Source organism: Sylvia atricapilla, chromosome 12 (genome assembly GCF_009819655.1).
Source record: "Sylvia atricapilla isolate bSylAtr1 chromosome 12, bSylAtr1.pri, whole genome shotgun sequence".
Classification (NCBI taxonomy): Eukaryota; Metazoa; Chordata; class Aves; order Passeriformes; family Sylviidae; genus Sylvia; species Sylvia atricapilla.
In genome coordinates this window covers 9,606,325-9,750,503 of record NC_089151.1, presented here as the reverse complement: position 1 = coordinate 9,750,503, position 144,179 = coordinate 9,606,325, and the positions used below count along the sequence as shown (strand labels likewise).

The window sequence follows — 144,179 nt, the reverse complement described above, 5'->3', positions numbered from 1 at the left end:
AGGTAGCTCATTAGTCAGCCTAAAGGACTGTTCAGCCTGAATCAGCCTTTCAAAAAGCACCAAGAGCTGCTGAACCTGAAGCCACAAACAGGCTTTTGATCTGGATGTTTGTTTTTCTATAAATGGATCTGAATCTGAGATGTAACCCACATTCTCCAGAGAGACAGAAAAGTGTGACAGTAAGGTTCTTGCTTGCTGTTATACTTCAACGCCCTCCTTCCACTCCAAAGTGAAGAGGCTGAGAGAGCTAATGCACAGGTATCAAAAAGCTGAACCATGACTTCAAAACAGTAGGAGTGGTTTACAACATGCTTGGTATTCAGTGCAAATAGGAGCTGAAGCACCCATTAGCCATCAGAAAATGGACTAATTAGTTTGTACCTACACAAGCTAAAAATGTTACCATTTGAAGACTACTATTTAATGTTTTGGGGTTTTTTCCCCACCCTCACTCTTAGGGTTGACATTCTCCCACTCTTCTTGTTACTCTGGGATTGCAAATTTGTTCATCGAGGTCCAGTACTATCCTCTCTCAACAAGACACATCTAATGCCTGTTTAGTCAGGGATGAAAATCCAATGCTGTTAGCCCAAACAATCTCAAACAAAAGCAGCAGCATCTGGCTTCCAGTTCATTCTTGGTCTTAATCATCAGTGATGACTGTCAGACTTCTACTTTTTTTCCTCTCACAGAGATCATTCAGTGTCCTTTCCCTATGTCCTCCCACCCATGTTTAAATATTCGTTGTCTTTATCTAAGAAGCAATAAAATTTCCAAAGAACAGCAGAATTTTTACAGCTGAGATATTTCATGCAGCTCAATCCACAGAGCATTAAGTGTTTCTGGTTTCCAGATGAAACACCGTGAATTTTAAAATACCACACATAATGTGAGTGTTCCCAGCAAATCAGACATTACAGGTTCACTATTGTGACCAGCTATTTGTGCTATTTATGCTCCTGGACTTATTCAAGTGACTTGACCTTCTCCTGCTAATTAGACTAATGAACAGGTCTTATGGCAAGTACTTTGTCTTGGCATGGTCAGTTCCCTTCTGACTGTATTTGGATTGGGAATTCTCAGGGACAGGAGATTTCTCACAGTCAAAACCACGACTGAAAGCAATTGAGAAGTGGCCCAATGAAAGAAACAGAAGAAGGAACTTTTACACTTGTAAAACTTTTGACTGCCATGGTAAACATACTTTCAGGATAAGTTTTCAGCAAGGCATGTAAATCAACACTGGAAGTTACTTCCCCATGAGTAAGGGCAGCCAGGAATATTTTCCACACCAGCCAAGCTCCATTTGAAATCAGATTTGCAGCATCTAAGTTCCCTAATGAAAACAGGCTGAGTTCCTGCTCATAGTTCTCTGGAATTCCGATTCAGCAGGTGGCTGCCACTTTCTTTCCAGAATATTCACCTTTCTTCCCCGTGGCCCAGCTATAACACTTCACAGAACTGGCATGTTCCTTCTGTAAAAATTTAGGCAATTGTTGAATTATTTTTTTTCCAATCTAAACAATCCTGTGATCTGTCCCTCCTCACTTCCAAAACTGTGCTATTCCCTGCCCTCAGTCTGCTTAGCGTGCCATGAGATCTTTTAGATCTGCAAAGCTGTTTTTGTTCTGCAGGTGACACATACAAGCAATTCTTAAATTCCTGCATGCATTGTGTCAAATCCCCTGCAGGAGAAACCACAGATGTTGCAGTTTTTATTACCTTGCCCAAACCCACTAAAAGGCTAAAATGCATGTTCTCATTTGCTGTGATTGTTACAAGCTCTTTTATAATTCTTTCTGGTATCACTGTCCACTAAAGCAAAGAGGAAAAACAAAACCACAAAAACCCCAAACATCAAAAATACAAAGATAGCCACTGAAATCACTTTCAATAGCTTTCTCTAGAATGTTACATGCAGTTATAGGAATAATATTACAAGAAGTAACCTTACAGTAGTCACATATTATCACAAAAGGAAAAAGGAAAGCATATTTAAGTTCCATGATTTAAGGGGGTGTGTGAGGGGTGTGTGTGCATTAGGACGAGAGAAAAGCCCAGCAGACAGAGGTAATTCTGAGCTGGCTGTTGGAGGGAAAGGCGGGCTGAAGGCAGCGGGATGTCAGTAGGTGGCACTGGGGCTGCAGCAAGCACGGTCCCCGCAGACATCTCTCCCAGCAAACACAGAACACGGGAACTGCGGGGCTCCGAGGTGCCGAGCCCTGTCCCCCTGGGCCCGGAGCTGCGGGAGGCGGCGGGTGCAGCCACGGCCATGTGCTCACGGCACGGGGAGATCATTCTTTCCATTGCACTTCAGACTCCTTCCCTCCCTGGCGCCCCCGTGTAACCGCCCCGAAGCTGGGAGGGAAATAAGGGCTTGAGCTCCAGATCCGTCTCAAACAAGGGTATAACCAGAGCAGGTACAGGGGGCAGCGCTGTCACCTCTCAACAAGAGCTTAGGAAAAAATCGCAAGGCGAGGCAAGTCTCCGTTCCTGAACTTTGTTTTTAAAATTAAGGAGCTCCCCGCAGTCAAACCCTCCCATTCACAAAAGCCAGTGGCGCCCCACTCTCCCCAAGTGCCTGGAGCTGTGACCACCGAAAACAGAGGTGAGCGCCCTTCTTTGCAGGCAGCTCTGCTGATCTATAAATCACTGTGCAGGTACTGCTACTGTTGGCCTAAACTTGGTTCCCTCCTCACTGCCTGCAGAATCCCGTAAGAAATGTGAGGAAACAAATCGTTAGAACTAACCTACTTAGTACCTTCTAAAAGATATGTACCGTTTCTATAAGTAAGCATTAAAACCACAGTACCTGAGCTATTAATCTTTAATAAAACTTCTGTTAAAAAAAAAAATCTCTGTTCCCTGGCAAGGAATATTACAGTTGCTCACAGCTACTAAGACTGAACATTTCCTTTTCCAGTGCAGAAGCTGTTGGCTGGTCTGAACCCCAAATATCTTCGAAGCTGGATCAACAAGGTCCATGAATATTCAGGCACAAGGAATTTGGGCAAATATCCCAGAAGTGGCAAGACCCAGTGCTGAATCTAAAGCTCTCCCAGTTTTTGAGTTGGAAACACAACTATTCAGATGGCTTTATGCTCTAATGAGAGCATTGAAGACTATGAAACAAATAAAGAACTAAAATCATCCTCTGTTGATTAAAATAAAGTATTTTAGCTTTTTTTCCTTCATAGGTGGCCAGTAAGAGTGCTGCCCCTCACAGAACTGCACACACTACTGTTCAGCAGCTACTGCTTATCCATCGCTTTGGGTGAGAACTGTTGCTTTGCCCTTCCTCCCTGTGAGCAGTAATGCATGGGGACAAAGGTGGCCAGGGGCTGTTTCTGCAGGGCTCAGGTCACAGACAGCATTTGTTCTCTCTGCCACGGCTCAGCATGGAGCTGGGAAAGCAGGTAAGACAGCCACAGATCCATGGAGTGTGGGAGGGAAGCAGAAGAGGAGGGGCATGTGGAAGCCGAGCTGCTGCTGCTCTGCCGCTGCTCCAAGCTCCCAGGGCAGCCTCATCCTCTGCTCCTCTGGCACGGACTTTTTCTCTGCCACACCAGCAACGACTGCCACACCTGGCTGTCACCTCTTGGATGACACAAATTCCTCAGCTCCTTTTTTTTTCCCCAGTCCCTGGAATAATCTGCACCAGAGACAAAGAGAACTCGGAAGAATCATCTGAAGAAAATTACTCCCCAAAGGAAAGACACAGCATTGGAAAAGGCAAAAGCTCACCTCTGGCCATCCCTAACAGCAGTCAGGGCTGCAGTGACTGTTCCTTGCCTGGCTCCATGGAGGAGCAGGAAAACAACTTTGTGCTTTCCCTTGGAGCCAACACCAGCAGGTGCAGCCTTGAGACCAGCCAAACAGAGACCCCAACATGCTGGGCAGGAGCAACCAGGGGCGGCCCCGAGGTGGTGATTGTACCAGTGCTTTTTGGGTTGATTTTTCTCCTGGGAATGGTGGGAAACACATTAGTGTTGGTTGTTCTGGGGCGTCTCCGGCCCGGGGGACGCCCATCGCGCAGTGCCACCAACATCTTCATCCTGAACTTGAGCATTGCAGACTTCTCCTTTCTGCTCTTCTGCGTTCCCTTCCAGGCCACCATCTACTCCCTGCCAGAGTGGATCTTCGGGGCTTTCTTTTGCAAGTGGGTTCACTACTTGGCCATGGCCACAATGCTGGTCAGCATCTTCACTCTGGTGGCCATGTCTGTGGACAGGTACATTGCTGTGGTCCACGCCAAACGCTCCCCCTGCATCCGCAGCAAGCGCAACGCTGCCCTGGGCGTGGCTGTCATCTGGCTGCTGTCTCTCCTCATTGCCATCCCCGTGGCCCAGCACCAGGCCCTCATGAGTGGCCACCAGCAGGCACCCAACAGCTCTTTCTGCTGGGAGCACTGGGCAAACGGTTCCACAGCCAAGCAGATGTACAAGATTACCATCCTGCTGGTGGGATACCTCCTGCCCCTGCTGCTCATCACCTGCTGCTATGCCAAGGTGGGTGCTGGGGATGGGAATAATGTTTAAATGGAGGGAAAGATCTCAGACTCTTGCTGGCTTGTGTGTGTACACAGCCAAATAACTGATCCAACCCTTTCCATATCCTCTCCTGTTACAGAATACTTTTTTGAGGCTGGGGGTGGGGGGGAAGGAAAACAGAGAATGAATGAAAATTACACCAGCTCACAAAAAAAGAATTCTGCTACCAAGATGACACCCAGCCTGATACCCAAACCCCCTAAAGACTCTTGCTGTTTTTCACAGTTTTCATTTTGTTCTTTCTAAATAACAAATGTTTGTTATTGGCAAGAGGAAAAACCTATGGAGGGATAAATATTTCCAGGTTATTGTTGTGCTGCAATCAGTTTCAAAAGCTAGATCTAGCTGTTGTTAATTGAGAATTACCTAGAGTTATCCAACACTCCTTATGACTCTCCCTCTGGAGGGTGACCCACTGCTACCACTGCATTTGTTTGTGCTGCCTTCAGGAGTGGCAGGACAGTCCCACCAGGGTACAGGACTGACAGCCTGCTCTCTGCCCATGTGTATCATCAGCCTAGGAAATTAATGGTGACAGTCTGAGGCTCAGTATAAAATTCAAAGTCTATCTGAAAACACCTGTGGACTTCAGCATAATGCCAGCTGAGCTCTTAATATATGCTGAACTACTGAAAGCTTAGCAGGTTTAATGCTCTTTCCAAACCTTATTTCTTGAAAGTGGATAGCTTAGAATTAAAAGTCTGAAAGCATCAAATTCATCTTTGAAATCATGTTAAAACAATGATTTTAAATTTTTGGTGCTTGTGTGAGGAATTCAAGTATTAATATACAAATTCCAATTTCCTATTCAATAAGTGGCTCCTTTTTTTCCCCCCAAGGTTTTATACCATCTCCATACGAAAGTAAAGAACATTTCCAAGAAGTCAGAGAGATCAAAGAAGAAGGTAAATATCTTTGGTTTAATCTTTACATTGACTACAATACAATTGATATACCAGGTTTATAAAGTTACCAGCCTGGTCTGTTCTGATTCCAGTTAATTTAGAGCCATTACAGTTTCTGCCAGTCCTTTTTGCCCATGAATCCTAACCAGATTTAACTGTAGACTATACATAGTTTCTACTGGTTCATTACATTGTCTAGCACACACTCAGTTTTGTTTGCAATAGACTTAAAAGAACCAAATCATAAACTGTCTTGCAACTACACTGTCTATAAGGATAGAATTCAAATGGTATTTGCAATTTTATCTCATACCACTATAACTGTAGAAGTTATAACACACCACAAACAGTATTTACTCTACAGGTGTTACTTTTCCTTCCCCCTCAGAGTGTTTTTGAGCATGTTTTCTGTGTTCATCTAACTTCAGGTACGTTCTGATAAACATTCTTTTAACCATCTTTTCTAAGCAACACATCATGCAGCAGTGAGCTGCTGTGTGCTGCCTGCTGCAGGAACACCACCAGCCCCAGATGGAACAGACTGTGTTGAAGAACACCGTGTCTTATTTTGCCTACTGACTTTTTGATGAATGCTGATGCTGCTGCAGATAAACTGTGAATTAAAATGTCAAAACCAAGAGTCTAATTTCTGGATCAATAGTGCAGACTGCAAACAGAAAGCAGGGTCAGAGTTGTGTGTGTTTAACAGCTACCATGAGAAAAGGCAACCAAGATGTGTTGACAATTTTGGTAATGTAAAATGCAGCAAATAACGTGCTACGAAGCACTGTCATTCTACACAGAATCATTTCACAATTTCACAAGTTTGAAAAGTTGCTTTAGGTCTCAAAATCACCAACAAATCCCTAAACTGGTTGATTTAAATTTGTCTCCAGAATATTATTACCTATGTATGAATGGCACACTATCTATTTTCTTGCTAATTATTAAGAGAATGCTACCAACAGTTGGAAGTTACTACTGTTACTTTTCTGGAAAGAAGTTAAGAATCTTATTTATGACACTTTTTCAAGTATATTCATTTGTGTTGTTTACAGATTTGCTCTGTGGAGTTGGATAAAAAAATAGCTTTAGAATTTCTTCAGTCTTGAGTTTTGTTATTAGATATTGCCAAGAGGATCAACTTTAAAAAACACCTTTGATTTTACCTGTTCACACAAGTTAGTGGAGCAGTGCTTCTTCCTCTCTCCCCTTAAATATTTCCCTGGCCATAATTATGAAACACCCAATAGCAATTCTTTTCCATATGGCACAGTTAGGCCTAGTTAAATAGGTGATCCTTTCAGATAAAAGAAAAAGCAAATGCATTCATCTATAGACACTCATCATCCTTCACAATACGTCTCCTTCCAGCACTGTCTGTGTAGAAATTGTCCATCTAGCCTTCCCCCATGCCAAACATCTTCTTTACTTACTTCAAGTGTTTTTTGTTGCAAACACTACTCAGGATTTCTTAGGGAGACTTCCTTGGGTTGGTTGCAGACACACTCAATTCCTGCATATGCTTTCAATGCATGCTTGAAACACAAGAGTCAGAGTCAGTATTTTAAAGTACATTTTCTTAAAAACACTTCACATTAGAGCCTAATGGGAAACTCATTGATGCCTGTCAGTTCTGTTAATCTAGCTTCCTTCATATGTACTTAGTTGGTCCATTTGTGAAAATAGTTGTGTTTTGGTTTAATTCATAAACTTCATCAGGGATTAAGTGAACAGCTTTTGCTTATTTAACTGCAAGATGTTTGATAAATGAATCTTGATCCACACTTGGAAGATTAATTTAGTATACACAGAACAGTGAGTTTGTTCTGAAATATGTGTGACTTCAGTAGCTAAACCCTGATTGCCTTGAGCTATGAGAGAAAATGTAGCACAACAGCCAAGTCTTCCCACATGAGGTGATAAAATTGTCTGAGTCACATCTGTTAATTCACAGTATGTGTCTTCACCAGAAAACAAGGTGTCATATTCATAAAAAAGAGGATGGTCTGAAATTATGACCTGCTTCATTCCTGTAATTTCAAGAAAACAGGGCATTTGAGCTACTATCCTCCATTTGATCCAAAGAAAACTGGGTTTGGGTTTGCTCTTTCGGGGTTTTTGCCTTTGGGCTTGGTTTGGGTTTTTTTCTGTTTGATTTGTCAGTTTAGTGTTGTGTTCTGTTTTTAAACAGTTCAATAGCAAATTTTGCAAGCAGCTTTTTTTTCAAGTTTCCCAATGCTTATCTGGGCTCCATACATGAGTAAAGGTCTCAAAAGAATCAAATTGCAGACTCAGAGTCCTTGTTGAACAAGATTTTCCAGTGCAATAGTTGCCAACATTACCACTGCAAACAGTTTGCTCTGTCACTCAGCATTTCAGAAGCTATAAGAACTCTCCTCAAGACTGAGCATTTCAAGATAAAACATAGTTAAGAAAGAAAGCAAATGCCATAGAACTCAGGGCAAGAACATGCTGACTGGAAACACATCACTATTATTCTCCATTATAGGCTGTTTCTGAAAAAATAGTAATCATAGGGAAGATTTTTTTTTTAAATGCCAGCACTTATTTCTGTATCTTTAGCTTTCGTTGACCTTGCTGGAGTCTTGGTGTGACACCAGTCCCTCCAGCCCCAGATCTTACAACAGTGGTAACAGGCAGAAGAGACATCATTCTTACATAGTTTGAGCCACAGAACACAGAAATGCAGTAAGAAGCATTACTGGGACAAATCCAAACTAAAGCCACCTGAAAGGTCATAGAGGAGCTGGTATTTTACATATACCCTGGAAATCTGGAAACAGCACGTGAACCTCAATAAGACAAACATTGACAGAACAAGTGGGGCACTGCTGGGTCCAGACCTAAAGTGCTTTCTAAAGGGATGATGATGGCACAGCCAAAGGAACAGTCCCAGTGTTGTGCAAGTACATGCATGACTTTCCTAGCTGCATTGCTGTAGCAAAGAAAGTAAAATAATCCTGAATTTAACTGACTCTAAGTATGTGAAACATATTACTGGAGCTTAGGTACTTGATACTGTAGCTCCACCTTCCCCTTGAAAAATTATGCTGTATCAGTAATTTGTATCTATGCTTTTAAAATGAAAAAAAAAAAAGAAAATACTTTTTTTTTTTAATAAATCAAACCCATGGAAACAAGAAACAAAGCATAATGAACCACAGTATTAGGGATTCGTTTTTCCTATTTTTCCAAGAAGTCTCTTGCTTGATTCTCTACCCCTTTCTGCCTATTTGTGGCCCAGCATGGCTCCCAGAGCCTGCTCCCTCCAGCTGTGCTCCCTCCCCACCCTGGTGAGTGTTGCCTGCTCCCACTGGCAGACAAACGTGTGATAACTCTATTGCCACAGCATGGAAACAAAATCCAGTGAGAAGTTAAATCAATGGTAGGGTTCTGGCTATCCACACAGTTAAGAGGAACTCTGACACATACGCCTACAGAGGGGCACTGCCACCCCATTTCCTTTCAAGGGGATCTTGTCAAAAAAATCCTACTGCTATATGAAGCATCTTCTCTAAATAAAAAGTCTCCAACACCAGGATTCACTTCAGCAGTACCTGAAGACCCAGCTGATGTCTCCCAGACCACAGTGCCTGGTATGGCTGGGGCTTCAGTGTGGATTTTATTCCCTGCATGATGTTTGCAAAGTCACTTTCCCCTCCTCTTCCATTACTGGTGATCTTTTTGCTGTCTGTCATGGTCCAATTTGCCACAACAATGTACTTAAAGTCTGTTAGTTGAAGATATGTAGGGGCTAAAAGGGCAGCTTAAGAGCGCCGTGTTTTTTAGGATAAACTACTCATGGGCAATGTTTAGATCCAGTATTTTAAAGTCAGTTACAACCAGATTTTGTTTGAATGGGTCCAGTTTATGAATAATCCAGAGAGCTCTGAAAGCTGTCACCCTCTCAAAGTCAATGAAAGTCAATGTTCAAACACCAGCTGTAAGGAACAAGTTTGTGCTTTAGCAGAATTCTGCAAATGACATACAGGCACATAAAAAAATAAGAAAGAAAAAGAACAACCCTGAAAGGTTTTGTGCTTGGATTGTGATCTGTAAGCTTTTAAGTTACAAGATAGTTATGTTCAAACGACAGCAACCTTTTCAACATATGCACACATGAAACTTTGCAAAAATTCCCCTTGCACAAAGTTTGCTGCATCCTGACTTCACATTCCATTATCAAAAGGATTTAACCCGTAATTCAGATCCCCACTTTGAAATTTTTATATAACTTTACCATCTACATGTCAAATGTTGACAATGTTCAATTTGAAATGCTTTTCCATTTATATATATCATCTGTGCATTAGAGCAAGGAAGATGTTTAGAACTTTTTGCATTCCTAGGCTGAAATTCTGCATGATGAACTAAGACTGTGCCTGCAGAAGAGACACATGGTTGGCTGTTTCCCCATTTAATGCCATACTAGCTCTACAAGTTTGCCAGCCTTGAAAATCAGATGGCTTGATGCTGCAGGATTCTCCTTTGAAGTTTTGGATAATTGTTTTTTGAGGCCAGCCAGCAAGACCACATGCTAAGAAATTCTGTGCACCTCTCTATGACAATTAAGTATATTTCAGCTCTGTTACCTCTTTTCTGAACTACGCAGAGTACAGCGAGTCGCTAATTTGGCTCCAAAGGAAGTTAACGATTCCCTGTCTGACAGTGTTGCAAAATGTTTCATAAGACCAGCCCCAGGAACTCGGATCATACATCTGCCTTAAATAAGAGGATTTAATGATGGAAATGAATGCAAACTAAGGTCCAGCATGGCGCTGTGGTGTTTTACTGGCCTCTGGAGCACACCAGGGCTCCTCAGTGTTTACTCAGTTCTGTCCTGTGCATCTTTAAAGAACAAATAACAAGCCTTGCAAACTGAACAATCTGAAATGCTTTTTCAAGTTTAAGAATTTGTCTGGGGATGTGAATTTCGCAGCTATTTGGCAAGCTCCCTTGAAAGGATAGGAGCAGTGGGACCTTGAGGCCAAATGCTTCAATTAACAGACTAAATGAGCCACTTAGAGATAACAAATTAGTGGTATACTTTTGCACTGGTTAGCTACAATAGAAAGGCGAGCCGTGCTTACCTGGTGGGTAAACAAATCAGCTGGTCATTGCTTCCAGGGCTAAGTAAACACAGAGACACATGGAGTTTATTTGGGAGCTCCCTAGAGTGCTGCACTTCTAAGGTCACACAGGAGCCTGAGGTAAAAGACACAGAATTCCTTCAAGGTGGATGGGCATTCATGAACAACTTGGCCAAGAGAGGCAGGTAAGAGTTGCACTGTAACTGCTTTCCTGTACCTAATTCTTCATGCAAATTGAAGGTTTTCATGCAGACGTTGAAGTGATGTTCAAGGCCTTGGCATTTGAAAAATAGTAAATACAGCAAAAGAACATGGATGATCCTGCAATCCACTGAGCAAGAGAATAGAATTCAGAAATGTGAAATCCTGCACATTGTTTGGTTAACAGGAGCGAAGGGCAGCACGAATTAAGAGCATCATTACCAATTAGGGGATAATAGAAATATCGCAATGCTCGTAACGCATTTATGAATAGAAAGTGAATAAGTTTCAAGGGCACCAACAGAGGAAATTAGTGGCATAATCCCAGAATGAGAGATGTGCAGATGGGCAGTTGGAACAGTGCAAGCGAGCCGCTGGGAAATGAAGAGTCCCTCTTAGCACATAAAGCAAGTAATCAAAATGGACTGACAACATCTGAAAATTTATTTACTTCAGTCCATCGTCTTCGTCATGACATCCAACTGTCACCTCTGGCTCCAAGAAAGAGGACGGAACAATGAAAAAGAATACTTTCAGTCTGGTTTTCAGATCACTAAGAGTAGAATTAGACTCAAGTGTAATTTAAAAAAAAAAAAAAAAAAAAAAGACCAAAGGGCAATAAGAAGTGCTTCTATAGTAATTAAAGGATGTGTATGATCTGAAGTTGATGAGACAACTGCTATCCAACATTTAAGTTACTTAAAAATAGGTATGCAATTATCTGAATATTTTGCATTTATCACTAAGTTATGGGCAGGTTTCTGGAGATCAGATTGTGCTTGGGATCTTTCTGTTAGAACTTTATGTGCAAAAAAGGAAAAGAATGTTTGTAAATCCATCAGGGGGAATCAGATTTGCCAACAAAGCAAGCAAGAACATAGCACCAGGAAGAAACTGGCAGTTTTCACTTTGCACCTTGGATCACAGATGGACTCTGAACAAAGGGATGTTCTTGATTGGGCATCCCTGAATCTAAAGCCACAAAAATTGTCTTCCTCAGAGGTTGGTAAGTTCCTCCAGCAGTACAGTTGTATATTGCATTAAGCCACATATCTTTCCTGGCACAGGGTACCTACAGTATTTACAAACAAATTTTTTTTTATTACATTTTTTCCAAGTCTTCACTACAGTAAATTACAATATATAGTGAAGTCTGTAACTCTGTAGTTTACCATAATGAATTCTGAGGCAGTAAAAATGTGCCCCAATTGTCTCTCAAATTGTAATGAAAAAAATACACAACTTAGAGATGAGCATAATAGGAGAAAAGATTTATCAGTAAATCACATAATCAGATATCAGTCTTCCTCCTAGAAAGCAGTAATAAAGGAAGAGTCAATAACTATTTGCTGATAAGACAGTGTGGAAGAACAGGCATAGGCTTCTTTATGCTTCTTCATTTAGAATTATGGAAGAAAAAAGGAGGAAAAATAATCTCACCATATTCAGGAAGCAGCAGTGGTCTCACTAATGAAGCCCAGTTTGTCTGCAAGCCAATACTGTTTAATAAAAACCTAATTAAATGTTCTTTCCCATTTCTGTGTGGCTGAGGTACACGGTAGAAATGGATGGTCTGATCAGCTTTGTAAATGATGTGCAGCTGGGCTGTGTCCAACTGGGACTAAATTAGGAAAGTGAAAAACCCTCTACCCCTCTAGACTGTTCTGCCCACTCTATATTTTAAACTTGGGAATGTTTATTAATCTAACATTCAGGTAGTTCTTCCTAAAACATGTAAATCCATGGAATATTTGAAGCATTTGAGTCATTACAGGGAAATCTTAATTTTGCCCTTGACAAGATCCCTGACAAGTTGAAGCAACTTCATTAGAAGCTTATCAAGGACAACAGCTCTAACACAATTAAATGCTAAAGACTTCATCATTCTCCTGAATGAGGTATCTCCCACAAAATGTTTTTTTAAACACATTTCCCAATGCTTTTTGAAGGATGGGGGAAGGCTAAAAGCAAGAAATAGCTTGTCCAGGACCAGGAGAAAAAATAATACAAGGGGCAAAACAGACAAAGAAAGGCTTGAAAGCATAAATAAGATGCACATGACCAACAAAGATAACAAAAGAATAAGCAAGTAAATTCAACACAACCTGCACATGACAGAAATAAGGCGGGGGCGGGGGGAATAACAGAAGTTTATCCAATTATCTGACAACAAAAATATCACCTTGTCTTTGTCACCATGCTATTGATTCACTTTACAGCTTAAGCACACTTGCTTTGCCTGTACAACAAATACACTGTAAATTATTCCCTGGAGCTACTTGAAAGACTTCTAGGAGTAGTAAGACTGAAGTGGCCAGTAGTGGCCTTTGTTCATGTGTAATATGTACACCCACCAAAATTTCAGAGTCAAACCAGAAGTTTGCATTAAGCGGGGACAACTTAATCAACTGCAATGCAGTAACTGCAAACTGTCACAGCTCATGGAAGAAGCTCAAACAGTACACAAACTATTTGGATTAGTCCTCCACTGCTGGTCACAGTCTACAGTTAACAGTAGTTTAAGCTACAGCAAAGTGATCACATTTAAAGGCAAACAGTGTTTTGTTTCAGTTTCCTCTGTCTTAACTATACATTTCCCCAACTTGAAGAAACAGACAAGTTCCATTTCCAAAACCTGTTTCTTGAGTCGTGAATTATGTACATTAGTGCTCTAGTATTGTCCCTGTTTTCCATCTGCAAAATCCCAAAAAGCTGGACCCCAGAAACAGCTCTGTGCTATTACATAGCAACTCATTGTTGCTATTACACTGCAAATCCATTGTGTAATACTCAGCCCTATGTTAAATGCACGCTTTGTTATTTTCACAATAAAAGGGGGGAAAAGCTAGGTATATGAGCCTTATTCAAAAGAATATTTCAGTGCTTGCAACCCCCTAATTTAACCAGATGGATGCTATGAAAGGTTGCCTGGGTAACTAGTCTAAACTACTTAACATTGCCAGAGGGTAAAGAAGTAGCACCATTATTGCTGGTGAAAGCTGATGATGGGACCTGTTTATTTATCATTTCTTTGGTACCCATCATACCACAGTGGGTGAGTTAGACCCCACAAGACCACTAGGTCCGTGTCTTTCAGTCTTATCAACTTGTGATCATTCCAGTCAATTTTTAAGGATATCACCTGGCTCCTAGCATGGTTGGTTTGAGGATGCTTGGCAGGGTAGTTTGTTCATTCTCAGGGGAATATCTTCGTTAGCTCAGCTGTCAGGCAGCATTCTGGTAGGTGAAACAAGGAAGCACGTGGAGCATGCCAGGTACACAACAAACCTACAGGTTATTGCCTTTCAAAGTTAATAGAACCTTATTTGAGAGACCTATTGGAGAGAAATCTCTTTTTTTCAACTTGTAGTCTTGATCTAATGCAGTAACGTCTTCCTTAGGGAGGTTAATGGGTTTGACTAAATGTAGCCATGATAATCACTGAATTTTTGTTCACTAGAAAATTATCCCTTTTCTAGGAAAGCAACTTCACACTTTTCACTTGAAATCATGCAAGGGAATTATTGACAGAAACATCGACTTAGACCAGTAAGGCTGTAAATCTTGAGCTGAACTGAAACCTACATTTTAATTTTTCTCCACTGCTTTTCTGCTACTTGTATAACAATTCTCCTTAGGGGAAGGATATAATCTGCATGTTTGCAAGTTGTTACATTTATTAAAATGACAAAATAAAAATGAGAAACACTAAATACCAAAGTTAAAAAGCAGATATTGTGCAGACAACCAAGTGGGGCAAGAGGAGGGATGTCACCAGCTGTGCATCTGCTACAGAACCCGCCTCCCCCCCCCCAAAACTCAGGGATTAAATACAGAAGAATTGCACATCTTGCATTACCATTTGTGTTTTTGAAAATTCATGAAGTCAGATGGGATTAGCCTTACAAAAAACATCTCAGAAAAGGATCTTAGGGCCCCCAAGTCAGTAATCTCTGAGCCTTGCCAGGCATTCACGGAGTGTTCTGCAAGTAGAAAGTGAGAGAAAAGCAACACTACCAACTTTCCAAAACTCGAAAAGTGCAGTCCTGCTCCCACAGGCCTCAAAGTCTTAGAGAAAGTTGAAGTGAGTTACAGCTTAATTTTATTTACTGTCACTGTTAACCTTCATTCTGTATGGAGATTTCACAGAACACTGTTTTCAGGAAAATTTTACCTCAGGTCAATCTTTGGGACTTACAAATGACAGACTGTGCCAGAGGCTGGCCAGCTAACAGGGGAGCAAGCAGAGCAGGGGCACAGCTCTAACCCAGGCAGCACAGGCTGGGATGCCACAGGCACAGGGAGCCTCCCTCAGGCCATCACCCAGCTAGGAATATGTCTAAACGATGAGCACTGTGTATTTAAAAACAGAATCCTCTATGCATTGGTTTTCTGGGTTTTTCCCGTAATAGGGAAGATACTGGAAAAACCTTTCTCCTCAGGCCAGCCTTTGTTACTCCTCTCAGTGGTGTGCTTACTTGCAAGTTGTTTTCCCTGCAGTTATTTTCAATAGCCTTAATTTTCCTCATCCTCCAAACATTAGGGGATATTATTTCCACTCTTCCTTGTAACACAGTTGGCATTGCTGCAGCCTTTGACCTCTTTGAAGTTTTACAGGCACTACCTAAATTGTCTAGAGTTATTTGCTTGAGCTAAAACCAGTCAATCCAAGTTTACCAGGGGTTTTAGCATCCTTTTTCATTTTTGTCATAAGCTGCCTTCACTACTGACAGAGGAAAGCAAACTCACTCGTTCCAAAGACTTGCTTGATCACTGTGACCACTTAATACACAGTCTTCTCTTTTCCAGACAGCTCAGACAGTGCTTCTCGTGGTTGCTGTGTTCCTGCTCTCCTGGCTGCCACACCACATCATCACCATGTGGGCAGAGTTTGGGCACTTCCCCCTGAACAACATCTCCTTCACCTTCCGCATCATCTCCCACTGCCTGGCCTACGGGAACTCCTGCATCAACCCCATCCTCTACGCTTTCCTCTCGGAGAATTTCCGCAAGGCCTGCCGCCAAGTCTTCACCTGCAAGCTCTTCCTGCGGCCGGTTTCCGCTGAGAAACTGGCCAGAGTGCGCATGGAGAACTTCTCCACCACACACTCCACCACCAACGTGTAAGCTGGCTCACAAATGCGTTTCAGGAGGAAGAGGAGGGAAGAGGGTTCTGACTTGGGAGAACATGCACACAAGTGCACTCCAGGGAGCAATGGAGTCTGCAAAAGCGTGGACTTTGCCAGGTTACTGGAGTGGTAGGAGACAGATTTCCATCTCACTGTGATGGTATGTGACAGAGCCGGTCCTAGCGTACCTTGCCAGACACTGGGCTATGTGCAACAGAATTATCTGAATGCCCATAAGATAGAGCCCAAATGAAGTCATAGTTATAACCATAGGATCTAAAATAGGATTTACACAGAAGGTAGAATATGTACAGGCAAGAAGATAGCAGTTAATGATGTCTGTAGACAGTCATTTAGATGTGAATGAGTGATTCAACATTCAGAAAACAGTTTGAGAGAAGTGAAAGTAAAGCTTTTGGATGCCTTTGTTTCTTCACCAAACAAATTTGACCATGTGTGAGCTGCATGCACATTTAGCTCACTACTGATGGCGAGGTCTCTAAATGTCCCTGAAGGTTCTGCTGTAGCATTTACCTATTGGGCAATTACACCTTTCCCATGATGTGTCAGTGGCACGGCTGGCTGCATTTGGTGGCTGTATCAGCTCATACATCCCAGGGTCTGAGTGTCTGTGTGCTCCCGCATGTAATTACTGCTGTTAATCACGGGATCCAGCAACTGTCTCTTGGTGAGCAACAGGAAAATTATATTTCTCAATATATGCTTAAACAACTGTAACTTTATTTGAAAGTACTGTCTATAAAAGGTTTTGTTGGTAAATACAGTGTTCTCTTAAGTCTATCCACCCAAGGTTTTTATTAGCCACTTCAGTATAATAAATGCCTGAAATTTGTGGGGTTTTTTGGGTTGTTTGTTTGGGGGTCTTTTTGATGAACTGTCGTGATCAACAGTGCTCTAGCAACAAACAGGTAAGGGCATTTGTAACAAGTTGAAGGTTACTTCTTGTAACTATTTAAAGTGCATATTACTTCAAAAATAGGAAGCAAATGGCTGGAAGAATTTCATTATTTCACTGTGTTGTCTAATTTAGTATTTCTGAGTGCTGCAATCCAGACTGACCTGTTCATAGACTGTAAAAATGTGAGTTACGGAAGTTAAACTACAAATTACTCGCTGTTCATGCAATTAATGTGTTTCCAGTCTCCAAACTGATCACACTTTCAATCTATTTCTAAAACTCGGCAGCTATTGTATTAAATGATTTTACTGCAGTTTGTAACACCCTTTAACAGTGTTAAGCTCCTTAAGTGTGCAGTATGAACAGAGCACATGTACATTAGGATAAAGTTATTGCCTCATCCTTGGTTGACTACCTGTGTAAGTTTTCTGATTTTTTTTAACTTTTACTCTTAGCATATTAAGAGTAGATCCAGTGAATTATTTCCTTAAGAACTAGATTTAGATCCAGTGCTGTGATCTTCTCATTCACCATAATATAGAAATCTACTATTTCTACAATTCTGAGGGATTGCACATCCTAAAGCAGATAGCATGAGAAAAACAGCCACTAAAAAGAAAGGGTTGTGGCAAATCACTGCAACAGAAATCAGAGCTGAAATGCTTCTTTGTGTGATTATTTACCATGGATACAAACTAGCAGCTAGATATGAAATAACCTCAGTCTCACTTCAACTCTCTTGGTTTGAAGGAAAATAGGACAGCGGCACAACATTCAAAAGAAATCCTACACTCACTCTATTACATGAGAGTCACTAGAACCTGTGAGTCAACATGCTTTTTCATATAATGGAAGACGTTTCAGTGTGTTTGGGTTAGAGTTTTTTGTTTTTTTCAGTCAGTTCAGAAACTAGATGTATCACTATAGTATGCAGAAAAAAATGTGCAGGAAACACTTAAGAGCTTTTTAATTTTTATTTAATACAACATGAAGGAGCAAGATCACATTTTTCAGTGAAAGGTAACCATAAAATAACAAATTAAGCCTTTGAAAGAGCCTCAAGCATTATTGAGGCTTCTCATTCCCACTGTACTTTACAGGCACCCAGTCTAGAATTCCCTGAATGAACTGCTACATCACAAGGAAATCAAGTATCCTTTGTCCTTTATTCTTTGTGTCTTAACTGGACAGGTTTTTTCTCCTGCCACAGTAGCAATTTTGAAGTTTTAATAACAAATGTTAGCTGATGGTGGTAGGCAGTAATGAAATGGAATACAGCTGTGTATCATCCATACTTTCATTTGGATTTGAATTGAAATTATGTCTCAAAATAAGTAAACCAAATCAACCGATGAAGTAATTCTTCCAATATTCTCCAAAAGCGTTCTGTTACCCGTGGGGAAGCCACGTTGTGATGGCTGTGCTAATGAATACTGCAGCTTCCAGAACCGTGCACAAAGTTACCCCGATCACCTGGTTCTGAAACTCAACTCTGTTCTTTCAATCTGCCTTACGCACAGCAGCTCATCCACCCTGCCTGAATGACCTCAAGGTAAGCCCCTACCAGGGAATGCCTGACAACCGGAATCAACCTCCCTCAGGGGAAGGTTTATTAATAGAGTCCATTCCTGGCAGACCTGTCCTCTTCCGAGCTGCAGTCTCTATTTTCCGTACCAGATCCACATCCCACCGATGGGTGACAAAACTGACCACAGCTCCAGGCGCCTTGCTCCCAACGCGGCCGACTCTCCCGGCACGGTGCAGGTAGTCCTGTAGAGTGTCTGGGAAGTCGTAGTTGACCACCAGCTGCACACTGCTGGTGTCCAGCCCCCGCGAGGCAAGGTCAGTGCAGACGAGGACAGACACGTCACCCTTCTGGAAAGAGGCAAAGATGCCAGCTCTAGCGGCTGCCGACATCTGCCCCTGCAGCCTCAGGTGCTTGATTTTGTGATCGTCCAGGATATAGCCCAGCCAGTTGACAGTGCTGGCAGTGTTGCAGAAGATGAGAACAGCCCCGCCAGATGACGGGCGCTCCTTGAGCAGCTGCAGCAGTTCGGGCAGCTTGTCCCGGCCTCTGAGGCGGACAAACTTCTGCTGGATGTGAGGGGGCAAGCGATGCAGGTTCTGCGTGCTGAGGTTCACAAACCGGTCCACGTCGGCGAACTTCGCCAGCGTCTCGGTGAGCCCCGCGGGGAAGGTGGCTCCGACCACCACCACCTGCGTCCTCTCCTCGTCGGGACCGGCCGGCCCGGGAGCGCCGGCGGCCAGCGGCGCGTGTGCCAGGATCTCCTCCAGCAGCTCCGCGAAGGACTCGTCCATCAGCGAGTCCGCCTCGTCCAGCACCATCCAGCGCAGCCTCTCCAGCGCCAGGAAGCGCCGGCGCAGCGCCTCCCGCAGCGCTCCGGGGGTGCCCAGCAGCACGGCGGGGCCCGGAGGCGGCGCCCGCAGCTGTCTCCGCAGCCCGCCCGCGCTCCCGCCGCCCGTCAGCCCGCGCACCGCCAGCCCCGCGGGCGCGCACAGCGCCGCCGCCACCGCGCCCGCCTGCGCCGCCAGCTCCCGCGACGGCAGCACCACCAGCCCGCGGGGCGCCGCCGGCCCCGCCGCCTCCGCCGGCGCCTCGGGACGGCCGAGCAGGCGCTCCAGCAGCGGCAGCAGGTACGCCAGCGTCTTCCCGCTGCCCGTCTCGGCGGCGCACAGCGCGCTGCGGCCGCGGCGGAGCGCGGGGATGGCGAGGCGCTGCACGGCGGTGGGCCGGCCGATGGAGAGCCGCTCCAGGCCGGCCAGCAGCGCCGGCTGCAGCCCCAGCTCGGCGAAGGTCGGGCCCCGTCCCGCCTCAGCCGCCGGCGCCCGCAGGGCGGGAGCCGCCTCCTGCGAGGGCTCCAGCTGGAAGTAATCCCCGTACGCCTTCCGGTGCTTCCAACCCGCCGACACCAGCGGCGGCTGCTCCCAGCGCCCCACCGTCTGCCAGCGGGGCTGGCTCAGCTCCGGCCGCCGGCTCCGCAGCAGCAGCTTCCCGGGACGCGGCGCCGCCGCCGCCCCCTGCTCGCGCCGCCGGCGCTGCGCGCTCCGCTGCAGGCGCTGCCGCAGGGCCCAGGGGACGCGCACCACGGCCCCGGAGGGCTGCGGGCTTCCCGCCGCCGCCCCGCTGCCCGCCGGCCGCCGCGGCAGCAGCAGCGGGAGGGCGAGCGCCGGCCCGGCCCGGCCCAGCGCCATGGCGGCCCCCGCGTGAGGCGCGGCGCTGGCCGATGACGCCTGAAAGAGGCGCTGGCCCGGCTCTCCCCGCCCCGCCGAGCCGCGGCTGAGCCACGCCAGGACGGTGAGTGCTGCGGGCGGTGCCGCCGCCTTCTCTCGCCTTTTTCCGCTGCCGGCTCGGAGCTGTCCCCGCGCCGCCGCCGCGGGAGCAGACGCGGCCCTGAGGGGCTCTGGCACGGGCGGCGCGGGGCCCTGGCTCGGAACAGAGCCCGTGTGGCGGCGAGCGTCCCCCGCCTCCCTCACGCCGGGCCCCCTCACGCCGGGCTCCCCCACGCCGGGCCCCCTCACGCCGCCCAGCCCCATCCCCGCTCCCGGCCAGCCCCGTCACACCTGGCGGGGCACCCACCGCCCCTTCCCCGCAAAGGACACGCCTGTGTTAGCGGGTAGGGAATGACACCCCATGGCAGTCCCCCTGGCCTCTCTCTTTCAGGTGGTACAGCAACAGGAATGACGGTGAACACACCCCTGTGCTTTAGAGGAAAGAAGATCCTGGCTCCAATGGTGCGAGTGGGAACACTGCCAATGCGTCTGCTTGCTCTGGACTATGGTGCCGACATCGTGTATTGTGAGGTATGGAGAAGGAGCAGATGAGACGGTTTTATCTAATAACGTTGTTATTAAGGATAGTACAAATAGGCTTTTTTCATTGAATGACTTTTTCTTTTTGCACATAGTTGTCCATTAAAAATGAGGAAAGAATAATCTCTATATTTTGAGATTATCTCTATAATCTCTATATTTTTCTGAGCCATTCTCAAGTTATGGCAAGGCCGTATTTTAACGCTGTTCAGTAACTTCAAGTAGTTTTGATGAAACACCATAACAATTTCCTCAAGTTGTACTTTTATTTGTGTTCGAGGGGTAGCATTTTTATATTTTTTTCAGTAGAGTCAGAACTTTGAAGGAACTTTGAAGACTAACTTCATGTCTCAACTGGTTAATTCTGCTGTGCATCCGTATGACTGCACGGCAGTCATAACAGTGCTCTCCTTGTTTCTTAAACACTTTTTTTAAAGCTGGCTGAAAGTGAGGTCTGAGGTCCTTAGCAGAAGAACTATGTGGACCTGTTAGAGTGGATCCAGAGGAGGCCACAGTGATGATCAGCCTGCTGGAGCACCTCTCCTACAAACACAGGCTGAGAGAGTTGGGATTGTTCTCTCTGGAGAAGAGGAGGCTCTGAGGAGTTCTTGTTGAGCCCTTCCAGTAGTTAAAGGGGGCTTTTAAGAAACAGGGAAAAGAACATTTTAGAAGGACAGATAGTGATAGGGCAGGGAGGAATAGTTTTAAACTAAAGAGAGGAGAGCTTTAGATTACATACTAGTACGAAGTTTTTTAACCAGAGGGTGCTGAGGTACTGGGACAGGTTGCTCAGAGAAGTTGGTATCTCTAGATAATTACTTAATAAAATGGGCAACTGTTTAGATCTGGCTGGCTGAGACAATTCAACTCACTGAGATTTTTTTTATCCCTTCTACTCAGGAGCTGATTGACATAAAGATGCTGCAGTGTAAGAGGGTTATAAATGGTAAGTATGACATTTCTTTTGATAATACCTGTAAGAAGTCTCTTTTCTCTTTTAAAAGGAGGGTAATTATTCCTCTGAAGCATTTTTCTAGCGATTATAGTGATATATCAGTACATATAACCTCACTGAATTGTGTCTAGGGGCTTACAGTAAGCTTTTGAAGTGCTACCTTAGACCTGTCTGCTACTCTATAGTTTCAAACTTCCAGTTTGTTTGGACTGCAGTAAAGACAGTTTCCAATCATGAGTCTTTTCAAATGTTAGCTGTTTGTGACATGGTAATATACACACCTTTTAGTCTACTGCAATAAGGAAGCAACGCGTACAAGATCTCACTGTTTATCATTCATTTGTTAACTTTAAGTCCATAACCTGGATTTGGAATAACATGATTGTCACTGCAGGTTCTTAAAAAGGTATCTTTGAGACCTGGCCCTGTTTGAGTGGCATAGTTGTTTGTAGTGTCCCTGCAGAAGTTCACTACAAATCTCTCTCCTCTTGCTCCTTCTCAAAAATAGTACTCTTCGTTCTGGCTGAGTCAGCATTGGGCTTTGATACTTTTCAAAGAACATCAAATTACTTTGATGGCATTTCATTTATATACAAATGACACGGTCATATGACTTTTTCAAATGTTTGCATTTGTGTAGAATTTTTGTCTGTTTTATCTGTTTCTCATTTCATACAGAAGTACTTGAAACAGTGGACTTTGTTGCACCTAATGAAAGAATTGTTTTCAGAACTTGTGAAAGGGAGAGAGAGCACGTTGTCTTCCAAATGGTAAGAAACCAGATACTCCTTAACAACTTAGTTAAATGAGGTGGTGCTGGTGACATGCTGATGTCTGTCTAAAACAGCTCTTCCAGATGCAGACTGTCGATTTCTTGGTGTTTCAGGGACAAATAAAGTTTCACACGAAATGTGTTGCAGGATTTCTGAGCTGTTAGTACAAATCAAGATTCTACATTGTAAGCTGTCCTTACAGCTGCTTTCTGAAGAGGTGATTAAGATAAACTCTGTGCTCTCCAGCAGCTTGTTTTATTAACAAGTATCTTGGACACGTTTCCAAACTTATGGATGTGGAACGTAAATTGTGCTGATGTCTGGTTGCACATTGAAGGTTTGCTCTGTCCTGTAAACAGTCTCACTGGAAAGACTGAAAGAAATGGCGTTCAGTATAGATAAGAGAAGATTAATTTGTGCATTAGCATTGCACAGATGGATTAAAGATTCTCTCTGCTGAAGAGAACACAGCAATTTGCTCTTAGAGACCATTCTCTGTACAAGAGATGGATATTGGGCATTAGATACTGAAAAGACCTTTTTCAGTGGTAATATAGCCCTGAAATAGGTTGCTTGTTGAGTCTGTAGAATTGTTATCAGTGGAGCTTCTTAAGAACATTAAAATAGGGGGGCTAAAAACATTTGATATTGCTGTAGGTGAACAAATATCGTTGTACACCTATGCAAGTAAGCACCTTGGTTTTTTATTAATTTGATGATATTTTATAATTATAAATCCTCTTCTTTTACTAACAGGGTTCAGCAGATGCTGAAAGAGCCCTGGCAGTGGCTAAGCTTGTGTAAGTCCTCTTCTCTCATCCCCTTCCCACCGTGGGTTTGTCTGGGATTTTTTGTACAGGGGAATTATTGTAGAAGACAGTTTTTTATGATTTAGGGTGTAAAGTTAGCTTTTGATAGAACCAAGAAAAGTGCAGCTGCTTAAGTTCTGTGCTGGGGTGGCTTTTTGCTAGTGCAAGTATATCTTTGATCTCTCCAGTATGAATTTCCCTGGGTATTGCCCAGCTGCAAGACCAATACACCTGAAAATGTCCCTTACTCTTTGTGGTTTAAACCTCCAGTAAGGTGCAGAAATGAAAGTGATCCTCAAAAAGTTTTTTTAAACCTCCATTTACATAGATGGAAGTTTCAACAGGATTTGCTGTAGTGATAGTGGTGAATTTAGTGGTGGATATACTTTATATAGGATTAAGTATATAAAAGGTATTTAAGATGAATATTTGCAGCTTTTGCACAGCACTGGTTATTGAAACCTGTGGGCAATCTGATCTTCAGACCATCATTAATGTTTGTACATTTAACTAAGTGAGAAGCTAAAAATTCAGAAGTTCAAATAAACTTTACCTTAAGTTCCCATTTAAGCCTTAATGATGATGGAACAAATTACATGGAAAGATATCTGATTCTTGTTCTAATATGCTGAAAATATTTTATTTTTTTCCTTCTCTTTCAGAGAGAGTGATGTGGCTGGTATTGATATCAACATGGGATGCCCAAAAGAATATTCTACTAAGGCAAGTGGATTTTGATTACTCCTGAATGAACCTTTTCTGTCTTGGAGGTATGGAGTGTGGAATACATGGTCTGGTTTTCAAATTCAAGCAGTAAAATTTTGATTCAGAAAGAATTGAATTTAAGTTTTTTTAGTAAACAGTACACTCTAGAAGGTGTCATGGCCCTAATACAGTAAAATAAAAAAATAAGATAGGCTGTTAAAAATTAAATTCTTAAAGGCTAGATTAAATGATTTGTTTAGAGTTTTTAAATATTTTTCTGAAGTCATTAATTTGTTGGGTGAGTGAAATAAGTTCTGCCTAGCCTTAATAAAAATTGCAATCACAATTTGCCATCTGAGCAAATAGATGGCAAAAAACAATCACAACTTAATAATACTGAATTCAGTTATTCGTCAGTTTTAAATGGGAGGACAATGGATCAGTTAAAACCTGGGGGTTTTTTTGTAATAAAGCACATGCAGTTCTAAATTAGTCCTGTATCTATGACTAGAACACAGCATTCAAACTGGTTGTTGGGACTGTTAAGCCACTTGGTGTAGAGATAAAGGATCAGTAAATTAGACCATGGCACTCCATTTTGATGTCAAATGCTCCACAGAGCTGTAATTAAGAACAAAACACCAAAATACCCATCTTGTACTAGGGTGAAAGATCAGAAGTTCAACTGCTGATGGATGGTTATTCTACAACAGTTCTGGGTACAAAAATTTATTTTCCTCTGCATCTATATATGCAGATGAAACAGGGTGGGAAGAACAGCCAAAATATTAAATTGTTTATAATTATGTTAATTGTTCATGATTTCTGTTCAATAAAGGTATTTAGTTTCTCTTGGTCTCTTTTTTAAAATGTAGTGTGTAGACAGAAAGTTCTGACTTAAAGACCTCTCAGCTGTAGTGTGTAATGTTAAAGCAATAAATCTGTTGAGCTGTCACTTAATGAGGGGAAAATAGATTATTATATTTGCTAAAAATAGCCTTTGAAATCCTGTCTACTCCCTTAAGTGATGAGAACAAGTTGATGCCCTGAATTACTGCTTAGTTATTCTGATACAGGTCTGAGAGATGTTGCACCAAGGTGTTCACTAATGCTCCATATTTTGAATTTTGCCATTTTTCCCTGAATATAACATTGTGCTTTTGTTGTGGCCTGCTGTTAGGTGAAACAATTGAGTTGAAAAATATGTTTGTCTGGTGGGTAACAGCTTCTGTCTATTTTCCCAGGGAGGCATGGGAGTAGCACTGCTGTCCGATCCTGACAAAATAGAGTCTGTAAGTATCACCTGGTGGGCTTGGAGCTGCCTTGGAAAGAATTGTGCACTGTGCTCTACTGGCAGCAGGAATGAGTTACATAGACAAAAAATTTGTGATCACTAGATGGAATACTCAATTTAGGACACTGGAGTTAAGGCTATAGACAAAGATTCCTGGTTTAATTCTCCTTGTCATTATCTGGATTATAAAATTGTTACCTTTGTTTTTTTCAGTTTGAGAACCTTCAGTGTGGTGCAGTATTTGTGAGTTTTACATGTCCGTGTGTGTAGTTTGAAATTATCAGAGTTCACTGCTCACATCATATTAAAAGTAGGGTTGAAACTCCAGCAGCAGCTAATTGCTTTCGAAAAATCCAGTTGAAATCAACAAAGAAGTGGAAGCAAAAGTGTCTTAGACTAAAAAGTAGGCTTGTCTATCTACTGGATAAAATTATATGTTTAGTTACAGACTGTGAATGTCTGTCTAGCATGTAGATTCTTTATAGAGGAATAGTAAACAGAGTTACATTATTCTAACTTATTTTCAAGAGAGAAAGGAGGCATTTTAGTAATGCCACTGTTGTGATCAGGTTTTTTTCTTTTCTGTTTTTTTCAGATACTGACCACCCTTGTTAAAGGAGTTTGTAAACCAGTAACCTGCAAAATCCGCATTTTGCCCTCAGTAAGAACATAAATCCTTGTGCTGAAGTTTTCAGCTGTTGTTTCTGATTTACTGTCAGTTAGAATATATGTTGTTCTAGTATGTTTCACTGTACGGCTGTTGCTGTGAAATAGCACTTGGAATTACAATTTCTACTTGGGACGCTGTCCCAGCCTAAATGGTTATCTGACCTGCAGGTGCACAGAGACTGAGTGTGGGCTTGTCAGGATCCATGATGTGCAAGGGCACAGAGGCTTTTATCATCTAAATTTCATAACTAAGTCATTTTTATGTCATAGAGGTACAAAAGGGCGTAGGAGCAGCCTCGAGAACCCCTCAAGCAGCCAGCAGATGCTGTTAATTCCTGTTTTTCACGTGGGGTAGCCAATAAATGATTGTTTTCTGTTCTCTCAGACTAATTTTTCTTCCATACTGTTTCCAGTTCTTGCAGTTAGAACAGTTACATGGTCTGTCTTTTTCAGGATCTTTCAGGATCTTTTTCCAGACTTTTTTTACAGCTAATGTTGCTTCCTTAGTGCTTTTTTTTTTGCCTTTTTTTTTTTTTTCAGTTGAATTCTCTACATATTTTTAAACCTCCAAGAGATGATGTGTCTTCTTTTTTTAAGACTGATTATTTTGCAATTGGATATTTAATTACCTGCCTAGATACTATGCCTAGATAGATATTTAGGTTGCATATGACCTAAATATCTAATTTCAGTAGATGGATGAACTGTACCTGAGCCAGCTTTGTTCAGAAGTAATTTATGTGTTGGGATAAACAAACGAAGCTTGTGTGGAAAGAATCAGTAACCCAGTCTAAGATCATTTTGGTTCTGAAGTATTAAATCAGTGAACTGGCACCTTTATCCTAGAGTCTCTTCCTTTTTCTTTCAAGCTGGTTTTGCATAATGTCATCCATCAGAGCAGCAAGGGAGCTTCTGGCTCTGCATCCCTGCCAGCTGGGATATGTTGCAGTTTCCAAAGACTGAATCTGATCTGTTTGGGATGAGCCACAGATATTCCTCCAGCTTTTGAAAGGAAAATTCACCTTACCTTTTTTTCATTCACCTTTTCCCTAAAGGTGCATACGACAGGCTAATGCAGCAGTGTGTCAATTTTATTTCTGCCTATTAAGAGCATTTTACTCTTTGAGGATATACTTGACCTTTTGATTTACTGGGCATGTATGCATATCCTTAGATTTTTTTTTAGATGCTGGTTAACATTTTTAAGAGACATCTGAGAGGAATATTTATAGTTGTGTGATTACATGTTAGGTTGATTTCGGAAGACATCCTCTTACTGAAAAACATTTTAATTACAATTTACAGAGTAGTCATTAGAGAGGACTTGCTAATGAAATGTTCCAATCATTTTCACTTGACAGTCTGAAAACCTATGGAGAATATTCTCCTTCTACAGAGTATTATGCTATCTGGTTTGAAAAGTTTGTAATCTATAGGTTCAAGGAAGCATTGAAAATGAGTTCTTATTTTTTCCATAGCATCTAGTTCTTTAATTTAAGTATATATTAAATGGTTGTTCATGCTGTGTTACTGATGAAAGACAGGAATCACATCCCTCTTGATAAAAGACTTGCAGCATTTGTTTGTACAATGGTCACGGGATAGCTATTCCTTTTGCTTTGAGTTAAAATCATGTCAGTCTGTCTTATCCCTCAGGTTGAGGATACTGTGAATCTGGTGAAGAGAATAGAGAAAACTGGCATTGCTGCCATTGCAGTCCACGGAAGGTAAATTGAATTTAAGCAAGACTTTAGATTTTTTTAGTTTGTTGATGACTGTAGCACAGTGTGATATGGCTGATGTGAGTATACTCTAAATGTAATACGTGGTTCTGATTTCAACTGTTAACTGAGTTGGTGTTCTAGGAAATCAAGTCAGTAGTTAGGGAATTGAACTTCTTGCTGCTCTTTTCCTAAATATTTTTTCTCAAAGACCAAATAAAACTAAAATTATCTTGCATACTTTGTATCTAAAAAATCAAATACATGAAATAAATATGCTGAAACAAGTATATCCCAGTAATCCTTGTGTCATGTCTGCTGTGGTTTAGAGATCTATAAATTCCACAGGAAACCTTTGGTCTTGTCTTTTTTTGTTTGTTGGAAAGGAAGAAGGAGGAGAGGCCTCAGCACCCTGTCCACTGTGATGTGATCAAGGCCATATCTGAAGCTGTCTCCATTCCAGTAATAGCAAAGTAAGTTGCACTAATTAGCTCATTATGATCAGATGCCTGTACTTAAGATTTCCAAGTGCTGGAAAAAGAGCCCTGATTAATTATATTATTGTTGTTAATTTTTAGTGGAGGATCTCATGACTTCATCAAAGAATATGCAGACATTGAGACCTTCCAGAAAGCAACAGCTGCCTCATCGGTCATGATTGCTCGTGCTGCCATGTGGAACCCCTCTATCTTCAGAAAAGAGGGGTTTTGCCCCTTGAAGGATGTCATGCAAGACTACATCAAATATGTATGGGTTTTTTAACAACTTACTTGTTGTTTAGGATTGTTAATCCAAATCTCACTGCAGTATCTTAACTGCTCTTCATTTCAAAGACTGGGGGTATTCTAATGTAGTGCATGTGATGTGAGTCCTGCAATCAACCCCTTCTTCCTCTGCTTGATTTTGTTCAGGAAAAAAAAAAAAAAGTGCAGAAATCTGTATTCACAAAGCAGGCTTTTTAGCCCTAGTTTCTTGGGAACATTTATGAGACTTACCAGGTTATCAAAAATGTCAAGAAACTTAAAAACATGTAGTCCAACTCTTGAGAAGCTGCAAATAAAGTAATGCTGTTTTGTAGGACTGTATCTCTATTAGCCAAGTCACCTAATATATAAAGTTTTATCCAGTATTCAGAAGATAAATTTTGAATGATGTAATAGAAAATTAATCAGAAATCTGTAACTTTCATCAATACAAATTCTTTTTTTTTTTAAATTTGACCTTGCTTAACCAGTTACTAAAATATCAGTGATTGCTAGTCACTGATGTAAACAGGTCAACTTTTTCTTCAGAAGTATGAGTCAGTTGAACTTTAGTTGGTGAAGTCATACCAAAATAATCAGATTAAAATCACATTCATGGGTAGTGTTGAATATGTTACCGAGGAGACTGCACTGTGTTTGCCTTTCAAAAATGGTTGTGAAAGTCATCAAGAGGCCATGTGCAGTATAGAAGATAAATTTGGTTGGTGTGTTTTTAAATTCTTTGTCTCTTTCCATCAGGCAGTGAGATATGACAATCACTACACCAACACTAAATACTGCTTGTGTCAGATGTTAAGAGAACAGCTGGAAACTACTCAGGGTAAGAAGCTGCACGCTGCACAGACCACACAGGAGATCTGGTAAGCAGGATTTCAGAAAAGGAGTTTACTCTGTCAGACTTGCACACCACTTCTCTGTCTAGCACTGCCTGGCATTTCTGTCAGGAGAAGTTGCAAAAACCCCAAAAATAACCCCAAAAAATCCAGATGAGAGATGTAAAATAACAGAGTAAGCTTTTTCAGGTTTCCTTTGTACTCGGATGTTAATTTTTTAACCCTAGAACTCTCTATATTCAGCACACTAATTTGAGTAGTGCTCCACAAAGTGACAAGCATTTATCCAGCATTTGCATTAAGTGATTAAGAAAAATTTCAGCTTGTCTGAAATATTTTGGAACTTGTCTTCTTCCAAGGATATTTATTTGATTTAGCTTTCCCTCTTGCATGTGGAGATTTTAATGTTTCTGGAATATTTATAACATATTTGTTTTAAGGCAGGTGAATAAAGAATTGGCAGAGAATTAGGGAAGTTCAGGTTTGGACACATTTCAAACTGAACAAAATAAAGCTCTGAGCTTGCATGTGTCATATCCATGTTGTGTCTTATAACTATCCTTCTGATGAAAGGGAGGAGAAGGACTGTCCCTTTTTTTTATGAAATGAACAATTTGAAACTGTTTGATATCTTATGTGTAGGAAAATGTGTGGAAGTGTTGAAAGCTTGAAATATTTTGAAAAAGAATTTATTGGTTTCTAGCAAACCCTAATCAGCATTCTCTTCATGTTCAAAATGGATAGAAATACCTGCAATCCTTTTGCCATTTTATTGCCTTTTACCAATTTTGGCTTTCTATAAATACTTCTGTCCATGATTTTTACATTAGAGTACAATGAAAGGAATTTGTATTGCTTATATAAAGGGAGCTAGACTTCATTATTCTTAAAGAAGCAGTGAAATCCATGAACAACATTTAAACTTTGCAAGTTACTTTTGACTTTGGCAATTTAAAGGATTTAACACATTTTAGTATGCTAACAGACTATCTATTTTGATTATAGATTTTGAGTTTAGGAAAAAAGATATAGTATAGATTGGAACTCAAATATTTTGCAATTACAGTTAAGTCTCAGCACAAAGGTTTCTGGTGGTTTCTGCTGCATGAATAGCATAGTATGTAAAATAAATACTGTAAAGTAAGAGATTTACACATTTAATTAGAGGTGTCACAGTTCATACACATAAACACTGGATAGAGATCTAGTGTAAAACTATGGGGTTTATGTGCTCTGCTTAATAATTCTTTTAGGGGCTTCCAAAATCAAACTCTCTCAGTTTTTGTACATGTGATGCAAAACCAACTTCAAAATGGGCTAAAGCAGTGTGTGTGCAGGAGAGGGGGACAGAGAGCGCCATTGGAAAATTTATGAAATTGCTTTTTGCCAGCAAACTTGGTCTTTTAACCCCTGTTCTCAACAACCTGTTTCATGTCCAGATAACTGAGGAACATTCAGTTTTTTAAAATGCACCAGTTTATCTTCAGACAATAATAATGCATAATTCTGCTGTCTCCTGGTGGTGAAGATGGGTTACAGCCATTTGAGCTTTAACCTCAGTCCTGAATGCAAGAGAACAGCCTGCTGCTCTTCCCACAGAACATCTACGTAGCATGTAAATGTAATAAATTGCCTTCCCTTAGAAGCATAAGTCAGTATTGTTCAGCTTCATTGCTATTTTTGCTTGGAGCATTGGAGATGGCTTTGTGGGCAGAATTCATTTTGTCATTGAACAGCCCCATATCAACCAGCATCCTCACAACAGAAAGTAGAAGTTTCTTTTATGCTGCAGGTTTTATTGCTGTTATCATCTGCAGAAAATCAATAGTTTCAGTTTTCAAAGTAGATCCAGCCTGCCATGAATTTGAAATTGAAAAAGGGTTTCAGGCTTTTGCCTTTGACTAAAATCCTGCTTGCTCCTTCTCTTTATTTGGGCTTGTGAATAATTCCCTGAAGTCAGAAAATCTGAGATTTTTGAGGGGTTTGGATGCTGTAGTGTTTTATTGCTTATAGTATTTTAATTCACTATAATTGGAAGAAGAAACTTACCTACTTTTTGCTCGTATTGTCATTGTGGAGCTGATGCACCAGTAGTCACTCTGAGATGTTTGTTTGCTGATTCATCCAACTGCAAATTCGTAAATGAGCTAATAACTTGAACATTGCAGGACCTGTATTTCTGACTGATTCTGCCTGCACTTCCAGGCTACAAATTGCATATGTAGTGCTGGAAACTAGAATATTATTTTTCTACTTGTAGCTCAACGATGTCTGGTAAGAACTGAAAGAGAAGCAGTGTAATGTCACTGTGCAGGATATAGCCACGCTTCCACTTCATTCTCTTAACATGTACTATAAACACGATTGAAAAGTGCATAAACTGATCTCTAATATAAAGGAATTCTCTTTGAATAGTGAAGTCTTTGAAATGGGTGACTTCTATGAAGAAGCCACAGCTATTTTTGAAGCAAAGAAAACATCTCTAGAAACCAAGATGCAAGATGAAGATGACCAAATGGAAGACCCAGATGTAATAAAAATGGCTGTTAGATTTGACAAGTAAGCATGCAAATCAAGTTTTTCACTCTCTTGCATCTCTGAATAAGAACTGTGAGGTTGACAGTGTCTTAACAGTTTTTTGAAAACGATGATTTGCAGAACAGCCCTTACTGAGTGAATTCCTATGAAGGAGTAAGTGAACATCATTGTGTAATCACCACTCTTCCTGTGCCACTTGGATGTTGTGGGATGTTCCTTTAGTTCCAGGCTTCCTGAGACTGCTTAATTCTCTCAATTAACTTGTCAAAAGTGCTGAGTGAAAAAGGAAGAAAAAAATCTCTATGTAGAAAAGTGTATTACAAAAATGTAGAGTTCAGTTATTTTTAGTGAAACTTGACTGAAACATAATTTTTCTGTAGGAAGTCCTGAACAAATTTCTTAATACTCTTCTAAGCAGATAACATGCTCATCTGAAGTCTTCTAAATGTGTTCCACTCATAAGCTATTCCTCAAAAAATTAATTCATGGGCTTAAATTCTATTTTATATAATTTTCAATTATAATCTGTGAAGCCTGTAGAATTGCTGTTACTTTCAATGTCAAACTTGTGTTTGCTGTTTTGCTAATAGGCCTATCAAACAGCTCAAGAAGAGTGTTATGTAAAATGTTCCACAAATCTGGTCGTAATGCTTTAATATTAGATGATATATTACCTGACTCCTTGAGAACTGAACACAGATTTTATAATGGGTTTTTGTTGTGCTGTGTCCCAGGAGCTGTAATTCTGTGTCAGTAACTGAACAAATTCCTACATTTCCTGCCCTTTTTTCATTTGATTACTGCTTCATAACAGAGGCAGCTTCTCCTTTCTTCTACCAATGTTTAATTGGTGCTTATAATAAGCAGTACCAAACTGAATCTCTCTCCTGTGTCACATATTTAGTTAGAATCTCCTTTCTTGTATCTCTTCTCTAGCTGTATTAGTATAGGATGTAAATGTTTGGGAAGAATTAATAGAAAACTTGAGATTTTATTTTAGATGCTTTTCCACTAATGAGGGAGAAGCATATTTTTCATAATTTGAGCTGTAAAATTAAACCTCATATAACTGGTAGAAGCCATACAATAAGCTGTACTGTGTTTTAAAACAGAACATTGTGCACAGTTGTTGACCACAAATTTTTCTGTCTAGGCGAGAATATCCACCACAGATCACTCCAAAAATGTATCTTCTGGAATGGTGTAGGAAAGAAAAGCATCCTCAGCCTGTTTATGAAACTGTGAGTCAATGAAAAACCCTTTCAAATCTCTTCCACTGCGTTGTTACTTGTTATTCTTCTCTTTATACCTGTGAAGGAGTGTTGATGATGATATTTCTTCTGTAAATTACACGACTGGTTTTTGACAGCCCCTTTCTCTTTAATTCTTTTCTTGTACAGGTTCAAAGACCACTGGATAAATTATTCTGTTCAGTAGTGACAGTAGCTGAGCGAAAATACAGATCAACTCTGTGGTAAGCCATCCTTAATGGGTTTTTCAGCTGGATTTTTGTTTCTGAAATGTTGTTTAAAAACTTGCATTAAAGGGGTATTCCAGTTGATTCCAGTTGACTTTGATAAGGATCAACTAAAAGCTACCTCCTAAAGCTACCTCTAGGAGGGAGAAAGGATTAAAAACTTCTGAGAATTGCATGTGACAAGAGGAAATAAGCACTGGCATAATCAAGCAAACAGTTACAAATTTTAATTCACTTTGTGTTAGTCCACAAGTTGTATTGGAGGGGGAGCAAATAGGTGACCCAGTTCCTAATAGGTGACCCATGTGATGAGTTCAGAAAGAAGCCAAGGCAGCAGCAGAGTGGAATGTTGGAGTAGGTTATATCTTCAGCCACTATAGCAGATCCATTCCCAATAAGAAGTCAGGACTAAGTGTCTATATCCAGTGCAGCAGAGATCAGTGCACTGAGTTCTTGGAGATGACAGTTAATTAGCAGCTACATCCAGGACTGCTCTAAAGTTTCATGATGGTATTTTATACAATCATCTATTAATGCCAGAGTTGACTTGAGGCATTTGCACCTAAGGTGATCTTGATTTAGCTGCAAAGCTAGAGCTCAGCATTGAACATTTTAAACTGGACAAGTGCACACAACTGCTTTGCAGCCTTCCAGTTCAAAGACTTTAGGAGGTTATGCTCAGCTGATATGAAATTTTGAGAAGAAAATGTTTCCAAATACTGACTTCCATGGATGTGTGATGTGCAGTCTTTCTCAGAAATGACACAATTTTTATTATTGTGGAACAGTTCCTGCTTTTGTCAGCATCAATGAACTTGCACATCTGCCAGTGAGTATACTTACGCCTGAACCTCTTTCAAGAAAAGTGATCCTTCATAACTCAGTTTTGTTTAGTGATCAGATTTGTTTAGTGATTAGATTTGTAAAAGTCACCTGTCTGGGAATTGTGTGGGCCAAACACACACTGACTGTGTGGCTACCTTTGAAATGGAGTTTGAGAGACAAGACCTGATAGCTACAAGCTTTCTAGGAATATTGCATCAGGAGTGATGCATCAACACTTGACACCTAGCAAGATTGAAATAGTTTCTGGAGCTGCCCTGGTTTGTTCTTCTGCTGTGAGATGACTACAAATGCTGTTTGTTTCATGATGTTGCATCAGGGACAGGAAATTGTCTCTTGGCAGTGTAGAGACCTCAGTTTCTACTTTTACGTGTTGCTCTGTGTGCTTGCTCTTCAGGGACAAGTCCAAGAAACTGGCAGAACAGGCTGCAGCTATTGTCTGTCTGAGAACACTGGGTGTCCCAGAGGGGAAGCTCTGTGAGGGAGAAAATCACCTGATTAACAAGCGCAAGAGGGGAGACCAGGAGTGCTTGATTAGCAGAGACCATGGGGAGGATCTTGCTGAACCTTCCCATAAAAAAGCAAATTTTATTGAAGAAACTTCTGACCTGAATGTGCCGAAGATGCCACGGTAGCGTGGAAATCAGAGGTTCCATGCCTGTGCAACTACAAATGAGCTCCTGTTTGTATATCTTGCTGTTCACATTTTATTTGGATTCTCTCAGAGACAGATAAATTTCCCATTTGTGAAAAATGCCGCTGAGATGTTTACTGTTCACCACTCACTGTCCCTATGGTGCCTTTCAGATGATAATTAGGAACTTGATTTTAAAGAACATGGAGAAGTTAATCCCAATAATAAACTTTTTTAAAATATCAGGTATTTTCAAAGCAATTTTGTCATTGGTTTCATTACTTGTTTTTTATTTTTAATAAGTCTGTAGTGTGCGGGTAAGACATGTATTAATACATCATCCACAAGCAGAGGAATGGAACTGTGTATTGGAACTGTGTAGATAATCAGAAAAATGAATGTAAGAAAATAATTAATAGCAAAGTAGACATGGTTGTGTCAACTGAGTTTTATGCGTTTTGCAAGCTTTGTTTACATCCCTCATGTATCAAGAAAACGGTTTCTTGCAGAGAGAAGACTTAGTGATTGTAAGATAAGCATTAAAATAATGTTCTGTGATAACCTTTACTATGTTTTACCCTTCAGAAATATGACAGTAGAATTAACCCTCCTTTCCTGGTCTTAGGTGATAAGAATTGTCTTTCCAGCAAGGAGCTGGAGCCAAACCTGGTAGCAATGACTGTTGAATGAAGGCCCTTTGAGTTTTTGTCTTCTAACTTGAAAGTCCTCACAAATGTTCCAACTAGAATCGCCATCCAAATATGGCCTTCTGTGTTCTTGAAATGTGACCTTGTTTGTCTCAGTAATCAGCTGCTGGTGATACAGGGGTCTTGGATCAAAGGCCCATGTTCTCTTCTTTGTTTTCCATCATCACAACTTCCTCTTAAAGTAAACTGTAAGTTCATGCTATATGCCAAGAGAGGATACAGCCCCTGTCTGATTCATGGCAACTCAGCTGAGCTTGTCTGATTTAAATTAGAGTTCTGAATCCTCAAAAGAATGCTGAAAGAATTCAGAGATTCCTGTTATTAACATTGAACATTATTATTGAAGTGGTGGCTTAGTTTCCCTCAACAGTGCGAGAGATCTTGAGATTATCAGCTCTGTTCTGAAAACAAAATGATGGGATGTATCATGCCATGATCTCTAAAGTACTTTGTATAAAGCTACAATTCATTTGGTTAAAATTCATAAAGAATCTTTCTATTTAAAAACTTGATTATTTTCCTCAAGTGATAGTGCCAAATTAAACCATTCTTTTAAAAAGGAAGAACAGTATCTCATTAGGTAATACTCATGGTTGTGAAGTTAGAATGTCTGATGTTTTGCTTAGAAATCTATAGTAAATCTATAGATTACTAAATCTATATAGTCTAGGAAAAAGGAAGTTTTTCTTGTTCAATTTCTACATTGCAGTAAACACACTTAAATATGTTTACATTTGATATCATTTTAGTGGTAGAATTTTACTCTGAAGCTCTAAAAAAAATTGCAGTATTAATCAAAAATTTCCAAAGTAGCCCTTTTCCTATTATAGGTTCTATCTGGATACCTTATTTTTGTCAGAAATATTGGAGTCATAATAATAAAGAAAGGTCATTTTTAGGTCCTGCTACTAATGTGGTTTGCAAGGTCTAATGTAATAGAATCATGGAATGTTTGAGTGTGGAAAGGACCTCTGGAGATTGTGTGGTCCAAACCCCATGTTCAAAGCAGAGTGAACTGGGGCAGGTTTCCCAGGACTGTATCTAGCTGGGTTTTGCACATCTTCAAGGATTGAGACTCCACAACCTTTGTTGGCAACCTGTTCCAGTGTTTGATCATCCTTAAGGTAAGAAAAAGTGTGGGTTTTTTCCTTCTACGTGGAATATCCTGTATTTCAGTTTGTGCCCATTGTCTCTTGTCCTGCCACACAGAAGGAGCTGGGTTAGCCTCATAATCCTTGTCTGTGTAAAAGGAAAATTGCATCTTTGGGTAATACAGATGGTGATGCCCAAGTACAGCGTGGACTTGTATGGCAACAATTACTGTGGATCAGTGGAAGTTACAGTGGATTGAGATGAGTTTATTAGATAGGTCAGTCATAAGAAGCATTGTGTTTTCTTTGGACTCAGAAAAAAATCCAAAAAATCATTCAGGAGAACATGTGCCACTGCTGACTTGAGCTTCTTACAAAAGTGAGGTAGGATTATTCCATTTAGGAGCCAAAGCCTTCCTAACAGTATTTGTACTTTGAGGGGTTTTATTTCTTGTATTTCGTCATGTGATGTGAATGTGCATCCTGCCTCCTTAGTGAGGTACAGCCTGTGCAGACTTTTCGTATTGCTTCCTTCCAGCCAGTGACTCCATGCCATTCAGAACACAGGTTTGTGGTGAGACGTGGGTGTTCCAGTGCCGATTGGAAAGGTGTACATCTTGTAAATCATTAGAACAGCTGAGCAGATTTCTGCAGGATGCTGTCAAAAATTCAGATTTAACTGTAGTTGAAGATAGTTACCTTAACACAGGTTGTATGAGTACCAACCTGGAGGTGCTTTACTACTCATTTTATATTACAGAACATGTGCCTTGGCTTGGTTGATGGAGACAGTTGGATAAAACTGGCTGCATAGTTTAGCAAGAGTGAAACAAATTCTATGTTAACACTAGTCTGCAAAGTGTGTGTATTAAATCAAATGGGTGCTAAACGTTGTGGGGGGGGGGGGGGGGATGTTTTTGTTTTCTAATAATTGCATGTGTTCAAATCCTTCCTGAAATTATTACATGGTTGCCAGTGTCACACTTACTCCTCTTAGCTCTCTGCACTGGTTGTACACATTAACGGGGTTGTCTGCTGTAGTTATGGATAGGCCAAACAGAGCCTGTGAAAATGAGAGTGAGGAGTCACTCTGTTGGAATGAGCTTTTAATGCTAAATATAGAAGGGCTGTAATTCTGACAAATAGCTACAAAGTGTAACATTTGACACCTTTGATCAGTTTCAGGAAGAACCAAAGAAAGTTGCACTTGTGTATATATATATGTGTGAGTGTGTATATGCTTGTCAGAATGCTGTGCTTTAATGTATTTCTGTAACTTACTTCTATTCCTTGTAACTCTGTTGCAACTAATGTGTGATGACTGTGATCATTCAATTCATCCTAACCAGTTCTACAGATAGGATAATTGTATTTATCATGTGTTTCCTTCTCAGCACTGGTGGTAAATTCATTACTTCAGTCACCAGTGCTTTCCTCCTAGAAATTGCATTGCTTTTAGAGCAACTGATGACTGAGTTTTTGCTGTGCTTCTCTCCCTGCTGTGCCTTCCAGAAACAGAAGGTGGCAGGTTTTTTTATTGTTTTCAGGAAAATACGCTGACTTCTGCAGTATTTACCAATCCTGCCATTGCACCTCAGCATTCTTGCATAAGGTGTCAATTGAGACCACAGCTGGATTTGAGGATATTTTACTTTATTTTCAGAAACCTTTTTTTTAATTAATTTTAATGCAGTGTAAACATGATACTTGGTCAATACTGATGAAAGCTGTGCTCTATTTTAAGTATTTGCTTAGTGAAAATGTTTCACTCTTAATCCTGTGGAACTCTGTGAAGCAACTGGAGGGCTTTTTGTCCCAGGGGTACCATTAGCCAACAAAAAATCAGTTGTAGTTATTTTTTGGTAGTGATGGTGCAGAGAGTATTGGTAATGATCCCTGCCAAAGTGTGGTCCATGGGTATGGGGGAGACCTGTAACCTGTACTCCCTGTATTTTCTTACTAGAAATGTGAATGGGAATGCAGATATTTTTACCAGCCTTTAGTGTGGATGCACTCACTGTGGGTCTACCTCCAGGGCCTTGCTGGCTGGAATGCTTTTTGGAATGTCCCGGGCTCTGAGCCCAACCCCGCCCTGGAATGTGAGGTTAAATGTTGGCGGTACAAATACAGAGTTTGAATATCAAAATCCTAGAGTTCCCCAGCACTGCAGTTTCAGAAACTGGCAAGTGAGCCACATGTCAGCTCAGCTGCTCTCCAATTCAAAGAATAAGCATGCCTCGGGTTGCTGGGGAAGGAGAGGGAGGTGGGATGTTTTTTGTTTTGGTTTGGTTTTCACTTACCCGTTAGGACACGCAGAAGAATGTGCTTTTCAAACACGTCAGCTGGCAAGATTGTGAGAGGTCCCAGACAGGTGTTAGCTGGAAAGAGGCTTCATTCACAAAAGCAGTTTACTGCCATTCTTTAATCAAACCCAGGGGCTCAACATGATGAGAGCTATTGCCTTTTTAAATAGGAACCTGCTTATATTTGGACTCCAAGTCGAGGAGTGATGAGATGGCCTGTAAGGCTGAAGTTCCATCTGTGCCTCAGTGCAGGAGGCCGATGCTTGGGGCTTTGAGTCAGAGGTGCTGATGACAAAGCTGATGAAAAACATTAAAAGCTAAACATGGAAAGAAAGCCTTTGGTGAGGAGGGAGCGCATCATGTATTGTTAGAAAACAGTTGCCTAGGTCAGCTAAGGAGAGGAACTGTGGAGCTCCAGGGGGAGTCTGGTTCAGTCACCCGTATTCCAGGGAGCTCTAACCTCAATGGGCTTTGTGAGAGAGGCTTAAAATATGCCTCACTTGTGGTGTTCACTTAGCTCCCAAATGAAACTGTGTTGCAGGAGCTAATGTGAATCAGCTGTTAAACATCTATCAGTTAAACAAATAAATACTTTTCCCTTGCCCTGGTATGGTGGGAGAGTCTCCATTTTCTGTTTTTAGAAAATTATTGTCTGTGAGATATCCTCTTGTGAGAGTTTACAGAGCACTGTAGTACAAATCTGATACTTCGCTCATTTTAACCTAATTTTCCTTGATGAACTCCGTACGTTTGTTAATGCTTCAGTATGTCATTGTGTTCCAGTTCAACTACCTTTAAAAATTACTGCTTGGTGATTGGAACCAACAGACATGATCTATGTGTAGTTGTGAACATGCTTTTTTTGAATAGTATTCTGTTGCATAGAGCTGGCAGAACTGGATTTGAATACAGATCTTCAACCTACTTTTTAGCTAGTTTAAAGCCGTATAAACACATTCCCTTTTCTAATACTTTTTTGTTGATTTGCAAACTTCTTAAAGCAGTGTTAGGCTGCCCATGCCTGTGCACTTGCCACTGCCTGTCCACAGGTGTTAGCATGGATTGTCAGCAGCTGGCCATAGGCCTTCATTTTAAACTTCTTAAACAGAAACTGATAAAGTGGTTTCTCTCATTGTGGTCAAAGAAAAGCAAGCATTATAAAGATGCTTAACTAAAGCTAGTACATTTTTACCTTTTCTAATCTCAGGAGTTGGAAAATATTATCTTTTTGAGTAAAAAATAATCAGGCTGTACTCAAACTTCATTGGGAAGCTTCTCAGTGGTTTGGTTCAGTGTATGCTTATTAAGAAATGGACTTCTGCAGTTTTCTTTAAGATTTTTAAGCAGCAAAAGTTTGCCTTTTTTTTTTTGTTTTTGTGGTGGTGGTAGTTTACTGTTTCATAAGCTCTCCGAATTGCTATAAAATTGAAAGCAAATTTTCTGGCCATCTGTGTATCCATTCTAGTTACACACTCATACTAAATCCTAGGCAACAAAAAGTTTAAAAGCTGAAACCATTCTTTTCCTTTGTGCTGAAATACAGCAAAATCCAGGACACCAGACAGAACACAAGTAAACATGTGTGGGTAGAAGCACCTATATGAGCCACAAAACCCATGAGATCTGAAAGGGTGTTAAAAACAATATGGGGCAGTTTCACTTGAGCAGAACTGTGTGTTTATTTCCCCTCTATGGCATACAAAAGGGATGTTTGTAAGGGTGGTTTTTTAGAAGTTAATTTAACATGGTTTATTCAGATCTGTAGGTGGAAGGGAATGAAAGGTGGAGTGTTCACAAGGGCATCAGAATGATATGATTTCAGAGAGGTGCAATATTGGGACTGCAGGATTCAGGCAGTAAATCACTGCACAGTTAGACCATGATGCCTACCTGTCACATCAGTGGCATGGTAATTATGTCATGCTGCCCCGTGACATTCTCTTATTACAGTTAATAGCAGCTTTTATATTTTGCTGTGCCTGAACATGGCAAACAGTTGTAGTTCTTAGAAAGTTTATAGCCTGTAGGCTATAGGAATATTGCATTATGAATGCCGAATTAATAGGGATTTAATAAATAACCTTCTCTGCCATTAACTTTTATCAGCTAGCCAAGTGTTGCAATGCAGACTGTAAAATCAGTGGTAGTTTGCTCCCTGGTGTGGGTAACATGCATGACTGTGCAGCATGACCTCAGAGTGCATATCCCATAATGGCAGCAATGCTGGGTGAAGGGATAGAGAGAGAGAAAAAAATAGATTAGTCACTGCTGTTTTCTGTGCAGTAGTACTGGTACAGCATTTACCCACAGATTCAACATTTACCCCTCTTTCTTGTGCTCATATTTAGTATTTAAACTCACATCTGTAGTAAGATTCTCCATTCTTTAGAGGAGAAATGTGTAATGTGTTAGAGGCAAAATGTGTAATGCAGCGTTTATTGAAAATTGCAACACACGAGCAAACACAGCTCAGAGTAGGATGGAGGAAAGAGTTTCCATTTAACTTTGTAGAGAAACACTGAAGACAAACAGATTTGATCCACCCACATTTTATTTTCTTCATACCTCTTCATTAAAAAAAAATCAATTTAGATGAAGTGGAGATTTTACAGAAAAGGTTGATATATTTTCATGAAAGGAAGAGCTAACCTCATCCTGTCAGAAAACATCTTGCATCTTCACCTATCACTGCCTGACAGCTATTGTGTACTGTTTTCCCCTCAGCCCAGCCTGTGAATTCACCGGATCACCTGGTCGCAGAGAACATCTCACCCACACAGCTCACTCCTCTCACTTCCCCTGTGCTTCAGAACCCCCCATGTCACTGTACTGACAGTGCAGGCTCCCAGTCAGCAGCTCATTGTATTCCTTCTTGCATTAGGAATTCTTATTGGCTGTTCTAGGACTGTGACTTAAGTTTATTTTCACTAAATACAACCCAGCCCTTAGAGAAGAAGCCGTCTGCAACTTTTTAACAGATTTTGGGATATTGACAAAAGCTAATCTTAGCATTTTGATGATACTCAGGTCTGTGTGGGTCAGGAGGAGGGTTTTCAAATGGCAATTCAAGATAGCTTCTGCTCACTTGTTTTCTTAGCCTCACTAAGCTAAAGTTAGCTTTTGTAAACACCTTTCTTTTCTTCCATTTCAGTATTTAGAGTAGGCATGTCAAGCTGACCAGTCTTTTTAGCTGAACAAAAATAGTCACCTTATTAATCCTGGAATTTCCATTGCAGGCCTTTCTTGCATCCCTGGGTGAACTAAAATGAATTGGGGGTGCAGCTGTTACACCTGAAAACTATTGTGTAGGTATTGACTTCCATTCAAGAAGGGTTTTAGCTGGGGTGACAGAAAAGCACGTTGGTTGTTTCCCAGTCTGGTCTGCAAAGATTGTTTCTGTAGTAGAGGTCATTACACAGCTTCTTCCTTGAGGTTTGTAGGGCACACTTGGCAGCATCCAACTGCTGCTGGTGCTGGTTTTCCTTACATCGCTTACTCACACTGCAGCTCAAGAGTACATGTGCACGAAACATCCTGTTGACAACCTCTGCACAAATATCAGTGGCAGAAAAAGAAAAGGGCAATTAAAATACTTCTTAGTCTTTTCAAGTACAACATCTCCAGATCCGGACTCCAGTCAGTGATAAGGGCATCTGTAGAGTTTGTACAGTTACTGTCTGTAATGTAGCTGATCTCCTAAAAGAATATAATAATTTTTCACTCTTTGGCACTTCTTTGCAAATTAGCTGAGAAATTAGTGCCATCAGAAGATACAGACCAACAGATGCCCTTTTCTGTTATGCTTCCTTGTGACTGAAGAGATGGAAGTGGGAAATGTCTGGAGAATTTCTATCCAGTATATGTCACATTTACTGACTGCTCGATATTGTGCAGACAAGTTCATAAGCTTCGCATAGGTATTAAATTTATTCTGCTCATTTCTATTAATTAATCAATTAATGAACAATGTACAGTATTGAGCTCTGTCAACAACTTGTGTCTATATAACAGAAATACACCCCCAGTTCATGCTGAACTGCTATAGCTTAACACAAAACTTGCATCATGAGGATCTTCCTTGATAAGTGAGGAAGTGGCATGATCTGTCATTAGCTTCCTTCTAACGAGAAACAGGTATCTGCAACCACATCTTTAGACTCCCACGCCACTGTGGATATCAAGATGTTAAACTTGGTTTATTTTAAAGGTCATCTTGGGAGATCTCATGCACAATTTCTAAGCCATAAACAAAACATCGGTCCATAAAAGGAAAACGCAGATTATCAAAAGTGAGTGAAACTTAACACAATCTAAAAATAGACTCCAACATTACTTTTTTGACTCTAAAACATTAGCAATTTTGCACAGGGTTGGGTTTTTTTTTTGGTTGATATGAGAAAAAGTTCAGGTCTGTGTGGAATATAGTTTTATCCTCTATATAATAGCAACATCCAAAATAGGCCAAAGTGTTAAAAGTATATGGCGTGTCTGCTGTGAAGTATTTACCAGCTAGGAGAACAATAGAGCAGACAGGATAGAACTACAAAGGGTGAAAGGTAGGGAGGAGCACAAAGCTGACTGATCTGTTTTTCACTAGAGTAGAACAGAAGCTGGAGTACATATTTTTGCACTTTTTGTGCTCTCTGTGACAAGGATGGATGTGGTGAAGGAGGAGGAAGCTGAGGGACTCAGAATGGACTCATGGTATCATCAAGACAAAGGAGAAACAAAACCTTTATACAAAGCAGCTTAAAGAACATGCTGTGGATAAACTGGTGAGCAGAAAGTTAAAATAGTCAGGTATCTGGAACTGGGGTCACATGAAGCAATATTTATGTCAAGGGAAAATTATTTGCCATTTCCATGAGCGCTTTTATTGGTAGTTAATGTATGACTCCAAGATCCTGGATGATGTCCTGAATTCAGATCTACCCACTATATACTTGAGAAGTATTGATGTACTTTCTTATATATGATTGTTGACAGGAGATTGTTTAAAATCGAAATCAGCATTTTTTTCAAGTTTCCACCAGTTGAGTAGAAAGCTTTAGACTGAATTACTTATAAAGGATGAAATGCTGGTTGAATTAGATGGATTACAGTAACATACTTTGGATCTAAGTTCTCACAAACTTAAAAGCTATTTAGCTGAGGAATTTTGCTCCAAGCTCTTTTCTGTTTGAAATTTTTTAATTGTGTGCTTAAGAAGAAGGAACTGATATGCAATAATTCATGGGGGCTGCATGAGATTTTTCATGAAATGTATTATATTTAACTGAGAGGGGAGGTGAACTGAAGAATGCCGAAAAGGGCTATTGAATGACCATCAGTTACGGAAGATGCTACCTGTCCTTGAGTCTGGTAAGTGTATTGGAAGGACACTGTGTTTGAACTATGTTGCCATTATATTCTTGGACTAATCATTCTTGAAACAACACACATTTCTCAGAGGCACCCAAAGCTACTAAATAAACTTTTGTAGCATTGAATTCAAACCCCTTAAACTCTTTCTTGAAAGGAAAAGTGAAGATATAACTAAGGTGAGGGACTATGAAGGCTGACTTGACATCTATTCTGAACCCTTTAATTGACCTTTTCACACTTTGCAGTAATTTCATCCCTTTACAGTTCCAGATCCTCTGTTAGAGTAGACACACTATATTATCAAGGCTCACATAATAGACCGTGGATCAAAGCAAGGTATTAAGTCCTTGCCTCCTGCTGCTTATTGCAGCCTCTTTTGCTTCTTACCTCCTCCCTTTCACCAACAGACACGCTTGTGGTTGCTTTTATTTTTCAGCTGAATCAGTTCCCTGGTCTGATTCACTCTGGGTCCTTGCAAGTCTTAGTGGTGGCACAACAGCAAGGATGGCACCTCAGTGAGGAAGGATATCTGGGAATGGAGAGTGCCTAAAGAGGGAAAATGAGGACTGTTGGCCAGTATTAGTCACCTAGGAAAGGCCAGTACAGCCAAAGGCTCATCAGCTTCAGGCCCAGAGAAATACCTCCCAGCAGTTTATGGGCAGCATTCATATTAGTCAAATGAGACTTGTAACTTTTTTACATTAAATTATCCCTACAGATTATGAGAGTCATAGCTAAAGAGCCCTCCTGAACAAGGATATGGTATATTGGGAGACAGTTTGCTTTGTAAGTTCTGTAATTTCTGGGAGCAGTTAAGACAAATGTCATTTCCATGTAATTGAAGTTGTATTGTTAAAATACCAGTTAAAATGACTGGCTACTGGCAGAAGAGCTAGACTGAAACAGATCTCTGAGCTGGCTAAACTTCTGAAGTATTTATTCAGTTTTATAGAACAGCATGCACCCCTGCAATGAAATCTGTGCTTCAAGAGTTCTGCTAACAACAGCTGCTCTAGAGCCAGGCTGGCTGTGCTTTCATGAGCTGTAGCTCTAAAAATGCCTACAATGTCCCTACACTCTCAGACACACTGGGGAGTTGCTGGGCCAGTATCTGCATTATTGAATGGTTATTATTGAATAGCCGTTGATTTTGATGCGTATGGCAGCAGTGCAAGTTTGTGATGGAAATCTGCATTTCTGAGCCTAGATGGTGATTTCAGGGAAGACTGTATCTTTTAAGCCCTAGACATTTTACTACTTCTTGCTAGCTCTCAATAAGGATTATGGCATCTGACAAACAATTCACTTAAGTGTAGAATCTAAAATGAAATATCTTGTTCTTCCTCCTTTATCCTCTCACTTTTGTTTCCTGAAAACAAACATTCACATTCTGAAATCATTATTGAATCCACAGCCTACTTGTAAATGTTTGTCTGGGGAATTAGTGCTATGGAAGAGGTTTGAGTTAGTGTCTGTGTAGGCTGAAGTCCTCTGTCTATGATTCGGATGCACTGTGGTCAAGTCAGTTTTACAAATATGACTTGTGAAGTCCATTCTAGAAAAGTACAATGGAAATCTCCTCCTGCCCCTGCATCACGTTCTCACTTCTGCAAGTGAAACTGTGTGTACAGCTGTCTGGTCAACTTGACTGGGGAACTGATGCAGGGCAAAAGCAAGCCTGCAAAAGAAAGTGGGTTTGCTAGGTGGAATTTTTTGATAACAAAGGGCCACTGCTGCCAGAAGAACCACTCAAGAACCTCCTTTATTCTCCTCTAAGATGCCTTTGAACCAGGTTATATAGTTCCTGGGCTACCCAGGGCCCCACAGTTCACATTACCAGATGCTTTGGACAATATCTCAGTCCTAAACGAAAGATGAAAACAGATACATTTTCAACACAGAAGTGGCAGCTGGAAGTATTTAAAGGGTAGATATTGGCAACTACAAATGAGCTGAAATGGAAGCTAAGTGGATTCTTGTATGTCTAACAGACAAATAGCATTCTTGTACAAAGTGAGTTGTCTTTCCTGGCAGTAAGGCACTCAGACTTGTTTCTTGACTGGGTAACAGATGCTGTGCCTCTTCCCTATGTACGTAAGATAGCAGCATTTCATATTTGGGGAGGAGTTGGTCTGCAGCAAAGGAAAGTTATGCCAATTCAAAGTGTGGACAAGAGAACAAATACATTTCATCTTGCAGCAGTTTTTGAGTTAACTGGTTTTAATTGTAAGAGATTATTTTTAAAATAGCACTGCCAGAGGCTAAACTTTGCAGATCATTAAATATAAATAATTTTTTCCAAATGGCCATCAGCTCTTCTCTTTTAAGAAACTGCTATACAGTTGCTTACTCCTATGATATTCTTAGGGTTTCCTAGTGAGATTTCACTCTTCTAAATCATGGAATTTTCTTCTAATCATGGAATTCTATCATGGTATTAATAGCCATGGTAACCAACTGTCAGGGAGAACCTTGTCCAGTCCCTGGAGTAACAGGAGCCAACAAAAAGGAGCGTTTTTCTTTCATTCCTTTCCTATGGTTCTCTGATATTTTGCAAAAAGCAGATTATTTTGACAGAAGCAGATTAGGGAGTGGCTCGGTGTGTAGTCAGACTGGCAGATCTGGGAGGACTGGCAGCTATTGGTGGTGTGAAGGAGTTCATCTCTTAATACAGACCATCTGCACAGCTCTGACCATGTCCTCCAATTCAGTAATGCTCCTTCTCAGATCAAGGCAAGGAACGCAGAAACTCCATTCTTGAGGTCCCTTGTGATACAGAGGCCAAATAAATGTTCAGCTTATGGTCTGTATGATTTCTGAATGATGAACTTGAAGTTCTGATTGCTCTAGACAGGCAGATGAGTCTGATCGTTTGCTTTACTTGGCTGTGAATGAAGCCAAGGTTTGCAGAGCAACCCTCTGTACTGAACTGGTCCCAAAGAGCTTAAGAGATGGAAAAAGGCAAAGGAAAGGGATGAGTCTAGGGGAAAGAATTGACAGAAAAGTTGTTCCAGGATCCACATTAACCTTTTTTCATTACTCTTTGATGCTACTTTTGAGAATTTATTATTTTCTGAATTAACAAGCTGATGACATCTTGAACAATATGTCTTCCTGAGGAGTCCAGGTATTTCTTAGAGCTGCTGGGATAGGTGACAGACAAACTACACAGTTATCTTTGAGCCATGTAACATATATCTAGGAAAGCATATAAACTTTTGGGACATTATTCACACTTGAAGGCAGATTGGCAAAAATAATGCAGTTGGCTCCAGTCTCCACGTTCCTACCACATCTATTTAAGCCTAGATAAGATAGAAGCTCTTTTAAAAGGATTTATGCATTTGAGTTTTCTTCTGACTTCTGGCTCCAGATTTTTGTCTATAGATTAAAAAACCACAAGCATGAAGGATTACCAAGGGTTGTTTCTGAAAGTAAAGGTTTGGGAGGGGAGGAGCAAAACAAAAATGTGCCTCTGTTCCCTAAAACAAAAGCATATTCTTTGGAATCTTTTTATAGAGGTTCTTAAGAGGGAGCATATAGCCTGGTCAGTATGTGAAAAGTACTTAGTCTAGTCCTACTGCCCTTCAGAAAATATACCAGCCCCTGGAAGTATCACTGGGGAGGCAGATATGACCTGTAAACAGACTAAGTGTTAGGGATTACCTCCTACCTCATGGAAAAACAAGTACTCTATTATATGGAGTAATAACTCAGCCCTCTATTCATAAAAGTGGGTAATGAGCAGCTGCTTAACAGCTCTTTTTTTGTGTGTTATAGAGCCTTTAAAATTCTGTCCATGACTTTTTACATACAAATACTTATATTGTGTGTCTGGTTTGGGGACAGCAAACATACTGAATCTTGGAAGTTTGTACATTCATGTGGGGTTATAAAATAGTCTACATATTTTAATTTTCCAATAAACTGCAAGAGTCAGTAACAACAAGCTTGTTCATACAACAGCAGTGTGAAATTGCAACCTTACCCAGAGTGGGAGATAGAAGGAGAGGCCATGGAGGGCTGTGTGTGACCCTTTGTAAGTAGGTATCTCCTTGGTCCTAATAGTGAAACTCTGATTGATAGGTGGATCAGGGAGTTTTGCAGGTTAAAATCTGTCTTCTCCACATCATTGCCACCCCCCTCCAAACAGTTCTTTGAGGGCAACAAAGCAGAAAGAAAAGGAAGGAACAAGGAGCCTGGAGACAAGGATGGTTTAAGACAGAACTGCTGGCAAAAGCAGCATTTATCAGACTGTGTCCTGTAGATATTAGCTACCTTTGTTGATGTGGATGTCTGTGACATTAGAAATATTAAAGGCTTCCCAGCAGAACTACTCCAAGGAAATATAAACCAAACCCATTTATTTCAGGATAAAAAAAAAATCCTGATCTATCTAAAGGGAGAATTGCCATTATGGAAGAGGTGTGATTTCTTCAGCTGCCTGTGGTGAGGCAGGGCACTCAAAATTTACATGTACACCATGGCCCTTCCCTGCACATATGTGCATTTGCACATGAAACTGTTGGTAGAAAAATTTCAACAAGTCGAAGTAATTTAAAATTCCAAATTTCATTTTTATGACTAATATTAGAGGCTACATCCAAATGACTTAAAATGAAAAAATAATAAATTTCTAAGGCATTTTGGAAATGAAATGTAGTTTTTGGAGGTTATTTATTGATGGTAGATTACTCCATTTGTTGCTAAGACCCAGTCTTACTGCTGTGTATGGTCAAGCTTCATCTCTAGGCACTGTCACAAGAACTTGGTGGGTGTCAGAGTTACAATTCAAGTCAACTGAGAGGCATGTTTGATTTTGTGTCATGTAACTAAAAATCAGAGCAGAAGTTTTCTTTCAAGTTGTTGTGGGGACTTTTGAATCTTGTAAAATGAAAACAATTCCCTCTTCTTTAACTGCATGCAGCTTTTCAGTTTTCAGCAAAATTTTACATGACTATCCCATTGTCTCTTTTAGTAACAAGAGGCGAAGTGAGTTTACGTAGGATAAAAGTCTCACCATAATCTATTTTTAGAACTGAACTTTTTCCCCACAACTCCTGAAGACAAAACACCATGTGCGAGGTTGACTACTCGCATATTCCAGCTGAGAACAGAAATAAAAGTGCCAACATCACAAATAAGCCTTTTTCTCACAAGACTTACAGCACATTTTTTTCTGACAGAAAGCATTCAGATGAATTTCCAAACTCTTAGATGTTTATCTAAACTATACCCACATTTTTTGACCTTTTGTAGCTTTCCTTATATCTGAGACTAAAAAATACATTCATCAGGGCCATGGCCTAAAACAACAATTGTCCCTAGTGGATAAATTGTTTGTTTTCAGAGGTACTGCTATGAATTGTGGGGAGGGGAAAAATTGATGAATTATTGTCTAAGTATTTTAAAGACTGTCTCTTACTTGAAGTAAGCTTTAGCCTGTTTTTCCTGATTTACTATTTCATATACATCTTTCTGACAATGATCCTTTAAAGTGATTATCCTTCTCTTTACTGAATGCAAAATGTCTTTAAAACAAAGGTTAACGAGGAAATTCTATAGCAAACAATTCAATAGCCTTGTGTTTATCACTTGCAATAACCCTCAATATTTACTCTTCTGTTCACTTTCTCCAAGTTTTTCTACTGCTCAGCCTCATCACAGCTTTTCTTCTAAAGCCACTGTGCAGCGATGTATTCACAGCATTTATCCTGGAGGCACCATCTGTTCGTGGCTCATATGCTCGTCCACAGGGGTTTCACTGCTGCTGGGGGCTCGTGGATGTGACTCAGAGCTGGAGCTGGGGCTGCTGCCCGCCGTGGGCACGGCCAGTGACCGGGGCTGCTGCTGTGGTTTTGTCTCATGACACGCAGGGCTAACTTTAGACACCCTTGGTCTGTGTTCCTACTGCAGCCACCGTCCCCGCGTGGCTGTGCTGACACAGCTCTTTGTGGGCTCACATCGGGGGGAATCCGCCCGACCTGAGCAATCTTCCCCTGTCCCCCCAGATAAATCCCAAAGCCGGGTCAGTTCCCGCGGTCTGGCTCACGGGGTGGGCCCACAAATGGTTCTGCTGAGGCAGCTGAGCAGAGGGGATGCTTGCAGGGCACAGAGGGAAGGAGCAAACCATTACACTGGCATTGCCTAACACCATATTCTTATAAGCCTCAGAGTGCAAACAGATGCAAATATTAAATTTATTTCCTAATACTTGTAGTTATAACTGCAATTTACCTTAATGGCTAGGTCGCTGATTTTAAGGGAGGAGGTTTTGAGACTTAGGTGTTACAACTTATCATGTAGCCTAAATTAATTTATTTATTCAAATCGATTAAAACATTGTTAGAGAAAAATCTGTACTTAATACACCCCAGCTGGCATTAATGGCAGTCTAAGTAACTGGTACAGAACAAAGCGTTGCTTCTTTTGCTAATTATTCTTTAATTGCTAGGCTAATATCATCTTTGGTTTGTTATCTGGCACGGTAAAGATACATGTTTAAAACAGCAACAAAGGTCCTGCAAATGGGGTCAGGTCTGGCTCTGTTCCCTGGATTAGAGTGTGCTCTGGCATTCAGTCAAATTGAACCGATTCCAATGATTTCTGTACTGTACCTGACTTGGGCTGGCTTTTCCTGCAAGTCTTGTAGGTCAGAAACCTGTGATTATCCCTTTGCTGCCTTGCATTCATTCTCCATATATTGTTCCTTGATCAAACCTTCTGATATAACATGGTTTAAAAGCTTTTTTCTTTTTCTCCCCCCACTCTCTGCAGTTTGGCACAAGGCAAGCAATTGAGAATTTCTGTTGAAGCAACAGGTTCAGCCTTATTAGTACCTTATTTTTGAAACTGGATGTGTTCAGTTGATCTTTTTGTTTTAATTTCATGGAGAACGTGTGGAGACACAACAATAGAGGAACAGGAAAAGGTTACATGCAAAGCCCTGTCTTTTGCATGTTTGTTGTGGCCTCATTGCAAAATTGGTGCACAGTGAGAGAGCTCTGGTACACACCCACCAAATACCTCGGAGAATTGGCTCTGAGGCATAGGCAGGTGGGTTGTTGGTGAAGAAAACTAAGGTGATAAAATTATGACCAAGATACAGGTCCCATCCTGATTTTCACAGGGGAAGATCTGCAGTTTAAGCTGTGTGGGTAATGTGGCTTATTTAAATTGTGACTGCAAGGGAGTGACAATTCTCACTGAGTGAGTTGTGGGTGCCGGGAAGAGGTCACCCCTTCCCCGAGCCATCCCACCAGGACATGCAGCCCCAGCCCGAGAGGGAACACTCACAGGCTGAGCTGAGTTGAGCTGAAAAACCTGCTTCCGAAAGAAAATTACTCCGTTCCCACCTTGTTCTGCCCCAGGCAGAAAATTAACACAGCAAAAGTGAGTGAGATATTTCCATCCGGTTTAGTGAGTTTAGGCAGTTCTCATACAAGGGGCTCAAGGGGAAGAAAGTGTGTGGAAACCCCTCTTTGCACACGGGGAAATGTCCCACTGGAGCAGCGATCCCACCGCACCTTTACCCTGCCGGTCCTAGCAAACCGCTCACAAGGAGTGAGTGCGCCATTCGTGACTTCTGCTCAACGATGTTACTGTTCCCACGTTGGAAGTATCACGTTTGGTGAAGTTTCATCTGCTTAATTTACTACCTGCCTGAAGCTAACCATAGCTCCTGTCACTCTTGAGGCCGTGGGCTCTGGGGCTCCCCGGAGGGTGGTTACCCACGGAGCGCTGAGGGTCGCGGGCTGCTGGAGGACCCCCTGTCCCACCAGCCCCAAGCCGAGCTGGCTGAGCTCCCTCCCCTGTGCCACTCACGCTACCGTATAATGAGCCACTTCAGGGAACTGAGACAAAAAGCTGCTTTCTTTGGAGCACGGGGCTGGCTGAGGTCCCGGGGCCGCCTCGGTGCACAGCGCTCGCATCGGCACAGATCACCGAGCTGAAGGGCTGGGCTACGGCAGCTGTGAGTTAGGCTGGCTTAAGGTGTTCGAGAAACACGCCCTGAACGGAAACAGAAAAAATATAAAAACTTCCAGAGTACTGCTTTTCTTGAGCAATTGAGCCACTACCGAGAAATGCAAGGATATTAAGTACAAAGGAATTTAAATCCTACGTAATTCTAATTTAATTTTTAATTTTGAGTCATATTTGGGCCAGTTAAGTTATAAATATTGAAGTAGATTTCCCAAAAATGGAGTTATTTCCACCCTTTCCCTTTTGTTTAAATACCTGTCATTCTGGTGATATTATGGGTTAATTAGTTTATTTTCTGAAATGTATTTCTGGGATATTTTCCCTTTAACTACTTCAACCCATAACCTCATGTTCTGAGAGTTACTTAACCTTTGGTCTTGTACAGTTTACTGGCAACCATTCCTTTCCTTTTAGGATTTCTTATTTGTGATTCCCTTAGCAATATAAACCACATATAGCTACTATTTCCTAACATGAAGCTTCACACAGACAATTGATGTTACAGTTAATTAACAGAAGAGTTTTAGATATTTCACAAAGTTATTGACAGCAGAAATGCTGTACATTAATACCAAATGCTTGACATAATTTACTGTAAGAAGAGATTGCAATCTCAGATTAAAAGCATATTAAAAGGTAGATCAAATTTATTTTCCAACTAAAGGACTTTTATTTTCCAGCTATAGGAAAGAGTTAACATTGCTTGGCTATCCTACATGCAGTTCTATGCCTTAAAAAGTTTGGATTTCTTTCAAGTTCTGCTCTAACATTTCTTGGTTTACAGATGTTTTCTGCACTGATTTTAAAGCTTAATTTTAAACTCTTACAATCAATTCTATTACAGCCTCAATATTATTTGCTAGGGAATCCCCAATGAGAAAAAGTCCAAGAAATCCAGTAAGACTATTTTTAATACTCTGAAGATATATAAATACCAATGTTGAAACTATTTTTAGTTTGATCTTTTGTCTGATTCACTGGTCTGTACCAATTGTTTTTTACCATGCACAGTCAGAGCCTGGTAGCCAGTTGAACTGGGTTTACAACTTTGGAAGCTGCTTAGACGAATAACTTTCATGTACTGTCTTGACTGGAAAAGAGTAATTTTCAGTTTATGGTCATACTGTACAGACACACCCCTCCCCTTGTGATAATAAATACAAAACTGCATTCTGTGATATGGATCTCTAATGCATTTTTGGACTGTTTTTGGAAGCTGCTACTGTAAAAAAATTTAAAGCCTAAAATACACTTTTTCTTAACACAGATAAAACTTGGAGCAAGCAATGTCCCATTTGGTGCCTCTGCTGCTTTAGAAGGCTTTTCCTTTTAATGTTTCTTGAACAACTGTATAAACCCAGAGGATTAGTCTGCTGCAGGAGAGCACCAAGAAGGGCAGCTGTTGTTCTCTTCAGCATTTTTTTGCTGAGCCATCAGCTTAAAGCTACTACATGCTAAAAAAGTCATGCATTATAGTGATTGTGGGTACATACAGTGCCTGCCCAGCTCAAACCACTCCATGGCTGCTTCTTTCTTCTTTTTTAATTGTGGAGATGGGTATGTTTTAATTCAAATGGAAAGCGAAATAGCAGATTTCAGAGACCTTTGCTTATCTGAGCATATTTAGTTCAGCAAAAGGGTTTATTAAGTTAAAAATTGCCATAAAAATACTTACTAGCACCTCCCTCTCTGTATTTTACCCATCACTGTGGAGGTGACTAGTTTCCATTAGCTTATATTCTTTGCTTCCAAAATGTCACTACCTGGATGTAACTACTATTATGATATTTTAGCCTAACAATCACAGAAACCAGAAGTAAATGACAAAATTAGAGAGTAGTCTGAACACTGAGCAATTTTCTAATGATACATTTTGCATTGTTGTGTGCTTTCTGAATAATCAATCACAATCTAATTAAGATTGTGAACCTCAGTGTCAAAAAATGCTTTATAAAAAAAGTCAGACTGAATAAAAATGAAACTGAATAGTTAATTGTTTTTCCCAGGAGCCACTGCAGCCTTGAATGCTTTAAATGTTAACTAGCCAACATTTTAAATGATAAAGGCACATTTTGTACAGATAATCATATTTTCAGTCTGTCAAAGTCAAGCAATTATAATGCCTTAAAAAAACATTATGCAATGAAATACAAGAGAAAAAAATTTTGAGCTCTAAAGTATGTGTCATGTTCTAGAATGGATGTATTCTGTATTCTAACATAAATCACTCTTAATGTCATGGATTATAGAATTGTTTTAGACAAATTCCATTTTTTAATGGGAAGGTAATCTATTTAAGTTTCGTACAGATCTCATAGAATTATTTGCTGATCAAATAGTATCATAATGTTGAATTTACCAAGTTTAGCCTTTTCTCTTACTGGTTTTCTTAATAGGAAAATATTGGTTGCTTATTGGTGTTATTTCTTCTTAACATATGGGAGCATCAGACCCTGGTCTCCAAAGAAGTAAGCAGCAGGTCAAACATTTTATTTTGTATTTGTAGACAGATGATTTGTGCATATTCAGACATCTGTGGTCTTTTTGATAATGAAAGCAGAAGAACTGATCGTATGATTTGGTTTTGCTTGATGATTAAGTGACATGAGCCCATGCAATAAGATTTCTAGTTTGAATAAATGTTAAAAATCCATTTTATGGAGCATTCATTTAAACTCTCTTGTTTTGTTTAATATAAATTACCAGCCAAACCATTCCTTATATGTATATCTGATGAATAAATATGTAGGATCTGCAAATACAGCAAAAATAAATTCATTTTAAATGGGTGAACCTTTACTGAGTAATATTCTTCCAGAGCTGACTGGGATCACTTTATTAATTGAATAGCTCATTCTGCAGCCAGGAAAAATACTGAGATAGTATTTAATCAGTTATTCCTTTCTGTGTTTTGTCTTTTCTACTTTCCATAAATTTTTAATATACAGCAGTACCTTTATCCCAATCCACTCTGCCAGTACACAAGGAGCTGGAGGATGCAGCTAAGCCTGTTCTTGGGAAGGGGTTAGGGTAGAAAGATAAGGATCAGGACCAGCAGCATATCAGATGACTGACTGTAATGAGGATTGATTCTGTGACCAAATTGAATAGTTAAAGCTCCCAGCCCTTGCTCTGTCAAAGAAGAACCACCCCCCTCACATGCTGCAATCTGGACATCAAGCCAGGCAGAAACTCAATCAACGAAAAAATGGAGAGGCAAGAGCAGCTAATGAAAACCACCGCCTCTACTCCAGTGCAAAGGCAAAATAAACGTAAGCCACCTGGCTGGCCTGTTTGACTTTAGACTGGGATGGATTACAGCAAAAAAGACACATAAGCACCTGCAACAGCTGGGGTATGGCAGTCGTGTTCCACATGTTACCCCTCCACTGAAACCTGTCGTGTCCAAATTAGGATGTTGAGTCAGAAGGCTCCGTAGGCACAGACACAAGGGGTGTGAGCATATGTGCTCTAAGGCCTGCACAAAGGATGCACAGAGGAAAGGTGGAAGTCCAAGATCCAAACTCCAGGGAGCCTTTAAAGTTTTCCGCACCACTGGAACCTATTGTTTCGTGTTGGCTGAGCCTGATCTGAGCCAAGGACACGAGAGTGGTTTGCACAAGGCTGACAGTCCTGCTCCCTTGAGAGTGAGCCCATTAGGCTTCCTATGGAAACCTGGGAATAGGCACATCAAGAAAAGCTTGGTAAAACATTTAGTCTGGTTGATTATTCTGAATTATGGTGAAAAGCTGTAATGAGGGGAAGTACTCTTTTTTTTCTACCCCTGAAGATAATTAAAATACTGATGAAGAAACATTAGTTTATGGATAAGCAAAGTCTATGTATCACTTATTAAATTACAGTATAAAAGGAGGAATGACTTACGCACAAGATTGTAGTTATACCAAAGGATATCAAGTGTATATATGAAATACAGAAAAACCATTGCACCTTCAACTGCACATGCATTACACTTGAACAAAACAGAACCACTTCACAGAAGGTCCATAGTGCTTATAGATCCTAGGACAGAATAGCTAAAGGCTCAGGGACTTGGGTTCCATTTTGCCACAACAGTTGTGTGATACTTCTCCTTGTCCAGTACAAAGAGAAATACCAGCCTAAATCATCTGGCCCGGCTGCACAAATGTTCAAATGGAGTGTATAAGAAGTATTCCAGACTTGAGAGTCTTTACTCAGTTGCATTTGCAATCTAAGTGAAAAGAGGAACAGGAGCTGTACTACCCTCACCTTAGACAGAAACTGAGGCAATGTTTTGTGTCTATATAAATAGCCAGTTACTTGTGCCCCTCTGAAGTCTGAAAATCAGACTGCATGAAAGGGGAAGCTTGGAACACAGCCTATATTTTCTATATCCCAGTACTGTACAAGAGGACTGTCTGCTGGCTAGTGAACAGTCAAAAATGAAAGTTAAAATATGGAAAAGTAAGTAAAATGCCATCTTAGTCTTTTCTCAAGCCTAAGAGCTTTTATGAAACCTCATTTGAGTTTCCACAAATATTTATCTTATGCAAACATCACTGTGCATTAAAGGAGTTTGTTCTTGTTCTGGTAGCAATCTCGGTTGTCATCTGATTTCACTCACAAACCACTTTAGGCTTTGTAATAAGACTCTAAGGTATCTGTAAAAGCAATCATTTCAGAAGCAAGTACTTGTGCCTGGAGTGTCCTTATATACTGGTATCAGTAATAAAGCAGCTGATAATTTTACTTTGCTTTCACCTGATGATCTGAAAGCAAAATACGATCACTGTAAAGTCTGTGAGGAGAGCCACGCAGTTCAGTGCCAGATTTCTAGAGCCTCTAGTCCTTTCAGCACGTGTGATGGTAACCTCCAAATGGGAGGATTGCAACCTGCTCTGTAAAACTCTAGAAATATAAAGCAGCAGCAAACTTTATGAAGCAATGTCTGTTTTACATGGCATGTTAAACAAACAATAAAGCAAAGCAATGATTGTTTAATGTAAAAGAATATTGAAGAGAAATATATTAAAGTGAATTTAATATGACTGCAGTAGGTTTAGGAGAGCAATGAAATTTCTTGGGGAAAACTGTAAAATGGTTAAATGAGACTGTGACCTCATTAAGTTTTTATGTGGGTATGTTTTTGTCAACACACACCTTGTAGGCAATCTTTTTTTTTTTTTTTATCTTTGTAATCTTGCCATTACAAATGCCCCATTGATCAAACACCAAGCTCAAAATCTAGACAGGAGTGTTGTAACTAAGCATGATGTAGGAAATCTTAAAAGGATGACTAGATTTTAACTGAAAATTCATCAAAGTTCAGTCAAATTACTATCTTGTATTCTTTTTTTTTTTTTTTTTTTTTTTAAAATTTCCAGTGCTATGCAATCTACTTTTGTTTTTGTTTTGCTTTTAATTCCCCAGCGGCAGAAGGTTCATATTTCACCCAGGCACTGGTAATTAGCCAAGGAAATTATTTAAAATGCCAGATGTCACATATTAAATATAAATAACCTATGACCTTGTGTGCAGAATGCAATCCTCTTTCCTATATGACTGCTGAATTTAGCCTTCTTCAACATGGGCTCTATACTGAAATATTATATTTCTCCTACACAACACCATTCTGCTTGCTTAAACAATGGATGTGCCTTTTTAGCTGTAAGAGACATGAAGGCTGTGATAATTTTGTTTGTATGCCATTTGCAAATGAGTTTGAGTATTAAGTATACGCGTTGATCAAAAAATGGCCCTTGTTGCACTCATGCTTTCTTCAATAGCAGCCGTAAAAGGCACAACCATTGCTGCAGCCAAGGAGCCCTATCTGCTCAGCCCAGGAGCCTTTCTCTGTGCTTTCTCATTTGCCCTTTCTGTGCCACGCTGGTGTGTGTGGCTTTTAAACAGGTCCAGATTCAACCACACACGGGAATGAGATCAAGCACATGAAATGCAACCTTCTGTGTTATATTCCTAATTCGAGGCTGTTTGGTTGATTGAATCATGCAGAACAAATGCCTGACCATGCGTCTTCCAAAGCCTATTCTGGCTACAATTGCACAGCTGGCTTTGATTTGCTGCCCATAGGAAGGGGGGAGGAATCCCTGTTACTCCAACACAAATACAGATCTGGGATGTGGCTGCAGATCCAGAATTCCTAGCTATCCAGCACTGGATGATGTGTGGAAAATAAAACACAGCACAATGTAGCCCTCAGGTTTTTGGAGCAGAAAGGCACAACACGCCTAAAAAATAGCCACAGTTTGGAAAGGATTCAAATACCACAGGAAGCACGTTCCTTCCTTCTCAAGTCACATGCAATAACTCCAGCTCCTGACCAGATCAAGGTGTATCCCCATCTGGATGCAATAACACAGCCTAGGAGCAACAAGGACAGAAACCACCTCTGCATATTAAATAAATGAATAAATAAAGGAAAGTTCTCCTCACAAAACCACAAGTGAAATAAAGTTGCCCTTGTTACTGCCACCGTTTCACTTCTCAGTAGCCAACAAAAGCCAAATCAGCCAACCATGCCCTGGACCTCAAACACAGAGGTTGACATAATTCCCTGGAAATTGAGGTGAGCTCACTGACGTCAGTTGTTTTACCAACTCACTCCCAGTCACACCCCAATTACTCTTCAGTTGTGTAGAAGAGGTTTGAAGGTGTTTTTACAGTTTCAAATGCAGAAAGGATGTTTCTTTTCGGTGCAGTACAACAGAGTCAGCAAAATGAAAGCTATGGTGAAGACAAGATAAAAGGAAAGGATGATGCTGGCAATGGAAGTACTGAACTCAAAGACATACATCTGCTTTTGAAGTAAAAAGCTTTATGAAGTTTACTGTAAATAACTTACAATACTACCTTATCTTTTACATATTCTCTAAATTCTTATTAGCTGTGTGGTCATGTCATAACCAATTACTCTGTTTATTTTAGCACATATAGTCCATCTTCTTTTTCAATTGACAGCAGTAGGTAGGACTAAAAGCAATACCTAATGTCTTGCTTATGTCATAGCTTTCTGAATGAACAGTGGAGACAAGAAAAAAGGGAGACAAGATTTATTTTACATTTAAGGGAAATGAACAAGTCATTAATATTAAAATCTTTAATTTAGGACATTCATTAGAAATATACTCTGAGCATCTTATCAAAGAACGTGGCTCAAATACTTGTGTTCAAATCCCTCCCTTATGAAGAGAACAAGTTTGATTGTATTTTTCACCAGGGACATGCATAATGAATAATCTACTGGTATAACAGAACAGGAAACTGCTGTGGTTGCTCCATTTGCTGTAATCTGACACAACAATTATTTAACAATAAGACAAAGTATAATTCAGCTGCTTTGAAAAGCAAAAGATTAACCCAAAAGTTTTTAGACAAAAATTAGCTGTCAAAAGCCATTTTATGTATAGTGTATTTTACTGACTCGTTCACCGTAGATCTGTTTTCATTCAAGAATGTACGAGGGTTTTTCTTAACCACACTTAATCCAATTACACATACTTCTCCAGCTTGTCTTGCTACGTGACCTTGGATTTAGAGATAAAAAGAGGCTACAGGCCAACTGGATGTGAGCTCCTTATAAAGGTTCGGGCTTCCTTCAGGAGAGGGAATTGTCTACCCTAGGAAGAGCAAGAATCTTTGGTTTAAGTGTTGTATAAACAGTAGCTGTAGCTGCTCGTGTATTTTCAGTAAAGAAGTAGCTAGTGGTGTGTGGGAAGTGCTAATGGCAAGGACAGTGCTTTACAAGATGATAAGTAAAAAACATATGGCTGCTTTTGCACTAGAAGCAACTTCCCATTTTGGGCAAACTTGGGCAAACTCGTGCTGTCCCAAGTTCTGCAAAGTATTTTTTTTAATATTATGCTTTCTGTTTCCACTAGAATTGCAATGTCACAAAGTAGCTTTTCATTTAGGCTTGCTTTCTTCAGCACAGATTACTGACCTTCCTCGGAAGTGAACAGAGAGAGAGAATTCACAGAGAATTCACAGCGCTCTCTTAAGAGCCTCTGCACTGAGGATTATTCACTATAGCTAATTCCTCTCCACGTGAGCCTTCTTTTCTCACTTTCATTCACAGGCTCTAACGAGAACATCCAGGTACAAAAGCATGCCTGGGATTATGACATGCCTGTTTGGATCTGTCTAAACAGCAACAAACATGGAAAGACACTGTGCATAGAAACAATGAGAATTATTTTAGAATCAAACAATATTAATCTCCAGATGGCCATAGAGTCACAACACACTAACTAATTCAGCTGATTTTTCAACTGAGTGATAAAACCTTAGAGATAGCAATGATATTTCTGGTTGATTTGAGTTTCACATTCCATAACAAATTAAACTGTTAATATTACATAACTGTCTATGGGCAAAACTTGACTATTTGTGAGTAGTAGTTTAAATTTCATCAATGCCCAAGTTTCAGCACAAACCTAAAATCTTCCCCGATCATCTTTATTAAGGATTAATATTTTACTAATTCCACAGCACATGGTGATTGTTTCATTAAGTTAGAACTAGAGAATAGAATCATGGAATCATTTCGGTTTGAAAAGATCTCCGAGACGATTGAGTCCAACCTTTGACCAATCACCACTTTGTCAACCAGAGCACTGAGTGCTATGTCCAGTCATTCCTTGGACACTTCCAGGAATGGCGACTCCACCATCTCCCTGGGCAGCCCCTTCCAAAGCCGGACAACCCTTTCCATGAAGAAATTCTTCCTGATGTCCAGCCTGAACCTCTCCTGGCACAGCTGAAGACCATGTCCTGTCATGCTGTGGCTGATTGCCTGTGAGAAGAGGCCGATCCCCACCCGGCTGCACCCTCCTTCCTGGGAGGGACAGAAAAGGGATAAACGACCCCTGAGCCTCCTCCTCTCCAGGCTGAACACCCCCAGCTCCCTCAGCCACTCCTCTGTGCTCCAGAGCCTTCACCAGTTCTCTTGCTGTTCCCTGGACATGTTCCTGCACCTCAATGTCTTTCTTTTAGTGAAGGACCCAGAACTGGACACAGGACTCAAGTATTAAGCTCTCCTCAAGATGCTCTATGATTTCACAGAGTGCAAACTGCAGACAGATGAGGACAGTGACAGTTTCTACACTGCCATCTCCTGCAGGGAACAGATGTTCATGCTGCAAGAACAACTTAAATTCTATAAATAAATAAAATAGTTTTATTTTGCCCTTCTTTTTGTCTTTTCACCTTAGTGCAAGGCAAAGCTATAGATTATGGTATGTTATGCAGGCAGAGCATCCTGAAGCTTCTGTGATCTTCCTGCTGACTTGCTGGCCTCCCTCCACTGATGCCATACATTGCTAAGGAAGGTTTTAATTCGTTTCCTTATAGTTAAAAAACTCTTAGATGCAGATCTCACAAAATGCAAGACCGGGAAGACCCTCTTCCATGCTTTAAAATTCTTTTTGGAATTGGTTTCGGAGGAGAACTCCCCACAGTTCTGCAGCCTCGGTGCAGCAGCTGTGGTGACCAGAAAGCGAAGTGGATGAGGAAGCGCTGCAGTGCAGGGCGGCTGGCCACGGGCACGGGCTCCCGGAGGAAGTGGTCACAGCGCCAAACCCGCCGGAGTTCAAGGGGTGTTTGGACAAGGTTCTCGGGCACATGGAGGGATTCCTGGTCAGGCCCAGGAGCTGGGAATCCTTGTGGGTCCCCTCCAGCTGAATATTCTGTGCTTCTATGTTTGCTTGACTGCCACTGTTCCCGCTGAGCCGGAAGGCAAGTAGCCAACAGCTCAGAGTCCTGGAGCCAGCATTTGTTACCCAAACGACATTCCTCAGCTTACGCCATCCTACCTAATTATTCGAGTCATTAGTCGGTGCCAAGAGCACCACCTATTTAACATGCGGTGTTTTAGAAAGTAACGCTCCGCACGCCGCAAGGGAACTCTGCTCCTGCGCTCTGACGCGGAGCGGTGTGCGGTTTGCAGGCGGGGCGGCACGGCGGGACGGGCACCGGGCACCGCGGGACGGGCACCGCGGATCGGGCACCGCGGGACGGGCCCCGGGCACCGCGGACCGGGCTCGGCGCGGAGCGGGCGGTACCGGTGGAGGCGGGGCCGACACGTGGCACCGCGCCCCGCGCGCGGCCCCGCCCCCCGCGCGCCGCTGGCCGCGCCCGATTGGGCGCCGACCGCCGACTACAACTCCCGGCAGGCCCCGCGGCGAGGGGGGCGGGGCAAAGCGGCCCGTCGCTCGGTCCGGCGGTGGCACGGGCGGCGGTCACGGGGCGCTGTCGGTGCCGTGACGTCACCGCGGCGGGAGGGCCGGACGGGGAGGGCCCGGCGGGGGGAGGGCCCGCGGGGCGGGGCGGGGCGGGGCGGGGGGCGCTGCCCGGGGCGCGGCGCGGGGGCGGGGCCAGCCGCAGCCCGGAGTCGGCGCCCGCCCCCCCCCGGTGACAGAAGCGCCCGGGCACCGGAGATCGCGCCGGGGCCGCAGCCGCCGCTCCCGCCGCCGCCCCCCCTCCGGCCCCTCCGCCGCCCGGTGTTATGCGGCGGCCCTGAGGGGCGAGCGCAGCCCGGCAGGACCCGGCGCGGCCCTGAGGGGCGACGGGGTCTCGCTGCGCCTCGCCGGCCAAACCCATGACTACGGCAAACTGCGGCGCCACCGACGAGTTCGACTTCAGGCTGATCTTCGGCGAGGACGGGCAGCCCGGCCCCGGGCCGCCGCTGGGGCCCGCAGGTGCGCCCCGGGGCCGGGGGGGGTCGGCCGGGTTCCTGTTTTCCTTCGAACGAGGCGGGGAGGGCAGCGGGGGCTGCGGCGGCCCCGCCGCTGCGGGAGGCGGCAGCCCGGGGGGAGCGGCGCCGTCCGTCCGTCCGTCCGTCAGGCCGCGGCCGCTGCCCGGCGCCGCTCCCGTTCCTCCCGCGGGGCTCAGGGGGCGATGGGCCGGCCCGGCCCGGCCTCTCCCCGCCGGAACAACTTTCTTCGGGAGAAGAAACCCAGGAGCTCGCGTCGCGCGGGAGGAGCCGCCCCGGGCGCCGTGGCTCCGGCGGGGAAGAGGCCCCGGGCTGGATGTGGTGGCCCCACGCCCCCCGAGCCCGGGGAGCGCGGCGGGGCCGCTGAGGGCCGGGCACAGAGCGGCCAAGTGTTAACCGGGCCGGAGCCGAGTTCGGCCACTTGCCATGAAAAGTTTCAGCCGAAGTGTTCCCCGTCTACAGAACATCCCGGTTACTCCAGGGTGTTCTGCAGACTTTGTGTACGTGTGGGTGGGCGAGCACCGCGTGTCGAGATGCGGTGGCTCTTCGGGTCGCTGTGTACAGATGCCCGCGTACATCTCAGAGTGCTTCCATTTTACTTTCCTTTGTAGTATTGGAGCCTGAAAATCCTGTTTTGAAATGCTCGTGTTTCTTGAAACTGCAGAAAACAAAGTATTCCCTGTGAATTGTGGTGCGAAGAATCAATAAGGAACAGCTGTGCCTTGTTTAGCTGTAGCAGAGTTCGATGGCTGCGTGGTTTATTTTCTAACCTACTTGAAATAAGTTTTAATTGGTAATGGGCTGTCTTATGTCTAAGTGTTAGATGATAAGATAGCTCTGAAACACGACTGTATCCAGGCTAAATGATGCAGCCATGTTGTTTAGTTCTCTGACTTGGTTGTCTGCCTAAGTTAATTAGAAAAAAAATATGTTTGATACAGTCTGTGTGCAAGCACTCAGAATTAACTTCTTAGAAAATTCCTAACTTTCTTGATGCTCAGATTCAATTTGCAGATTCGTTCAGATAAGGGAAGACTTTCTTTGCCTGTTTTCCATCTCAGTGCAATAGCAGACCGTGTGTTTTGTGAAGGGGGCCTGAATTCTGCAAGCTGGGTAAATGCATTAGAGTACCGTATGAAAACAATGGAAAATATGAACAAATGACAACAAAAATAATTTTGACGCCCCCATTTCTATTATTTTGAGATAAAACTGATTGTGTAAACTATGTTCCTTTGTCGATGATAGATGAGAATGAGAGAACAAGTTTCTGAGAAAACTGGAAATACTAGTGTGGTGTCAACTTACTGTTATGATATTTGTATTTGGGTAGCATTCCTTAACAAGCAGTTCAGATGTTATTCTGAATTTCTGTGCTTGATAAGTCAAAACTATTCTTATGTCAAATTTAAAAATGTGATGTGATGTTTGGACCATGAAATAGTTTGTTTGCTGTAGCTCTCAGTAAGAAATCCTGCATCTGAAACTCAAGTAATTTTACTGTTTTGTAGAATTCTGGAGATGATCTCGCCTGCTGTGCACAGATGTGGCCATCAGGGAAAAGGGTTAGAGTAGACTCTGCCTTCATGTATTCTCTTAAAAGTATTGCCAGAGTTCATCTGTTAGTTCTGCTCATGTATTTTACACGTGAAAAATTAGAAATTATATGAGAGGTCCCATACTGGAAATCTACTTTTTCCCTTACCCCTCTTCCAAATATATTAGATGAACAAATAAAAAAGTTCTTAGATCTCCCTAAAGCATCTATTTCATAATCCCATGTCACTTCCTCCACTGGTGGTGTCCGTTGTGCTGCAAAGTAAGCATAAGGGTTTTTTTTTAAATGTATGCTAATAATAAAACATGTAGGTCACAGGGAAAGTTGCTTAATTTGAAGTAAATAATACTAAAATTACTAAGTTTTCCATGATTGTGGAGACTACCTAAAAACACATTCTCATCCTTCGTGCTTTGACTCTAGAAGTTTGAGACTGGCATTCTGATGAAAGAAGAGTATGGTACTAAGTTATTGTGCAAATAACATGGAAATCTATGTTAATGGTGTCTTTTATACTGAGACTGCTCTAGTGTTGTGAGGATTTTATTCTTTTATATATGTACACATATAAGTATATACAGTTACATGTTTATATTTAACTGTATTTGTAATCAAAAGCAAGGAAAAATGAGCTATTCTTTCATTTCCTTGAAATACTTTTGATATCTGAACTACTCAGAAAGTGCTTGTGCCAGGCAGTAGATTACCCTTTTTTTGATATTAAAAGAACAGTAAGAGAAATTAAATCAGCTGAGATCTTTAGTTATTACACAGAACAATTTCAATGGGTTGCAGGACAGCAGGACTAACATTTGTAGTTTTGTGCTAAGTGGCAGGACTTGAGACCTGTGTTCTGCATTAGTGCTTATTGGCTTGATCTGAAAGTTGTAGTTCCTGCTGCAGAGAAGAATGCTCTGAAGATGGTGTGAAGATGCTTGAAATCCCTAGTGTAATACTGCAATCTTTGCAGCATACTTGGATTGAAATTAAAGGGGTAGCCCATTTCCAGTAGTTTTTGAGTGGAGGTAAAAATTTGCTCAGGTAATTGCTAAATTAAAGATTCTCGAAAGCTCTTCAACTGCTTTCAAGGTACTGAAAGGTTCTAGGTACTGATGAGCCTCATCTTTTTATGACTAAGAAATTCAAGCCTGTAGTGCCCAAAGGTAATGCCGTAGATCACTCTGAAGTGAACCAAATCTCTTGGGTGTGCTCTTTGTTGTAAAATTTTGGGTAGCTGCAGTAGCATCCGATTGCATCGTGCCGCCTTCTATCAGTTGCATTTGAAATGTCAAAGTCAGCCTGTGCGTTACAGTATGTCCGGGTCCTCCAGAGTCTGCTGAAAGAGACTGGCATGCCGCCGTCAGTGACAGTGTTTGATGTGCACCTGGTTTGGCCTTTTTGCTGAGGAGACCTTTGGAATGTAATAATGTGACACTTGAGTAATTGAATTAGCTTGAATGCTTTTGTAATGATGCCCCGATTCCCTTCATTGCCACCAGTTTTGCAATACTATTCAGTATAATTTGGGGGAATTTGTCTAGAATTTATTAAGCAATTAAACTGCATTGAGTTTTTCACACTGCTGAGGACATTATACTTTTTTAATGCCAAATTTCTCAAAGTGGAAGCAAATACGAGTTGCTATGATTTTTTCTGAAGTTTTAATTTAGGGGTTCATCTTCTCTTTTAAAGAATGAGTTTTTACAAGGTATAAGCTGTACTTGCAGTATATAGTACTAAACTGGGAATTTGGGATCTTGTAAGGTTCTGTGTCATGCAAAATTATTTCTTATTGCTATGTGAAATCAGGACTAACTTAAAATTAGAGGCTGCAAACTGTTCAGTACTCAGAAGATGAATTGCAGATGAGTTATTGATGCTGCTGTTCAGCATGCTGTGTAAAATGTTCCTGCGATTTCCCATCAAGTGTTCTAAGAGCTAAAGAGGGGCTAATGTTTTGTTACCCAGTGAAACAGAGTAATATGTGAGTTTCACCCTAACTTACACCTTTTGTTTTTGGGTTACGAAGTAGAGAAGGAGAAATTAATATTTTCATATTAGTAATTTCCCTGGTTGATTTAGTTTATTTGCTTTCCCACAATACAAGTGCTTTAAAAGAACTGATCAAACGACCCTCCTTGGACTTCAGATTCATAGTATTTATTTTATTTTCTTGGAAACCATGAAACAAGCTGAAAGGGGTTCCTCATATTTCCTGTGACTTAACATTTGGTTAAGTAATACTGTTTAGTAATCTTGTTATAAATGAAACTTACAATATTTTTCTTTTCTGCTGAAGAATATAAGAGACATCCCGGTTCTGTGATGAATTTAGTGACAGTTCAAAACATCTTTGTGAGCTGCAGCCTCATTCCGCATAAGGACAGTATGTCTGGGTTTGGTTCTTTCATTGATTTACAAACTTCTACTCCTGCTCTCCTCTGAGATTTTTTTTTCCTTTAGCTGAGGACTGGTATGTTATTGGTTTGTTACTGGATATCATGACTGAAATACACGTTTTGCTACAGTGGCTGTCAGAGTAATACCTGATCGTTTCTTTAGGAGGTTTTCTCTGTGAGCATCTACGAGCTGCTTGTGCTGCTCAGCAGTTGTCTCCTGCCCACATATCAAGTGCTCTGAAGTGATGATGGGTACTGGATTTTCCCTCAGCTAGGCAGAGTTCTCTTGTAGTGAAAAGTGGCACTGTGTATGTGTTATTTCGTTTAGGCATATCATGGAAGTCTTAAAACCACTGATATGTACTGAAGCACCACCACAGTACTAGTCTGTGTGGCTTTGCTTTCATCATTAGTATATAAAGTATCCTTTTTCCTTTCCTAAATGTGTATTCATGACTGTCAGGGGTTGCTGGTAGAGAGTAGAAAACAGCCAAAGCTGTTGACTTTGAGTTTGCAGCATGGTTGCACGCTTTTTGTTCTTTTCCCCAAGGTCATGATTAAGGTAAATAATCTTAAGAAGGTCAAGTTGTGGTGGAAAAGAAAGAGTAGTCTTGTAATCAGATTGAGCGGAAAATTAGGGGCTGGATGCTGGCACTAGGTGTGAACTTAAGGTGTGAGTTGACTGAGGATTCCTCTTGGTGAAATTTGGTTTTGTGTTCAAAAGAGCTGGTCCAGAACTGTTGCAAAGTTTGCTTTCCTTGGCTGAGTAAGAGGAGCTTGTGAGACATCTTTTGAAGTTGTTTTACCAGGCTACCTTGCACACCTGTATGGTTCACTTGAAGTTTTATTATTCTTTAAAATATTTTCATTCTGTTTAGATTTGGTTGTCTGTATAAATGGGTAGGAAACAAAGTCTTTGCACAAGATGGTAACTGTGGTTAATATGTATAATTTGAGCCATCCGTGTAAATACAGCTGTCTGTGCTGGTCTGTTAACATTTGCTGTACAAAAGAGTGCTCATGTGGGTTAAGAATAGGATCAGCTGGTGCAACTTTAGCAAAGGAATGAATGGATAAGTTACTTGAATCCATTCTTTTTTCTCTCTTAGGCATAAATGACACGTTCTAACAGAAATATTTGTTTATTTATTAGATAACTGAGTATTAAATACGTTGTGATAAACCACCACTTGTGGGAAATTGAGCTACTGTCATTTTATTTTACAAGCTAGTGGATGCTGGTATCTGCATGTAAAAGATTGACACACAGGGACACAATGCAGATCAGTCATATAGGCTGTGGTTATATAATCTGCTGATGGGGGGAGGAGGGAAAACCAAACAGCTGCATCTGACCAAAACCAGAGGGTCTTGTGACTTCAAGATAGCTTAGAGAAATACCGAGGAAGAGCCAAAGGAGAGTGTGTACTAAAGTGGTATCAATGGAGACAAGAAATGCCTGACAATTAAGAGTAAGAGATTAAGATGGCAATCCTAGCAAGCTGACATGTTTGAGTATGTTGTGATTTTTCACAGTATTCTGGATAAATGAAATCTTGCCTATTGGAATGAAGCTTGACCAGGATGAGACTATTCAGAGAAAATACCAAAATCTTTTGTGTGGTGTTCCAAAGCAGTTGTAGTTGCAGCTAATCTAATTTAGTAACTTTTCTGTTAATTGTTTCTTAACATAACTTTTCTGTGTTGGCAGTATGGTTCCTTGATCACTGCATAGTGCATTGAGAGTCACTAGGTCACTATGTGTTGCAGGGATTTAGAAAAGGTCCCTGGTTTGACAAAATGTCACTTATTTTGTTTGTGAATTCATAGTTGCACATCACTCTCTCCCCTTTCCTCCCAACTGAATTGTGGGCAGAGTGTAAATGAAAACAAATCCTGAGATTTGGGATGTGGGAGATGGTCAGGGTACAAAAGCATTTGGTCTAGTGCTTTTGTCTTACATGTTTCTGAAAATTAGAAGTAAGCTTGCTCTTTCCCAAAATAAAAAGTAGCCCTCTGCTTAAAACATGATGGTCCCATTCCTTTGGTCTGTGCTGTCCAACTGGAAGCAGTTTGTCAGATGCCACCTGAAGTGCAGCCAGCTCAGTAATGCTGCTGTGAATGAGAGAGAATAAATTCGAGTAGATGGGGCCTGGGTCAATAGTAAGCAGCAGTTTGGCTGTTCACAGCAATAACGTAAATATGGGAGTTGTTGCCTCAAGCTGCCCTGGTGGGCCAGGGAAGTACGTGGAGCAGACTTGGCAGTGAGCCCAGCCAGTAAAACAACATCCAAGTCCTTGCATTTGTCCAGGCATGCCATGTGGGTTCAAATGACAGTGGAATTTAAGATGAGTGAAATGATCAGTAAGGCTAAGTAAAACTGCAAGGCAGGAGCAAGCTTATTAAGAAACCAGCATTCTCTTCTGCCTTTAGTACACCCATCTGTGAGTGTTCTTATGAAATACTGGCAAAAGAGAACATTAAAACATCCTACAACTGTTCAAAGTCATTCAAGGAAGATGAATTTGAATGTGAAGCACTGCAGGTCTGGTGGAAGGAGAGAAGAATGAACTTTCTGGGGATCTGACTACAAACCCATGATCCTTCAGTAATAAAGTCATGAAAATAGAATTCTGTGTGTGGTTCACTTTGGTGTTGTGTGGTGATTTTGGTGGGTTTTTTTTTAAAGCAGAAACAAAAACTTCATTTGAGGTTGCTTGAAAGATGTTTGCAGGTAAAAACATAAGCAAGTATTTACAGCTCATTTATTAATACCAGAAATGTAGTATCATATTATTTATATTAATATTTAGATTAAAAATGGCTTCTCAGGCTTCACTCTGCAAATTAGTCATCACTTCTAAAAATGAGAAATATTTTTAATATAGAAAAAGTCGTTTAATGTAGTTGAATATTTCTGGTGTTTTGGTTTGGTTTTTTTTTAGCAGGCTGGTGGAGAAGGGTCAATGAGACACTTCACGTTTTAGTGGCTGCTAACATTGCTTTTTTGGCAACAAATGCTTAATCCCATATTTTAACTTTTTTAATGGTTCTGGAAAAAATGGAAGGAGGACTTACACATAGTTTCAGAGAAGCAGCATTTGCTCTGTGCTAGAGAGGGAATGAAATTGTGACTGATTGTGGTTGGGCCAGGGCAGAAACTGTCACCTTTTAACTAAGGTTGCTTTACAGAGTAGTCCTCTGTATCTTCATAGCCAAAATGAAAGTGTGACTGAATGACAAACTGCTAATCCAGTCATGTTGCCTTTATTAACTGTTAGTGACAATGATTCATTGCTTTGATGGCTGCATAATGGCCTGAAATAATATCTGCAGTGATGTATAGCTACTCATGTGTACCTTTAGATGCTTTCTAGAAGTTGTTCCCTCGGTCAAGGACATGAAGGAGAAGAGGAGATTCAGTAACTGATTACAAAAGGCTTTAAGAGTGTCATTTGGGATAACTGTACTCAAAACAACAAGGCTATAAGGAAATACGTTGTTTAATCCAAAGAACTATTAAGAAAATCTGTCAACATTTTTTATTTTTTCTTTAAATTGCGTAAGTCTGTGTATTTCATCAGTGTAATTTGTCAAGTTTAGTCTTTTGAGAGCAATTGCTGCTGTCCTTCAAATTGTCAAGCCTTTTGTGTTGGGGGCAGGAGGTTAGGCTGATGTGCAGTATGTGGTCATACTTCCACTCCTGCTGGGATAAACACAAGCCATTTAGGACTCTGGGAAGAGATGCAGAGTTACACGTGGCACGCTCATGAGGCATGCTAATATCACCATCTCTGTATTTTGGGGTGTCATTCTGAACCCTGCTGAAAAAATGGTATTTGTGCTCAGCTTCAGCCTCCTCTTTTTCGTTTGGCTGGTTCGTGTTTCTGCCTTTTGCTGTATCAATCTAGAAAAGTGAATTCAAGGTGTTTCTGATTCTACATTCATGTGAGCAGATGGGAAAACAAGGCAGTTTTAGATTGCCATTCTGGCTCATTACAGTTTTTTGATGTACACAGCCTTTGAGTTTAATGCACTTGAAGTCCACGTTTAAGCTGCATTATAAAATATTGGTGAAAAAGCTGTAACAATGGATGGTTTTAAATACAGAGTTAGCTGTATGGTAGGACTGCCTGCTGTGGAATGGTTTGCCTTGTGTCACGCAAGGCCAGCTGCCGAGGTACAGTGTAATTTGGCCGAGGTGTGAAGAGTTCTCAAACGAGTTTGTTCAGTTATTATCGATACCAGTTCTCAGTCTCTGTGTTGTGCTCGATTTGATAATCAGAAAGGAGGTGTCCCCATTTCAATCTCCCCTCCACTGTGTAACTGCTCCCCATTCAGACATCTTGCCTTGGCTTACTGCTCTCCTTTTCTACCAGTTTTCACAAAGACCCTGGTCTGTATTTGCCTGTAAACTAGAATAGACATTTTCTTGCACCACCCTGTCTGTTTTCTTTGATATGGCCCTACTTACACCTTCTGATCTTGGAATCTTGGCTTCTCCTCAGTGCTGGCTCCAGGACTGGAGCAGTGAACTGGCAGTGTCTCTGTGTAGAGCGGCAGGTTGCTGTGAGCAAGGTCGTGTTAGAAGTCAGTTGGTGGTAAAGGCATCTGGGTAGGAGTTAGGTGAATTAGGTGAGGATTTCAGTTCATTCTGTTTGAATAACTGGAGAGCCTTTTCGTGGAATTCGTTGGTTTTGCCCCCACAAAGGAAGAATTGTGCATGGTAAATTGGTGCACAATAGCAAGAGTCTAGGCAAACCTGGCCTGCTGGCAATTACAGCACATGATTAATTCCCTTATTCCCTTCACTCAGTATTTGCCTGATCTTCTCACTTACCTTTATGCTCAGTCTACTTCCAGTGGGTCAGGCACAGCACACCAGTTTGGGAGTGATCAGGCTTCTCTCAGGTGAGACACATGTGAAATGCTCTGGGGTTGCAGGGCTGCAGTCTGTTTGCAGACTCTGGCAGCTGATCGTATAGAATAAGATAGTTCAGAGCAGCAGTGTCAAAGGGCTGCTCATACTGTGTGATGGTACCTGCTGTGCCCATGTACTGTGCTGTTTCCAAAAGGCTGTACACTAATATCTCTGAACTACTGGCTCATGTTAAGATGACTTTAGATCTGACAGTGAATGACAAATGAGCCCTCATCAAACTGGAGGGCAGCAGCTTCTGTTTTGTTTACAAGGTTATTTTGCAGCGAAATACCATGTCTTCTTGAGTCATATAGCTACAGATTAAGAAAAGGAACCAAAGAGGAGCCAACAGAACTTGGAGGCTTTTAAAGCAAGAAGCAGATTTTTTTCACCTGTTGTGAGTATTAGTGAATAATCCTTAAATACTGAACTAAAGGCTTTATAAAGTTATCATTCAAAGATGTGCTTCATATCAACCAGAAATAGCAGGAGAGCTGGAGAAGGCACAGATAATAAACACTGCTTAGTGCTTCCGGTTGTTATTTTCTGTTTTGTAACTGAACTTAGAATGACTAATTCTTGTTGAATCTTACAGTTACAAGTTAAATTCTTTACCTGCCTTGTACATAACTTTTTATCAATGTATCTTAAAGCTGTCCTCCCCCTATTTGAAGTTTAATTTCATTAGTTCAGTGTGAAGCTGGGTGTACACTAAGACAATGGCAGTAGTTTAAACGTGTACCAGGCTGTGGCCTAAGGGTTTATTTAATTGCATGTTACGTTTTTATTTGATAGTGAACACCAGTGAACACCTGCAGTTCCTGTCCTGGTTGCTTGTTTCTTCCCATGTCCTAAAGCTTGCTAATCTGTCAGTTGTATATATACAGGTGTTAGTGCGCTGTAAATATGATTACCAAAATCATCTGTGTTAGAAGAACCTCTCTTCTCATTTCCCTTCCCCCTTTGTGTGGGAAGGTGTGTGGGAAGGTGGTTGCTGCTCAGAAAACCTTAGTGTAGTTACACCCCAAGAGCCAGTATGTTCTTATTTTAGTCAGTGTCAGTTGTAAACATTTGATATGCTGGATTATTCTTTTCTTTAAACGGCTTAAACTTGTGCAGCTTCTTTATTCTTCTGTATTTCTATGAAGGATAATGAATTCTTATCCAGACTAAAATTTGGAAAAGACTCATTGACGAGCTCCCACTGTTGAGAAGATTATTTTTCTTCTACATTTCTAGTATTCTTGCTTAACAAAAGAAAATGAGTGAAATTGTGACTAGCATGACAGAACAGCCTCTGGCATACATGACTGACAAAAGTAAAATTTATTTTTATCCTTTTTTGCATAATCTGTATGACCATGAAACAGAGCACAAAACCATCGAAGTGAGTGAACTGCCTCATAAAATGAGAGTTGTAAATCATCCCTTTCTGAAAACTTAAACTTGCAGTACGGCTTTCACGTATTGCCAGCTTTTGTCTAGGAGGATGTGTTTCTCTTTACTCCACTCTGCCACCTTCATTTTTTCACAATTAATTCTTTTTCAGTACCATATTTGGCTTGCTACTCAGTTGTACTCCTTATAGACTAATACATTGCTGTGTTTAAGTTTGGGGTTGTGGGGTTTTTTAAGTTAGTGTTTGAGCTTGTAGGAAGTGTTTCTGGAGAACCGATTGCTTGTAATGGAAAACTAGAGTTAAATATTCAGTTATAGAGCTTTAGTGCAATAGCGTACCAAGAAGAACTCTGGTCAATCATGTTTTTAAGTGCTCAAAAGAAAAACTATTGATTATTGGCTATTTTATGCTCCCTGTGAAGATTAGGGCTCCTCTTTCATTCCAAGGAATGCATAAACTGCTGCAAACATGCAAAATAATGAAATTTTAAAAAACAGCTACATGTGCTTTTTGTCCCTTTTTACAAATATTTTTGTAACCATTGTGTTCAGAAAGAGGTAATGGTAACTGTCATGACAGAAGTAGAAAACAGAAGAGCTGGTCATTCTTTTTAAAGCTTGTAAGTGAGACAGACTTGCCTGAGAACACACATGATGTCTGTGTCAATGTTCAGGTCTTTCCTCATGCTATTTAAAGGACTTGATTACTGATCCTGTTTTCACAGTAGTAGTTTTATAAGACCTAGGTCATGTTGCACTTTCTTCATACCTTACAGCAACTCCTATTGTTTGAAAATGTTTGTTTATGGTCTTGTAAACTTAGAATAATAAAACAGTTTGGGTAATTCTGGCACAGGACTTGTGTTCAGACATTTGATAGTAATTGACCTTCCTTCTCTGGAGAAATCTGGCTGAGTGCACAGCTGCACATGTGCATGTGCCAGTACATCACTGGGGAGTGAACAACTGGTGGGCAAGCATTACTAGTCCTAAATGTGCACTCTCATACGGCAAGGAGCAAGCAAAATATACTTTAGAAACAGTTGTTCTGGGTATTATTTAATTATATTCCCCAGTTAGACAGCTTATGTTGAAGTGTAGTTAGCAGCTTAGTAAGGGATGAGCCAGCATTGTTTTAATACTGAACGGGAGCTTCTGTACACGAGGCTGTTTCCAGACAGTAGCAAATGTACATTCAAAATGAGCAACCTTCTGGTTCTCGTTGACAGAGGATGACACAGACGCCTGATGTACGATTGTAGTGAAAGTCTGCAGCTTTATTTAGCTTATACACTGTGAATATAGGGCATCTGCTCATTTTTGTGATCCCTCAATAGTGAACCTGATCTTAGCAGGATGGGGAAGGCTTCAGTAAATTTTTAAAGACTCATGGCTTCTCTGTGCATGGCAGTGTTAAAAGTCTTAGTAAGTAAAAACAAAACTGAGTTTCTTTCTATGCCATTTGTCCAGAATATCTCCTTTGATTGTAAAAAAAAATTTGTTTGACGTGATTTGTTCTTAGGAAACAGTGACTTGTTTTGTTTCTTTGTCTCCTTTAAAATCCTTACTGGAACAAATAAACTATTAATACTACTTCTAAAACTGAAGTTGAACTTATTGGCCCATAATCTTTCAGTATTTTTTAACCTTTTATTTAGTCCAGTTTTCTTTACTCTGTATTGCTGTTATCTTTATTAGCAGTTTATTCTGTTGTCTTTACTAAAGCAAAAGCATTTAGCACACCTGCCTTTTCAGTGGCATGAAGGGCTTTTGCTGTGAATGGCACTAATTCTCTTGCTCTGTGTGTTTTGCTGTGTCTGTCTTGTCTAGCATCTTGCCCCCATGTGCTTGTGGTAGTTTTTGTGCTCTACCTTTGTAGCCTGCCCTAGTTTCTGTGTCTTGAGTGCTTTCTTATATTTTATGGTCAGTGAAGGCCTCATGACTTCTTTATTGTCTTTCCTCCCCCAATAGGGTTGTTTGGATGTAATAGCTCTCCTATTAAGTAACCAGATTTCCATAAATCCATTTTTTCCCCTTGAGCTTCTCCATAACTCTCTTTTCCTTACACTTTCCTATTGTGAGACTTCCCTTTCTTTGTTTACCCTCTGCTTCTTGAAGCCCTGTGTTGGAATTACTTTGTGCTATTCTGATTGCTTTCTCTTTTAAGGGTTATCACCTAAGGTTTTTCATTCTTTCTTTTTTTCCCCAAGTTGTATTTGTGTTTGTATTTTTACTAGTTCTTTAACATAGGTTAGAGGGCTCTTCCAGATGGGATTCTCTGCAGTCTTTATTAGAGCAAAAATAATTACTGGTAAATAATCTAGTAGAATGAATGATACGATTTCTAAAGGTCTTAGTTTTTGTGAGCAACTAACGGGTTATTTTAAACACATGAACTATAAAGGGGAGGATTTGTGTGTGCAGACTGAAATAAATCTGCATGTTTATCAATTGTGTCTGAAAATGATTGGGGTGACCTAGCCTTCAAACCGTGTGTGTTGTGTTCTCAGTGTGAAGCGTGTTTCTGGGATTGGATATTCATTAAGTTTCTAACTTCCTGTTTTGTGTGTGTGCAGCTGGGGAGGGGTAACGGGACAGCACAGTGCCAAAGTCAGGAGAGGGACCACAGAAGCCACAGTCAGAAGAGTTCTGTCTCCTCTCTGCTCCGTCTCTTCTTCCAAGCTGGTGTTGGTAATTCTGTGCTAGTCTGATCTCTCCACCTCTGCCCTGTGAAAATTAAATTCTGAATGTACATCTGCTTTTTGTAAATCGCTGTGACACTGAAAGTAGAGAAATTGTCTTAAGGATTTTAAGATTTCTTGATTATTGGTGCAGGGAGAATAAGGCTCTTTGCAATGGTGAGAGATACAGTGCAAACAATGTGCTGCTACTGTTCCTAAAACCATTAATGATGGTAAATGGTTACACACAGGGCTTGAAATCATCCAACTGCTGTTTTTCTAAAACATTCTTGTTATTATTTTAAAAGTTCTGTAGCTGTAACTGATTTATTTCTAGGTTTTGATAAGCTGGATAATAGCCTTTATTAGGGTTGCCTTTTTCTTCCCTTCATCTATGCTTTTATCAATGCTGAGTTAGTAAACAGACACCTATGGTCTTGCACATTAATACACCAATAGATGTGGAAAATGTATAACCAACTACTGTCTGCATTTCATGTTTTGTGATAGAAAACAGCAAAAAGAAAGACCCTCAACTAATGTTTTAAAAAATGTTTGTTACTCTAGTGAAAGGACAAGGAAATGCAGTTTTGGTAGTACTCAACATAGTGAGCTTGTGTTAATTGTGTGTGATATGTGCAATAGCCCTTCCTGAGAACCCTGATCCTTTCAGCGTGTGCATACTTAGAAATCAGCCTATGCTGATTTTCTGTGCTCTTTACATAAATGATAGTAGTCAATGATATATAGCATGGATAATTGTCATACATAACCATAATCTATATAAAATCATGCAGTGTTTATAATATTGCTAGGTATTCCTTAAATGCAATGTATGCCTCCTTTAATAGATTTCTTATAGAGTTGTTCCCTGCTCATGAACCTTCAGCCTTTTCCTTTTTGTTTGTTTTATGAAGTCTGAGGAATGTAGTCTGCTCCTTGATAACAATGTGCTTTCTCTTAATTTGAAAATACTTCCCTGTCTCTGAGGAGCTGATGTTTTGTTTCTGTTTTAGTTAATTTTAAGCTGATTGCTATTAGTGAAACTGGTAATAGACTGACTACATTAACAAACTAATTTTTTCATCATGGGAAGATCTAAAATACATAGCTTCCTGTCTGGATAATCTAACTGATTATGAGAGAGACTACATTTATTTTAAAACAAATATTAATAGTCTGCTGGTACTCAGGATAAAAATAATTTTTAAAAAAGAGCTAATACCCAGAGATGCAATTAATGTCATGTAGCCTGGATTTATGGAAAATTAAAGAGTGAAGACCTTATTTACAAGTGTAAAGAAACAAGAGTGGAATCACAGTGACTACAAAGCATGAAAAAAGTTGTGTTTTCTACTTTTATTTCAGACAAATGTCTCATATTGGAAGTGAATTCAATATTGAGAAGTGGAGCAAGAAAATCTGCTTCAGTTCTGTGAGACAAAGTTGCTGATTTTGTTAACAGGACTTGTATTCTCTCTCAATTGCTTGTTTTTCTTTGGAATATTTCCTGTGTTTTGGATAAGTTAGTGAGATCTGAGAATATTTTGTTTTGCCTTATTTTGCTGAGCAACTTGTGCTCAAACTTCGTGTGACTGCACTGAAAAATGCTATTTAGCATAGACACTTGAGAGTTTTCTAAGCTACAAAAAATATGTCTTAGGAATACGATTCTTAATGGTATCTCTGATAATTTTTCTTATTAGCCTCCTTTGGTTGAATGTTTTTAGTAGTTTCTAATCCTCATTCAAGTTTGAGTCACTGTCAGATGCTTTCTATTATTAAAGTAGATCAGTATTGTGTATGTGATCTTCTGGTGCTTGTAAATATTGACTGGCCTTGCAGAAAGTGCCTTAGTCCTGTTTATGTCAAAAAGAAGAACTTTTAATGGTTTTTTATTAAAAATGTTTAATTATAAGTGGCATACAGTTATGAAAGATGAAGTTTGAATTGAGTGTTTAAGCTTAGATCTTTTCAGGATTTCAATCCATTTTTCTGTTTGTATTATATTTTCAGTGATTGAAAATGTGTATAAACTGTGAAATCTGATTGAAAACAGCATTTATGATGGGAAACCGTACTGTGGTCATATTTAGTTGTAAAATAGACTGGAGAAAATTTAAAATTAAGAATTAGTTTTATTTTGTGTAACTAGTGTAATGGGGAATGTCTAGGATGTTGATAATAGTCCATATCTGGGAAGCAAAGGATTTTGTTTATGATGTTTATCCAAGTATTGCATTCTGACTCTTACAACTTTTTTTATCTTTTTTAAATTTTGTTTTCAGATCTCGAGTCAGATGACTGTGCATCCATATACATTTTTAATGTAGACCAGCCATCATCCTCTGTCAATCAGCCAATTTGTATTCCTCGCCATGGACTGCAGTCTCACTCCTCTCCTACGAGATTTCAGAGTCACAAGAACTATGAAGGCACTTGTGAGGTACCAGAATCCAAGTACAGTCCACTAGGTGGACCCAAACCCTTCGAGTGCCCCAGCATTCAAATCACATCGATTTCACCCAACTGTCACCAGGGGATTGAGGCCAACGAAGATGAGTTACACACAAATGGCACAGAAAATGAGTATATGGAAAGGCCTTCCCGGGACCATCTCTATCTTCCTCTTGAGCCATCATATAGGGAATCATCCCTTAGTCCAAGCCCTGCCAGCAGCATTTCGTCCAGGAGTTGGTTTTCAGATGCTTCCTCTTGTGAATCCATTTCCCATGTTTATGATGACGTAGACTCAGAGCTAAATGAAGCAGCTGCTCGATTTACCCTTGGCTCTCCTTTGGCATCACCTGGTGGTTCTCCGAGAGGTCCCAGTGATGAATCGTGGCAGCAGCCTTATGGATTTGGGCATGCCTTGTCACCTAGACAGTCTCCCTGTCATTCTCCTAGAACTAGTATTACCGATGAGAACTGGCTGAGCCCTCGACCGACATCAAGGCCCTCGTCCAGACCCACATCCCCCTGTGGGAAACGCCGACACTCCAGTGCTGAGATTTGCTACGCTGGTTCTCTCTCTCCTCACCATTCTCCAACTCCATCACCTGGCCATTCTCCCAGAGGAAGCATAACAGAAGACACGTGGCTGAACACTTCCATTCATAATGTACAAGGTCTTAACTCTGGCCTTTCACCATTTCAGTGTTGTACAGAGACTGATATTCCTCTAAAAACCAGAAAGACCTCAGAGGATCAGACTGCCACTTTATCTGGAAAAATAGATATCTGCCCTGAAGAGCAAGGTAACTTGTCATCATCCCTTGAAACTGCAGTAGATGATTGCTCTGGATCTCAGCATACCTTGAAAAAAGACTTGCCTGGAGACCAATTTCTTTCTGTTCCTTCGCACTTTACTTGGAACAAACCGAAGCCCGGTCACACTCCTATATTCCGGTAAGTGGTTAGAAAGTAACTCCTTCCTGTTTTTTCCCCTCCTGTGCATCTGAAATAGACATATAAATGTCCTTGCATTTCAGTGATGCATTAAGACTTCTTAAAGAAAACTTGTTGAAGCCAGATAGATGTTATAATTAGGAAAAAAAAATTGAGATACCAAATACCTTTCATCTTTTAAATAAAATACAGTAGACACATTGTAAATAGGATTAGTTTTATTTTAAGTAAAGTTTGTGTATGTGCACAGAGCCCAGCTGAATTAAATGTCTGTGGATTTTGTACATACTTTGGAGTTCCATCTAATCTGAACACTTGACATTTTAATATAGCTAAGGAAGCCTGACTTACATGATTTTATAAAACTGGGAGACCACAAAAGAGGTGGGGAGTTTATTTGCCTTTGTGCCTATTTGCTTCTTTGGGCTCATATAATTCTAGAAGCAGAATAAAGAAAAGTATTTGTATGCCATGCTGAAAATCAGTCAGAAAGAATGGATGTCTGGGCTGTAGTTCCAAGGTATTTCCACTATCCATGATAGAATTAAATAGGTCTTTTCCTTTTGCAGTCCTGTCACGTGCTAGCGGGATGATTTGTGGAGACTTAGAAGAGGGAACTGGTTCAACTGAGGAAAAAGTCCCCCTCCTTTCCAGCCTGCTACTTTTTAGAGGGATCAGTTCTGTGGTCTTTCAAGTTATAGAACTTGTATAAATTCTTCAGAAGTTGTCACCTAGCTTGGCCCGTTAATAGCTACATATATTCCAACAATATTTACTTAGCCATTTGGTTATTTTTTGCCTGATTTTATAACCACAGGTTTTAATTTCTCTCCACAGAATTTTACTCATTTTAGTAAATAGAAATTATTTTTTTTCTTCTCCTTTAATGTTCTTCCACATAGCTGTTTATGTATGTAAAATTTAACAGTAAAGACACAAAGCTGCTGGCTGGAAAAATCTATTTTACCAGGTCTGAAACTACTGTGTTAACAGATCAGTTAACTATCCTCAAGCCTGGGTTTTTTAAATTCCATTGCCATCTGTTAGTAATGGGTGTTCAATTTGTTACTAGAATCTTTTCATTCAAACTAAAACAATGACGACTGGTTTAACTTAATTGAGTATTTTGGAATTATATTCATGTAGGATACTAAGCAGTCCTAACTTGGAATTTTTGTTAGCCTGCAGGCTAGCATTGTTCATAAAAGGTGACCACTGCTGTAGGATTAGAGGTCATGAACATACAGGCATGGGATGTGGATGAGTGGTTCTTCTGTGGGATGAACAAAGTGGTTTAGAACACAGATGGCTCACACCTCCTTCCTCTTGTACTGAATTAAAAGAAATTTTAATGTTTTCATTAAAAAGCAATATTTTTTTAAATGCCAGACTTTATTTACAAGTTGGCACTGAAGAATGTCTGTAAATATAAGATAGGCAAACAACAGAAGACAATGAAGACTACACCTGTACACAAGGGAACTACATAAATCTATTAAGCTGGGTACATTTGCTGCCAAAAATGTCGGCTGACTATTGAATTAGTGGAAATAGCTGCACTGGCAGCTGTATCCTCAGTGAAATGTTGAATTATTTGGCAGTTGTAGGCTGTTCCACAGGGGCTATGGCAGTGTGCATCTTCAGTATGTAAAACATTCCATTCTGTCATAAAACATTTTGTAATTTTGATTCTTATAAATCAGGGTAACTAAGTTGACCCTTATATTTTATGAATAAAAATTAAATGCAAGAAGATCCTAAACTGTTTCTAAATAGTTGATGATGATGATCAAAAGTGAGCAGATTAGTTGTCATAAAGAGTTATATAATCACTATTCATGTATTTATTCCATACTGTATGTACAGTTGTATTAACTGTAATATAAATTACAAGATACAGGGGAAAGAGTGCACTTTTTGATGTCTTGATTATATTGTCAAGGACAAAGTCGTGCATGAAGTAAACAGGAGTGTTGCTTCCAAGCAGATGAGGTCCACGCCCAGGTGCAATAACTGACCCCTGGTAGGAGGGGTGACTTGCCTCACGTGTTCTGTGGTGTGAAATGTGTAGGCAGCACCTTCTGCTCTGAATGCTCTCTGAAGTTTTGTAAATCTGTTATCTACTTTATCTGCCAAACCCTGACCATGTTTTCCTTCATTCTTCTGTCTTCAGTAAGTGTGCAATGCTTAACAAAACCGAAAAATGTATAAGATGCTTTTGAGCATGTTAGTCATATTTCACATGCCATCCAAACTGTTTTCTTAGATGACAGCTTGTTATTTGGTCACAGAAACCCCTAATCTGCCAGTTCAGTGGCATATGAAAAATGTCTGTGTATTGCATGCCCTGAGTCCATTTCTGCTCCCTTGTGAAAGGTAAGTGTGGGCAGGAGCACTGCAGCAATTCCTTCTGCAAGTGAGAGATCTGGGCAGCAGTTTCTGTACAGGGAATACTGGAGGTGTCTGTTCATGATGCCCCTCACTGGGGTGGTGGCGGATTCAGCTGGTCATTTTACAGAATATTCAGCGATGAATATTGGTAATTTTATTTATTACATGGTTACTCTTGTTCCTGTTTAAGATACCTGTTTCTTTCACGCCCAGCCTCCCTGCAGGGTGATGGATAAGACATGGTTTTGTCTGTGTCTCTTGTTTCCCTTCCCCTCCACTAAAAAAACCTTTTATTTTTGAGATCTTAATGCAGTAATAGTAGATCCAACCTCCCCACTTGCATTTTACCCCAACATTCCACAAATGTGCTGATTTTATGACTTTCTTGCACACTTGCTGTTGGAGTTTGAGTTGTAAGAGTTCCAGAAAATGGAAAAACAAATCAGAAAGTGTTTTGCAAATTTTTTTTTCTTGAACAAGGGGAATAAAAAGAGTTTAGAGATGACCTAGGAATCTCTACTGAGCAGGTGATATAATACAGTGCCTTTGGTGAGGACTTCACTCTACAAGTACAGTTGAGAAGAGATGAGCAGCATTGCTGGTGCTAACCCTGGTTGTGATATTGTGGAGTTAAGGACCACCACAGACATGGCCAGCACTGGTGTAGGTAACATGGAGGTATTTTTTGGATAAGCGGTCACTGATGATGCAGTTGAAAATCATGGGAGTTCTGTTATTTTTGCTCTTAGGCTTGATTATCTTTTGCTTTGAACTTAAAATTTTAATATGAATGACTAGTGAAACAGTGGAATTCAGGTTTGGTAAAGTGGATCCTGAGAACCAAATTTGTGCCTCAAGCAAACAGGGATTTTGCTGGGTAGTAAACTTAATGAGTCATTAATTTTTTCTTTCTTTAGCCCCACAGTATTTGATGGCAACAAATGGTGCTTTTGTGCCTGGAAGATAACCAGGCAACATTAATTTATAGTAAAAAATCTTGAAATAAACCCTAGTTTCCTTTATTTCCCTCATGGAATTCATAAAGGCTTACACATTGGTTTAAAACTACTGTATAAATTGGTGTTTGTCTCCAGACTGTTGTGTCATGAATTTAATCTATGACACTGAGAAGTGATGGGACATCAAATAGTTTCTTTGTTCCAGTGGTGATGAACAAACAGACTTTGACAGATGTATTTACAGCTCAGAAATCATTTTAGTGGTGGATATGTAATGCCAACTTGGGAATATTTTACTGCTGAAAACTAGGATGGCTGAAAATGTAATTAACTCGTTCAGGAAAAAAATAGCTTAAATAAAGTGGTAGATAGTGCAATACTTGGGCAAGTTGATTCTCTTGTCTGAATCCTTCTCTTAGAAGTCTAAAGAACAGAGAGGAGCAGAATTATGTCCTATTTTTACCATAACCATAACTTCAGTCTTAATTTTAAGAACTCCACTCACATTGAAAGATTTTTATAGACAAAGTTAGTCTGTCAAGTATTTATCACCTTATTCTGATAAATAGAAATAACACCAGCTATTATACTAGCCAAACTTTAGAATGAAAATGTTTGCAAATTACTGACTTTGAAGATAAGGACCCATTTAAGTGAGACAAGCAAAGGAACTTTGAACCTCTTAGGTTTTTAATAAGCAAGGCTATCGCTGTAATGTTTACACACCATTAATGAATCCAGGGAAATTCAGGTAGAGTTTAATACAGGACCTTTGTGCTGTGCCTGTTATTCATCTCTCTGCTTTGCTCTGGGATGATGGAACAGAGATTTCCACGTGGCAGTTCATGGTACCAGTGCTCTGACAGCACTGTGATCTGTGGCTCTGCTAAGGGTAGAATGGTGGTATTTTGAATGTAAACAGTATTAATCAAGTCTATTGATAGGCCACTGTGGCAGCTGGAATGGCCCCAAACTTCTTAACTTCAGAGTTTCTCCATCAGAGAGAATATGGCTTTGTTCTAGGCAGTGAAGAGCAGTATTTTGGCTCTACAAGAGTTCTTGAAAACCATGGTATTGGATCATAGTTATGATTTGAGATTCTCAGGGGGTTGCTATGTTGAAACATTGGCTTGTCACAGAATACACCATGGGTCCATCTCTGCAAAAACTTGGGTATATCCATTGCATGGTCAGTGAGCTTTTTCTCTTTTGAAATGTTGGGAGGAACTGTAAGTGGAAAATTATTTTTGCTGCAACTAATAATTAATAAAGTCTCTCTCTAGAAGATCTGGGAATCTCGACCAGTGAAGGAAACAGAACTTCCACAAGTATCTGGAGATACTACAGGGTATCTTTGAAAGGTTACTGCTAGAATTAGTGGCGGCAAAGAGGTAGGAGCATTTTCATACAGAGTGGCCAAAATGAATTTTTTTAGCAGTTGCATCTGTGTTCAAAAACAGTGCTACAAGTGGAAGGTAATTGTTTTTAGCTGGATTGTGTTGATGAGTCCCACAGGCTTTGTTCTTCCTTCTGTCCCACACATGTTGCTCTGGAGACACAGTCAAACAAGCAGTCATGTTTCTGCCCTAAGCTTCTTCCTATGGGAGAGGGGCAGAGTCAGCCCATGAGCTGTGCCCTGGCTTTTACAGGTCTGAATACTGTGAAGAGACAGCAAGAAAAATATTCAGAGAGAAATAACAGTTTGGATATCCAACATCAAAAGGGAAGCAGCTGTAACTGTCAGACCAGCTACATCTAGAAAACATCTGTTTGATGCAGTACAGCCTCAAAAGCTGTGTCATTTACTGTGTTTTGGAAGCTTTGCAATTTTTTAACGTTTTAGGCATCTGCACGTGCACAGTGCACTTCCTTGCTCTCTCATGCTGTTGTTTTCTACTTGTTTTCAAAGAATGACAAAATCTTGAGACTTGGTTATTTTCTTGTCTCCATGTTTGTTCTAGTATGTCAAATATTTTTTCAAAAGATAATGTGAGTCTGATACAACTTGTGCCACATTATTGTTAGTTAATTGCAGGAGGAGTAAATCTCTCTGAGACTTATGGACAGTGGTCGTGAACAATACATTTCTCTTGACTGAATTTATCATTCAACTTTCAGTAATACCTGCCAATAACTTGGTGTTGGCCTGTGGTACATTAACAGAATTCTTTCAGGTATACCAACTATTTTGACACAGAAATTTGGGTATATAGGGGTAAAAACATTTTCAGAAACACTATTAAAAAATTCTTACATGTGAGAATTTTAAAGCCCTTTTTACTATCTTCTTATCCTGATATTTTCCATTCCCTTTCAGACTGAAGACTTGAATCCTTCTCCCTCAGTAGCCATAATAGTGAATGGCAAGGTGTAGTTGATAGCCAGTAGTAGCATTTAGGCAGTACATCTTGGCCTGTGGTGAGTACCTGGAAGGACTGGGCTTATACTGCATTCCTGACAGCTCCCTGTTTTATTGTTGGCATCACCATCCTCTCCTACCCAGTTAATGCTATTGCTGTGGGAGGAGCACTCATCAGACCTCCTCTTTGCTGTGCATTGAAAGATTGAAAGTGGAGATTGTTTATTTCTTATGTTTCTGCCTTCCGGTAAGAAGAAAGAGAAATACTCCCATTCTTCCCCTCATTGCTCCCAAAAAGGTGCTTCAGGAGAGAAGGTTTGTGTTAGAATACCAGCTCTCTCCTGAAGTGCACAGTGCAGGTGTCCCTGAAAGAGCAGACCAACAGCTTGGAGGTTGTTCTCCTGAGGAGGAGGCCTTTCACTTTTCCCTTCTTAATGACAGACACTTCTGTGGTAAAAGGTACATCTGTGGTGCTGCAGGCTGAGCCCAAGTCCCTCCAGATACTCCCTAAAGACAGACATTTCTTTTTTTTTTTTCTTCAGTCCAAACATTTATCTTTTCTCAACTATGGATATGTTTTTTTATGTTTTAGCTAAACTCCCTGGACCTGTGACTATTCATGTTTGTGGGTTTTTGCATTGATTTAACTTCCTGTAAAGTGGAAAGAAATGAAATTGAGCTTTTCTAGGTGATACAAACCAATATTTCTCCATCACTTTGAAATCTAATTTGCTTTCCCTGTTGGTCAGAGTAAGGTAGTACAAAGCTATTTTAAAAGAAGATTATTTTTATTACAAAAGTTTTTGTTTGATAAACAATGTTATAAATGTTCACTTTTGAATGTTCATAATTTAATTTACGAGCTAATTACTGGCTTGAATCTCAGTGTTCATCTTATTAGAATCTTAAGTCTATGAATCTGTGCAGGTAAAAGGGTAGGTATGCAAACATTGGTTTGAGGTTCTTCCATGTGATTTTTATTACTGTATTTTGTTCTTTTCTGGAGTGACTTTGCTGCTGTGTGTAAGGATGTGTCTGTGTACAAGCTGAAAGACAACTTTAGGTGTCTTTCTTGCCTGTTGCAATAAGTCTTTATGTTTAGATAGAACAAATAGGTTTTTTAAACTTTGGATGATCACATAGTGTTCATTTTAACCATAATTAATAAAATGCAGTGCTTGCCAAAGGAAAACAAAACCAGCAAGCTGGAGGATGATGCAGAGTTAAAACTTAATGACTGGCAGATTGAGTTTAGACTCTTCCCTCTAAACCACATATGAATTTGCTTGCTGATATACTTAATATTAAAAAGTGAATATAAAGGCATTACGGAGTAGCACTGGTAGTGTGGGGCTGTACCTTTCTTTTGCTCAGGTGTCAGAAAGAAGAAATTCCATTCTAGTTGAAGTTTTTAATGTACCAGCAAAACTGGAATTTTCATATAACAATTTTAGGCTGAGAGTTATTCTTATTTGGTTATCATTTGTTAGGTAAGTTGCATCATTGTCTGTATTTTACAGTGAAGGCTTTGTGTTGTGGCCAGATGGCACAGCTCATGTAACCACAGTGTGCTTGTCTTGATTGCAGCACATCTTCATTGCCACCTCTTGACTGGCCTTTACCAAGCCATTATGGGCAGTGTGAACTGAAAATAGAAGTCCAGCCTAAAACTCATCACAGAGCTCACTATGAAACAGAAGGAAGCAGAGGAGCAGTAAAAGCATCTACTGGAGGACACCCTGTAGTAAAGGTAGGAAGTCTGGCTTTTTTAAATAGAAGGTAATTTTTTAACTACAGTTATTGGTATTTACAGTGCTGTGAATTGTTACCTTTTGTTATGCTTACAGCCTTTCCTGGGCAAGATTTTCTCCCTTAAACATAATAACTGTTTTGAAAACACTGACCAATAATAAAACCAATTATTGTGGAGCTGAGAATTAGATGTGAGGTCCTGGTAAATTAGACTTGTCTTTGGCATCACACTGTCTTTGAAGAGAAAACTATGTGGGTTTGGTCTAGTTGGAATAACTGTGCATGAGATGCCATGTGCTCCCCTCTGACTTGGAGTGTTCAGGTGTATGTATACACATCTTGTTCTGTGCTGGGGAGATCTCAGGGTTGGTTAGGGATAGTCACTGATGTCTCCTTTAATATCCATGGTGGCAGCTGGCTCACACAACTTGGAAGGGAACCCACTCTCATTCACTGAACATGGGGCAAATGATGCTGAGAAACTGTGGGGCTTCTTAAGATGCCTTGGTCTGTGTTTGTCACATCCTTAGGTGAAAGCAGTGTCTACTAACCTCAGTATTGCTTAATGGTCTTCATCCTACTTCCAGGCCAGGTTAAGACAAAATTTAATGGCTTTTTATAAGTCGAATCAGACAACAGTTACAAAATCTTTATAAAACAAAGAGGGGAGAAAAATCTGATTACATGGAAGTTTCAGCAGGTTCTGTCTTTTCCTCCAAATCCAGGATATTCCATTGTCTTTTCCAATAAAATTACAGTCTGTGTTTCAGTCTTAAATCTTTTGCTACAGTCTATACATTAAAAATGTATTTTACATAATTATCCTCTTCCAGTAGTTGAAAGTAACTCATTAGTATTGGAGACCAGATGCAAAGTGCTGATAGGATTGGTGTAATCAGTCTCCATTCTTTCTCCTACTCTTACTGTAGTATAAATATGTTATCACTTTTCCTCCTTATAGTTTATTCCAATGAATTGTGTCACACCCTGTATTTACATCATTACATTTCATCTATATAGATGGAGGATATACTAGCAGTATTTAAGTGTCTCGGATATCTGCTGTTCTTAATGTGTCTAAGCATCCTCTGCTTTCCAGGCTCTTCATCTGATGAATTTCTTCCATCAACCTGACTCCTAATCATATTCTTTGGACTGTTCTCTGATAGCTTACCTTGAACTTTTTCATTACATCTTTTTTCCTCTTAAAAACTTTGTATTTTCCCCTTCTTTCCCTCTAAAAAGGGTTGCTTGTCTGCATCCCATCTTCCTTCTTGAATGTCTTTCCCTTTTTTTTCATTTCAGTTCATAAGCTGAGTTTTTCATCCAGCTTTCATGTTCCCTGCAGAGTTGTTCAGTATTTTTCTTCTCACAATACTTTGATCCAACCAGCTGCAACTCTCTCCTTTTAACAGACCTAAAGGGTTTCTTAGCACAGTAGAGGCAAGGCTCAGGTGCTTCTTAGGGAAGTGTATGCTGCAAGCTGGAGAAAATTGAGGGTGCCTGGACTGGGCTGGGATTGGAAAGCTGGCAAGACACGTTCCTTCATGTGGAGTATTGTGTTGCTTTAGTCAGAGGAGGACAAGTAGACACAACTTCTACATGCCAAGGTGCTTGTGATGGAATTTATCACATCATTAATGAGGACAGAAACCTGAGAGATTTTAGGGGACAAAATAAATCTTTCCTGAACTGCTGTGAACTGCCTTTAATACTGTTAATTTTTTTTTCCTCTGGGTGCTCATGTTTTGCACTGATATTTGCATTAGGGGAATTTATGCTGATATTTGTGATATTTGTATCACAAATATGTAGGCTTTCCTTTGCTTACAGAGCTAGATGTTTCTAAGCTGCAGTACTTGATGCTTCTAACTGCAGTAATGCAAGTTAGAAGAAACACATCTGCAGTGGGAGACTTACTCTAATGATTTTAAAAGCTATTTATTTGCATTGAAATTTTGAAATACCTTGCTATGCGAGAATGCTGTCTTAAAAATGAGGATGGCATTTATGTGTCTGCCAGTCTCATGCTTCAACACGTGCAGCACTATGCCCCTCGAAATTAAAATGAATGCAAATCCAAATCAATATTCAACTTTGCAATTTGGTCTCTTCCAGCTGGATTGGAAATTAATTGTTGTGTTTGATAGAAGATAGGAAGTTGTTATGAAACAAAGCATTGATTTGTATTCACTTTTTACTTACTACTGGGAAAAACAGCATGGGAAAGGCCACATTTGGAAAAGGCAATACTAAATATCTGTAAGCAGGCAAATGCTGCTTTACTTTCATTAAAAACTGAAATGTGTTCCAGTATTTCTGGAAGCTTATTCCAGAGATCCAAATCACAATGTGGATTACTACTTCTTTCTGACTTTTCTTTTTGGTACTCTTAGCTTTAGAGCAGTCACTTCATGTGTGTGATCGCTGCAGAAAAGTACTCAGCATTTTCCTGTGTAAAATAACTGTTTACCAGTGTCAGAGATGAGAAAGGAGGTGGCTAAATAGAATAGAATGTTTTAATTGGAACAGGACCTACAGCAGTTGTCAAGTCCAACTGCCACATCTTTGGGTGCCTGAAGGCCTCTGTGCTTTTGTTTCTTACACAACTTGTTTTGCCTTTGAACATTATTTTATAGAAGCTGGAGTATTTAATTTCCAAACTGTTAAGCCTCTGTAGTTCTGCACGTGCACTTGATGTATTATTTAAAATAAAGATTTTTAAGATCGTACATGGCCTCAAGCCTTTAATGTATTAGTGCATGTCATTAATCTATTACTAATACTGTACCACACCTGTTGCTAGGACACTAAGCTTCTGACAAATTTGGCATCATCTGTTGTTGAGTACATTTAATCAGCTTATTTCCAAATGGGAGGAAATTAAATAAGTGGAGCATCATGCTTTCCTTTGTATATCTCTTAACTTTAAGAAAGCTAATTCTATAATGATGTTCTCTTGTTTTTAGCTTTTTAATGCAAAATGTTCTAAGTGGCAGATACCTTTCATTTTAAGCTGTGCTTTCTTGGGAATATGTTGCAGCTAATCCTTGTCATCTGAACAGTTTCTTTTACCTTGGTAGAGAATCTGCATGATAATGCTTTTCACAGGGAAGGAATAAATAATAGAGCAGAATGGTTTGCAAGGAGAAAGGTGCTATGTTGAGCTTTTGTCATCCAAATGATGTGGAAATTTTGTAGTGCATTGCCAGGAGACAGCCTCTGAGCACTCCCTACTTTTACCATTCTATCTAATTCATAGGTTAGAGTCTGCAATTCACCCATCTGCAGAGCCTCTTAAACAAGTGTAGTTGTCACATTTTATCCAACTCTAAATGAACAGTCATCATTGCTTGAATTTCCCCCTTCCCATGGGTCCAATTGTACATAAAATAATGTTTGCACTTAAAATTTGCTAGGATGAGCTTTTTACTTTTACTGTGTGAGCTGGTAGGGTTCTTCATGAGACCTCACTTGGATAATGGTTATGATCCAAACCAGAAAAGCCTTTTAGAGCAGGTGGGCACCTGAAGAATCTCTCTGAGATAGTTTGGGTTTTTTTATTTTTGTATCTTAAATTCATTTTAGATCAGAAAATTTTTCTTTTTAAAATAGGTGAACTTGTTTTATATATTGTGTTCCTGCTATTCATGTAATTTTCTGCAATTTTCTTGGCTCAAGTATTTTAAATTTATCGACATCTTTTAGTGGTAAATGATAAAGGCTGTGTTGTGCACAAGAAGTAGTATTTCCTTTATTCTTTTGTCCTGTTGCTAGGGAGGAAGGTGATGTCCATGCTGGCCATCTTGTATCCATACCGAGTGATGTACCCAGGGTCTGTGGGCTCACAGCTGCCCTTAGCACCATTCTGTGTGCAAGGAGTGTCTGTCCTGGGGCCACTGGCCACTGTGGGAGGCAGCTGTAGGTATGAACTGTGATGGGGGAATTAGTTCTCCAGCTGATGATGTATCTGCAGCAGACACTGCACAGAATCCACTTACACCCCTTGTGTGCAAGATTTGGAGTGGTGGTAGCTGTTAGGAATTTGCCTGGACCACAAGTGTCTTTTTTCTATACTGCAGAGGGTTTAAGGATAGAGTAATTCTGTTGCTCTGTCATCAGCAAAATTATTCCTGTAGCAGATTCACAGTAACTGAGGAGGGGGAAGCATTGTTTAATCCATATGGACAACTCAGCAGCTCTGCAGCTGAAAAAAAGATGTAAGATCAAAAATCAAAGTAATATTAAATAAAATTAAGTTATTTAGATGGCTATGCACTACTACCCACTGACAAGCAGAGTGTGAGGTTTCATGGAGACCTGTAAAAGAGTGGCTCAGTGTCAGCTGTGTTTAAAGTGATTGCAGAGCTTGAGGTCACGACAAGTGCTGCAGGGGAAGAAAAAAGTAAACTAATTGAGCAAAAGTAAACTCACTTCGAACAGCTTTCAAAGTTCTGAGACAGGAATGTGTTCTCAAAAAGCCTGTCAAACTCTGCCTGAGTCCTGATGGGAGAAACTGCAACCAACAAGAGAAGATCTACCCAGGCAGTGTCAGATGACCTGATAAAAATAAAGTAACAAAGGTTTGTCTAAATGAGTTTGTTTCCTGGCCTGTAATTCTGTGGCTGTCACCTTTTCTCAGCTGTTCTCTATGGCTGATGCATTTTACTACTTGAATATCAAGTATAGTGTTGGAATTCTCCCTTTTCTCTATGTCCAATAAACAGGACACTTTTTCTGGGTTTTGCAATCCTTCCCATTCTTCCTGCCTTTCACTCTCTGATTGTCATTTTTGTCTTGAACTTTTTCCTGATTTGTCCATCACCAGAAGGCAGGCTAGCTCTAGTTGCCTACTGTTGTTTGGTGACAGCAACCTGCCAGTAAATCTAAAAGGCAGAAGGTAAATCTCAGCCTGTGTGAACTGTGTAATGGGCTGTACTGGCAAAAACGTTGACCTTTGGATGAGATTCTAAAACTATGTGTCTTTGAAGAACAGTTTGATGATTTAGGCATCATCTGGTTCAGAATCCCATAAACAGATTGCAGAAGTGATGTCTCTGCTCACTCTAGAAAATGTAATAATTGGTGTGAAAACCAATAAAAACAGTCATCTGCTTTTTCTATCATAGATTTACTAATTTCTTTTTCTACAGGTTATGTGAGAATAACCTCTTACTATACTACCAATGCTTGTCCAAAAACTCTCCATGACATAATTAGCATTTGGGGTTGGTATTTCAGGAATAGCACCTTTTTTTTCAAGGGTGTGGTAGAGCCAAGTGCATATGGATGGTTTGTTTGATGGCTGGTTACATGGGACTTGCAATTCTGCACTGTGTGTTAGCCTTATACTGTTTTAGCTATTAAATTATATCCTTTTTTGCATAGTGTAAAATGGGACAGGACTAAGACACCTCAAAAGTGCCTGAAGTCAGTATTTAAAACACTTTAAATCCTGTCTGCAAGCAGTGAGTATGTAAAAGTGTGAGATTTCAGAAATAGAAATCCAGGCTTTTAAACCTTGAAGAATGTTCTATACATGTGTAAACACGTGGTTCCATGACCAATAATGAACTGACATTTGCCATTACTCTTTCGCTTTAGTCCTTCACAGGATCCATTTGTTTTTGTGATGACTTTAAAATGTTTGTAATTGGACTTGTGCCCCTATCTCATAGTTTAATAAAGTTTGTTCCTTCTATCTGTCATTATTTTTTTCCACAATTACAAAGGTCTGTACTGTTTTAAAGTCTTCAAGTCAGTCTACTCAATAAGTTTATTTAACAAAAGACAAAGGAAGATACTTTACTCATAAGTATATTTTTCCTTCTCTGTTGATGGAAAGGTGCACCAATAATAAAGTGATAGAAAATAGTACTGTACTTCATGAAGGGATTGAAATAGATTATTTGGTTCAACATACTGAACTTTAAAATCAGACATTTAACATTCTGTAACATTATAGCCTCTGCAGAATTGGAATGAAATTGTAAAAAAAATTCCACTAGGCTACTAAGACTTTCTGAGCCAGTGGTTGGGATATTGCATGATAGATCTGAATGGAGTTTCCTTCCATCAGTTTCTGCAGTCTTTTTTAAGCAGTCCATTTGAGATAACAGGTCAACACTCACTGCACCTCTGCTAGGCTTCAGGGGATGACTGTGGTCAGTTTGCCTTTCAGTAGCTTCCCTGAACTCTGCTTACTTCATTTCATGCCCATGGTTTGCTTCAAGTTTTTCAAAATGCAGCTGATGATAAATTCACAATAAATTGTATCACTGGCAATAGTCATGGTGTCTTCTGTTTTAAATTATGTTCATCTTCATGCCCTTGGATCCTTGTCATCCCTTAGCTGTCATCCCGAGTCTTGGTTGATAGATGTGCTGTTCAGCTTGGCAGATAGCCCTTCAGCTTTTAAACCCAGCAGTCCTCACAGTTCTTAAGAAAAGTTGCTGCACACCACTCAAAAGGGGAATTCTTGTGGAGAAATGACTGTAGAAAAAAAATTCAGTTGATCAAAGCCATGCACTAGTGCCTCTCTGATACCACTGTACAAAAGATTCCAAGCTTGTAGGTCATGTATTTCTTTTCTCAGAGGATAAAACACTTAGATGGTTTGGTTTTTTCCTTTAAATCAAGTTTTTGAAAGAAATTTTATTTTACTTTTGAAGTGGGCTGAAACTTAAGCAGTGAAGGTTCTTTTCCTTTAGGATTTTTTATGTTTCATAGTAAACTGTACCATATTTTGCTCAGTCTTCCAAAGTAAAAGGAAAAAGTACCTGTTTCAGGAGAACAGCTCTTTCCTTACACCCTCTACAACGGGCCCTGCATTCTTCTCTTTTGCCCTCTTTACCTTGTCGCTCTGGGGAGTGTTCTAAGGAATACAGAAGTCACTGAAATGCATCCAGCTGCTGTGAGTCTATCAAAGGGGAAATAACTATTTATAATCTGCTTTTCATATCAAGGTGTTGAAAAGCCTTGGAAATCTCCATCTGAAGTAAATGTTTAGCAAGTGCTTGTGGCTCTTTACACAGATGAGTTTCCTTCCTTCTTCACATTTGAACTGAGGATTTTTGTATAGCTACTGGTGCATTTGGTGAAGATGGATTGTTAACTTCAGGGACTTGATGATGCCAAACTTGCCTTGTATTTCAAGAGTATGGTCTATTTTTAAGGAGGCCTATTTGTATGTAAAAGCTTTCTTTCTAATCAGCCTACTTCACCAATCCAGTAATGCCATAAGCAGTGACTTAATTGCACAAAGGCAAAGGAGCACTGAAATCTTCATCTTCAATTTTCAAGCAAAAAAAAAGGCACTTAAAAGATGAGTATTAAGCCCCAATGAAAGTTTGATTAAGCATGGCAATTTCCTAATAAATGCTGGTAAGTTTTGCAGGAAAAATGCTTTAAAAATACAATCAAATAGGTCTTGACACCATCTGAATGTTGTTGGTATCATTATATTATTATTTGATAGCTGAGCATAAAACCTAACTGATGAAATTATCTTTCCCCTACCACCCCACACCCCCCCCCCTCCCCAGTTCCACGTTTTCTCTTAAATTCTGAGACTGAAAGTGTAGGTGTATGTAATGCTGACATTATTTCTGGATTCAGTGACACTATTAGGGACTTGGGGTTTTGGATACTTTGGTTCAAAAAACCCAGACTATTTCCAAGTATACTAGTGTTGTCTGTAAGTACCTGGTAACTGTGAAGTGTGTATTTCCTTTTGGGTATTTTTCCCAAGCTTTGTTGTATGACTTAAGAAATGACACTTATACACTTGACTAGAGATTGGTAAGACTTGGCCTGCAACAATAAATGGAAAATGTGGACAGAACCTTCTTCGCTTAAAAAAAGTGGGATGAGGTAAGTATTTGAAGTATTAGAGACTAAAAAGTCTTCTCACAAGCTTTTCAAGTTGCAAAGTTTTCTTTAGATCAGAGCCTGTCAGATCACAATATGTGAGCCAGCTATGGCCCAAATATAATCTGCATGAAATCTGTAAAAATGCTAGTGTATTTTTTCCTCGTTGATGCCTCTTAATTAATGTGACCTCTTTGTTTTCCTCAGCAAGGAAACCTCACCGCTGCCACAAAATTCCAAGTTTAAATAATGCTGTCTTCAGTGATCAGACTAATCCATATAGTCTCTAGCATGACACATTTTTAAAGGATTTTCCATATGTGCATTAAGAACATAGGAGTGGTTTTGTTGCATAAAATACAACTTCTTGATGATCCAGAACTCTCTCATTAAATGCCTGCCTTTGCAGTTGCTGGGTAAAGGCTCTGAACTCACAGTGCCATGCAGGGGTTTCCTGTGTGCAGTAGTAATACGGCTGGAACTGCTTTGGCATGAAGCCCTCGTGGCTTATCCTGTAGTGACCTTCAGTCTTTAGCCTTCCAGCTTTAGTTTAACTTACGCAGGCACTGACCTCTGCTATGGAAACGATATAGAAACACAAAAACAACTTGGCTGAGTTTCCTCGGCAGAGCAGTGGGTGGTGTATCAGGATTCTGTTACAGAGGAGGGTTTCTAGAGGTCAATAGTGACACAGTGCAGTAACTTACTGCTTGTCTGCAGCACACTGTTTGCTGCTCCTGGGGAAGTGCTATAGCTTTTTTTTTTTAAAGTAAAATTAGCAATTTTTTGTTTGTAGTGAGCAGCTCTAATGCTGCACATTAGTGGAATAAGTGCTGGAAGGTGTACCTGAAAGCCTTCCTAGGGCTCAACCAGTAGTTCAGGTTACTGTTGCTCTGTAAGTGACCCATGACTGAATTGTGAGCACACTGATACTGTAGTGCCTTACTGTAATGCTTCTTCATGGTGCTGATTCTGCAGCACTTGCCAGTAGGTTGTAAAATGCTATTTATTTAAACACCTATGGTCTGTAAAAAGACACCATGTTCTTATTTGTGTATATTCTTTACTAAGGTGAGCTAAAGGTTCACCATGGCTTCATTATGTATTTGAACAAAACACAGTATTTTTTTCTCTCGACTTAAGTACTTATTTTCATTGAAAAACAAGTAGCGAGCTGGGGGTTTTTACTGATATAAATGTTTGGGCTGTTCAACATACAGAATTGGGCATAAAGCAGACAAGGTGATAAGAAAGTGTCACCCTGCTGTCAATGAAATTAAGAACAATCAATATTTTTTTGAATGAGAACAAAACTATTTAAAAGGAATGCATTTTCAATGCCTAAATAAGTAATTTTTCCTGATTTGAAGTTGATTTGGGGTAGTAAGTCACCTTCATTATTCACAAGGTGGGTATTGTATCAGTAATGGCAAATCAGCCTGGAGTTGCCAGCTTGCTTATTACACAAGATTTAAGGGGGAAATGTTCATTCTAAAGCACAGATTTTTATAATAAAAGTTGAGTTTTTTCTATCCACAGTCTCTCCAGCTGCCTGAATTTCACTGACACATCAGGCTGTCTCGTTAGCATGCACAGCCTGTTGAGCTTTCTGGCTTTTGGCTGTGGCTGTAGGGAGCATGGGGACGCTGCAGCTTGTCCCTAGTTGCTTAAGGCTGGGATGTTTCCTTTAATGAGGCCCCGTTGGTACAGTCCAGCCCTGAATTAATTACACTGTGCTGGAGGACATGGGGGTTATTCTTTCTTTCCCACTCCCTGGCTCATTTTATTGCCACAGGTATTGCACACATTGGTTATATTTATACCTTTACATTGAGGGGAGGGAGTTGTCTCTCTTTACTTAATCTTGAATAAAAGCAGTAAATGGTCTGCAATACCAAATATATACATTTAAGTCTCTGCTACCTTGCCCATGTATATGGCAATAGTCTCCTGGGCATTACCAGTGTGACTGCTGGCATGGGGGATGTTTTACTTCCCCAAACTGTGCTCCTGCTCTGTGTGGGCTTCTGTAGAAGATGGTCTTCACGCACTGTAGACAGAGCAGCTTAGTTTTACAAGTATCCCCCACCCTTCCTTATCTCTGGTATCACCAGTATCTCTAGAACTGCTGTGTACATGTCCATTGTTCAGCAGGGGGAAGATTAGCCTTAATTGGAAATTAGCTTTGTCACAGTGACCGCATTTGGAAGTCAGTCAAATTTTTGAATAGGTCTGGCTTGTAATTTTTATAATTCCCAGTATTAGAGTGAACACATTTAACTAACGTCACATTTAGGCTGGATTCCATTGTGTTAAGATTTAATTTTAACTCTGAGGAAAATGGATGGTGGAGTTACAGTGTTGAGAACTTGTGACAAGATGGCTGCTGTAATTGTAAACTCATACATGTCCTAATTTTCTTTGAACTTCTAAAATAATTCAGACTAATAAAAAAAAATCAAATATTAACTTGGTATTTAATGAAAAAGAAACTTTTGGAAAGACACTGGAGTCCTGCATCAAGCATAAAAAGGAATTTATGCATATATATATATTTAATTGATGTAAAAGTCCCTATGCTCCACTGTCATTGCAACACTAAGAGGAAAGTTCCTTGTGGTCCTGATGTTCCTGTAGTTTGTAGTTGACTTCTGACAATGAAGGGAGAGAAACCTGACAGTACGCTGTCACAGGAGGTGCTTTACTGTTACCTTTCTAAATGCTTGTTACCACATTTATTTATGTGGGAAGCAACTCTGACATTCTAGTCTCCACTCAGTGGCTGAAGGGATATTTTGGGTAGGTTTGGGTGGTTTTTTTAGCTAGATTTAGCTGTCTTTGCTGAGAACTCCAGGAAGAACATACTTGACAAAACAAAGACTTTACAGACTTCTGTTGGAACCTAAATTTCTATTCTTGACTGAAAAAGCTGTAATAAAAGTGACAGGCCTGGTAGGTGGTGCCACTTGAATATAGAAACCAGGCTGTAACTTGAATATAGAAACCAGGCGTTCATTTGGTCCATAAAACTCCCTGGCAGTAGTGATGCAGCAGCAGTGGGGCTTCTGTCTGCTGGGTGTGGGTGTGCTTTGGGCTTTTGTGCCGCTAACTACTGGCTTAAATTACTCTTCTAAGTAGGTTAAATTGACATGTTTTGTTTGGTTTTTAAGTGTTAGTTCTGTAAAGAGCTTGGATAATATTGTTGTGTGACCAAATAACTCTCCCTAGAGACAAAAATATTGACATGACAAAACCACGTTTAAAGAATGACTGTCTGGCCCTCCCTCCCGTTTGAACATAAGTTGATGTCAAAGTCAATGAAACGTAAATTTGCTCCAGTGTAGTTTAGCAATTATATAACTCGTAGCCTGCATCAATCTGCCAATTGCAGGAAGGTGAAGGAAAATGGATTTGTAAGAAATACGCTGGAGGCTTCAGATTTGTAAAAGCAAGGGTTAAAGGAAACTGGTGTTACTGTTGTTTATATTTGTTTCCTTAAATTACCTGTGTACTATCATAAAATGGGCTTTTTATTCTAGATTCAGTTTACTTTTTTTTTCTGCTGTTTCAGTGTTGTGCCAGAATTGATAGAGTTAGCTCAAGCAACAGGTGGTTTTATGGCACTGAGTCCATTGGTATATTTGAAAAATGGAAAGAAAGAAATGTGTAAATTAACATTCGGGGCTTTAAAGTATTTTCCTTGGCAAAAATAAGCCACACTTGATTTTCTAGATATGATTTGAATCTTATTGTCCTAACTTGATACATTTGCAGTCACAAGAATTAAGTTTAATAAAAGTTGCTATTCCATTTCATAGTAGAAAAGCTAAAATAAACTAAAATATTTTAGAATTTCTGTAATCTAGATGCTTCTTAGTAAAATTGGCAATCGCTAATTAAAAGCAGTACCAGAAACAGACGCATAGCATAGCTTTGATGTAGAAATTCTGTAGATAGAAAAATTCTCTTTGAGAGACTCAAAAATAATGAATATTTGGATATTCATTTGTTCCAGTAATTGTTGCCAGTCCTTGTGTTTGGTGACAGATACCTCTACTCAGTTTTCGCTTGCTGAAGAGTCTGCAGAAGTTTGTGATGAAATATACTGACTCTTAGCTCTTTGGGCTCACTGTGTGTTTGTAGTTGCACACACAGGGGCAGTGGCAGTCTCCTAACGTGTTCCATGTGCCCTCCCTCAGCTGCTGGGCTACAGCGAGAAGCCGGTGAACCTGCAGATGTTCATCGGCACGGCCGACGATCGCTACCTGCGGCCCCACGCCTTCTACCAGGTGCACCGCATCACCGGCAAGACCGTGGCCACTGCCAGCCAGGAGATCATCATTGCCAGCACCAAAGTGCTGGAAATTCCACTTCTTCCCGAGAATAACATGTCAGCCAGGTACGTCACAGCAGGAGTTAGGTATGTGTAGTTGCTATGTGTCATTTTTATTTTCTTTGTGTCTGCAAAGGTGAAAGAAATCTTGTAAAATGAGCCAATTTTCCACAAATCTGGGTCGTGATCAAGAGACACATCTCTTAAAGCAAGCCAGTGTGAGAACAGTCAGAAGTAAAAGAGCAGGAGGGCAGGGAAGTTCTTGTACAAATGTGTTATATGATTGACGTTGTGTGTCTCATATGAATGATTGACCACTGTGTGGAATAGCAGCACGGATTTGATGGGTACGCTTTGTCATTCTCTACTCCTTCCTAAGCTAGCACTAAATATTGGTCTCTTGCTCCTTGTAAATGACGTTTACTATGTTAAATAACTCTCTTTGGAGGTTAAACAATGTGCAGTAACAAATAATCTTTTAAAGGTTCAAAAAAGCAGCAGCTGGACATTTACAAGACAAAATGTTCCACCAGTACTTGCTGCTGTTTCCACACTAAAAGTTCTTTCAATCTCAGACGTTCAAAATAACCCTTAAAATACCTTAAAGTGAGGAAAAATAGAACAGCTTCATTCTTTAACAAAAGAAAGGCTTACAGAATGAACTCTGGCAGTAGCTTGATTAATTTTCTTCCATTTCTCTTGTGATCCATCTATCCATCCTCTCCTATCTCCAGTATTGATTGTGCTGGTATTCTGAAACTGCGCAATTCAGACATCGAGCTGCGGAAAGGAGAGACAGATATTGGAAGAAAGAACACCAGAGTGCGCCTTGTGTTCCGTGTTCACATCCCACAGCCCAGTGGAAAAGTCTTGTCTCTACAGACTGCTTCCATACCTGTTGAATGCTGTAAGATTGCTCTAATGATACATCTTTTATATTCATGGTTTCTGCATGTGTCAGAAGTAGTGTCATTCTGGCAGTATTTATTGCCAGGATTATATATAACAGTTGTGTAAAAAGCATTGTGTGGAAAGAGCTCAGTTACCAAAAGTCAATGTATCTTTAAGTAAAGATGGTACTTGCCAAGTGGCAACTTGGATGTTTAGAGGAAAAACAAGGGTTTGGGTTTTAACCTCAGTGCAGTCACACAGCAGCTTCAGTGGTGCCTGTGTATGAGCGGAGGCAGCTGATACATCTCAGTGAAAATATTCATTCTAAAGCTGATGCCATTTCACTGACAAGACTCTGTACCATGACCTTCCCTATACAATATTATCCAGTGAAAAGCTGAACTTCTAGGGAGTTGATTTGTTAATACTGGCACTAAGGAATCGAGGCATGACCTTAATCTAAATTTCCCCTAGAATTTATTTTGTCTAGAAGCAATTTTTAATCCAGTACTACTTAAGTAAAAATTGAATTAGCTGTAACTGTAGAGACTGTTGGCAGTCATGTCTTCTTGGTGTTTCTTTTCTGTGATTACATAATTTCAAAATAATTTTAAAAGCAAAGATAAATCATACAAATACGATTTGTGTATGTAAACAGATGGTCATTTTAGTTTCATCCCTGATTCTTCAAGTTAGAATCATAAAATAAATGTCATTATGATTAAAATTGTGAATAATAATCTTTCCCTTAATATTTCTAAAGCTCAGCGATCTGCGCAAGAACTTCCTCAGATTGAGAAGTACAGCATCAACAGCTGCTCAGTAAATGGAGGCCATGAAATGGTGGTGACAGGATCCAATTTTCTTCCAGAATCCAAAATTATATTCTTTGAAAAAGGACAAGGTAAATACTATCTTGCTGGAATTTTTTGAATCAAGCTGAGTACCTGAGCTTGATTTTAAGAAATAAGGCTGTTTTAAAAGGGAAAAAAAAGTCCTGAGAAGTAATTGGAAAGTTCATTTGGGCACTGACCTACGTGCTGGTTGGCGAAGTAGTTCTTCTGATTCAGGAAGACAGAGGGTAACTAACTTGGAATGTGTGTATTTGAAAGATGCTGTTGACAGATCATACCATGTATTTGCTCCTTCTTACTATAAAAAAATTAAAAAGTGAAAATGGAATCTAATTGAAAAGTACTGTTTGGCATTGGTGCCATGTTAAATCTGATTTAATCAATGCACAGGAGCTGACTTCTTAGCTAATGAAAAAAGTACTAGTTAGAAAACAATAAAGCATAAAACCTGAATAGCTTAAATTATCATTTTGGTACCTTAAGTGTCTGATTTGAACTTTCAGGAAAACAGTAGCAAAAGAAATTATTAAAAACAAGAATTTGCAAACCGAGTCCAGTTTTTCTACATCTTGTTATTTCCTTACGTATGTAAATAAGAGTGGCGTTATTTAATTAGCCAATACAATATGTAATCGTGTGTTTTGCCGCACAAGTTGGACACCTTGGGAAGGAGCAGCGCTCCGCTGTGGTTGCCTGGTTACCTGTAACAACAGGCAGCGGCAGAGCGAGGAGCGCAGGGCTCGGGGTGTGCGTTGTGCCCGGGCACTGCTCAGGGATTGCCCCTCTCGGCACAGGGACCTTGCCCAGTGTTCCATCCTCGGGGTCGGTGGGGTCACCGTCACCTGGGCCCGGCAGGGAGGGGTGGCCTGCCTTATCTCTGCTGCTGACTCAGCCTCCAAGTCATCAGCAGTTTGTTTGAGTAAGCACAAGTGGCAGCAGCAGTTCAACCACCCTTCAGAAACACGAGGGGAGAATCTTTCTGTGCACCCAGAGCTCAGAGCCTCCTCTTTGCTCAGTCTGCCCGGGTGGGATGGGTCCAGAGTCCTGCACAGCGCACAACTGCAGTGACTGTGGTGCTGAAACTCCTGAAGCATCTCTGCACTTGATGTGCAGCGTGCGTCTGTCAGTTTAACAGCCTCTTTATGACTGAAAATAAATCCGGTTTTATATTAAGTATTTAAATATTTTTAAGATGAATTATTAAAGTGCTAAGAAAATGCTTTTTGCTTGAATTATTTGTAAATTTCTCTCAACAGATGGACGACCTCAGTGGGAGGTAGAAGGGAAAATAATTAGGGAAAAGTGTCAAGGGGTGAGAAACAATTTTTCTTACTTTAGAAAGCTTATTTTTTTAAAAAATGTGAAAATAGACATTTTCATTGTTGTTCTGAAATTTAGACTTCATTTATTAAAGTAAGTAGATCCCTGGCTAATTCAGACAGACAATTGGAGACTTCTAAATTGTCTTAACACTATAAAGTAGCCATTAAGAGGATGCTTTGAAGGAACTGGAAATAGCATGCTTGTTGTGAAAGCAATGAAAAAAGAACTTGAAAATTAAAAAGCGGAAATTTAAGATAATTTTGCTAATGTGACAAATTACTTTCAGTGCATTAAAATTCTTTTTTAAAGCTTAATGCTCCAAAATGCAATTTTTAACGGCTAGAAGGTTTTTTTTGTGCTCTGGCAGATAAGCAAAGCATCCTTTAGATGATATATCTATTTAATTAAAGCATTAACTTTAGAGCACTTGTGTTTAAAAGAAGATAAAATTCTCAAAATAAAAGTTTGCTTCTAGTACTGTTTTACTATGTAATGTGCAAAAACTTGAAATTTGCCAGTTTCAAAATATTAGGATGCTTTAGTTTTACCCTGTTTCAGTTTTTCTGCAGTGAATAGTTCCATTTGCATTTAATGTGTAAAACGTTTTATTTCAATTTTCCTATAGGCAAACATCATACTTGAAGTTCCTCCATACCATAACAAAACCATCACAGCTGCAGTTCAGGTGCAGTTTTATCTCTGCAATGGCAAGAGGAAAAAAAGCCAATCTCAACGTTTTACTTACACACCAGGTATCAAAAGAAAAATACAAAAGTGGCATTTTATTTTGTTTTTTAAAGTGGACATACAAAAATACAACTCCAGACAGTCTTGTCCCTTTGACACATACATAGGATTAGCTTTGAACTGTTTGTAAAACAGTTATTAAAACTTGTCTAATTAAAAAGCTGAAATATGGAGTAATAAGCTCCTGTGCTGTGACTACAGGCAGTTATTTCTTCATTACACTTTCTACACAATAATTTTTGCATTCTGCTTTTCTTTGAGAATGATGATGAATCTCAGAAGCTGCTCTTTAAATAACCCTGGTGATGACATAGCAGATAGATCATAGAAATACAGTTTATGCATTTTTTTCCCCACTCTCAAATATTAAAAAAGAAAAAAAGAAAACAGGTTTAATACAAGGGAGGTCAAATTATTTTTTCTCCCACTCTGACATTTCTCAGCTTACTGAGACAAATCAGCTTGTAACTTAGCCAGAAGTAAAACCAGGCCATGTTAACTGCAGGTGCAGTAAAACAGCCCAGTCCCTCCTCCTGGGTGTGAGGCAGAGCTTACAGCAGACGTGCAGTGACTGCTCCTTTCCTGCCCCTTGCTTTACTTCAGAGCTTTGTGCCCACTGGGAGCAGTCAGAATTCCCAAGGTGCCAGTGATGCTGGGGACCCTTTGGTGCTGCTTGGAGCACTTGGGCAGATATCTGAAGGAGTCTTTAAAGTCGGATATGGATATTAATATAAACTTCTTAAAACTTCTGTATATGCTGACAAAGCCAACTTCCATTAGTTAACACAATTTAAAATAAGCTGTGCTCACTTGTTGTGCTCTAAAATTACCTACTTTTTAAATTTAGGCAGTGTTACCGAGATGTCTGGTATGCCAAGTACACATTAACTGTGTTATCCGATTTCTATGGTATTTGTCAACTGTTTTTCAAGCATATCAGCTCCTAAGATAGTTGCACATCTATATTTTTGTTTGAAATACCTCTATTTAAATTATTTAAATGGTGGAATAAAATTATGACAGTTACTACTTAAATAAGAAGCAAGCTGAGTTATAACTGCAGCTGTTATTACACAAGCACTTAAAACACTCTATATGTATTACAGTTCATTTGACTGTAATATTTAGTTAACTGTGTTTTATAAAGTAGTAAATGAGCATTTAAGCATTAGCATTTTTCTGCTAGTACCTAAGTATTTTGTGGGGACCCTACCAGTAGTTTAAAAAAAATAAACCTGTAATTTGTAACTCTTGTAAGAACAGTTGTTGCCATCACTGAAACTGGGGGCTGCGCTTAAAGCTCTGCTGTAATTAAAACACTGTGCACTACCCAACTGTGTTGCCACAGTTCAGCTGTTGTGATCAGAGGCTAAGGAAAGCTTGAAGCCTGCTAAAAATTTCCTTCACCATTTCCTAGTGTGTGATACTGAACTCCCTTCTGCCCATTTTCAGTGGAGCCCAGCAGCAGCTCCTGCCCTCTGGTGATGAGAACATCCTTTAGATGGACTGGACTTTCTCGGGCTGGGTTGCAAATGTCTTTATAAACATACATTGCATAGGAAGGTGTGCTGGAAGGGGAGATACTTGCCCTTGCTGGGAAGGGAGGGTTGTTCTGGCTCTGCAGGACTGATGTAGCAGGCATAGAAACAAAGCAAAAGAAGGGAAGCAATGACATTAACGGTGCTATTGTGGTTGTAAAGCAGCAGTTGGTGTGCATTTGTCACAAATGGGCTGGAATTGTAACCCTGTTTTGCTTTCTCTAGTTATAATGAAGCAAGAGCACAGAGATGAGGTGGACCTGTCCGCTGTTCCATCCCTGGCCCTGCCGCACGCGGGCAGCGCCCAGGGCCTGCACTCCATGCGAACCCAGCTGCCTTCACCAGAGCAAGGGCATGCCCATGACAGTTTGCTGTCTACGTCACCCAGGAGCCTCGTGTGTCCCGTCCAGCCACCCTACACGGCCATGGTGACCTCGGCAGTGCCACACCTGCCACATATGCAGGGTAGAAACCTCAGTCCCAGTGAAGAGTGTCATGTTTTGCCTCCTGCCGTGGTTCAGTCTTTTCAGGTAACATCAGCACCCCCTGTGAGGCCTTCTTACCAGCCTATGCAGTCTAACGATGTGTACAACGGGCAGCCCGGTCTTCCTATGAACTCCGCCTCCGGCCAAGGATTTGATGCGATTTCATTTCCGCAAGACACGGCTGTACCTCACTTGATAAATCTCAGCTGTCAAGCTCTACCACCAATGCAGTTCCATTCTTCAAATCCGGGTTCTGTGTCGTCATCAAGTCCGGCAGGACACCCGCTGGCACATGCAGCTCATTCGGGACAGCCTCACCTGCCGTCCATGGGATACCACATGGGCTCGGGGCAGGGCTCCATCCCCCCGGCGATGAGCCGCTCCCTCGGCCAGCCTTCTCCCCAGCTGCAGCAGGTCCCGTACCACTCTCCAAACCCGGCGGCCGCTTCCTCCCCGTCCCCGACCGCTTCCCACCCGCTGGGCCACTCTCCGCTGTCGGGCCCGTCTTCCCCCCAGCTCCAGCCTCTGCCTTACCAGTCTCCGAGCTCAGGACCCGCGCCGTCGCCGCCGCCCGGGGGCCGCTCGGGGCAGCGCTCGCCGCAGGCCGCCAGCCCCGCGCTGGGAGCCCTGGGCACGGTGTCACCCCTGGGGCCCCACCCCGTGTGTGACTCGGCCCCCTTCGCGCCCGACGGGGCGGCTGTCCACATCAAACCAGAGCCTGAAGACCGGGAATTGAATTTTCAAACTATAGGGCTGCAGGACATCACGCTCGATGATGGTAAGTGGATATAAGATTGCAATACTGGGGTTATAATGGGCATTGAACTACAAAGTGGGTGTGGGAGGGTTGTTTGGTTTAGAACACACTGCTCTTCACAGAAGGAAGTGTCATCAGGATACAATCATATTTTTGTGTCCAAAGCAACAGCTTGTTTAAAACTAATTATATAGGCCGTTAGTTTGTAGTTATACAATTCAAGCATTTTAGTCTGATTTGCACACAGATTTTGGTTTTGTCATAAAATGAAGCTTGAGGATCAACTCCTACACATTGACACCTTGTATTCAAGAAAGTCATTTGAAGTCTTTTCTGATTGTTTCATTGATACGTTTCAGTGAAAATCATAACGCGATATCTAAGTTATATAGATGTATGTAGTTTGGAGTCTTGTTTCTTGGAGTTGTCCCAGTTTTGAAGGGCAGGCTGGTGTTTTGATAATCTATCACATGCATTTTGGCACTGTCTTGGTCTCCTCACAGACATTCTGTAGATACCTGTCATCATTCAGCACCTCTGCTCACAGTGGCTGTTTGCTTTCTCCACTCTGGCTACCTTTTTGAGAAGGTCACTTGTTTAACATAAACGGAACAAGAATATTATAATACTAAAGGCCAGACTATAAAGGACAGTATTGCAAATATCTGGACATTTTTTTAATTTAGTTATTAATTAAATAGTTATTAATGGTATTTTCCAACTAAGTGAAAAAAGAAACAATATCAGATCCTAAACATCTGATTATTTGAGGTATAGATGCAAAGCAATTTAAAGAACATGTCGTGCTAAAAAAAAACTAGAAAAACAAAAGGCCTGGCCTTAAAAGTTATGTAAAGTGTGTTTGGTTTTGATGAAGGGAATCATGCCAGTCTCTTTTCTAAAGCAGCCTTAAATATTGTGGTTTGGAGTTTTTTTTACCATCCCTGGTAATTACTAAATTGCATCAGCAGTAGAATAAAGACTTAAGTATAGGCCATCTGTTAACTATCGGTGTCAGTCCCAGCTCCTTGCATAAATGGAGCCTTGCTATTGTTACCTCCAGACAGTAGTAATAAAATTTATTAAGAAATGCCTTTAAAGACATGGCATAGTAGGAAGAAAAGGAGAGAAACCAATCTAGTTGAGCTTTCAGTTCAATGGCCACCTTAATTAAACAAAGCTCTCTTTTTAGAAACACTGTTTATCAATCAACCTAAGTTTATTTAGAAAGGAAAGGACTGATTCTGTCAAGGACTTGCTGAGGGGAGAAAGGCAAGGCTTTATGAAACAGCATGCAGCAAAAAAAAAATAGCATTTTATACTTCTATATAGAGGAGTGGGAAAGAAATCTAATGTTTCAAGAAGTGTTAGGTTAGAACCTACCTTTTTCTCATCCTTCTTCTCTCCACACCCACAAAAAAATTGCAGAAACAAATCAAATATAACTAAATACTGTAGCTAGACTGTTCACAAAGTAAGCAGAAATGTTTAGCACTTACGAGCATTTTGGCAGTTTGTTTATAATTAAAATGGACACACAGTAAAAAGAAAGGGTTTTTTTCTCTACCTCACAAATATTTGTTGCTTTTTGATGCTATTTCCTTTGCTTAGCACTGAAAGCACTGCCTTGTTCCCGTGCTGACAAAGCCATGGAATCACAGGAGAAGCTGTTGGAGCCCCTCTGAAGGTGTGGCCACTTGCTGATGGTTTAAAGTACAATGAACATGGGAGTCAAATGGCCACAGCTTAATTAACTTTTATTAATGATTGTTGTAGAAAATTTAAGAAGTTCTGATAACTGCTGATTAAACACACTTCATATATGGAAAATTGAGCATGGATTTAAATGCTGAACTTGCCCTTGGCAGCAGCACTGGGTTTGTGAGCAGATTCCTGCCTTTCCCTTCCCTTGCCACCATGCAACGATTTCCTCGGGGTTGGCTTTGGGGCCTGTTTGCATTTCCAGTCTGCAAATACAGATCAGATGTTGGGCATGAAACCTGCTGTTCCAAAAGTCTGGAAGGGCTCAGTGACAAGAAGCAAAGCTGCTCAGTTCTCTCAGAGTGACTGAATACTTCCTCTGCTTAATCAGCTTTAAGGAAAAAAAAACCCCTCATGTTTAGACAAGAACACTTTTTTCAATAATTTATCTAACATACTACTCTGGTTTAAAAAATAATTCTAAAATTTCTTTTTCATGTATAATTGAATTTTAGTTTCTGTACAAATAGAGCCAGGCACAAATGGCAAATAGGCTATTCTACAATAATGTTATAACAATTAAAGAAAAAAATCCAAACATAATTACATACATAAAATGAGTGTTGATACAATATGTTCTCCCAACTAATACATCAAACCTGAAAGCTCTACTTAGTTGGAAAATTGGTTTTTGAGGGTTACCAATTAAGACAAATAAACATCTCAAAATAAAACACTAAGGCAAAGCTAGATGAAAATTCTTTAAATCATGTCTGGATTACTGGCCTTAAATATTTAAATCAGTAGTCTTAAAATAAAGAAAAAATTCTCAGAGCATGAATTATCTTCTTTCTTTTAAGTAATGTACACTGTTTCAAAATAGTATTTATTTCTTTGCCAAGAAAATAAAATATTTCAAGAAATATTTTACGAAATTTCAGTGTAGTATGGAAGTGCTACCCCATGATAAAGTTAATCCCAGAATTACTGTGTAGCTTGACAGAATCTGATTTAAAATTCTTAAAAACAAAATCTCAAGAAAAAAACCCCACAAAACTGGGGAACCCCCACCCCATCTCCAGGTGGGGCAGTGTGGATAATAGTTCCATACATTCATTTAATTAAGACCCCCTAGAAGTGACTCTTACTGCCTCTTCAGCCAACATGCAGGTGTTTTCTTAAAAACACACCAAAACCCTTTCCAAATCACTCCATAACACAGAACTACAGAGCTGCTTCATCCATCAGCCAAGCCAGGAGCATCTGGATTAGTCTTGATCCAGCATCTCCTGGAAAGTGTAACACATTTGCAGCTTCCCTGCAAAGTCCAAGGTGTTGGCCAGTGACCAGATGGAGAATCTGTTTCCCTGTTGTTCTCATTCCTTTGCCCTCTGCCTGGGCTCTGCTCAGGCTGTGATTGAACACAGGTTACCCCCTGGACAGGCAGATCCTGCCTGTGTCTCTGCACGAAGGATGATGCTTCTTTCCTTCCCCCCCATACCGAACTTCATGTGACTCTTCATTGTCTTGTTTAACAGGAGGACCTTGTTGCTATCCTTAGACTTTTCTAATCTCCACCTTGCATTCGTGTTTGTTTTGTTTCCCCTTTCCCACCCTTGCATCCTACAGGAAACACCTTCTAATTCACTTGAAACTAGGGATCAAAATGCATGAGGTCAAGTAGATACAAAATTCAAACTACATTATAAATATATTTGAAACAACACAATTTCAAAGTAGTGTTGTATTCACTACTTCAAAGGTATTCTGAAAAAATTTTCTTTTCTACTTAGGCTTTTGTAGTAGTCAGGCTGCACAGGCTGAGAAACTTTCAGGCTGGAATTAAGTAAAAGCAGCTTTGTGCACTTCCATTTTTCCCCTCTGCTTTTTCTAGCCCCTGGTGTGTTGGACATTTTTTCCCTTCCAGCAAGTCAGCCCTCTGGCCAACACCTCAGGTTAACATTTCCCTGGATAGACAGTGGAATGTTTAGGGCTGCAAACAGATGTAAACAAGGCAACTGAAGTGACAGGAAACAGGCAGCTGGTCATTTCTGGCCTTTCCCATGTCCATCATCCATCCTGGGTTCTGCTGCACACCCATCTAATGAAGTTTCTTTCCCACTTGGAAGAAAAGCTACTCAAAGTTAGTCTCAGTCTAGTTATATGATGAGGCCTAATTAATTTCCACCCCTGTTTTTAAAAAGTACTCCTAATGTAGGGGTTTACCTATTCCCACTGTCAAGTTTTAGGTTTAAAACTGTTCCAATACTGTTGATCTCACATGTAGTCTTCTGTGGTTTGCAGTTTAGGAGGGAGTTTACCTTGGATTTCATGGCCTTCTACAGTGATGAGATTCCTAACATGTACACCTGTACTTAACCATTTTTAAGGTATCATTTGGCTGTATTCAGCAAATAAGGATTACCTTCTACTAATCCTCTTACATTTTGTTACTCATTGCCATCTCTATTACATAAAGCTGGAGATTAGAAAATCCAGTATGTGCATTTACTATAAATCATAACTAAAAATCCCCTAAGCACTCTGCATATAAAGCAATAAGGCTGCTTTGTCAGACACAGTCCATGTAGAACTCTAAGCCATTAGCATTCATTCATTTTTATCGTTCTGTGATAACTCTCTAGCTGATAAATTCCCTTGCTGAGAAGCTCAGAGTATTCTGATCTTGCCTAGAAGACTTGTGCATCTTTGCAGGCAGCTTTTTTTACTGTAGCTTCAGCTTAATTTCTGGAGAATCGAAGTGGTGAGTAATAAGAAAGTACTGGAGAAGGACTATACTTTGTCTATCTGACCATATTTAAAACTTACTCATTAGATCAGTGTTAATTAAGGCAGTGTCCTGCCATTGGAGGTCTGCAGAAGCACAGAAAGTACTGAATGCTGGAGTCTGGTGTAGTGTGGAGGAGAGCAGCTCAAACTTGAGATGTACATCTCAGATCCAAGGTGTGTTTATTGTCTCCTGAGTGCAGAGCAAAATGTTGCACCTTGCATTGTGCCCAGCAAGGCCAAGGACTCTAACCTACACTGTGCCTGGAACTCTCAGAACAATCCTGCACTAAAAGACATTCTGAAAACTGAACCTGTGTAAACTGTTTAGTAAAGTTGTGTTCAAAGTCCTCCTTTCTTAGCATTCTCATTATTAAATCAGCATTGTCAAGCAGTATGAGACAGCAGAAAAAAGTCCTGCAGCGAGATGTTGAGGTGATAAGACAGAACCTGGAATGTGTCGAAAGGAATGGAAATCTACTTTGAGAAATGTGTGTTACGAACAAAATAAAGATCTGGACTGAGCAGTAGTTTAAAAGCTGAAAGGTGGAGCAGTGAGCAAAGGTCAAATGTATTGCATTAGGGGTTGTAGCAGTTAAAGGGTGTTTTGACCATATCTTCTAGGGTATTCACTCCCCGTGTCCATAAAATCTGTATTAGTGAGGCATCCATTGAGAAGACCATTTACAGATTTCTAATGTGTAAAAAAGTCAGCTAAATCCTCAGGTGTCTGTGACCAGCTGTCCCTGTGAGAGCCACAGAACATCTTGAAACTAATGCAAAGTAAAGTCAGCTGGCTCACCACTTCAAAAAGATTCCCATTCAAGAATTAGAAGAGGTTAGAGACTTCCTCCATCAGTGCAGGTGGCACTTCTGCACCAAGGTGTGGCTGCTGGCAGTCACAGCAGAACAGGAAGGAGCTCAGCGCACCTTGTGACCCGGGAAAACATCCACACAGACCCTTCAGCAACACTGCACAGCCCATGTGTCCTCTAGAGCCAGGGCTGGTGCTGAATTCTGTGTGAGACTTGGCTCTCTTCGTGTGTGAGAGAAAAGGCAAACATGACTGCAGTGAGTTGGTTTCACCAGGATACAGAAATGCAGAGTGTGACAGCACAGCCGAGCCGTGAGCAGGGTATTTGTTACTGTAGCAGATAATTGCAGAGCTGGTGCTGTGCTTCTGCAGGCACATTAGTTTCTCTGTACAGCTATAAACATAATGTGCACAGGAAAATTGTATTCCAACGTTCCATACAGTTAATTGAAAAAAGAAATAGCACTGCTTAGTGAAGTTGGCATTAAACCTGAAATTACTAGGAGCAAGCATGGCTTATGGCTTGGAATGGTGACCTGCAAGGTAACCCAGCATCTCTTTGGTGGTTTGCCACAGCAGCTGTGGCCTGATGTGTGACTGGTTTGGTCTCAGAGCAGCACAATCAGCTCCAGCACAGATGACTGAGGGTTAATTAGAGCTGGCAGCTTCTTCTTTTTTGTTAGGGAAAGTTGACACTTGCTGGTCATGTGGAGTCAAAACCAGGCTAAATATACTGCACTAAGCAGTGTGACGTAGTTGCAGGGATTCTTCACATAAATTCAGCTGCTACAGTTCTGTGTGGAGCTGACAGAAGAAGGTGAATGTCCCAGGAAATATGTGCTGCAGTCTGTCCATGGTTTTTCCTTGAGGTTACCTGTCAGGAGAGCAATTCACTCGCCTGTCCTCTTAAACACACAATTTGTATCAAACTTCTTTTTGCTAAGCATATTTAATATCAGCTACTCACTGAAGCAGCACTGCAGACAATCATGCATTCTAGAATATTTTGGGAAATTCACTTTTCTAAAACCAGTGCAGTGGTAGGTTATGTCCCACAGCCCACGCGTCCTGCTTCAGTTCAGCAGCAGTAAAGGATGCACAGGCTAAACTTTTAGTCAGATAGTGCTACAAAAACAGAAAGTTAATTGACTCCTGTAGAAAGAGATCCTGAAAACCAAGTGGGATGACTCCAGGAGCTCTTTGGTCTGCCTGTATCCATAACAGAACTCTAATTTTAAGTTGACTTCCTGCTTTGACCCAAACCAGGTTCTGATAATTGAGGGTTTAAAGCTTTTCTTAAACTTTCTTTACTTAAAGACTGAGTCAGGACAATGAGGTTGTTCAAAAAAGTGTGAATTTTTCATCAGTTAAACAGATCTACCAGGTGTCATTTTTCTTAATTTTTGTTTCAACTTTCTAGTTTTCATTTTGGCTTTATATTCTTTGGTTACAGAGTGTATTTTAATAGTGCTTAAGGCAGTAAAAAGCTTTCTCAAATGTTTAGGATATTACAAAGTATAAAGGTATTTTTAATATATATTTTTCTGGTACCTCAAGGTCTGTCTAAGGTGTGTGTAGAACAAAATCTTATGCTGTATGGCACAGTTGAAAAGGCTGTTGTTTTATGTCCCACGTTTCCCAAAAAGAAGCAGTGTGTGCCCTAGGACAGTGCATGCTCTGTTCCACAAGGTGCTGGCTGGAGATGTGTGTGCTGTGCATGGCACAATTTGTCAGGATTGATAAAAGCAAACACTCACCACTGTCAGCAGCTTTGGTAGTGCACACAAGAACCTCAGGATCTTGCTAAGTATGAAAGTAATTAGAAAAATTGCTCAGAAACATATTTCCTTGCCAGAGTGACATATAATCCTTACTGTATAAGCTGTGCTGTCTTTATGGTGCAGAGTCTGTTGCTTTATGAACTAATGAACTCCACTGTTCTCTCTGGAGGCTTTTTGGCACTGTTTGTTGTCTGCTCTTTTGAAAGCTTCACCTTTCTAAAGAGGATTGTTGGTACAGTTAATTCGTTTCATCACGAGGCAGTTTCCTGCCCATCTCCCTGGATTCATTAGATCTTTATTTATAAATGACTATCACTTTCTTGCTGTTTCTACCATAATTGATGGGGGGAAATGATCTTTTCTTATCTCCTATTAAGGACAAACAAGAGTTTGTCCTTAATTACTCCTTTCCTTCACAATGGCAGTGGACATTTTCATTAAAACCCAGATAATGCTTTCCACTTCCCATTTAACACGTGTAACTTTACACTTTGAACAATTAAGTGTAAGAAGTCACCCAAAGCGGTAATTTGAACTGCCTGAATTTCAGAAGGAAGTAAGAGTAGATTCCTTTGTTCTCTCAGGAGTCATCCCTAAGCAGGGCTTAGAAACCATGCTGGCAAAACAAGTGTGTGCCTCTATCCAGAAGGCACAAATTAGCCAGGGCCCAGAGTAATTTTGTTAATTATGTTAAAGCCTTGTTGACTAAACTTGCAACCCTGTCTTGGGCAGGAAAAAAAACCAAATCCAACCCTGTTGTAAGCTCTGCATAGCCACTAATCACAACTGAAGAAACACACACTTGTTGGTTAAAATAATGAATACATTGTTTGACACTGTTTTTTTTCTCTAGGAAAAGCAGTTCCATGAAATGCAGCTCTGCATTACCTGCAGGGTTTCTCAGGTAGCCCAGGTCTGAGGGAGCCACCTGTGCCAAGGTAGCACTTGGTGTTGTGGCCCTGGAGCTGTGCTGGGCTGAGTGCAGAGCTGTGCTTTGGGCAGTGGGACAGCAAAGGGCAGCCCTCAGCTGTGAGCAGGGACAGCTCCCTGGCCTGGGGGACAGGGAAAATGGCACCAAAGGTTCTGTTTACTAGGACTCTTTTGCCTACCCTGGAGTTGCTGTCAAGGGCCACAGGTACTTCTAACTTGACCACAGTAAGTAAAGCAAACTGAAAAAACAGAAGGAGGAATATTCTAAATACAGATATTAATATCAAATTTAAGTAGTATAAATTTACGATGATACAACTAGACAGACATCCAAAAATTAACCATTACCTTTATGGCTCTGGCTGCTAAATGAAAAGTAATTATACAGTAAATATACAATATAAGTGATACTGTTCTTAATAGGCACTGTGGTAACTTACAAATAGTTACTTAATGTCACATACGCAGTGTTTGTGAATGAAATGGGGTATTTAAATTTAGTGCTCTTAAAAGAAAAATGAAAATCACTTCCTGGGTGAGTGAACTGTAACTTCTTGGTTTAGTCCAGTCAGTAGTTATGTCTGTCTTCTTCTCTGACACAGACAGTTTTATCTCTGACCTGGAATACCAGCCATCAGGTTCATCAGAGAAATGGACTCAACATTCAGCACTCATGTCCAACTCCTATGTGGAAAATCTAGAGGGTGAGTCTGCTTACTGAAATGCTTCAATGTTTGAAATTGGAGCACAAAGGAAAGGGGAAAGTGTTTTAAGAGTTTTAAGAGCTGCAAGTGAAAAGCACTGTGTACTACTGAAGTATTGCTATAACTGGACACCTGTGTATTCTGAAATAGTTGGAAATTCAGCATTTGTGAACCAGGTGTACACTCACTCAGTAAAAACCTCCACTCAAAGTATACAGAGCTGCCACAGAACTTCCTGAGTGCTGTAGGATCTAGTAAACAGCAGAAGAGGATATGAAAATCTTGAGCCAAATATGGGCAAGATAGAAAAGTGGCCAGATCAGTTGACTAAGAAGTTTGGAATGTTTCTCTTTTTCAAAAAGATAAAGCAATGTCAATTTAAATAAATGGAATACAGTGAGTGGCATGCACCACCAGTCAGAGTATTAGGAATACAAGTTCAAAACTAGATTTAGAGTTGAATGTGCACTATAATTGGGTAAGAATATCTGGATTTATTATTCAGCTTCTTTATTTCACATATAAGCAAGATAATTATGCACTATGACTTTTCTAAATACTAACGATATTAGAAAGTGTTGCATGGTATATTGGTCTTGTTTGTTTTTAGGCTTTAGTGGTTTTCACTTCATTACAAACATGCCTAAAATGCCAAAGAACTATACTGTCCTTTTTTTTGCAATACGTATACAAATGCGTTATAAACACTTTAACACGTTCTACTTTCTCTATAGATTTTTAAAGGCTAGTAACTGTAAATGTACAATAGATTTGGTAACAGTAAAATAACCAAGCTCTTCATAAAACTTTCACACAATTACTGTGTATACTGATCCTAAGTTTGCTTGTGAAACTGAAATAAACCACTCTGGTCTTTTGCCAGCTTTCAAGAAACTTAATTCTGCTTTCCTTACCTATCAAAATGTTATTAGTAAGGTAAGTAGCTCCTATTTGGAATGGCAAAGCCAGGGAAAGGATTGTACACCAAGATGATATTCCTATGTCTTGAAACAGCAAATCAATTAGTAAAACAAAAGTTATAACTTAGATTATTTCAGTGTTCTATACTATATCCTGTGTTCAATTCAGAATCTGGTCAGTTCAGAATAATTGTTGAAGAGCAGGAGTTCTTGAAAAATGGAAATTCATGCTAATAATAAAATAACCCTCAAATACCAGTATCCCAACTGAAAAGTAAAACACAGGGTGGCAACCCCCAAATTTAGGTCTGTGAAATGTTCCCTGACAGGTCCCTTTTAAAAAGGGCACACAAACAGAAACCCAGACCCAGAAAGAAACACATTGACACACAAGTGTTAGCACACAAGTGTGAGAAACATTTCATTTTTTAAAATTAAAATAATAGGTATTTTATGTATTTGGCATAATGTAGTGTAGTATAAATACAAGAGAAAGGATTACAGAGGAAAGTAGGATGGTTTTGTACCTTGAAGAATGCTCCGTGTCAAGTCAGACAAATTAACTGTATCCACTGCCAGTACAGAATTTATACAGAGCAAACTTTCAGGCTTAAATTAGAAGAGCACAGCTTCTAAATTATACTGCTGAAGGGGAGAGCAACTGTGACTGTAGTGTGTGTGCTGCAGGAGATCAGAGCATCTACAAAGGCAGGAAATAACTAATGGAATACTTAGCTCATCCTTTATAGAAGGGATGAGATGACTGCTTCAGGGAGTACCAAAACACAAGGAGAACTCACATGAGGAAATATATCTTTATTTGGTTGAAAGCAGTATAGAAAAACTTCTTGAAAAATCAAATCTTGCTTTGGAGCAGTTTCAAACTTGAAAAGAGAAACTGTAGAAAACAATCAAGCTTATGAAGCTATAATAGATGGTCAAGAGGGTGAAATAGTTGCAAGCAGTCTGCGGATTATTTATGAAGGTTCATATTAAGTGTGCAGTTACTATGCTGTGAGAGACTACATCCACGTGCAGAAATCAGAAAAGAACTTAGTGGTCTTAGAAAGTTTTGTGTGTTGATGCTGACAGTTGAGGAACTAGAGATTCTCATGCCCAGAGTCCTTTCAAAAAGACACATGCTCAAGGTAAGGTGTCAGTGAAAAGGTTTCAGAGCAGTGACAGTGACAATTGTCCTCAAGTAGATGACACGCCAGACAGCAGCTCTGGAAGAGTAAGCATCAGTTAACTATCAACTGTAATGTAGAACCTGCTGTAGAGCCTGGGAAAATGTGACACTGCTGCTGCTCAGCTATTCAGAAGGGTCAAAACCTTCTAGAAACCTCTACAGAAAGATGTTGTGATTAAAGAAACCAGGTAGTTAGAGAAAAAGCAGAAATTAGAGTAAGGGAAAGAACAAAACCTGCACTCATCAATACAGAGTTAACTATTCTCATTTAAAGCTGTCTTGAATTTAAAATGGACAGTTCTGTGAATACTTGCTCAGTAGTGTTAAAAGTAGTCTTGAAAGAGTGAATAAATGCTAGGAATGTCTGAGGAACAGCAGAGAATAAGAAATATTCTTATTCTCTTAGATCTATTTTGTGGCCACATGTTGTCCCTGATGCCACGAAGGGATTAGATGAATGCCTGTTGTTGGATCTGCTAGAAATCTGCAGCCAGAAAAAGGAAGGAGGAGAAAATGCCAAATATAATAAAATGAGTCGGGGGTACAGAAAGGTAACGGAAGATAATTCCTGTGAAATAAACCAGTAAGTGACCACCAGGTAATCCTGGGGCAAGTTCAGCACATCTAAAAGCATTGCTGCTGCTATAAGGAGTTAAGCTTTGGAATCTGCTGTCACAGAATGTCGCAGTTGATTGAATTTTGCACATATCTTAGACCCCAGTGAGAAAAATCCAAATGGGAGCATTTGGCACAAAAGATATTTTAACTCAGGAGTTTCTCTAGGAAAAAACACATTTTGGAGGCTGGTGGAGCACCCTGGGAAGCATTGTTGTATTTTGCACACATCTCTGCTCTTGTCCATTGCCGCCCTAGTGGTCTGTAATCCGAACTGGTTTACCTGAAGTTGTCCATGGAGATTTCAGGCAGTATTTTGACTTAGAAAAACCTAAAGTGCTTATCCTGCAGAAAGTAGATTAGTGGCTTCCTACAAGGAAAAAGAGGTTATTTGCATTATTCCCTGAAAGGCCTGTAGGTTCAGGAATTTAGTTTTCTTATATTCTTATATAAAATATATATACTTAGATATGCTTTTGTTTTCCTTTGTGCTCCAGTACAAAATATTGTCTTTTAGCACAATGAGAGGGGAAATTAGGTACAGAGTAATTCAGAAGCATGTTGGTTTTGCTTGGCATTTGATTAAAAAAGATAATGCCTTTACTTTCAATATTAGAACTTCAAGCACCTTAAAAACACCTTAAGAGAACTTGTAATTCTAAATTCATATTTGGGGGGCAGTTTAATTTATCCAAAACATTCAGGAATTTATTATTAGAAGCACCATTTTCATGATGATGTCATGCATCATAACACAAGAGCTTTGTTTCTGTTCAAATCAATGACCACGGATCACTCTCTGTAGGTGGGAATTTTCTCCGGAGGTTGGTCAGTGCAGGAACAGCTGCTGAGATCAGCACCCATAGCTGTGGGTGTCACTCACTGCACTAATGGCTGGGCTGTTCAACCGAACTTCAGGTCTTGAAGCTCTGGATTCAAATTGCAAAGCTGGAAGAGCTGATGCTGAGCAGTGTGGCTGTCAGACTGTGGCTCTGTCAGCTGTCAGTGCCAGCCTTCAGTGGGCAGAGTTAGAGCCCTGGGAGCAGGGGAGGCCTCAGTGCTGCAGGGAGCAGGGCCTGGGAACAGGCAAACACAGCACAATGGCAAATGAAAACCTTGGGAGGAACCCAGGAAAACAGAGTTAAGTGGTTGCTCTTATTTACAGCAGATATCCAAAAGTCAGAGCTGCTTCTACTCTGTTCTACCCATATTGATGTTAGGATGCTGCTTCATATTTTGTAATTTTTAATTTTGTGGGCTGGAGCCTCTGTCTGACATTTAGTGCTTTCCCAATGCAATGTGTTGCTCCTTTTCAATGCAGCACAGAGAGGGAAAAGTATTGACCAGGCCAATCTAATCTGTCTGTAGCAGATTTTCTCCCCACCAACTTAACTTCTGTTCTGCACAATCTATTTTTAACTGTTAGTATAAATTGCCTGCCAGCTTACATTCTAGATAAATACTAAGGGAGGAAAAGGTGACACTATTGCAAATAAAGTAACAGCTGAAATTCTGAAATCTGGGAAAACTGCCAGAGAGGTCAGTCACATAGACAGAGAAAAGTTGTTAAAATCATTTCCATTTCACAACCCAATATCAAAAAAAAAAAAAAAAAAAAAAGTTAAAAAACCCACTGTATCACATTTTGATCTGTGCCATATCTGATGAGTTTTCAAAGTGCAGCTATCACTGTTGCATGGAAGAATATGCCACATATGTGCATAGTGTAGTGGGTGCAGCCCTCTCTCTTTTCACCTGCTCCAGTCATTATTTCAGGATTAGTCACCTGGACTGTTAGCCCAGAAAACACTTTGTGACATTTTTATGTCATCCACTCAGTTGACATTGATCTCCAGAATGATTTAGGTATCAGTAGGTACCAAATGATTACTAAGCATTGGCAAGGGCTCTGTAATGATTTAGTGTGTAAGACATTTCTAGTTCCTCCTGACTTGAGCAGTGAGTAGAGGTCCAGGCTATGGGATCAGCAGTCAACACCTGGCACCACAGGTACCAAACAGGCAGGGATTTAACTGGAGGGGCAGTGGACTGAAAAGTCAAGGTCCTATTTGCACAACTGTTCATCTGAAGTCTGTTGACATTGGCTCTCTCCAAGAGGCAGCAAAGGTATGAATGCAAAACACACATGAACCTGGCAGACAGCACAGAGGGCTCTGGAGATGTGTGTGCTGAATCCCAAATAAGTTCTGCAGCCTTCCCCTGCAAACTTGTGCTGAAGAAAGGAAATGGTATCAACGCAAGGAGGCTTAACAAAGCCATGCATTCTGCTTTCCCAGTGTCTGGTTGCTAATGGGATGGCTCTTCAGGTTAAGCAAAAGGGAGTATGAAATCCTTCTAGCTATATTTTAGGAAAACAGTAGCCCCTACAGCCTATCCCATTAGGAGAAGTGGGATAAAGTGTTCTTTTAAAAGTAAAGAAAATTTCTTTTGTTTTTAAAGCATCAGCAGTAGAGCCTGAGCTTGTCCTTTCTCAGAGGTGTTGAAATTTGTCCTTCTCCCAATTCGTCAACTGAAGAACTTGAGTTTTGCTAGACAGTATTGTAGAAAACCTGTATTTATGTGCATAAATTAAGTTTTCAGTTTTAATCACAAACTACTACATGTTGTGTGCTTGCCCCTCATTGGAAGAAGGTGACGTGTCATGCATTCAGATACTGACCTTTGGATTTCTCTTTTAGTCTTTTATACAAAAGGAAAATGCTGTATGATTTTGTCTTCAGCCTTGTACATTTTTATGCAGGATTTTCTCTCTTACTGACTACATTATTTACATGTTAAACTGCTTTAATTTATACCATTCCCCATCAGAAAGACAAGTTCTAATAATGCTGATATTATGTGAATATTATATGTGCCATGAAAGATTAGAGACTGATCTGAGCTGCTGCCTTCTGCAAGGTCTGCTTTCTTTGAAGCCGTTATTTTTATCCTCATCTGTACCTCATCTAATCAATGGAGAGTATTCTGGAGTCTGCAGGTTTCCCCCAGTCCATTTGTTGGGTACAGAGTTCTAGATACCGAAATGGACATTCCTGGGAAGTATAAAATAAGAAGGTGTGTTAGATGGGAGGCCAAGGTCTCTGATAAAACACCTTGACCAGACACAGCAGGAAGAGCATTTTGGTCTTTTTCTTGAGGCCTGCAAGGTACTCTGGCAGAACACTGATTTACGTACTTATGGTGGTTGGTTTTATAAGTTAGCAGTTCTTACAAAGTCACTGGGACAAGTAAGATGTCTCCATTAGAATTCTCTGTTGGAATGATGGCATGGTCCTGCATTTCCCTAAGAAATGGTAGGTGTTTCTAATGGAAATCCATGTAAACCAGTAAATCTGTATTCACCACATGATTTTAAGTGTTGCAAAAAAACCACTGAGCTACAAAACAGCTTCTTAACAACAAATCAGTGATTATTTAGAACAAAGCAACACAAACTAACCTGTAGCTTTAATATTCTACATAATGACTTCTGCAGAAGTTTGGCAAATAAAGCCCCATGTGACCAACTATTGTCTTCAGTGTAATGTGTTTTAAGGAGAGCGCAGTGCCAATGGCTACGTGCTGTTCCCTAAACACCTCTCTGCCTGTGGGAAATACAAAATGCTGCAAGACAGACCAGTTTGTGCTGATGGTGCTAGTACAGATACAGATCAGCCATCAAAACTTAAGGGAAGTAACTAATAATGTCAAAATACTGAACTTCACAACATTATTTTTAATGGTTTTATTGTGGCACTCATGAAACTTTTAGCAGTACTGAACAGCTGGGACACTGGATTTGCACAGAGCTACTGTTCAGTAGAAAAGAGCTGTTGGAGGTCCTTAGAGCAAGCCAATGAATGCCCTGACAGAAGTTGGTGGAGCACAATTCTTATGATGAACATCTATAATTACCTTAAAAATTAGAGGTTGTGGGGTTTTTTTAACAGGTGTTTACTTATGGATTGTGTTGGCCTAATGAAAATACTTGGGAAAGTGCCCTACCTGCAGTCACACAATTTCCAGTGTCGTAGTGCAGTAGTTCATTGAATGGCAGGGTTTCTGAAGCCAGATAAATTGCAAATCTCATAATGCTTGAGGGAATTGGCTTGTCCATAGCATGTGTGACCTGTTAGAACCTTGGGTTCAATACCATGTGTGTAACAAGCTGCCTTGTACTCCTGAGGAGAAAACCATTACAGTGATCAACTGTGGATAACAAACACTTCCTCCATTACCCAGAGGGCTGTGACAGGAGGTGGTTTTAATGTTTCCCGAGCAGCTTTAAAGAATACTGACACAACCTCTTTCCAGAGTTGGATTTTCTATGTTGCATGGACCTCAACATATTCACAATATTAATACATTTTCTTTCAGAGCCACTTATGATCCTGCTGCCACAAAGGGCAATGCTCAGACTGTCCCATGCTGTAAACACAAAGAGCAATTTGCACCACCTGTAGATTGATTTTGTTATGCTTCTACCAGGAATGGTTGGCAGGAAACTAAATCCTGCTGTGGAAAATTAAGGAAGCATTAAGAAAGGTGGAGAAGTGCATCAACACTGTTCTGTAAAGTTACCCCATGGAGAAGGAAGTAGCAAAAAGCCTGGGTTCCAAATCGGTTACGATGTTCCATTCTTCTAAATGTTCCATTCTTCTAAATGTAAGAATGGTCCTTAGTCAACAAAAGGATCCATTAATACCTGCTTATAGAAGGTCCAAGCAAGTCATGCCAATGATTAAGGAAAAGCCTCTATAATTCAGCCTATTCAAAGTCTTGCTGAGAAAGCGATACTGTAACCCACTGCCTGCTCAGTAATGGGAATCAGCAGGACCTCATTGCCTCTAACAATGAAATGATAATTTAGATTGTGGTTATAGTCCAGTATTTTTCTAAAATTTGTCATTATTATTTAATGTGATATTTTTCATGTCCTGTAGAATATTATTCAGTTTTCTTTGATAACCAAGGTCCATTTTTGTAAAATAGATATTTCTATTACTGCTTTTACACTCAGCCTTTGAAATGATCAGTTTTATCATCTTCCAGCCTCAATTGTCTGGCAATAAATTATATAGGATTTAGAATAAGACTCCAAGATTGTCATTTCTTAACAACCTAGGTTACTTTGACACATTCATGGAGGTGTCCCTCACTTTTAAAAGTACAATTTGATTAAACTTTGCTGAAGTTAACACACATGGATACACAAATTGGCCTGCATATTAGTCCATCCTAAATCTTTCTGTAGAGAAATTTACTGATAAAATTTAGTTTCTGTAGTTTCAGAAATGCAAGCATTCAGAAAACTGGCCCAATTAATAGGTACATAGTGTTTAAAAAAGAATCTTCTATTAACCTGAATCCAAGTTCTGAGGAAGTTCTGGAAGTAGCCTGAAAGTGCCTCCTAGATATAGGAGTTGTTAGAATTATTTGTTGTGCTTGTCACACTCTTGAACAGAGTGAGTTCTGTGGGGAAATCTCAATAAACCTGACCTCTGCTGTGCCTTTCAGTTACCTGCCTGTCATGAATATTCCTCTGCTTATTTTCCTCAAGGGGCTTAGGGATTCTCCTAATCCATGGATTATGGCAGGACTTCTTGCCCCCCCTTGCTTAACTGTAGCGGAAGCCAGGCTCCTCATTCATCTCCTGTCCAGGCTTAGTACTGAAAGTATTTCTTTTTAAAGGGTTATACTGATGAGTTCTGCCTTTTGGAAAGCATAAAAACTGTCACTTCTCAATATATATATATATATATTTTTTTTTTTTATAGTGAATGAGATCATAGGAAGAGATATGTCACAGATCTCAGTGTCACATGGAACAGCAGTGGCCAGCCAGCCTGCACGTACGTGTCCTGGATCTCTGGAGACGAGAATATCTGATGGAATCCAGTAATGGATAAGCTAACGACTCAACATCCATGACAACTTCACAGTTTCTCTGAAATATTTCTTCATTCTCTTCCTCTTTAGACTTACTGTGCTTCCAACTCTGTGGCCTTTATGAACTGGAACAGTGGATCCTTGCGAAGCCCTTTTAGTGGGTTACATTTTTGATGTAGAGACAGAGCATTTTAACTATAGTTCCTCAGATGCTGTAAAGAGACTTAAATGGACACACAGAATCTACACCAGATATTTTAACGGTTTTAAAGTTACAACCAAGCTTTGCTTTTTGCATTTAAATAGAATACTTTTATATTTAAGTGCTTCAGATGTGTGGAGATGTTAGTTGCTCTTATAATATTCACAGTCCTGAACGTGGAGAGAATATTAATGCACATCTTCAGTGTGCTGCTTGCCCTTAGAGGTAGTATAGTTTGTAACTGATGATTTGTAACACCTTTTGGTCATTTTGGAAAGCCTTTAAAGCTTCTGTTGTTTAATTTTTTTCTTAATAAGATCTTCCAGTGGCAAATCATACCTGTCATCTGAAGCCAATGCCACGGAAGCCATTGTGTATATGAATACTGTAGTGTTTTCTTTCTTAGATTCATAGAAGCAAAGCCAAATGTAGATCTGCACTTGTTTATAAACTGAAGATGTTACTTGATAGGCTGCAAAAAGACCATTCCATCATGAAAGTGTTGGGATAGAAATTACATTCCAAATTTAACTTTTATAACTTTGTGGATAATCTTCCTGATCTTTATTAGCACAGGCTCCTTCTTGAAATAGCTTTTTCTTAGAAAGTTACATTTGTAATCAAATTTGAGCAGTAGGATTTTAGATTAAAGAACAGCAACATCAAAGCCATGTTAGATATAGGAGAAAATTTAATGTTTGCTGAGATCTAAATGTTCCCATTATCCCTGCAGAATATGGTTTTGAAATCACCAATTCAGTGGCATTTAAGTTTTCAATGCAATAAATCATTTGATCACATCTGTATCTTTTATATGCTGTGTGCCCGACCATGCCACTTGGAAGTCCTAAGGAGATGACAGTTACAGCTCCTTAAATTCACGCTGTTTGTAATGTCAGTTTGCTAAAAAGTCATGTACTGTGAATTAGTGGTTGGGCAGTATGATGTGTCCATGTTTAATTTAGAGGTGTGAAGCAGGAGCTACCAAAGAAATACACAAGATTCATCACAGCAGCAGTAAACTCCGTGCTGTGCTCTGAGGATGCATCTCCCTTATCCCCACAATCTGATGAATTTGAAACAATCTGTTTACATCTTTACTTAAAAGTCTCTGGCCTTTCCAATTAGATACTGTGGAGAGGATCCAACACTGCCTGTGGAGTGTTTCACACACATTTCCCTCCCCCAGGAAGTGTTTACAGAGCTTCCCTCCATGGAACACCAGTCATGGTAAAGGAAGGTCAGCACTACTGGAACCTCAAAACATCCAAGTGTTCCTTTTAGTTCCTCATTTGAGTGAGCCATGACAATCTAACAAAAATTAAGAGTGAATTAACATGAAGAATTAGAAAATTGGAAGGTATATTTGCATTGGATCCAGTTCAGACAAGTGTGGCCATTTCAGCACTTGGCACAAGGGGAGCACATGCCCTTGTAGACTTCACGTGAATGACAGGGTCTGACAGTGGAGAGCAGTGCTGAGCTGTAACAGCTGGGAGGGTAAACACAGCTTCCACTGATGTTGCATTTTGGCAACAGCGGTGGGGAAAACTTTCCATTGAGCCTTTTGCAGGCAGAACTGTACAGCTGGAGTGAAGTTGGTGCCCAAGCAATACCATTACAGTAGCTGTATCACATCTTGTAATGGCTGAATCAGGAACTTTTAAAGACCCATGTATCGAGTGGGTAAAATTGTAATTTATCATGTACTTCTTTAAGAGTGCAGCCTGAGGCTACCAACTTGATGTTTCATAATTATTTCAAACAACATAATGCAAGGCCACTATGTACCTGCTGGGAATCTAAAGCATCCTTTTGTGAATGTACTGTTCAGTGGTGCAAATCTTGACATTTGCAGGAAATAATTGACAGGGCTGGAATCTGAAGTGTGATATTGTAATTGTCCCTCAGCAATGGTGCTTTACTCTGTCTCTACTCGTGTATGTTAAGATCCTAGAAAGAACTCATGTGCTCAGAAATACATCTACTTATGTTTTAAACACCTTCAAACCAAACCAAATCACACAATGTAGTAAACGATGTAACTGTCTCAGAGTGTGTGCTGGTGGCAAGGCATGTTCCAGTTTTCATTCATGTATTGGGTCTTTTGCATTAACCGTTGTTTGTAGGAGAATTCTGACTGAAAAGCTTTTCATACTGTATGGGATTTTTGCTCCTTTTCCTGCTGGTACAGACTCTCCCTGCAAGTTCTCCAAGTAGCTGGAATTCACACTGTACCTAAAGTATAGGAGCCCAAACAATCCGGAGTTGCTATGCACTAAATTTTCTGATGCCTTTAAATACCTTGATGCCTGTAGACATAGAAATGCTTTCCTATTTAAAAATGAAATTTAAAAAATATAGCTTGGATACTAAGCAGTTTTGTATTTGCCTTGTAAAAGCTTCAATACAAGGGTCTTAATTTTATTTAGCTTGTGTGATAACGTAGATGAAGACTGTTTAATCTTGTATAATTTTAGTGGTATAAAAAGCACACGATCTCTATTGGACTATGCAAATTTAATTAAACAACAGAACCCGCAACTGTTAATATTCTGTTGGCATCCACTTCCTTGCCCTTAAGTCCTGTCTTCTCCCTGAGTACTTTTCCAAGAATTTTTAATAACTTCGATTATCCTGAAGGAAAGCCTTAATGATGAGGTAGCTTTTCTACAAGGAGGCTCAAAGATCAGCGTTCAGGAAAAGAAAATAAAGGGGGTAGCATATTACTCCAGGGGGACAGGGGTGAGTTCTGAAATTACCATAAACTAGCAATCTGAATTTCTGTAGTAAAACTTACCTGTTATCAGGGGGAACTGCCACCCTTTTTAAACCAAAGAATAAAAAATGGTTTTGTTCTGATACAAAGCTTTGAAACTCTATTTTTGATACTCATAATGGATGTCATTCCTTGAGGTTCGGAAATCGTTCAAATTGAAGTTTTATATTTAAAAATGTGGGACAATAAAGATTAAGTTCTAGATGTTTACAGAGCCTTGTATTGTAATTTCATGTACATTTTTGTATTTTAAACATTTTTGTAAGTTATGATTGCAGTGCTACTTGCAGAAATAAAGGGAAAAACTTGCATTTAGGCTCTTAAATCATAGTGTTCAAATAAATAAAAATAATGCAAATGCATTGTCATTTATTTAAAACTCAGAAACCGGACACAGTGGGAAGAAACTGCTTTTATGATGCAGTTGTCACCAGCCGTGCCAGGTTGGGAGAGGGGAAGCGAGGGACATTGGCTATTTCCCGTGGAAGAGTGTGATTTTGAACAATCTGATAGAGACTCTGGGGCTCAGATTAGAGCCAGCAACAGCGAGCCTATACTTACGTAAGAAGTGATCAGCAGTGCTGGCCGGGTGTCAGCCGGCACATACTGCTGCCTTCCCTATTTGCAAGTGTCGTTGTTTCAATTAGACAATCACAAGAGTCTTTTGAAAGATTTTTCCAGAAATAATTTTTCAGGGGAGTTCATCGTAAACACTCCTGAAAGGATATTGTCATAGGCAAGATGCAGTTAAACTGTTTCTGAAATAAATGTGAAAATTCCAACAAAGTCTAAATTTTACAAATCCTGGCCGATCAAGTAGTAGCGAGGGAAGTCCCTGTGGGCAGAGTCAAGCCTTACGATGTCTATCTCATCTCAGTGATCTTGGTGCTGCTGAAAGGTTTTTGTCTCCCTTACTTTACCCGTGGAATCCCAGTGACGTGGGGCTGTTCCAAAGCGAACAGGGAAGGGGAAGCTACGGCCCTTTGGCTGCCCGTGCTCATCTGCCCGGGGCAGAGCAGGAGCAGGAGCAGGGATCCGGTGCCCAGGGAGGCTCGGAGCTCCTGCCCCGGCCCGGCACCTTCAGCGCCGCTTTGAGCTATAAATACACCAGAAAGGGGATGTTCAAGTGCCACCAACCGAATGCACGGTAAATATAGCCGAGGTTTAGTAAAAATAGCCCCGGCGGTTTGAAAGCTGTTCACATGTTTGTAGGGTGATTACCCAGGGTATAATTAGCACACACCGACACCAGCAATAAGCCATTGACTGCGTCTCCTTTACCGTCAATTCAAGTCGCCTTCAGATGCAAATGACCTGGATGGGGTGGGACAGGAGAGGATCTGCAGTCACGCCAGGGCGGGGAGAGCTCAGCACCGACACGGCTCCTGTCGCACAGACCAGACTTAATTCCAAGCGGATGAAAACGTCACTTCTACTTTGCAAACACTGCTTTGGTATTTCAGGTAATCAGAGAGGAGGAATGTCCTGTTAATGTCAGTTCCTTTAGAAGAGTAACCAGAAGTTTGTTCATTTAGGACCCAAACCCAAGGAAATGCTGGCAGAAATCAAGGCCTTTTAATTCTCATATTGTAGCCAGTATTTCCTCACAATATTCCACAGCATTACTTGTGCTGTCTTCCTGCTACTTTTTCTGGCCCTCTCTCTCCCTCTGCCTAACAGAACACCTGTATGCCCTGAGTCCACATGTGCACATCCACTGGACTGAATAAGGTGAGGATGGAGCTGTTTTCTCCCCACATTTTTTTTCTTTGCCCCTCGGCTTCAGTTAATTTATAATAATAGTATTCAGGAACTAGCTGCTGCCGTAGTGGTGAAGTATTAAGGTATGTAAAAGGCCATGGAAAAGAAGAAAGGATTTTCAGTATATTTAAATTCATGCACAGTTTTGCATACTGACTTCTCTGGTAAAGGAAGTTAAAACTGAACTTTATTCTGCCTGCTAAAAGGATAACTTTTATCAGCCATTCTTAACACACAAAAAGCATTGTCATTTGCAGAGATCCTCTTAAATTATTTACAATAATCGACTCTTACCTTTGTTAACATCTGCTACATGGAAAAGAAAACAGAAGGGAAAGAACAGACTAAGATAGGCAATAGAAAAAGAATATTTATGTTGCAAAGACATGGATGCTCCATGGATCTTATTTTTTAAGAGACTGATCCACTGGAAAAGTCAGGCTATAAAAATTCATCCAGCTGTTCCTGCAAATGTAAAGTTTTCATTTCTTTTGTGTATTTTATTATTAGGAACTAGGAAAAAAAAAAAAAAAAACAAAAAAAAAAAAAACACCTTATCTCTTCCTTCCTGTCATTGATGTGACACCTGCTGGTAAGAGCTGGAAGAACGCTTGTTCTTTTCTGTAATTTTTGATCAGAGAAAAGTGATGCACCTAAAGAGGACTCGATATGAAAATATTGCTTGGGAATGCAGTGCTGGATAATCAGTGGTATGATATGAAATAAGTTGAAGGAAAAAGGAAAAACAAACTACTCTTCAAGTTCTTGTGACAGTGGAATGATAAATAACTGATGACTCAGAAAGGTCTTTCTTATAATAAAAAGCAGGAAAGACAAGGAAGCAGCATGCTGAAAATCCTGATGGTTGGGAAGGCAAATATTTTCTAGAAAACAGACAATTATAAAAAACAATAACCACCCTAAACAATTAGCAACTGCAGCATCTCTCAATAAACATCTCTACACATTATGAGTGCAGATTCTGCAATCAAAGACAAAAGTTCCTAAGCCCAACTTCTCCACATACCCAAGGTTCTGGCTGTAACACTGACATCAAGGATTCAGGCTGGCATAGAGCACTTTATAGGACAAAGCGTGAAAGGTCAGAGTTACATTCCTAAATTTCCTACAGCTTGGTACAAAGGTGTGTGATGGATTATTCTCTGCCAGGGTGGCACAACTACTGCAACAAACACACAGAACAGAATAGCTGAGTGTTGTCCTACATGCATCATAGTTTTTTTCCTCACAGCAATAAAAGGATCTGTTAGTAAATATCCCAAGAACCCCCTGGTGTATCCACCAGCCAAGTCGTTCTTGCAATGCGTTGGAAAAGGACAAGAAAACTTTTAGCAGTCAGTATGTCACTGTTGTCAAGTAGGAAGTTCTCTAATTATGATGCAAGAACAGATTTTTCCAGTCTTCCGTCATTTGAACAAGTGTCCCCAGAGCTGCTGCACAGCCTGCCCAAAGCACTGGTTTCCTGTGATTTAATGAATTAAGGTTTACTTCAAGATTTGCCATTTTAAGAATTGCATAATAATAAAGGTGCAACGACCATTTGCAGGTCAGAAACAGCTGCAGTTGACAGCAGATGTGCAGATTTCCAGTTTAACTGCCATTGGTTCAACTTTACCCTGTGTGTTTTCTAGGCAGGGTCTCCATGTGGAAAGCTTGCTCATAGGACATTAATCCTCAGAACCTGCCTGTCACAGCAGCTCCTGTGCCAGCAGCTCCTGCTCAGGTCCCAGCTGTGTGATCAGTTCCTGCTGCACAGGTTTCTGTCTCCAGCTGCACTGATCAGCACACACGGTTTTGCCAGTACATGCAATTCTGCATTTCCATGTTCCCACCATTTCTTCCCTTACCAGGAATAAAAATTGCTAATAAAATCTTCAGTAGAAAGCAAATATGAGAGGTCAAGGATAACTTTTTTCAAGTACAGCAAATACCACCCTGTGACATTTGCCTTGCTGTAGTCCACAGTAGCTGGAGGAGGACTATAAGCCATCAAGCCAATAGGACAAATAAGGCAATACTGTAACTGAACTAAGTGCTACTATGGGATTATTTTTTTCTAAGGATATGAAAAAGAAGCTATGCCAAGAATGTCATCATTGCCATCTGACCTCACCACTGACAGAAGTTATAATGGAAAAGTTGCACAAACAATGGAGGATAACAAGCAATCCAACACTGGCCAAATCCCAGGCTGAATGACATCGTGGCTTGGAGAGGCACAGCCATACATTTTGTGGCTGTCAGCAGAGTTTGCTGAGAGACTCAAATGCTGCTTGCCCAAGCCTAACCCTTTGGAACTAATCCAGCTGCTAAAATGACACTGGAGACCAATAAGGCTTCCTTAGCTAGAAAGAGGAATACAAAACATACAAAAGACTGAAAAAAGGGAGAAAAGAAAAAAAGAGAAAATATTTTGGTTACCGAGCAGTCTGTCTCCAATTACAGGCTTCCACTCCCACAAAAGGCTGACCTCATTTACTTCATAGCAGAAAGCAGGAAAATCTCTCACAAAGTTCTTCTTATACAGACTTTTTAGACAGCAGTAAAGCAGCAAAGATCATCTTTTAGACAGACAACAGTTAAACATACACTGGCTAAGCAGGGCATGTTCTAATGTAAATTGTTCCATTTTTCTGTGCTATTTGTGCCCTCCTGCCTGGACATCCCCTCCACACACAGAGAGACCCTGCCTTCATGACTTTGTATCATTTTTACATATATTACACTAAGCTCAATATTTTTTCCAACAGCATATGAACTCTTTGCAGGTCAAACACTATCTGGACTAGACAAGTAAGATGGAATTCTATCACTTAAAACAAAAATAAATTCCTGTTTGGTTGAAAGGACATGACTTAAAACAACAATTCTGAATGACATTAAATATTATAATTTAAACAGCAACTCAACCTTTCATTATCAAAATATAAAAACATTAGAAAGCAGTTAAATGTTGTCTTTACACCCAGATAGTAAGGTAGTTTTCAGGCTACCTGGTATTCTTTCATTCAAGTACACTCTGGTGGCTTCACTGAAGGCCACTCTGCAGACAGTAGAGATTAGAGAAATGTGCTGCAGATGGGCCCAGCAAGCAGAATCAGCACTGGCTCCATGCAACATAAAATACCCTCAGGGGTGGAGTTAACAAAAAAAAAAAAAAAAAATCACATTATTGAGATTCAAGGAGCTCAGTGGTTTAGCTGTTCTGAAAATGTTCCTCAAGCTCTCAAATTTGTTTAAACAAGGGTCAAACCTTCATTCAGCGCCACATGCCACTCTCTCAGTCATATAAATACCATCAGAATCCTGCTCCCAACAGGAAAAGGACTTTAAGTTTGGGTTTGGGATTTTTTTTTTAAGACAAATTGCAGCTGGGGGGTGAGGCCAGGGGTGTTATAAAATGTAATCCACATAGAGATGCAATGCAGTTCTAATTCCCCTGAAGAAAAGACAAGGAAAGAAAAAAGCTGACAACGGACAGTTCTCTGGGGTTTCTTTTTCTGGCAAACGATGTGTGAGTGCTCATGAAACACACACCTGAATCCAGGTTGACTTGGTGAGCTCCCCAAAGGTCCAGACATTTGGCTTAAAGCAAGAAGTTAATGGCAAACCAGCTTTAGTTTTCTATTTGCAGCTGAAAAAGAGGTATAAGATCACATGCAGTTTGAATTATTTCTCTCCATTTGTGTATTTTGAGTCACTTTACTCTCAATAGGACTCCCACAAAACAAACATAAGCAAGCAGGAATAGGAGATGAAATCTCACATGCAGAAAGGTCACTGAGGAAAACAGCTTTGGTCTGCCCGCACTGAACCAACCGGGGCTCATGAGGAGGGTCACAGCCTCAGCAGTGTCCCCTGTACCGAGTCCAGAGAAGCCCCTGCTGCTGCTCTTACCTCAGTTAGTGACGGGACTGTCTCACAGCCCGAAGAGGTGAACGCCTGACAGTGAACCGAGATACAGTGAATCCAACTGAAAAATTCCTGAATTTCTGGGAGCACTGCTAATGTTCATCCCAGGGCTGACCACAGATCAGTTCAGAGGAGGTTTGCTTCTAGAACAAGAAAATGCTGGGAAGCCTGATACGGAGAAGAAAAGGTTGGAAATGTTCCCGAGTGGTGCTCGGTAGTGTCTGGTCTGTCTCAAGATCCAGCAGTAAGGTGAGGGAACCACAGCGCTGCTTTCAGCACACAGACTGACACAGGGCCTCGGTGGAAGGGAGAGAATTCCACATCTCACTGAGGCAAAACACCTGAGTGATGTAGTAAAAGAACTGATGTTCAGTGGCTGGAAATGTTCACATATGTATGGAGAGCAAACAGTCTTTATTGTAAGTAAAAGTGTGGCCCAGCTCTCCTACTCAAGAAAAGAGTAGGATCCTGAAGAAAGGGGCTATCAGGTGAGATTAAACCTGGATAAATCTTTTTCTAGAAGATTTGAAAGGGAATAATGGCTGTAAAAGCTGAAGACACCCTCCAAAAATGTGGAAGACACAAAGGCTAAACCCTTTAGTATCAGAAGGGGAAAGAGCAAAGCTGAATACTGCACCAAGAGAGAGCTTTCTCACTCAGTGGAAATGCAACTAGACTAAACACAGGACTGGTTGTTCTATTTCTAGTCCTATGTCTTTTTAAAAAACAACAACAACAACAACTAACCTGATTGCTCTGAGTATTATGATTAAACACAGATACATAATCTAAACCACACCTAACTCATGCTAGTTAAAGTAATCTGGGTAACTGCAAGACATTCATTATCCTCACACATGGTGAATGTAAAAACTGAGACCTCAGGACATTTTAGCAAGTAACCCAGGCACCCAGGACTTCTTCCACTCGACTGAAATACCAACAGAGGCAGGTTCTCCATTCAAAAGGCACAGCTCCAGGAAGAGTTGCAGCACATGTGCCAGAGAAGCAGAGGTAATTCCTGGTAGCTTTTGGCCATACTGGAGGCTTCCTGCTGGGCATTCAGGTTTTGAAAATACACTAGAACTGCAAGGCTCACACGGGCAGAACATCACAGCACTGAACACACTTTGGTAAATACACGGTTATCTTAGGATGTACTAATAATTCAGTATCACTGTATCATAGACAATTGTGCTATAATTTTGTTTTAACCCACTTTCTATCATGAAGTACTTCAAATAAATGCAAAAAAAAAATCATGTTAATCAGCTAGAAGACAGCCTCCACACAGCTGGAATGCAGCAAGTGTTTAATACTTATAACAAAAAGTCAAGATTTAAGAAATATCATGGCTGGCTGAAATAAGCTGAGTTTCAAGTAGGTATTATGTAATCACCTAGGTTTGTGCAGGCTGCAAAGGTAAATGTTTTCTTAAGCAAATCATTTGAATTCCGAGTATTTTCCACTATGTCCCACAGAGATAACATAAATCTCTGTTAAGTACTGTGATCTCCAGTTCCCAGAACTCAATATATGTCTTGGTTGACATTTCAGGTCACATATAGAAAGCATTTCAGAGTCTTGTAAATTACAAAGTGCACCTTTTTAGTCCCAGTCTTTGCAAACATATTGATCACAAGCTGTTCCATCACCGATCTTTCCTGTAACTCAAACTTTCAACAATTCACAGCTTTATCAGCAATTTCTCTCCCCCACTCCCAGAAAAATTCACCATCTAGAGTCAGTTCCAACCAAAGGAACTTTAAGGTGCATTGGGTTTTTTCCCCCCTCCATGTGTCTTCATGAGTCCATATCAGATTCGTCCATATCAGATTCCCCTCGGGAGGAGAACGGCCAGCTCCGGTTAAGATCAGGTGGGTTTGGGTGGTGCACTCACACCCAGCCCTCCCTGTACTCAGAGGAAGAAAATGTGGGGAGGGGGCAGGACAGAACTGTTCAGGGGCTTTCCTTATCTGCAGCTCACATCTGCAGTGGCAGCAGTGCCTCTGCCAGCTCTGGTTAGAGAGAGTTATCTCACTCCATTCTGTTCCTGTTATTTCATATTTAATGTCGTCCTACCTAGCTCCAAAATTCTGCTGTTATGAAAAGATACTTGGGTTCACCTAATGCCTTATTTATGCCCCAACATCACATTCACTTAGCTAACAGATGGTGGTTGATGAACTCTAGAAATTTTTAACACAGGCTTCTAGTTTTATTAATTTAAAAGTAATTAATCATTTATATATAAACAATTAATCTGATGTCCCTCTCTTGTTCCAACAGCAATAGAGAAGCATCCAAACCGCATGAAACAATTGCTTCCAACACCAGCCATGCACAACCGCCCAGGAAGTCTTCCATCTGCCCCTGCCACTAAAGGCACTACCTGAAAGCCAGTACTGCACAACTGGTGGTTTCCACAAAACAGATACAAAACTAAAGAAAATGACACATGAAGGTGTATTTAAGAAAGGCAGCATAAATTCTTACAGAAGAGATTCCTGGTATCCCATACTGGATGTCTCGAAAAAATTAAGTGAGAAGAATCAAAACAAAATCAACCCTCTATATACTAATTTTCTAAAAAGCAGTGCAGAATTTTGCACAGAAACATATTCTTTGTAAGAAAGAAGAAGCCTGGCAAAAGAGGCTGGATTCAAAGGCATGGCCAGGTAGGACTGATGATTCAGTGAAGGTTTTCAGGCAGAGGAGCCATTTTGGAAATAAAAAAAAAAGTGTCTTTCAGGTGTTCCTGCTATAATAGGGTTAAGAGGAAATCTTTGTTGTTTTCTCAGTGTTGGGAACACTTAAATTATTTTCTCTTTTTTGTCTGCATAATTAAGGCTGGCCTTGGTTGGCCTTCCAGCAACTGCTGCAGTCACTGCAGTGGGTTCACACAGCTGGAGCAATGTTTACAGGGGCCGCGGAGCCGAGCTGTTCTCAGAACAGGCTGGGTGGGCTGCGAGCAGGCGGCACACAGTGTGCTCGCCCCGCACGGCCCAGCCCTGTTCACAGCGCCCACACCGAGCTCCGCCCCCAGCTCTCCTTAAAAGCCAAACCATCCACCTCACTTTGTCAGGCACCCCTTGATACTTCCTATAAATACCTTCCCGTCGGCCTGTCCTCCCAGAAACGTCCATTAAATTACTTTTACAGCAGTGCAGAAAGGATTATTTATAAAGCTCCACATTAGCAATCTTTTAGAGGATGCTGCAGTAAGATAAATGCAAAGGCATTTTTGAAAGAGAGGAATACTTTCCCATCATGAAGCATTATCAAGAGAACATTATCTTTAATACTTTAATAGAGTTGAGACAAAAGGCTGTATATGTGGTTTGATTATTGGTCTGAAGTGAACTGCATTTACTGTGTTCACAAAAATTACTTTAAAAAACCAACTTTCCTGTGCCTCGGAGTGAAAGTCTGAACAATTCACGTGGGGTGGAGGGGGTGAGTTAAAAAAAATCACAAGTTGCTGATCTTATCACTGTTGGGATACTATGTCGAAAACAGAGATAATTTTAGACTAAATACTAACATCATGCTTCATATACTCAAATGCGTCCAAAAGCAGATGAGCTCATTCCACAAACAAAATCTACACTTGGGGCATATCAGAGCAAACCTGGGCAGTTGCTCTGGGCACACTGCTGACCCAGCCTGTGTGTGCAGGCCATGCAGGGAGAGGGTTCTAGAGAATCTCACAGCAGAGCTTACACAGTGCCCACCTCCCTGAACAGGGCATCAAGAGGGAATGAATACACAAAAACCAGACCTGTGTGAGACCCTGGAATGGAACACAGCCTAGGCCATGCCACAAAGGTGTTCAGGAAGCACAATCTGAGCAGCTGCTCATGAGCAACACGAGGCAGGACAAAAGCTTTCCTTTCACACTTATATATATATATATATCATCTTCACTATAAATTGCCACTTTCATTTTCACATCTAAAAAACCCCAAAACCGAGCCTGCCATGCTTTACTGCTTTTGGCACTACAGAGCCACCACAGTGACAGGTACTAGTTTGGGTTGTTTTCCATATTACTGATGGCTATCTGTTTGCAAACCTCACCGTTGGTGAAGTGAGGTTGAGATTTTTGGTTTGTTTGCCATTCCTGAAAAACATCTATCAAGTTTGGGGTGATTGAAGGGCGGCAAGCATGAAATGTCTTTATCTAATTCCTAAGCACAACAGCAGAACCCATTTAGGAGAGAAGAGAGGGTCACTGGTATTCTCTCAGCATCTCCCAGTGAGGGGGATTGTCACAGCAGTTACCAGTGTGCACAGCTGCTGTCTCACAACACCCTCTAAACAGGGATCTGCAAAGCACTGCATGTTCCGAAGGTACTCAGAAAGAAAGGTACTGAAAAACACATCTCTTGGCATTCAATGTTCCACTGCTGATTTGGGGAACAGATGATGGAGTATTTTTAAGAAATACGAAATTAAAAAAAACACTGTATGGTTTTATGTGGGTAAAAAACAAAAATTAATTATAAACCACAAAATCTTCTTTTTCCTGGGTACACTGAACAATAGAGAAAACCATTCAAGTGGGGGTGGGGATGGCAGTGGTTTTGAGCATTCAGAAAAAAATGCAAGTCCTCTTACACAAAGGGTTTGCAGAGTTCAATTTTCAGTGGCATAGTCTGCTAATAAGCAACCACTTCTTCCCCTGTATACTTCAAAAAATTTTATGTCTGAAGGAAATATGAAACTGAATGTTTCTGAAATCAACAACAATACATAGCAATGAGAAGAATTTCTGAAGAGAGATTATATGCTTGGCAAATAGAATTCAAAAGTTATTCCAATTCTGTAATAGATCTTCTAAAGGATTTCTCACTCAAATGTCAGAGTTACAAATTCAAGGGCTCCAAGAGCCAGGGGTGTCTGCTTCATTACTAGTTCCATAATTATTCCTCAAGGTTATGTACTTTTTACAGTGACATCCACACAAATATTGCATGTTCCCCCTTACTAATCCTTTTTTAAAGGGATGAAAACTGAGGTACTGGCATAAGAAAAACTCTTTTTTGGCTCTTCCTTCTGATTTCAAATCCAATTTCCTGTTCAGCATCTAGAGGCTAAACCTTCATTTATGCTCAATTACAGACATGCAATGGAGAAACTACAATTGTATCCAGAACTCCTCCTTTCCCCCACTTTGGTTTATCCTAATTTTCTCAAAGACTTCTAGAGTCCATAACTTAGAGTCAGTTGTTACTACAGCTCATGAGACCAGCAACACGAGCAGAGCTGTGCTGGGAACCACGTTCTTGCTCCCCCGATGGAGCCACACTAAGCTGAGCCCCGTGCTGCTGGCAGTTCTGGACCTGCCCAGCTCAAAGCTGCTTTAGCTCAACCTGCAGCCTACAATCAGCCTGACTGATGTTTGTGGCTCCCCGGGGCACCCCCGGAGCAGCCTGCCGGCAGAGCCTTTGCCGCAGCCCCAGCCCAGCCCCCTGGCAGCATGGGCCGGTGCCGCCTTCTCAGCACATTTGCAACCTGCTTTTCCTGTTCAAAACGGGTCAGAAATCATCTCATCTCCTAAACCATCACAAGAGTCGTTGTCCTGGTCATTGCAGACCCTCTAGAAGGTACAATATCCAACGCTGGTCTTGCTCTGTAGCTGGAAGGTCTCCAGGCTCTGCAGCGAGTTCCCACATTGCAGCAGCATGGCGCTGTTTGCCAGAGTAGCTGTATCTGAAAGGGAACCGTGGCTGGAACCTGGTGCCAGGGAACACAATAGAAAAAACAAACAGCCCAAAACCCCAAAATATTGCTTTCACTGCATTCACCATCTCCCTGTTGTTAGCACACTCTCTGGGATGTACCATCAGTGTCTAGGTGCATGGCCTGACTGTCCATGAGCACTACCAGGTGTAACTCCAACTCTGGGTATTTCTCCTTCTGTCCTGCAGATCATCATCCAGCCTGTGCTCCAGATCCTGCCAGGAATATGATGTACCTGACTTTTAATAAAACATTTAAGAACAATTTAAAGGTAAATACCACACACACACACAATACTCAGCATTGTAAACAACCTGACACTCCATATTCCCACGCATAGATTGCGTGTCAGTAAAAACTAAGCAAAATTGATTGGTTTTCTAAGTTTTTGCATTGTTTTTCAAAAAACAAAACCAAAACAAAATAACCAACCAACCCCACCCTCCCCCCCAAAAAAAGTCCTGATCTTTTCAAGGACATTTTATTTAATGTTATTACTACAATTAATATTCAGTGCAGCTTGTGTGGATTTTCACAGTGAAGTTCACAATTGCACAAGGACTGCATTGCATCAAACAAAAGAAAGACACATCTAATCCAATGGGAATGATTCCCACATTTTCAGAGCATGTTTAACCAAGAATTCCTTGGACTAAGTGGTAGTGACAAATGTTACACTCCAGATAAGGCTCAGACTGTCCTTCCCTCACTTGAACCTCTCATGCCATGACCAGCGAGGAGGAAGAACCTGTTCCCTGGCAGCTTTTGCCCCGTGCATTTCCATCACACCTTTGCATCTCTCCCACAGCAGAACTTTGTGTGCCTTCCATCCCTACTGCAAGCAGTCCCAGAGTCCCCAACACTGAATTAATTCAGAAAACACCAGGAAAAGATCTTACTCTTCATGACAAACCCAAAAACCTTTATTCAGTGCAGCAAAGACAGCTAAATTCTAATGCTAGTCCATTGCACACAACAGGGATTTTTCCAATAAACCACCATCAGTTTTTTGGAGCTCCTCACATAAAGTTCCAGTAAGACTCCCTCTTCCCAAAATACATCATTTTTCCTCTCCTCAGTTATTTTGTTGTTTTCTTCCATCTCTCACCTGCTCTTGTGGATAGTAGTAAGAAGAAATATAACAGTGTTTCCTTCATTTTGCTCTTGCATACTTTTAAGTATTATTATTTTAAGCATATGCAGGGAAAAGATTTTGAACATTTTAATACAAATTTTTAAAGTTACATTTGCATGAAATTCAAACATCTCAAGTTATTTTAGAAGGGAATATACACACAAGTGATCCATGGCAGTAGCACATCAACTTTTCCCCTACCTCCAGCAAGCAGAAGATAAAGTGCTGATAACAAGGAATGATTAAAACCAAATAGCAACAACAAAAAAACCTTTCAAAAGTTACAACACTGCTAAGCTGGAAGGTAGAGACCAGTACAGGACATTGGTATAAACTAGAGCAACTGCACCTTCATCAGGTCTATTGTAAAAGCTGCTTTCCCAAATGAAACACAACATGTTCTTATTTTCACTTATTGCTCAACAAGAGAAGAATGTCCTACAAGGTCTAGGAGCAGTAGAAGGCCCTGCTTCATATTCTCAACTTCAAAGCAACAGAAATTAACAAAGACACATCCCATGTTTGAGGGTGATGGATTGTGGGTGAGAGAACCTTTTTCTAAATAGTGGAACTATTGATGGGGAACCCCACCACTCCCCCGCCTTTTCAATTTCTCTTGAAAAAATTAGGCAGTCCCAAAATGTAGCAAGTGCTGGAATAACTAAGATCTAATACTGAACATTAAAACCTCTCCCCGTTTTTACACTTCTCTCTGTATGATCTGCACGCTACAGTGTGATGTATCTCACGGGATCCTCCACAAGGAGAATTCCCAAAGACTCTCAGCCTATGGCGCTAAACGCAACCAAAGGAAATGCCCTGAGAGACGTGGATTAAAACCAACAAGAACAACACACTCGCTCTCTGCCAACAGCCGTTTACAACCCCCAGCAGCGAGGAGCCGAGCAAACAGCCTGAGAAAGCGCCCAGCTCTCTCTCCGGAGCGCTGCCAGCGCCGAGGCCGTGTCACCGACTGGGGCACCGGGAGCCCAGCGCAGGCCCGGGGCGGCTGGAGCAGCCCAGCTCAGCTCAGCTCAGCCCAGCTCAGCTCAGCCCAGCCCGGCCCGGCCCGGCCCAGTCCAACCCGCGCCGGGGCCGCCCGCCGGGAGCCAGCGCCGCCAGAGCTGCTCCAGCCGAGGCTGCAGCCGCGTTCGCTGCCACAAAATCTCATCGGTCCTAAAGCCTGGACCTCACCGTGCCGATCTACGGTTTTCTTTCTTAAAGCACAAGGCTGAAAAGTCATTTTTCATTCATTTTTGATCTAATGCAGTACTTTTATATTGGGGTGACACTTAAAGCACTCTTTTTGACCAATCATTGCCACTGGCTTTCTAGCAAATATTTTTATGGATTTCTTTTTGTAGAACGGTTTTTAAAAGTTAATTTTTTTCCCCCCGACTAAACGCAGTCAGATATAACTGTGATTTTCACAATTTTAAATCAGTTTGTACATTTCAAAGCAACCGTATTGAGTATCAATGAACAAGTAGAAAACATTTAGAATAGAAAAACAAGGGAAAACCTGAAAAAAACCCAACCAACCAACCAAAAAAAAAAACCCCAAACAAAAAACAACAAAACAAAAACAAAAAAACAAAACCAAAAACAAAAACAAAACAAAACAAAAAAAAACCCACCAAAAACCCACCCAGCAAAAACACGAAAAAAACAACACAACCAACTTAAGTCAACACTTTTATGAGGAGCAGAATGAGCTCCGATTTTCAGGCTGACAGACACCAGAGTATCCCGGACACTGAAGCTCCTGCTGCGGCTGCTAAAAGGGAACTCCCGCCTCCGAAGCTGTTTTGTTTCCAGCCCCTGACTTGTGAACGCTGATGGAAAGGGGACATCTACTGGCAGCAAAAAATATTCTCTGAAAGACGCAGCTAACATTAAATGGGAAAAATAAGAGCAGCACCTTGGTAATGTTTACAGGTGGGAGGAGGGAAGGCATTTTATTGAAGGTCAACTTTATGTTATCAGCAAGCACACAGAAAGGAAAAATAATAGCTATCTTTAAAAAAAATTATTTTAAAGTAAAACTATTATAACAACATAGTAATAAAAGAAATGGCAATTAGCAATTCTAAATGAACATGCTTCATCTTTATTTGAATATTTGCATTTCAGCTGCATATCCAGCTAAATAATACAGTATTACCTGATTATATAAAAAGAAAAAGGGGGGGAGCTCAGGTTTAGTTTGGATTTTCTTTTTAAGAAAAACTTTACAACAAGTAGATCTCAAAAGCTGAAATTTTAAATTGACTACAGGCAAACCTTGGCACATCAGGAATTTTCTGCTTTAGAACATTTCAAGTTTTTCTTAGATACAATCAGCTTTTAGAGGACACTTCTAGTGGTAGGCTCAAAATAAATTACAACATTTTGCCAAATACATTTCTATATAAGACAGGACCCAAGAGGTTAAACTGCCAGCCTTCATCAGCAGTTCATTTTAACTGACTGAACTATAAAAAATACTATTCCAAAAATGAAGGCACTGAAAAGTCTTTTTTGCTTTTAAAAAAAATGAGGAATTGAATTTCACTGATATTATATTTGTTGAAAATGTCTTAGTTTGTATAAACAAGCAAAACTTAAAAGCTTGTCCTGGGCAAGTCTGCTCTTGCAAATGAAGAAATCCCAAGGAGAAACACCTGACCTGGATGCACAGCTGCAGCTACTGAAATAGAGAACGGCCATTTCAAATTCTTCAGTTTCATCTCCAACAAATACAATAAAAATAAGCTATCTTCTCTCTAAGCTGAGCAAGAATTTCCCATGGGATGGACCAACATAGAAATAATTTCCAGGTAAAATTATCAGTATCAAGAGAATGGCAGAAGAAATGACAAAATGAATCATCTCAAACCAGTGCCATCAGAAGTGTGAAACTAGGAGAAGAAAAACAAACAATGGTAATTCTATTCCTCGGTTACACTACATGGCAACACAAATGCAGGTGAGGGAGTTTGCTGATTGCAAGCACAGAAGCAGCTTTTTTGCGAATCAAGTTATGTGGCTGAGTGTGAAGGAGACCCTTTCCTTAACAACAGTAAAAGTCAAATCAGAGTTCTTTACCAAACTTCACTTCTTCTTTGGCGAAACTGTTAAAGCTCAATGCTTTTTAAATTTTTCTATTAAGCGACATGCATTTTAAGGACCGTGATTCCTCTGGTAAAGCTTTGCAACACAGTACAGTCTAAAACTTCAATCACAAAGAGTAAATGCATTCATCAAAGAACAAAAAATACTTAGGCCTTACCCCAAGTTCCCAGCCTTCTCCACTGATGGAAGCCATCATCCAAACACGTCTGATGCAAGTATTTGCCTTCCATTCGTGAAGGAGACCTCCTGGACTTGAAGCCAGCCCATCAGCTATAAAGCGTCTGCGGTGAAATTCCAGTCAAAGGGATTGCTTGAGGCTTCTGCTGCTGTAGAGGTGAAGCTGATGGGTCAGTGTGGGTACACCTGAACTGCCACGAGTGCCCGGCCTCACCTGAGGGCCCGGCCTCACCTGAGGGCCCGGCCAGCGCCCAGAGCCGAGGCGGGGAACGTGCAGACAGCCCCGGCCCCAGGGACAGAGCCCGCGGACAGCCCCGGCCCCAGGGACAGAGCCTGCGGACAGCCCCGGCTTTAGGGACAGACCCCGCGGACAGCCCCGGCCCCAGGGACAGAGCCTGCGGACAGCCCCGGCTTTAGGGACAGAGCCTGCGGACAGCCCCGGCCCGTGAGGGACAGAGCCCGCGGACATTCCCGGCCCCAGGGACAGAGCCCGCGGGCAGCCCCGGCCCGTGAGGGACAGAGCCTGCGGACAGCCCCGGCCCCAGGGACAGAGCCCGCGGGCAGCCCCGGCCCGTGAGGGACAGAGCCTGCGGACAGCCCCGGCCCCAGGGACAGAGCCCGCGGACAGCCCCGGCCCGTGAGGGACAGAGCCCGCGGACAGCCCCGGCTTTAGGGACAGAGCCCGCGGACAGCCCCGGCTTTAGGGACAGAGCCCGCGGACATTCCCGGGCCGTGAGGGACAGAGCCCGCGGACAGCCCCGGCTTTAGGGACAGAGCCCGCGGACATTCCCGGCCCCAGGGACAGACCCCGCGGACAGCCCCGGCCCGTGAGGGACAGAGCCCGCGGACATTCCCGGCCCCAGGGACAGACCCCGCGGACAGCCCCGGCCCGTGAGGGACAGAGCCCGCGGACATTCCCGGCCCCAGGGACAGAGCCCGCGGGCAGCCCCGGCTTTAGGGACAGAGCCCGCGGGCAGCCCCGGCTTTAGGGACAGAGCCCGCGGACATTCCCGGCCCCAGGGACAGAGCCCGCGGACAGCCCCGGCCCGTGAGGGACAGAGCCCGCGGACAGCCCCGGCCCGTGAGGGACAGAGCCCGCGGACATTCCCGGCCCCAGGGACAGAGCCCGCGGACAGCCCCGGCCCGTGAGGGACAGAGCCCGCGGATAGCCCCGGCTTTAGGGACAGAGCCCGCGGACAGCCCCGGCCCGTGAGGGACAGAGCCCGCGGATAGCCCCGGCTTTAGGGACAGAGCCCGCGGACAGCCCCGGCCCCAGGGACAGAGCCCGCGGACAGCCCCGGCTTTAGGGACAGAGCCCACGGACAGCCCTGGCCAGGCTCAGGGCCGCGCGGTGCCCGGAAACTTCAAACGCCGAGTTCGCGCCCAGCCCAGCCCCGCTGGGCCTGCAGCCGAAGCCCCGGGAGAAGCGGACCGCTCCGGCTCGGCTGCCCGGGTTTTACCGAGGCAAAGGGCAGAACAAGAGGCGGCCGGCGCAGTTTGAGCCCCGCTGGCCGCGGGGGCCCGGCAGGGACCGTCCCCTCACGGGATCCGCCGCCCGGCCAGGGTGTGGTGCCCATGGCGCCGAGGTCGCGGGTTCGAGCCCTGGCTGGGCCATTAAGGTTACGGTTGGATTTGCTGGTCCATGGGGGTCCTTCCCGACTCGGAATATTCTGTGATCCTCATGGATTCCTGCCCCAGCCATCGCTCTATGCCAGCGCCACTTTATTTTTTTAACGTTTCCCCTTATTTCTCTCTCTCTCTCTCTTTTTTTTTTTTATTTTTCGGAAAAGGTCCAGAGTTTTCAATACAAGCAAGAAAGTGAAAGTTCAGAGGAAGAGCATGCCCAGATCTGGTCTCTTGTCAGACCCTCACCTGAAGGGCTCTGGTCTACACAAAATGCTGCCCCTGCCTTTGCAGTCATTTACACAGATAACTGCTAAAAACTATACACTGCTCCCCTGTCCCACACATTAGGTTTCACACACAAAACACACAGCCTGAAACATCCCCGAGTTCACTTTCTAGAGCTTGTTTCAACCATCTCCTCATGCTAAACAGGGAATAAAACAGCAGTGGGTGACAGGTAGGTACAGATTCTCCACATGGCAGAGCTGGTTGCAGTTGGTGATGTGGGCAGGGGACTGCACTCCAAAGCAGAACTGTGACCATTGCCAACTAAGCCATAAAGGTGTTAAATAAGATGGAGGAGTGTTTAAATTTAAATCATGGCTGAGGTGACCAATGTTCTCCATTCCAGCCCTGCCTCAGATTGCCAAGGAAGCAGAAAACCACAAATTACATACAGGTTTTATAAGGGGAAAAATGAGAATGTTTTAATAGCCTGCAAAGCAGTGACCAGCTGGACCACAGCAGACAGTAAGTGTGTAATAAATGGACTATACAGCTACCAAATTTTCCTCCAAGGCACAATGACAATTACCATTGTGCAACTCTTTATACTATTCAAAATACTCTTGAAAGTAAGGTTTTTGGTAGACTTCACCAAGCTGAATTTTGGAAACAGATTAGTGCAAACACTCCCACTTGAAAATAATGA

General features: G+C 40.8%; 4 protein-coding genes across 5 annotated transcripts; 3 read left to right on the top strand and 1 right to left on the bottom strand.

Moving 5' to 3' along the window:
• Nucleotides 1–3,800: 3,800 nt before the first annotated feature.
• Nucleotides 3,801–16,020, top strand: LOC136366321 (galanin receptor type 1-like). Its single transcript, XM_066327307.1, has 3 exons — nt 3,801–4,508; nt 5,390–5,455; nt 15,580–16,020. Exons 1-3 carry the CDS (start codon nt 3,801–3,803, stop codon nt 15,895–15,897), a joined length of 1,092 nt encoding a protein of 363 aa, XP_066183404.1. The 3' UTR covers nt 15,898–16,020.
• A 1,753-nt stretch (nt 16,021–17,773) lies between these two features.
• On the bottom strand, nt 17,774–20,031 carry DDX28 (DEAD-box helicase 28). Its single transcript, XM_066327836.1, has one exon. It carries the CDS (start codon nt 20,029–20,031, stop codon nt 18,406–18,408), a length of 1,626 nt encoding a protein of 541 aa, XP_066183933.1. The 3' UTR covers nt 17,774–18,405.
• A 363-nt stretch (nt 20,032–20,394) lies between these two features.
• On the top strand, nt 20,395–34,921 carry DUS2 (dihydrouridine synthase 2). The gene is made up of 15 exons (XM_066327837.1): nt 20,395–20,640; nt 21,550–21,595; nt 22,283–22,374; nt 23,134–23,177; nt 23,849–23,913; nt 25,140–25,183; nt 25,781–25,846; nt 27,511–27,581; nt 27,962–28,048; nt 28,154–28,322; nt 29,078–29,199; nt 31,588–31,731; nt 32,864–32,951; nt 33,111–33,184; nt 34,428–34,921. The coding sequence occupies exons 1-15, from the start codon at nt 20,461–20,463 to the stop codon at nt 34,663–34,665; spliced, it is 1,530 nt and encodes a 509-aa protein (XP_066183934.1). The 5' UTR covers nt 20,395–20,460; the 3' UTR covers nt 34,666–34,921.
• A 27,607-nt stretch (nt 34,922–62,528) lies between these two features.
• NFATC3 (nuclear factor of activated T cells 3) lies at nt 62,529–126,115 on the top strand. 2 transcript variants are annotated; one of them, XM_066327834.1, is made up of 11 exons: nt 62,529–62,809; nt 78,069–79,188; nt 86,485–86,647; nt 98,718–98,917; nt 99,586–99,758; nt 100,506–100,646; nt 101,853–101,908; nt 102,545–102,671; nt 104,430–105,467; nt 114,062–114,163; nt 122,665–126,115. In XM_066327834.1, exons 1-11 carry the CDS (start codon nt 62,710–62,712, stop codon nt 122,787–122,789), a joined length of 3,345 nt encoding a protein of 1,114 aa, XP_066183931.1. In that variant the 5' UTR covers nt 62,529–62,709; the 3' UTR covers nt 122,790–126,115. The 2 variants fall into 2 exon arrangements, with proteins under 2 accessions (XP_066183931.1, XP_066183932.1); XM_066327835.1 differs by lacking the exon at nt 114,062–114,163.
• The last annotated feature ends 18,064 nt before the right edge of the window (nt 126,116–144,179 follow it).

What these genes read in the sequence shown, in the direction of transcription:
- LOC136366321 (XM_066327307.1), top strand. Translation starts at nt 3,801, where the DNA reads ATGGAGGAGCAGGAAAACAACTTTGTGCTTTCCCTTGGAGCCAACACC. An exon ending in TCACCTGCTGCTATGCCAAG is followed by an intron (nt 4,509 to 5,389) that starts GTGGGTGCTGGG and finishes TTTCCCCCCAAG; the next exon opens with GTTTTATACCATCTCCATAC. An exon ending in CAGAGAGATCAAAGAAGAAG is followed by an intron (nt 5,456 to 15,579) that starts GTAAATATCTTT and finishes TCTCTTTTCCAG; the next exon opens with ACAGCTCAGACAGTGCTTCT.
- DDX28 (XM_066327836.1), bottom strand. Translation starts at nt 20,031, where the DNA reads ATGGCGCTGGGCCGGGCCGGGCCGGCGCTCGCCCTCCCGCTGCTGCTG.
- DUS2 (XM_066327837.1), top strand. Translation starts at nt 20,461, where the DNA reads ATGACACCCCATGGCAGTCCCCCTGGCCTCTCTCTTTCAGGTGGTACA. An exon ending in CCGACATCGTGTATTGTGAG is followed by an intron (nt 20,641 to 21,549) that starts GTATGGAGAAGG and finishes CCTTCTACTCAG; the next exon opens with GAGCTGATTGACATAAAGAT. An exon ending in TCCATTCCAGTAATAGCAAA is followed by an intron (nt 28,049 to 28,153) that starts GTAAGTTGCACT and finishes GTTAATTTTTAG; the next exon opens with TGGAGGATCTCATGACTTCA.
- NFATC3 (XM_066327834.1), top strand. Translation starts at nt 62,710, where the DNA reads ATGACTACGGCAAACTGCGGCGCCACCGACGAGTTCGACTTCAGGCTG. An exon ending in GGTCACACTCCTATATTCCG is followed by an intron (nt 79,189 to 86,484) that starts GTAAGTGGTTAG and finishes TCTTGATTGCAG; the next exon opens with CACATCTTCATTGCCACCTC. An exon ending in ACGTTTTACTTACACACCAG is followed by an intron (nt 102,672 to 104,429) that starts GTATCAAAAGAA and finishes TGCTTTCTCTAG; the next exon opens with TTATAATGAAGCAAGAGCAC.